Here is a 140,785-nt window from a genome sequence, read left to right as displayed (position 1 = left end):
AGGCATAATAATTATTAACAACAACTATTATCATTATTATTGTGGCACTACAAGTACCGCTGCTACTATTTTGGTTGGGATCTGCAATGAAACAATTCCGGGGGTCAGTTACTTTTCCTGTTATTGGGATTGTGGTTGCATACTTTGTGGTTGGGCCTTGTTATGAATAATAAGGGAACTGTTTCATTTTTAACTGTATATTTGTCAATGAGATGTTTCCATTAGATCTGTCCATTTCCACCCTCATTACTCCAATCTGAAATTCAGTTCTGCAGGTTTCTACAGCAATTTGCAGGGTTTTTTTAGTCCTCATGAACATTTGGTGTTTTTTTTTAAATCCTCACGAAAAATCTCCAGTATTTTAGTGCAAATTTCTCCTAATAAACACATTCTTCTCTGCAGTTTTGACTCATGTGCAGATTTTTGCAAGCAACTTCTCCTAATGCACCTTAGTATGTTATTTTCACAAATATACGTAACCCTTTCCCTTAGTATAAGCATTTTGGCAAACCTTGTTTCGTCGGGGAACTGTATCGCAAAATTCAGATAAGCATACATTTCACTGAGTTTCAGTCCTCATAAGGTTTCGGAAAGCGCAAACATAATAGGTTGGCCTTTAAATGCAAACCAAATCAAATTCCACCCCCATCCCTCATATGGGGGGTGGGTTTCCAAGGGGTAAAAGGATAAGATCATTCAGAGACTTTATTGAGTACATAAGGCACAATTTTTAGCGTACACACATCCGACACTATGGAGGTAGTTCCTGTTTTTTCAACCTGTCCCCCTCTACTCACAGGGATGGGTTTGGATTTTTTTATATATATATATATAAAATGCTGAATAATTTACAAACACTCTTAATTAAAACGGATTTATTTTTGGCAGATCCCTTCCACTCTCCCTTTTAGGAACAAAGCGATTCCTCTTGTTAGGACCTTGTTAAGGCAAGCCTGGCCATTAACCCTTTCACAGGCCGGGCCTAAAGAAATCAGTTAAATTCAATACCAAACGAGGGGAGGTTGAATTAACGAGAGATCTTCCTGCCAACCCCATCTCACAGTCAAAAGAGGGATAAGGTGGAGTCGGGGGCTTAAAAGCACCTTTAGTTGAGGACAGACACTGCACTGTTCGAACATCCAGTAATTGAGGTGTAATTGTTTAAATAAAGACCATGAAAAGAGAGTGGCAGAATCAGGCCAAAGGCGCATCTTAGCTGCATTGTTTAATTTCAGTGTGTCTGATCCAGCAGCGCCCTTACAGGATTGGAGATCTCTTCCCCACACTCCTACCCCAAAGATTTCACTTGTGGTGTTTTACCGGATCAAACTTTGAATCAAGCAAAGTTTCCCACAGATAATCTGTTAGGAGAGCGCTGTCACTGTTGCTCAACTCTCTGGCACTAAACATTCCAGTATTAAGGGTTTTTTTTTGAGGGGGTGGCACACTGATCCCAGTGCCAACCCTGCGATTGTGGAATGAGTGCTAAGCAGTGCTTCTGAAAGCAGCCATTTTCCAACCTGTGTCCTATGGCCCTTCCCATAAATCAATGGTTCCTAACTTTTGTGGGTTCACGGACCCCACTGAGAATCTGATGAAATCTATGGGCCCTCTTAAATAAATTATTGTTTTGTTATTTTATCATGTATTAAATGTATGTCCTGCTCTTCCTCGCAAAGAAATGTCTGGTTGGTTTATTTATTAAATAAATATAGAGAGTTAATTTTAATGCATTAGAAATTGGTGTGTGTGTGGTTCACGGACCACCCACCTCCCATTGGGGCACAGGTTAAGAACCCCTGCCCTAAATATATAAAGTTAGATTCTAGGCCTCATGCTTCTGACGCAAAGGGCTGGTTGAAGGGGCGACCTTTTGCTCTAACACTGAGCTAACACCCTTTCCCTAAATATCAAGTCAGATCCTAGTCCTCATGCTTCTGACTCAGAGCTGGCTTCAATTAAAACAGGGGACCTTCTACTTCACCACTGAGCTATGGTCTTTACTATAAACAGAGTCAGTTTCTAGTCCTCATGCTTCTGACTCAATTGGCAGGCTCAAAATGAACCTGCTCTACTACTGAGCTAGGGCCCTTTCCCTAAATATCAAGTCAGATTCTAGTCATCCTTCTGACTCAGAGCCAGCTTCAATTACACGGGGGACCTACTTACCCCTGAGCTATGGTCTTTACTATGAAGAGTTTCTAGTTCTCATTCTTCTGAACTCGCTCTACCACTGAGCTACAGCCCTTTCCCTAAATAACAAGTCAGATTCATTCTAGTCCTCATGCTTCTGACTCAGAGCTAGCTTCAATTAAACAGGGGACCTACTTACCCCTGAGCTAAGGCCTTTACTATGAACAGTTTCTAGTCCTCATTCTTCTGAACTCGCTCTACCACTGAGCTACAGCCCTTTCCCTTAATATATAACGTCAGATTCTAGTCCTCATGCTTCTGACTCAAAAGGTCTGCCTCCAACCGAACCGGGGACCTTTTGCTCTACCACCGGGCTCCCTTTCCCCCTCCGTGGGGGGAGTGGGGGCGGGGAAAGGAGTTCTTTTGGGGGGAGGCGGAGGAAAGGGGGGCCTGGAGATGCATGGGCCCAACAGCAGGTGGGGCTGGTGCTCAGCCGCAGGAAAGCAGAGGCGCCTCCGCAGCCGCCATTAAACAATAGCCGGGGAAGGCGAGGCGCCTGGATCGCGCTCGCTCGCTCGCTCGCTCTGCAAGGCCTGAGGCCACGGGGGTGGGCTCCGGCGGAGAAGCGGCGGCAGCGGCGGAGGCAGCAGCAGCAGCAGCAGCAGCAGCAGCAGCAGCAGCAGCGGGCTCTTCCTTCCTGCCCAGGCGCAGCCAGGCGGCCTCCCGGGCGCTTCGATTCCCCCCGGCTGCTTGCCGAAGCGCAGGGAAGAGAAGGAGGAGCCGCCACAAAGCAGCACCCGCCGCCGCCGCCGCCTGCCTTGCAAAGAGCCGCAGGCCAAGGGGCTGCAGTCCGTCGCACCTCTCGCGCGCTCGCTCGCTCCCTCCGCCGCGCCCCCGCGCCCGGGCCTCCTTTGCAGGGGAGCTGTTTGCGCTCGCAGCCAGGGCCGCGCGGATCGGGGCCTGACATGATGTTTCCGCAAAGCCGGCATTCGGTAAGGGGGAGAGGGGGGGGGCCGCAGGGGGGAGGGGGAGGAAGGGATTGGGGCACCCGGGGGAGAATCCTGGGGGTCATGGGGGTGTAATGACGGGGGGAGGAAGGGATTGGGGCGCTGGGGGAGGGGATTGGGGCGCTGGGGCAGAATCTTGGGGGTCATGGGGTTGTCATGACGGTGTGGGGAGGAAGGGATTGGGGTGATGGGGGGAGGGGATTGGGGAACCTGGGGGAGAATATTGGGGGTCATGGGGGTGTAATGACGGCGGAGGGAGGGAGGAATTGGGGCGCTGGGGGGAGGGGATTAAGGTGCTGGGGGAGGGGATTGGGGGCATTGGGTGTAAGGAGGGTGGGGGAGAGAAGGGGATTGGGGCACTGTAAGGAGAATCTTGGGGTCATGGGAGTGTAATGATGGCAGGGGGGAGGAAGGGATTGGGGTGCTGGGGAAGGAGAATCTTGGGGAGAGGGATTGTGTCTAAAGAGGGGAGGGAGGAGGGGATCAGGTATAAAGAAGTTGGGGGGTTGAGATGTGCAGGGGAAATTGTCCACCTTAGATGTGAGAATGTGTGTGGGGGAGAGACTCTCAGCTTCCTTGTGCAGGTCACCCTCCCACCCATCCAAGGAGATACAGAAATTTGGCCCAGAGGCTCGGGGCTGGCATTTGGCCAAGGAAGTTGGGGGCAGGAGGAGAGGGGAAATGTGTGGGGGGGTTGCAAGCTGAGGCACCTGAGCTGTGAGGCATCCGAGGTGCCTTAAGAGAGATGGGGGTAAGAGAGAGTGTCTGCATGTAGGGACTGTTAACATTTCAGTGATCCCCCCCCTTAAAATGCTCCCATGCAACTCCCTGCAGGGAAAAACCTAGCACAGAGATGGTCTGTCTGCCCTACTAGGTTTCTGCTTAGAAGGAGTGGGCTTTTTTAAGTGCCCTATTCAGAAACTGGCTTGTATCCAATGTTAGTCATATTCAGAGTAGACTAATTGAAATGAATGACCGCAACTTAGTTCTGCTAATTTCAGTGGGTCTACTCTGAGTAGGACATACAACTCAGGGTCTTCACCCAACTACCCAGGCAGTCTTGAGCAATCCATTAACCTCCCCACATAATTCTTCTTCTTCAGCAGAGGCTAGTTTTTTGTTTTTACCTCAATGTCTCATAGTTGTCTCAGATTTTCCAGGCTGGATTGCTTCTCAAACCTCCCTTCTCCTTGATCGCAGGTTCCCAGTTGCAATATTTTAATTGCACCCTTTCCTTTTTAATTGGCCTGTTTGCCTTCCGTTTGGTTTCATAAGCCAGCTTGAGGACTAGCCTCCTTGGAAGGCAGCCTAGCCGTAGAATGCACGCAGGTCTAGCTAACGTCTGGGTCTATTAAAATAAGGGTGAGGCTTTCCCCCCCTTCTTCTGTGATCTTCCAGGGTTCTTCGCACCTCCCCCAGCAGTTGAAGTTCACAACGTCAGATTCTTGCGACCGGATTAAAGATGAATTCCAGCTGCTCCAGGCCCAGTACCACAGGCAAGTTTGGATCCCGCTCACTCCAGATTCTTCCACGCTGGTCTCCTCTTTCAAGCCAAGATTCTGTTAATGTTTATGTCAACCTCAGCCGCAGACACCAAATATGCTCCTTCAGCACTTTCCCCAGACCACACCCCTTTCCCCAGGCCACGCCCCTCACCGGCCATGCCCCGCCCTCTCCTTGTGTGTTTTGCCTCTGATTGCGCTTGCCCGGAGAGAGGCTACAGAGGGGCGCGCGAGTGTGTGCATCTCGAAACTAGCCTGATGAAACAACGGTGACGTTCACACCTGTCGCTCCTCCCACTTTTCCTTCTGCACCTACCCACCCCTCAGCACACGGCCCTCGGAAAGTTGCCCAGAAGGGGGTACGGCCCTCGGGCTGGAAAGTATTCCCCTGATGTAAGCCCTTCATGGCTACATAGATGGCGATTTTGTGGCTACGTAGGTGGTGAAGGGAAAAGGTGGGGAGGGGTTCCATTGGGTCTCCATGAAGCCCCAAGCTGGGTGTGGAGGGCCCATTGCCCTCCCATACTCCTTGCCCGCCTGCATTTAGCAATCTGGAGGTAGACTGCACTTCACTATGAAGGTTCCATTTTTTCTCCGTAAGAAGAGTCCTGCTTTTGTTTTGGAGAAAAGCTGACTTAAGGGGTGGGGGTGGGGTTCACGATAGAGGTACCCAAGATTATGCACGGCTTGGAGAAAGTGGATAGGGAGAGGTTTCTGCCCCTCTCTCGTAAGGCTAGGACGAGAGTCGTCCAATAAAGCTGAACGATGGGAGATTCAGGACAGATGAAAGCAGGGAACCTTTTCACACGGGCCCTAGGTTAAATGGTAATGGTTTAATGATAGAAGCTAGTAAGATAACTTGATTCAGGTCAGGCTGATTCCAGCTCTCTCTCCCCCCTCCCCGAAATTTAAAACTAGAGTGCCATCCGTTCTAGTATCCCAAAAGGTTTTCCTCATAAGATCAAGAATTCTCTGCCCTCCGAAGAACCCACTCCCTTTGGTTTCTGCCGGAGGCACTGTCCTTAGCAGGCCTCCTGATTGGAGGAACAGGGACTCAGGGGGATGCAGCGGGCAACCTCCTGTCGAAGGCAAAGTTGCTCTGGTGCATCTCTTGGTGTTGGGTCAGACAGTTTCATCCAAGTCTGCACGCAGCCGCAAACTGGGCGACCTTGGGCCTAACCTCTACTTCACAGGATTGTTATTTGGGTCAAAGGGGCTCCTGCTGGGAGGAAGGGCAGGACATATATCAAATAATAAATAAATAAATACATAAAATGAAGGCGGGGGGGCAGGGACATGGGAGGTTCCTGTACATGGTTGTGCGCTGTTTGGAGGAAAAGCAAGATACAAATACAATAAAAAGGGTCAGGACATGGAATCATGCAGAGACTTAGATGCTTGCCTTTAATTATGTAAATATGTTACTCGGAGTGCCTTACCTGTTCTCTTGCGTTGTGCAAGTTTGGGAACGATCAGGGGCAGAGCCTTTTCCATGGTGGCCCCCAGCCTCTGGAATTCCCAACCTAGGGAGATTCTTTCTTTCATTTTCTCTGCTGCCCCAAAAAACAAAATCAGAAAAAGCCGTCTGCATATCCCTTCTCTTGCGGCTGCGAAGCCTCCGGCGCCAGCAGGCTGAGCTTGGCGTGTCAACATGGAATGTTCACGAACATTTCCAATGGATGTGACTCTTGACGACCTTTTGCGCTGCAGGGCTGTATCCCAGGCCGTGCAAAAGTTAAACATTTTCTGCACGCATCTACCACTCCGTCCCGACAAGCGAGAAGCAGGATCGCAGTTCATGGACGCGTTCTAGCCAGCCAGAATCACTCAGTGAGGGTGCAGAGCAGGGCTGGGGAGTGGGGTTTCTTGGGAAGTGTCCCAAGGGCCAGAAATAAGGAGTTGGAGGGCTGCACTTCCTCCCTGAGCTGCAAGAACATGGTCAATAAAACCTGCCTCGAAACTAGAGATATGAAGGCTCAGGAAAGAAAAAAAAACACACAGTAAAATTCAGGAAAAAAATTGAAATCCGCCCCCAAGAAAAGTGTGTGGGGGGTGGCAGTTGTTTTTTCAATTTTTTCCTGCCCCTCCCCCACATCTCTTATCAAAACCGACGCCTGAAAACATTCAGATTAGAAGCATATGAATTCTGGGAAATGCAGTTGAGTTCTTTCAAATCTCTGCAAAAATTAATGTTGTCTTTACTGGCAATCTCTGCCTCTCTTTCCTCTTCCCTCCGATCGTCCTCCACAGCCTGAAGTTGGAATGCGATAAACTTGCAAGTGAGAAGTCAGAGATGCAACGCCATTACGTGATGGTAGGTTTCACACTCGCGACAAGGTGCCGGAGTGGCGGCATGGTAGGGACGGCGGCGGATGGGGTTAAGGCCCTCGCTGGTGACTTCTTTTAGAAGCCACCCAAAGCTGTTGGGCTCCATCTGTGCTCCATGCCAACAGAGAGGCAAAGGGCCCTTGAACCTCTTTGTCCCCTTACGTTGACTCAGGTCCCATCTAGCCCAGTATTTCCTGTACTGACTGGCAGCCGCCCTCCGGGGTTTCAGGACGGGGCATTCCGGGCCCTACCCGGAGATGCCATTGGGGGTTGAACCTGGGAACTTCTGCGTGCAAAGCAGGTGCTCTAACCACTGAGCCACAGCATGAATCGCGACGGAGGATTTGTCTCCCATTTGGCCTCTGTTCAGGAGCGCGAGGGCCTGAACTGGGCTCCTACAGGGGAAGAGGGTGGGGTCTTTGAAACTTTCCGTCTGCATCTTTGGAGTTCATTTCAGGCCCCCAGGTACCATCTCTGTAGCTGGACGCCTGCGTTGTAAGGCTTCATCTTAATACAATTTTCATTTAAAAACGAATCAACAACTTAAACTGGGGCCATGGTGAAATGTCAAATTGCTGGTCGTGAGCGTCCCCAAAATATCTGTCATTTGGAAATGGAAAACACTGGACACAACAGAGCACGGTCCAGTGGCATCTGTGGGGCGTGATGGTGCCCTTGAGATCTTCCCCTGGTGCCCATGGAGCCTCTGGGCATGTTCCCACTCACTACCCACTTGGTCTTGAAGCGATGAGGGTGGTTTCATTTCTCTCTTTCTCTTGAAAAGTACATAGAGATGAAAGAGGAAGTGGGATAGAGTGCCACTCTTCTCCACTTCCTCCTCCAGCTCTATGGCACAGATTAATTCTGTTAGATCTGACTTTGAGCCAGATCACTTTGAAAAATAAACCATTTATTTGTCTCAAATCTCCTTACTCAGATTTAACATTGCCTCTCTGCCCCCTTGCAGTACTATGAGATGTCCTATGGGCTCAATATTGAAATGCACAAACAGGTAAGATTCTGGCTTTATATCTCCCATGGCATTTTGCCTTCAGTCATCATGCGACCAAGCTTCAGTGCATTTACACATTTTGTTCTAAAATACTTATTTTGGGGGGAGGGGTACAGTTTTTGTCCTAAACTACACAATTTTTGCATGCGTTTTGTCCTAAAGACACAATTTTTGAACGCATGTTGTCCTAAAATATGCAACAAAGTATGCATTTTGCCTTAAAAGAAACAATATTTGTACTCATTTTGTCCTAGAATATGTAACAAAACGATTGGACACATTTTGTCCTAAAATATACTGTTTTTTTTGTTTTTGTACTGACACCTAAGAAAAGTTCTCCGTTTTTCAGTAAAAAGATGGTCAAGTTGTCTTCCTTCTCTGGCTCTTAACTGTGTTAGTCACTTTCACCACATAAGCCACTCCCCCCACTTTTGATTGACAGCCTTCTAATGTCAAACATTTACAACAACCCTGCAAGATGCACCAGTGCGTACTCTCCCTGCATTCCAGATGGGGTAGGGGGCGAGGCTTGTGAGATTGGCTTGCTAGGGTGACAGGGCAGCCCTTTACCCAACCTGGTGCCCTCTAGATGGTTTGGACTACAACTCCTGTCAGCCCCAGCCCTCATCACCACCGTGGTGTTGCCAGTCTTTCACTTGGCATTCTTTCTGTCTCCATTTCAGGCTGAAATTGTCAAGCGGTTAAACGGGATTTGTGCTCAAGTGTTGCCGTATCTTTCCCAAGAGGTAACCCTTCCCCCACACACACCCCCATTGGGAATTGGGGGTATGAGGATAGGGGGTGGCAGAAAATGCAATGGTGGTTCCTGCCACCTTCTACACCAGCTGCATCCTTTGGGACTAAACTTTGCTCAGCTTGCTTTTCGGGATAGGGAATAGGGCCTGGTGACTTTGGTACACTCGAGGACGTCATTTGGAGCGTGGCAAGGCCCAGTGACCAACCTACCCCTTTCTTCTCTGCCTAGCACTCTGTGAGCCTCCAGTCCTTTATCCAAATAGCAGTGTGCCAGGCACTGGTGACCCTGAGATGTTTACTTTTCCAGGGTGCCCAAGTACTCTGTCAGGATGGTAGGGGGTTCTGGGAACTATACATCCCAGTGCCCCTTGCATGCTCACAACCATCCCAGGGCTTCCTCCTCAAGGTGCACTTGGATAGCTAGATTGCAGGATGCCCAATGTCTCTGCTGAGTATTTGGGCACCGTGGGACACTGCATGCCCCAGGGCTGTTGTGCAGAGGCTCAGTTTAATTTCTGAGCCAGAGATGAAAGTCTTGGAAGATGAACTTTGCTCGTAACGCAGCTAGGTCTTAACAAGGTGGAGAAGTCTGCATTCTTCTGCACCGGGCAAAATTCGGCCTCTTCCTTGCTGTAGCTGTCATCTTTTACCTACCCGATTCCTGGGTCTGTAATCAGTGTTAACGGCTTTCAATATTGGCTTTTAAATAGTTGTAACCCGCCTTGGGACCTGCCAGTGAAGGGCAGGTATTAAATTTAACCGTCAACTTCATCTCTCCTCCAACTCTACCACCGTCAACTGCTTCCAAGGCTGTTTTTAAAAGCAATTCCACTCATCTATCTCCCTACCTCACCACCTTTTGCCTGGACCTCTTCCTTCCCCCCACCCAGCATATGTGGGATGTGTATGTGTGTATATATATTCCTTTCTGTCTCTCCTCTCCAGCACCAGCAACAGGTTCTTGGAGCCATCGAGCGAGCCAAGCAAGTGACTGCACCGGAGCTGAACTCGATCATCCGGGTCCGTGGCGCTCCTTACGGGAACTGGGCGGTGGGTGCATGGGAAGCTGTCCACCCCGTCGTTAGTGCTCCCAACTACTGAAGGGCAACGTAGTGTAGTAATTAGCATTGGGCTGGGGGAGACCCTGGTTCGAATCCCCACTTAGCCACAAAGCTAGGTGGATAAATCTGGGCGGCATAGCCTACCTCTCAGGGTTGTGATAATTTTAAAAAGTGGGGATGGGGAATTCCTGTGTGTTGTTTTGAGCTCCTTCGTGGAAAGGTGGGATAGAAATCAATCATTATTATTAAAAATAAACTTTTTTATACTCAGATGCCTGCTTATAAGTCCAACTCATAAGATATTTCTGACCTTTCTAAAATTGATTGATTTCTTTTTAGAAAAATGTTTATTACTTGCTTTATTTATTAAATTTATATCCCGATCTTTGACCCAGAAGCCCAGGGTAGCAAACAAGTGATAAAATACTAAAAACATCTTGAAAACAAAACATCTTAAAAACATCTTTAAAAACAAAACATCTTTAAAAACATATTTAAAAACAATTTCCAACACAGTTGCAGACTAATAAGGTCTCTACTTAAAAGGCTTGTTGAAAGAGGAAGGTCTTCAGCAGGCGCTGGAAACTAGAGGGACATCACCTGTTTAATGTTTAGTGGTCAGGGATGATGGGGGATACAGCCTGAAAACCTTTGGAGGGCTGCAGGTTAGCCATCCCTGCTGGTTAAGCTGAGAGAAAGAGAGAGACTGACCCAAGGTCACCCTGTGAGCTTCAACACTGACTGGGGATTTGAACCCAGGTCCCTCCAGCCCAGCACTCTAACCATGACACCGCACTTGCTCTCAATTTTTGATTGGTTTCTTGTCGCATTCTTGTGCCCCCTGATGCATCAGCAGGGAGCCAGAGGATATGCAGTTTCCCATGGACCCCCAAGTTGAGAATCCTTGGTGGGCATCCATAATTCCCCCTCTTTTCTTCCCCATATTTCTGTCTCTCTCTTTTTTAAAGCACAAACCAAAAAAATGGAGGGGCGGGAATTGGTTCCCACCCTCGTTTAGCGGGTTGCAGTCCATGTTGGGTCACAGCCCAGCAGCTGAAGACATATGTTTTTAATTCCAGAGCAGCTGCCGGCACATCTAGAGGGAGAAGCCTGGGTGTGTATTCTGCCCAGTAATGGTGTTAACAAAACCCAAGATTCAGCAACTGCTTGTCCAACCCCTGCTAATTCATTTGTGAGGAGGCCTTAAGTTATGTGCCAAGCCATAAGGTTCGGCGCAAACGACAGCTTCTTGTTCAGTAGCGGCCAGGGTTTGTTTGTTTTTCACAATTGCAGGCATAGCTGCTTGTGGGTGGATAGGGCGCTCTTTCCCGGAATTTGACCCACGGGAGAGTGATGGAATCGAGGGCTGTCTTGAGAGAATTTTGGGAGGGAGCAGAACTGGGCCTGCCCAGCCCCTGAGACGACCTAGAGTATTGTCAAGGGTGCAAAAATATCAGGCTGCCTGGGCTCAGCTAGTGACTTGTTTTGGAAGGACTCTTGGGCAGATGTACTTGTAGGGGGGGCTTTCAGGGGATGCAATGGAGGGCCCTTGGACTCTCATTGGCTGCCTAGAGGGATGGACTCCATTGCAAAGGGGAGGAAGGATGTCGGGAGCAGTGCTTAAAAATGAAACTGAGGAACAAGCGTTGCAATCGGCCCTTGGTAATTGAGGCTGCTATTCGACGCTTGTTCTCCCTTTTTGTCACAGACTGAAGCAACTTAAGGCGGCAAGCAGGAGCTGCAACGAAACGTTGCAGCGTAGAGGTTTCTAGTCAGCCATTCAGCCATGCCCTTTTGTTTTTCATCCCCCGCACCCCTTCGACAGTTGGTCAACACTCTCAGTCCTCTTTTGGATGCTTGGGGTGTGTGTGTTCTCTGTTAATTTTTCTTTTTAGTATACTTAGAGAGCCAGTGTGGTGTAATGGTTAAGGTGTTAGACTACTACCTGGGAGACCAGGGTTCGAATCCCCACACAGCCGTGAAGCTCACTGGGTGACCTTGGGCCAGTCACTGCCTCTCAGCCTCAGAGGAAGGCAATGGTGAAAACCCCTCTGAATACCGCTTACCTTGAAACCCCTATTCGAAAGGTCGCCATAAGTCGCAATCGACTTGATGGCAGTCCATTTCCATTTTCAGTATACATATGTCAAATTTTGGGGTTCTTTCAGACCAACTGATAACTCCCTGCTAGGTTCTTTAAAAAGCGGGGGAACATGCTCCCCACTTCAGAGAGATTGGTTTGATCCCACACACAAATGGAATCAATAAACTGGTCGACTAAAACGCACGTGATCGATGGGTTTGCAAATGCCTTCAGTGGGGTGGGAGGCCTAAGCCTTCCCAAATCCCGCTCACCCCTCTTTCCTCCCCTCCTGTTTCTCTGTGTTCTTGTTTCCCTACAGCAGCAGCTCCAAGCTCACCAGCTGTCCCAGCTCCAAGCTCTTGCCCTGCCCTTGACCCCGCTACCGGTGGGCTTGCAGCCTCCCTCCCTCCCCGCTGTCAGCGCCAGCACCGGGCTCCTCTCTCTCTCCGCCCTCGGCTCGCAAGCTCACCTCTCCAAGGAAGACAAGAACGGCCACGATGGTGATGCCCACCAAGATGACGATGGGGAGAAGTCGGATTAGGCCTGGGTTTGGCCAGGGGGGGGTAATCCGGGATGTGGGGGGGGGTTACAGAATGGCGGGAAGGGTCGGTAAAAGTTGCAGTATCCACTTTAGCTAGCGTTTGGTGGAACTGTAAGGTGTTTGGCAGGGGACGGAGAGTGAGCCTGCCCCACGACCCACATTGTTGGGGTGTGGGCGACTTGGACCCACCCACCTCTGCACCAATAACATTTTCACGCCCCCCCCTTTTTTTGAATTCCAGCCAGTTTAGCATGCGGCTGTTGCAGCAGTGGGGATCTCCAAAGGCACAATTGGCAGTTGCATCGCAAGGAAATTGTGCGTGACCGGGCGGGGGGAGGGAGGAAAGGGCTTGACCTCTTCTTCCTTTCCTACCTGACCCCCCCCTTCAAATTCAGTTTCTGCATACGAAGGCGTGCATCAAAACTCTTTTAACTTTTTTTCTTGATAGGGCCCACATGCAGTGGTTGACGGGAACAGTATATGCTCTGTGGCTACCCTAGGCTTGCTCAGCTTTGCTGAGTGATGCTCTGAGATCCGAGCGGAAGGTGGTTTGGGAGCACTTGAGGGAGAGGGAGACCAGGGTGTTTGTTTTTTTTCTGCCGAACTCCTGGAAAAATCATTAGAGGGAGATCCATGCAGCCTCGAGGGTTTTTCCAAAGTCCAGAACGGCTGGATGTTCGTCTGGGCAGCTCCGCTTTAGAAATTGGAGGGATTCGCAAGGAGATGTCCAAATGCTTTGCAATCGCTCGGCAGGGGATTTGGGGTCCTGGCTGCCCAACGATGACAACAGAAAGGTTTTATTTGCCAAATTGCCTTCGCACTGGGGCATTTGATGGACTTTGGAAAAGCTTTCAAAACTTGATTGGCCTAGAGACCTGCCCTGTGTTAAGGACTAACTGCACAATCCTAACCATGCCTACTCAGAAAGTAAATCCTATTGAATACAATGGGTTTTATCCAACGGTAGCCCACCTCGGAGTAAACCATCTGAAACTGGAGGGCGTCACTTACTGAAGTCCGTTAATTTCAGTGGGTCTACACTGAGTAGGACTTGGTGGGATTCAACCCAATGGGGCTTACTCTCAGGGAAGGGATTAGGATGGCAGCCTAACAAAGAATAAAAATACGTAACTCCAGGGGTCACCAATGCAGTGCCCGTGGGCACCTGCGTGCCCATCAGTACCTTTCATGGCACCCTCAAAAGGTCTTCGTAAATAATCCCCTCAAAACTCCACAGTGTACGAGAGCATCCTTGCTCTTCCGGCTCAGTTCCTGTTTGCGTGGGCTCAGTTTCTCCTACGCGAACGCATGCATGCAGCAGCCATTTTGTGGCTGATGCCCATGGCACTTTCTTGGCATTCCATGATGTGCCCGCTGGCTCTGAGAGGCTGGCAACCCCTCCATTAGTCTGTTAGGACACTGTTGTTCAACCTTGGCTCCTCAGATATTGTTACTGCAACTCCTTGGCCATTGGCTAAGCTGCTGGGGTTGATGGGAGTTGTAGTCCCACAGTACCTGGAGACCCACAGCTGAACAACAGTGCATTAGGAAATCTGGTCTGTCGGGTGTGATGTTAAATTTGCTCAAGATGATTATTTCCTAGGGTGGTAGTCAATGCTAGTCTTCACTCAGAGTAGGCCCGTCGAAGTTGATGGACACGACTCACTTTGGTTTGTTGATTTCAGTCGGTCTACTCTTGAGTCTGGCTCAGCTGAATACAACCCACTGGAATCAGGTGTGTCATTTAATTTCAGTGGGTCAACTCTGAGTAGGACTGACTTGAAGACAACCCCTAACCACCAACTAGGAGAGGAGGCCCTTCGCCTGACAGATAAGCATGTTTTGGTTTGGATTGGTCCAGCTGGTTCAGAGCGTGCGGCCCTTTTGTTTAATATAGGGAAGTGTTTCTCTGAAGTGTTTCTGACTGGCTGAGATGCGTCCTTGACCTCTGATCATGCTCCTTTTTTGCCTAGACGGAGGATAAAAGAGGAGGATGCACGAGTTGCGTCTAGAAACCAGCCTACTGTACCAAGGGGAAATTTGCATTGCTCTACCCACTTGTTGCCAACGGTGGGCAGGATCAGAGACACGTGGCCCCCAGAAGGTTGTCCGGAAGGGAATTCGGCCCTCGGGCTGGAAAAGTTACCCCGGCTCTGGCTTAATCCCCTATTTCCCTCTTCTTTTTGCTCAAGGTGGGCTGATCTAATCCCTGTTGGGCCCTTGGGGGGGGGGTCCGCCCCTGCATAATTTTCTTTTACTGGATGCGAACGAATTAACTCTGCGGGGGGACGCACTGTCACCCACTCCGTTTTGCCCAGCGGCATTTCGGTTTGTGTGCGTGGGGACAGTGTTTTCGAGCCCTTGTGCTCTGGTTGGTTCGTGTGCTCTAAGCTCTGCCTCGGGAGTGGGGCTGAGCTTCCACAAACGAGCACCTGGAGAATTGCGTCTGTCGTAGAGTTTGCTCACTCCTCTACCGACCGTGCATTATCCGTCAAGGCTATTGTATTGTAAAACCTCTCCGGTTTGAATATAAGCCATGCTGTGGCTTCCCATCTCTTCTCCTTCACCCCCCCTTCCCACGTGGTAATCCGTGTGTGTCTCTGTCACACATACACACACACACCCCCATTCCTAGCCTTGCGCCACCACTCCCTGCCTGCCAACGCTGTTTTAGATTATGAGCACCTTTTGCATGTGTCTTGTTTTGAAGGTAGCACAGAATTAAAAAAAAAAGTTTTTTATATATATATCTATATATCGATAAATATATAAATATATTCATCCCGCGTCCCCGCCCCTGAGCGACGTTTGATGTGGTGTCGCTTTTCGCACGCTCCTCCCTGTCTGTGCCATCCCCCACTTCGCACACACGCATAAGTACACTCCTTGTAAATCTGGCATCTTTCCAACACCCTTTTCAGTATGACTTGTCTGAAAATTTGGGTGGTGGGAACGGAGAAGGGATTTTTGGGGGGTCTGGGAGGCGAGAGAAGAGACATGAAACATTATCAACCCCCTTTTTATGTTTCGTTTTAAAGGATACTGCAACTTTGTCTTATCTTTCTGTATGCTAGCTTGACTCTTTCCCCCCTCCCATTTAACAAAATAAATTTTAAGACAAAAAAAGAAATTTTCGTGTTTGTATATATTCCTTTAGAGAAAGAAAGAAAAAGAGATCTTACTTTCTTTGTGTGTTTATTAATCACTTGACCTATATATTACAAGGAAATGAAAGAAATTAATTCTGTATCAAGGATGTCTTAGCTGTGCCTTTTTCAAATAAAGAAATCAGATGGTTGGTTAAACTGTGACTGTTTTTTCTTTTATTTCGCTTTGGGGTCTTGATCTTTGGAGTATATTTATCAAGATTTTGGGTGACCTTTTACTGTGTTGCCACCAGAGGGAGCCACTGTTTTGCTATGTGCTCTGCTTGATCTCCCCCAGTGGCCAATGGTGGTACTGCAGCTTCCAGCTCATTGGCTAACAGGTAACACAAGAGGGCCAATGAGAGTTCTTCTGGCCCTATTAAAGCCTCAGGCCCCGGCTTAACTCTTCAGTCCTGGGCTAGTTGCCTCTTGCACAAAGCTGTTAAGACTGTCTTCTCTTTCATCAAGCAGGTAATTTGCCAGTGTGGTGCAGTGGTTAGAGCATAGGATTAAAACCTGGGAGACCAAGGTTCAAATCCCCACTCGGCCATGAAGCTCACTGGGTGTCTTTGGGGGCTGGTTGTTTCTCACCCTCGTGCACCTTGCAGGGTTGTTGTGAGGGTAAAATTAGGAGGGGGAGGACTGTGCATGCAGCCTTGAGCTCCTTGGAGGAAAGGTGGCATATAAATAATGGTAAAATATAGCTGCAGAGTTCGATTTACATCTGCCAAATCTTCCCTGCTGTTTTCTTCCCCTTGCTGGTTCTGTGTTCCAATTTGTGCCATGAACCAACATCCATTGCAGGTGGATCAGGAGTGTTTTGTACAGCCAGGAAGGACTCCATTTGGCTCCCAGAACATCACTAATTCAAGGGCTGAATATGTGTGTGTGAGAGAGAGTGAAAAGGGGGAAACATCAATAATTAAAACGCCACTCAAGACTTCGTAAGCGAAAACATGAGCTTGAAAGCAACCGCGGCTGGCTCCAGAGCAGAGCCTTTCAAAAAGACCTGTAGCCAGCTCCGCAAAGGCTGTGTATTGGCAAAACAGCATTTATTTATTTTTAACTGAGCTGCAAATATCCCCCTTGCCACTTCCTGACAGCAAAGGATTTCATCCTGCCAGATTTGTTTCAGTTTCCAGAGTCTAAATGGGATGAAGGTTGCCAACGTTTGGGCCGGCCTGCGCAGCTCTGCGCTTTTTCAACCGCTGCCCCTGTCCGCTACAATTGGCAGGCGCTGTGCGTGGAATTTCTTTTCTAGCTGTGAAAGGCTTCACTCTTGAGTGCGATGATAGTAATTGTTAATGGCACAGCTAACGCAGGCCCAGTGAACGTTTGGCGATGCTATAAAAATCTAGTAGGGAAGGGGGCATAACGGGCAGGGCCAGGCAGGATCCTGGCGAAGGGTATATAAAAGATTGTCTTACCCCTTATATACCCAGCCGATCACTGCGCTCTGCAGGTGAGGGCCTTCTGCAAATACCATCTCATCAGGAGGTCCATTCTGCACAACACAGGAAGTGGACCTTTAGTGTGGTGGCACCGACTTTTTGTTATTCCCTCCCCTTAAATATTAGACAGGCGCCATCTCTGTTATGCTTTTGGCGCCTACTGAAAACCTTCCTCTTTCAACAAGCCTTTTAAGTAGAGACCTTATCCCAGTCTGCGTCTGTGCTGGAATTGCTTTTAAAGAGGTTTTTAAAGATGTTTTGCTTTAATGTGTTTTTAAAGATGTTTTGTTTTAATATATTTTAATGTCTGCTTTTCTGATGTTTTATAGCGTTTTAAGTGTTTTGTTTGCTGCCCTGGGTTCCTACTGGCAGGAAGGGTGGGACATCATCATCATCATTATCACCACCATCATCAATAATACTAATACTAATAATAAATGTTAGTCAGAGTAGACCCACCAAAAGTAATTGGCATGATTAATTTCTATGGGTCTACTTTAAGCAGAGCCAAGTTGGATTCAACCCAGAATCTGGAGTTTTAGTAATTGGCTCATAGGACGCGTGAAACATAGGGACACCTGCTCCCAAAAAAGTAAGGGGTCTGAGACACACACACCCCTGAGACCCTGGACGACTACACCCCTGTCCTGCATTAGACCTTTAAAGCAGATTTGAGCTCTTGTTGCAGCAGCAACAAACACGCAGCCCCCTCTTAGATTAGAGCTGCCACAATTTGGACGAAAAAGAAAAAAAGCAAATAACGTGATTAATAAAAGATTAGGATGGAATGTGATGCATTAATTATTTAGCCTGTGCAGCTGGTTGGGGGCGCGCCAGGGACAGGTGCATCTGGTTTCTACAATATTTCAAGAGGAGTGGTAATCCTTCCCCTGACCCCCCCCCCCCACATATACACACACTCCTGGTAACACTGATCAATTTGGGAAAGAGGCAAATTAACCTTGGAAGGCAGGTGGGTAAAAGCCGGTGCAGATATGATTGGCCATATATGATTGGCCTCGGTCTCTTAGCCCTACCCAGCCTCCTTTTTAACCATGCCCATTTAGCCCCGCCCCTTTTCTGGCCATGCGCCCTTGAAAAGGCTAAGAGGGTCTCTGAGCATGGACAGAGCGGCCCCCAAACATCCCAGTGATAATCTGCAGCCTCTTCCTGCCCCCACCTCCCTCCGTGACATTCTGATCACATAAATTCGCAAACATCTGATCGTACACACAGCCGAGATGCGCCAATTGCTTCTGATAGGCGCTGGGGCTGAATGCCTGTGAGGAAAACATCCTCCGCGAAAGCCCTTCCTCTGATTCATATCTATATGACCGGTATTTATTTAGTGCCAGGCTCCCCAACATGGTGCCCGGGGGTACCATAGTGACCTCCCTCAGTGCCAGATGAGCCCCCTGGCCCTCTGTCCATAGACTTCGCTTTCTTTGTCTTTTAGGGTGTGCATGTGTGTGTGGGGGTGTGAGAGAGATTTTTCTGGTTCACATTCAACCAGGGCTTGAGTTTCCTGACCCAGGGTTTAGTGGTTGTTTGGCATGGGGGGGGGAATGTTTTTGCTTGGTTCTGGGGAGATGTCTGAGATTTGTTTTAGGGCGTGTGTCAATGTGCTTTTCTTGTTTAGGCTTACAAGAATGTAAGAAGTGCCTGGCTGTTGGATCAGACTGTCTAGGTGGACTGTCCACACAGTGTCCAACCAGATGCCCCCAATGGGAAGCCCACAAGCAGGATCCGAGCGCAACGTTGCCCAATCGTGATTCCCAGCAACTTACTGCCTCTGACAGCGGATACAGTTCAGTCCTCTTCAGTTTCTCAGTCTTCCGGTCTTAAATTCAGTTCTCCACATTGCTGTAGCAATTTGCTTTTTAAAAAAAATTAAAAAAAATTAAAAATAAATCCTCGTGAACGTTCTTCAGCATTTTAATGTGAATTTCTCCCCATGAGTATACCTTTCTTTACAGTTTTGAGAAATGTGCACATGATTGCAAGCCAGTTCTCCTAAGAGGATGCATTTTTGCGTATTCTTTTCAGTAATATAATCTTTTTCAGGCACGCTTGCCCCCTAATCTATGCATTTTTGTAAACACTGTTTGGCTGCAGAATTGCATTGCCAAATATGGATAAGTGTGAATTTCCAAGGATGTCTCTGTTTCGGTTCTCATGTAGTTTTGGAAAGTGCACATTTCATAGATTCGGCTTGAAAGGTGAACTGAATCGAATTTCACCTCCAATGCTACAGTGCCTCCTGCACCTCTTTGAGCTGTGTAAAACGGGCCACACTCCTCTGAAAGGTGCAAAGAGTCCCTGCACCTCTTTCCCCCTCATCACTTTCGAAGGAGATGTGAAATTGCTTTGCACATGCTCAGAGGCCCTGGCGTGGGGTCTCTTGTTGTTCTCTCCATGCCTGGTCTGCTATTTTGCCCTGGTGGAGAACTTTTGGAATTTTGGAAGCAGGTTCTCTGGAAGAAAGCTTTTGCTGGTGGGGAGCCTTGGAAAGATTTGGCTTATAATGGCAATCCTGATTCCTGACTGTTCCTAACGCTGGAGAGAAAAGCCATCGTCTCTCCCCCACACACACACATTCTCCCTCACCCTCCCCTTTTCTCTCTCTCCCTAATGCTTGATTGATTGCCAGCATAAAACCTTGCCTGGGTTAGATCAATGGGTTGCAATTATAGCAGCCAACCACTCAGGAGATGGGAAGAATAGGGACCCCACGTTACTTTGATTGACAGCACCGAGGGGGGGGAGAGGGGTTTAACTAGCCACGCAAGGATTTGTGGGAAATGTAGTTTGTTGCTGCTGCGGATCTCTTCCTCGTCCATCATGCCGACCTATTCATTATTAACCGTCTGGCTAGCTTTTGGGAGTTTCAGCATCAAGCCAGATTTCACCCCCCCCCCAAAAAAAACCACAAACCACCTCCCTGTTTTCCTGCCATCCAGTTTTGGAGGAGGCACACACTCACTGTCCCTATTTAGTGACAGTTTGACTGATGCTGTTATGTTATTTATTTAAACGGGGGGGGGCAGGAAGGAGGGTTTTTGGATTTTTGCCACCCGAGGGCCACGTTCCCTTCTGGACAAGCTTCCAGGGGCCACATGCCAAGGGTGGGCAGAGCCAGAGGCAAAAGTGGGCAGAGCAATGCATGCAAATTTGACTGTTGTACAGTAGGGCAGCTTTTCTGTCCCCTCGCAGCCCCTGCTGTGTCCTCCATCCAGGAAAATGAAAGGCATGAGCAGAGTTCAAGGATACATTCCCAGCTCGGTAGTAAGGCCTAGGAGGGTGCAAAGCAGCACTAGTGAGGGGTGTGGCCTGGACAGAGTGGGTGTGGCCTGGACAGAGAGGGTGTGGCCTGGACAGAGAGGAGCTCTGGGGGCCACATTTGGCTCCCAGCTTGCGGCTCCTCAATGCCACCCTGGGCTCTTGGATGATTTACTTATGTATGTCTTTATTTTGCACATCAGCCCCCTCTGGAAATGTGTATATATTGAAAGGACTTTTATGCACCCTTTTCTCCCCTTCTCCAAAACTCGTCCTCCCAAAGCGGATTCTCGCAAATCAGAAACTTATGAACAAAGAATAATACAATGAATAAAAGTATTGTCAAGTTTTGGATTCCGCCCCCAGTTCGAGGTTTCTTTTGCTTTTGGGGTCTGATTGGTTTTCTTTGCCATAAACTCCATTAAAACACATTGGGTGGTATCCACCGCTAGCCTTATGTAGAGTAGACCCACTGAAGTTAATGGACACGATGAATTTAGGCACATTAATTTCAGTGGGTCTACTCTGAACTGGACTTAGACTGCAATCCAATACATGTCTACTCGGAAATAAGCTCCGTTGGGTTCAATGGGACTTACTCCCATGTAAGTGTGTATTGGCTTGTAGGCTTAGTGGAATACAACCCATTAATGTCTCTCTCTTTTATTTCCCACCTTCCAAAAACAAGCTTATACCAAAAAACAAACAAGCATTATTCCACATTTGTGTAGTTGGTTTTTATATTTGTAAACCGCTGAGGAGACTGTTTTTGCATCAAAATGAAATGGACTGCTTTCAAGTCGATTCCGACTTACGGCAACTCTATGAAGAGGGTTTTCATGGTAAGTGGTATTCAGAGGTGGTTTGCCATTGCCTTCCTCTGAGGCTGAGAGGCAGTGACTGGCCCAAGGTCACCCAGTGAGCTTCATGGCTGTGTGGGGATTCGAACCCTGGTCTCCCAGGTCATAGTCCAACACTCTAACCACTACACAAGCAGTGTATAAATAAATTATATATATATATATATTTAAAAAACAACAAATGCAAAAAATCACCAACCCAATTGCATTATACTTTTGCCCTTATTTCATTTTTTTATGATTAGATATTCATTCATTTTATCCACTGAATGCTTTTTGTAACTCTTATGCAATACCGCTTAGAAGCTTTGGTGATGAAGAAGTCTACAAAGAGCTACAATAAAATAAAATAAAATAATTTGCCCAAATGTGTCTTGACAATGAAGGCTACAGTCCCAATTGCAGACTTACCTCTGAGCAGGGATGGAGCGATCTGTCAGTTCTGGTCCTCTCATTTTGTCAATCTTAAATTCAGCTCTGCAGCAGTTTGCACATATCAAGGGAAACATTTACCGAAATGCATCTATCAGGGGAAAGGGTGCACGAAAACAAGCATATTAGTGAAAAACAACACACAGCAATGCCTTCTGTTAGGAGAAATTGCTTGGGGAAACATGTAAGGCAGATAAATGCGCTTATCAGGAGAAATCTGCACTAAAAAGCTGAAGAATTTTCATTAGGATTTTTTAAAAAATAGCAAATTGCTGCAGAGATGTGGAGAACCGAATTCAAGGCTGAGAGGGCCAACAGGGACAGATCCTTCCATCAGAGTAACTCCCATTGAGATGAATGACATTGACTCATGAGGAACCAGAGGCTGGGCTGCCCTCCAGATGTTGCTGGACTCTCCCCCGTGGCCAGGGATTATGGGAGTTGTAGTCCAGGGACATCTGCAGTAGTCCAGGGACATCTGCAGAGCTACAGATCTTCCCCCAAACGTTTGACACTTGTCAAAATTATTTATTTATTTAATTTATATCCCACCCTTCCTCTCTTAAGGAGCCACGGGCGGCAAACACTAAAAATATCTAACAAACATCTTAAAAATGCAACATCTTTAAAACATCTTTGAAACAAAACATCTTTTTTTAAAAATAAACTTTAAAAAAAGAGTTCCAGCACAGACACAGATTGGGATAAGGTCTCTGCTTAAAAGGCTTGTTGAAAGAGGAAGGTCTTCAGTAAGAGCCCAAAGGTCAACAAAGGCTCCTACTGAATTAATGGGCACGGCGACCTCAAGTCCATTCATTTTAATAGGCCTACTTTGAGTGCAACTTAGTTAGCTATGGCCCGCTTTCTGGGGAGGAAAGCCTCACTGAATGCGGGGCAGGTTTCTTTCTAAAGGAAACGCAAAGGGTTGCACATTGTATGGCTGTTATCTCGTATCTCCACTTACTTGGAAGTGAGGCCCATTGACAGCAGACAAAAGCAGGCCTGTCCTCTGATGCTCCTGAGGGCTGGACTGGTACCAAGTGGGTAGGAGTGGCAAGAGAGCAGATTTCACCTAAACGTTAGGGCTGGCGGCTCTGATGTCAGTGGGGCAGTGAATCCATGCCAGGTTTTAGTCCAAACTTTCACGGAGCTGTCTGAGGTACTGAAGCTTATTCGGCTTCAGAATCCTGGACAGCTCCTCAAACATTCAGACCAAAACACAGAGAGGATTGACTGCCCCACTGACATTGTAGCTGCCAGTGGTTTCAGCACCTTGGCCAGCTCCTTGGACATTCACACTAAAACCGGGAACGGATTCACTGCCCCACTGACATCAGAGCAACCAGTCTCCACTACATTAGAGGAATCTTCCTCATGGGAAGAGCTGTTCAGCAATGGAACAGGCTGTCTCAGGAGGTTGTGGGGAATACAGCAAAGGCATCAGCCTGCCTGACGTCAACACGCAGGGAGTTCCAAAGTGTAGGCGCTGCCACACTGAAAGAACGATTTCTTACACAAGTGCAGAACAAGTGTTATGTGTCACCTGTAGTGGTTTAATTTTTTAAATAAAATAATTCTATATCTCACATTTACTTCTGATTAGGCATGCACGTGAATGCAAACATAAAGATAGGAGTTTGCCTCAAGGCTGCCTTGATGATGTGCTGTTCTCTGTTTGCAAAGACTATATATATAATTTCAAAAAACTAAATAAATGCAAACACAGAGAAAAGAGACGGAAGGGGAAAGAATGTCTTATTATGCTCCCTATCCTGTTCAAAGTCTAACTTGCTCCAGTGGGGAAGGTCTGCATTCCCCCAAAACAAAATCCAATACAAATTCTTGCACTGGGAGAGGGAAGAGACTACACTACCCAGAATGCACCACAGCACAACCCCCTCCACCCTGCCCTGCCCCTCTCCCTCCTGTTCAAGTCTCCAGCTTCTCTGCCTCCTGATTAGCCTCCCCAACCTCTGACGCCATAGACCCATGTGGGATACGGCATCACTGATTGGCTACCTCTCCTGCCTCGCTGTAGCCAATCAGCGGCAGCCTACAGCAACAGAAGCTTGAAAAAACCATTTAAGGTGGAACGGAATTTGCTAGTCCACTAGCATAGTAATATGTTAATAAAGTATTTATTGCTATTTTAAAAAATAAATAAATAAATTCAGAATAGACGCTATGTAGGATAAAGTTTGGAAGGGAGGGCTGGTGGTGAAAGCTTTGGGTTGTATTCAACTCAGAGTAGACCCATCAAAATGAATGCCCCTAAGTTAGCTATCTCTATTTACTTCAATGGGTCTACTCTTGAGTAGGACCTGGATGGAATATCACTCTCTTTTAAAAAAAAATATTATTTGTTTGTTTGTTGCAGAGAAGTGGTTATTTATTTCATGAAGGCATTTGACCCCAAAGAGTTGGGTTAAAGAGGCTGAATGCTGTAGGGGGGGATTTTTTTGCCTAACCTACTTGTTGTGAGGATAAAATGGAGGGGGGGAGGGAACCATGTACACCCAACCTCCAAGGAAAGGTGGGGTATAAATGCAATAATAAAATAAAATGAATCACAGTCTCCTGCCCCTATGAACTTAAAAAATCTGCTTTTTTAATGAACTGACTGAGTCTTGGGAAAGTGGTGGCCATTCTCATTCCCCCTCAACTCCAAATTAATCCCCTCCTAAAAAAAAAAGATGAATGCAAACCCTCTCCACTCATTCTTTGAACACCAGGTAGTCAGTCTTCCCCAGTTGAAGCCTTCCGGATGCTTTGAACTACAACCATCATATGCCAAAATATGTGGAAGGCTTCAGGTGAGGGAAGGCTGCCTGCAAGTGCCTGGTGTCCAAATATTATGATTATTAATTTGCTTTTTTTCAGAAAGGTGAACTCAAAGTGACTCACAGATAAGTTAGTAGTGGTACTTCAGATATTCATGTTCCCCCAGTAAGGACAGATATTTGCAATGCAGTGCCTGCAATCTTTTCTTTTTTTTACTGTCCATAGCCACTCATGAAATTATCAGCCTAAAAAGCTCTGTGCTTCAGAGTCGAAAGAGAGTCATTGTCTTCTCTACTCTTGTGTCTTTTTCTTTAGTTTTAGGCCAGCACTTAACAATGGCTGCTGTCTGGGCATCGGCTTCTACTAAAAGAGAGCCAAATATTGCTAATCGCTGGCATGTCTGCTCAGAGGCAAGTCCCACTGTTTTGCAACCAGCTTTGCTCCTGGGTGTGCGTGTGCAGTATTGCATCCCAAGGCCTTGGGACAAAGGCTTGTTGCTTCATTCTTTGTAACAACTCTGTGCATGGTGATGGCACAATTCCTCCCTCTAAAAGCAAGCACAGAGGGTGGAGTGCCGACAGAAATGGAGTCAAACAGGAGCACCGAGGAGGAGAGGATCAACGTGAACCGAGGCTTGCAGAAGGACAAATTGGTCCACACTGCAAGCTGTGAACTTGTTAGGTAGCGTTAGCCAAACTGCTTGTTCCATCCCTTAGCGTCAGTGTTTCCCAAGGCATCATCTGTAAAAATGGGCATGTTAACAGTGACCTACCTTACAGGAGAGTTGTATGTATTCTTGAGGTAAGGCATGTGGATTTTTTTGATGGCTTTAGGTTGCAGGGCAGGGCCATTGCTCAGTGGCAGAACATCTGCCTTGCATGCAGGAGGCCCCATGTTCAGTCTCCGGCAGTTTTCTTTCTCTCCTTTGGGTAGCTGAGAGCGAGCGAGCAGGGATCCACCTTAAGCCTCTAGTTTGATAGATTTCCCTCTGGACTGCCAATAGGCAGCTCTTAGTCTAACCAGGGACTGCTGTTGAAGCCCATCCAGATTTTTGGCTGACCTTCTGTTTGCATTCTCTCTCCTTCCCAACATTTTCCCTTTCTTTAAAGAGATTGCATATAATTCCCCCCCACTTTCTTTCCTTCCTGGCTGAGTATTCTATGGGGGCAGGTGAATCCCCCCTCCCCACACCAATGGGGACATTTCCTAGCCACCACGTCCATCCTTTGCACATTTGACATGCACACACATTTTTTTAAAAATAGATTTTTTTAACCTTTTTTTCTTAAAAAAATAATTAAAAAAAATAAATCTCTGCTGGACCTGTGCTTCTTTGAAACTGAACTGTCTTTCTTGCACACCACCCCCCTTTCAAAATTATTTTTCACGGATCATTTGGAAGGCGAGAAAGAAGCTCTCCTCCCTCCTTTTTTTTGGAGGGGGGTTCATCCCCCATGATGTATACTCAAGGACGGCACACTGTAAGTATCAATATTTTGGGGGTGGCATGTGTGTGTGTGTGGAGGAACAGACTTGCTTTGCTTTGGCTGGGAAATGTCACAATGGGCTGGAAGAATAAACGCAACCAGAGCTTTGGGGAAGAATTTGATTTGTGGAGGTGGGTGGGTTTATTTTTTATTTTTTTTTGAGAAGGGGGATTTCAGCAGTGCCAGGATTATCAACCTGTACAGGTGAGGAACAAACAGATGTCGCCTTGGGCAGCCCTTGTGCATCTTGACTCAGAAGTAAGTGCCGCTGAATCAAATGGGACATTTTTTTCCTATGGAAACCTGTGTAGGATCACAGCCTTGGTGGGGTGGTTTTTTCAGGCGGGGGGGCATTGAGAGGAGATGCAGTTGCTTGCATCCGTCAATCAATGCATTCTGTTTTGCATGAGTCTTTTAAAGATACCTGTGCTTCAGGTCTTTTGAGCAAGCGGCTGTCTCCCTCGCCAATGATCATTGATTATAATTGCGGTTATGGTTTATTTGTATACGTTCTTGTTCGGTTGGTTTCCAAAGAGATCTTTGACCCTTCTCCACGGAGCAATGTCTCAAGACATAATTTAAAAATACAAGACTTAACGAAGAAACAAAAACTGGCTGGATTCGAAGCCCAAGTGGTGGATTCAAATCTCCCTGACGGACTGCGAGGGCCTCGGAGAGTGGGGGTGGCTGGTTTTAACTGTGTTTTGCATTGGGCATGATCAGTAGTATCGTGGCAAATTCAGAAGTGCAGGGTCCCTTCATGAAAGTCACAGCCATACCTCTTACCCCCTTTTTTTGCTGCTGGGTTGAGAATGAGATCCTTGTTAATGCCTTCTCCCACAACAACAGATATCCCTAGGAGCCAATCAGCATGAAAGGGGATGGTGTTAGCTGCTGAGAAGAGTCTTCTCAATGGCTGACTCACCTCCTTTCACTCTGATTGGCTCCAATCAGCAGGAAAGGACAAGGAAGCATGTTAGAAGACTCTTCTCAATGGCTAACACACTCCCCTTTCATGCTGATTATCTCACAGGATGCTGAAGACATAGGGACCCTGCTCCCAAAAAAGTAAAGGGTCTAAGACCCCCCGAGACCCTGGACAACTACATCCCTGGGCGTGATCTACTGTAGGCATGATTGGTGTTATCCTAGCCACCTTGACGTTTGAGAGATGGGCGTCAGGAGCTGCAAGCTCCGATTTATTTATTGAATCTTCATCCCACCCTTCCTCCCGGAGGAACCCAGGGTGGCAAACATATCAACAAAAACAGTTGAATGACAAGAAAAAGAAAAGCTTTCTGAGAATAGTTAAAGACATTCTAAAAGATAGTTATAGTTAAAAACATGCTAAAACAGTCTCAGCTAAAAACAGTCCTTCAACAGTGATCTTCAGGTTGCCACTTAATGTGAGTTTGTACAGCCCTCCTCCAAATGTTCCTGGCAGCCAACCTTTGATAAGATGATAGCCCCTGATGGGGTTGTGCATCCTGCTTGGAAGGGGGCTAACCCAGAACAGCCACTCACATGGAGGTACAATAAGAAGTCTCTTCCACAGGCAGGCATTTCTGTTGCATCTTTGCTTTGGCAGGGATTACCTGATCTGGACATACCTGATGGAAGGATGTGGCAGAATTAGCTTCTTCCAGCAGAGGTTGATTGGCAGGAGGCAAACCGAGAGCAGGAACTCATGGAGAGGCACAGCAGACAGTCTCTCTTGAAAGCAGCTAGTTCTGCCATGTCTCTGCAGTGGCTGTGATTGCTTGAGCCGGTCGTATCTGAGAAGAATTGCAACAGGCTGGTTTGGAAGGAGGCAAGGCCAGATTAGGGTATCAAAAGAGGCACGGCGAGCACCCTCTCATTTTTTTTTTACTGATTTCTCAGGGGATATAAGTATGGGAATGATTGCTTAACTAATCTCTGACATTCAAAATCAGGGTGAGTCAAAGGGTGATGAAAGATGAAGTGGGGGGGATTCTAACTTTAAACTGGAGGTGCCTTGCAGGCAGGGAATCTCTCCCTTTGGCTTTCACAACTCTAAAACCACTTTCTTGTTGCTTCAAGTTTATCTTAGTTTTAGATGTAATGTGGTTTTATGCATTATATTTAGTATGCTGTACTGCACTCTGGGACTGAATCTAACATAGTGCCTCAAATGAAAAAAATAAATAAAGTAACATATATTGGTGCTTGATCAACATCAGTAATGTTAACTATTTGTGAGTGAAGGTTATTCCAGATAAATCTATCTACACCTGTACGATGTGAATTTTGTTTTAGTCCAGCCTTAATAACTGATGAAATGACGAAGAGGTGAGCTCCCTTCTCTCTCTCCTCCTGCCCCGCCCAGACTTTTTAAATCCAATTTTTCTTTAGAACCATAGAATTTTATAGTTGGAAAGGACTTGAGAGGTCATCTAGTCAACCCCTTGCTCAGTACGGGGCAGCTGGGAATTCAAGCGCTGTTTGATATATTTCTTTCCTTCCTTTCCTCCAAGGAGCTCAGTGTGCCACACATGATTCTTCTCATTTCACCCTCACAATGACCCTGTGAGGCGGACTAGGCTGAGAGATGGTGACAGGCCCTGACTGGAGGATTTGAACCTTGGTCTTCCAGGTCGTAGTCTGATTATTCTTTATCCCCTATCCTCCCCCCCCCACTCCACCCTAGCAGTCTGGGCAGCCTTTCAAGTTTTCGGTGTTGGAAATTTGCGATCGAATTAAAGAAGAGTTCCAGTTCCTCCAAGCTCAGTATCACAGGTATTTGCTGTGTGGCTGTGGTGTGAAATGAGAGAAGAAACATAGGGGATGGGATTTTCAGTTAGCTGTTGTTAGCTGAAGCAGAGCGTCTGTGCTCAGTGGCAGTCTACCTCTGAATAAAATAACAGCATTTCAGCAGAGTGTTTTTAGAGGATTTCCAAGGAGCTTGTGGCATCATATATGATTCTCTGCCCCTTCCTTTTCCCATTTTACTTTTCAACAACCCTGCAAGGTAGGTTAGGCTGAAAGACGGTGACTGGTCCCCACGGTCGCCCAGTGAGCTTCATGGCTGAGTGGTAGGATTTGAACCCCTTGTCTCCCAGGTCCTAGTCTGAAACTCTAACCACTGTGCTATATATTTGTAAAACAAGTGTGTGTTTGAGGTGAGTCTGCAGCAAAATGTTGCAGCGTAGCCTTGCCTCCTAACTGGAGGACTCTCCCTCTTCAGGGTTCCAGTCAGCTACACTCTCTTCCAGGATATTAAGGGGCTCCAGGAGGACATTATTGCCGTTATTATTGTTATTATTAGTTGCTTGACACCTGAAAGTCCCCAAGCAACTTACACCCATTTCATCCCCTCCCCAAATTTTCTGTGGAAGCTCCTCCCCCTCCCCCAAACATGCTGATACCTCCCACTTGTTTTTCACTGGCCCCTATTTTCTCTCCATTTTGGTCTGCACGCCCTGCCTGAGTCAGTGATTAGGAGGACTGAAGCATTAAAAATGCAACAGACACTCTCCTTTCTCTGAGTTGTACCCTGTCACCTCTCTTTCCTGGCCCCCAGGATATTTCTTTTCTTCTCTCCTCCACCCACTTATTTCTTTAGAAGAATGACAAAAAACAAGAGGGGAACCCACCTGAGAGCCAACGTTGTTTGTGTCTGTGGCTTGTGTTGGAGGCATTTGACTGAGCGGGGGACTTGAGGAGCAAATCTTTTCCCCTCTTCCTTTTGCAGCCTGAAGTTGGAATGCGAGAAGCTAGCCAGCGAGAAGACAGAAATGCAGAGGCATTATGTGATGGTGAGAAAGCTCTTTACCCCCCATCTCCCTGGACTAGGCATTCTCCAAGTGCAAACCCATTCTGTTAGCTAATAAGGGCCAGATCTGGTCCACTGGAGCCGTGGCATTCCACGGCCGATGCTGGTAGCTAACCACGGACCCTCCCACGGCCTGTAATTGTTCCAGGAAGCTCGAGCCCTTGGTTCTGCCATGCACCTGCACATGGAGACTGGAGGTAGCCCTGATCAAGTGCGGCATTTGAAACTCGCCATAGGCCACATCCATAGCTGCATATAAGCCTCGAATCTGCAGAATGTGATACTGGGCACAGAAATCTCCATTTCCGTTTAAAATGAGAAGCATGTTTCTAGCCCTTATGGAGAAGATAGGAACATCAGATGCGCTCTTTGATTCAGTTCAATAGTTTGTCCATTTAGCCTTGTATGGTCTACACCAGCGGTTCCCAAACTTTTCCACCCACGGACTACTTGAAAATCGCAGAGGGTTTTGGCGGATCACTTCATGATTCCCCCCCTTGCCTGTTGCAGCAATCACTATGCGCTGTGCAATGTGGTTTTTAACTGTACTTTTTGTGGCTAAAGCTTGGGAACCCTGGTCTAAATACTAGCAGCAACCCGGGGTCTCAGGCCAAGAAAGATTTTTCCTAACAGATTTTTTTTTTCTAATTGGAAATCCCAGGGATTGAAATTGCAACCTTTTGCCTGCAAAGCAGGCAGTCTACCACTGAGCTATGACCCCTTCCCAAGATGCTGGCTGAATTCTTGGGAAAGTGGCTAAATCTGATCACCTTTGGGGCTTCTCCGAATCTGCCGATCCCTCCTTCTTGGGCATAGGTGATGGTGCCATTTTAACAACCCGAGGATTGGCACTCCGCTCTGGACATCAGAAATAGAAGGCATGAAAATGATGCAATGAGGAGGACGATCCAGCAAACCAGTTTTCCAAAGCAAAGCTTAAAGCGCATTGAACACACATTGAAAGCATATGGCTTCCCCCCATCCCAAGAATCCTGGGAACTGTTGTTTGTTAAGTTAGCTCTGTAAAGGGTAAACTACAGTCTCCAGGAAAGAATGTGCAGGGAATGATGTGCTTCCAGTGGACTTTAAAGGTATGGTTGGAGCACAGCCATAATTTAGTGACAGAGCACCCGCTTTGCATGCAGGAGGCCCCAGGTTCAATCCTCAATGGTATCTCCAGGTACTGGGAATGTCCCCTGTCTGAAGCCCTGCAGAGCTGCTGTCAGCCAGTGCAAACAATTCTGAGCTAGAAGGACAAACAACTTTAAGCACCCTTTGCAAACCACAGTTCCCAGGATTCTCTGAGGGAAGCCATGTGCTTTAAAATGTACAGTGTGGATGGGGCCCTAGAATCTAATTCAGATTAGATGCTTTCCTTTTCTCTCACCGGTAGTTGTTGGTTATTCTGTTGCAAATTAGATGCTTTCCTTTTCTCTCACCGGTAGTTGCTTGTTATTCTGTTGCAGTATTACGAGATGTCTTACGGATTGAATATTGAGATGCATAAGCAGGTATGTGTTGTCTATGTGTGTATGAGAGAAAGAGAGAAAACTCCTTAATTCTCATTATGCTGAAGGAACGTGGGTTACCTATTATTTATATAGTGTCAAGATTAGAGATGGGTGCAAAAATCAATTCAGTTCACATTTAAAGCCGTATGTATCCAATTCGCACTTTCTGAAACAATATGGGAACCGGAACGCAGCCATCCTTCGAAATCGAAGCCATCCTTCGATGCGGTTCCCCAACCAAAGTATTCCCCAAAATGCATCTATTAAAGGAAAATGTGCATAAAAAGGGATTTAACAGGTATTTAAATGTAACAGGGATAAGTGCAAAGTTCTACACCTAGGAAAAAGAAACCAAATGCACAGTTATAAGATGGGGGAGGCTCAGCAATGCTACACGCGAGAAGGAGCTTGGGATTGTTGTTGATCACAAGCTGAATATGAGCCAACAGTATGATGTGGCCACAAAAAAGGCAAATGCTATTTTAGGCTGCATTAACTGAAATATAGTTTCCAAATCACATGAAGTATTGGTTCCCCTCTATTTGGTGCTCATTGGGACTCATCTTGAGTACAGTGTCCAGTTCTGGACACCTCACTTTAAGAAGGATGCAGACAAACTGGAACAGGTTCAGAGGAGGGCAACAAATATGATTAGGGGACTGGAAGAAAAGCCCTACCAGACTGAAAGAACTGGGCATGTTTAGCCTTGAGAAGAGAAGACTGAGGGGAGATATGATAGCAGTCTTCAAGCACTTGAAAGGTTGTCACACAGAGGAGGGCCAAGATCTCTTCTCAATCGTCCCAGAGTGCAGGACACGGAATAATGGGCTCAAGTTGCAGGAAGCCAGATTTTGGCTGAACATTAGGAAAAACGTCCTAACTGTTAGAGTGGTACGACGATGGAACCAATTACCTAGAGAGGTGGTGGGCTCTCCAACCCTGGAGGCTTTCAAGAGGCAGCTGGACAGCCATCTGTCAGGAATGCTTTAACCTGCATTCCTGCACTGAGCAGGGGGTTGGACTTGATGGCCTTACAGGCCCCTTCCAACTCTATGATTCTATGAATATTTTAAGTGGGAATATCATACAAAAATGCATTACGGAGGGAGAAATTGCTTGTCAACATGGGTATGTTAGTCAAAACCCACACACACAAAAATGTGTTTATTGGGAGGAATTTGCATGGAAATGAGAATTTTCACAAGGATCAAGAAAACAAGAAGAGAAATGCAGAGGATGGAATCTAAGATTGGGAAAATGAGAGAACCAAAATGAACAGATCATCTGTCGCTACCAGCCAGCGGCTGTGGCTGAAGAAAGTTGTTGTCCAAAACATATGGAGGGCACCAGTTGGCGAAGGCTGCCTTACGGGGTGAGGTCGGGGTAGGCACCATTAAAGGACTCCAAAACTGTTTCTCCCCGCCTGTTTTGTGCAAACGGATTCTGCAACATATCATTGACACCCTAATAGTGCATTAGCGGTGGATTTATACTGGACCGTTCGCACATCATTCTGCTTTACAGCAGCGTCACTAGCCGGGTGCGGGAAGTGCGGACCACACCAGGGTGACACCATGAGAGGGGGGTGTCACCCAGAGCCACCCCGCCCCTAGGCACCCTAGGTCTGGTACGGGAGGAGGTCCATGGGGGTGATACCATGAGTTACTGCACCGGGTGACCCAACCCTAGTGATGCCACTGCTGCTTTATGAGTTGTTCTGCGATGCATGTGCAATATTGCCACAATATTGTCATCTGGTGGGGCGGTCTTGCCTTGTCATGCAACAAAAGCAGGGCAGCACACACCCCACCAAAAAGACATGTGTGGTATGAAGAGTTTTAGGATTTCAACAGGAAGCTACGGGACACATCACACAACACTGTATATTCAACCCTAAACTTTCACAGGCCTGCTTTTGAAACAGTGCATATCATGAGCACCGACCCCTGTGAAGGCGCAATAAAAACGCTTTCTGATCTAACTATTCTCTTTTGCAAGGGGTGTGTGGAAATCCCATCTAAGGTGCTGAAATCCAACAGGCTTCTTCATTGTTTTATGTTCTTTTTTGATCCTCCCAAAGAGGCCCAGAGTGCCTTTCTCGTTCCCCAGACCTCCCCCTTGTTCCGCTTCTAATTTGCTTCCCGTCTCTGGGCTTATCAATCTAGTCATCGCGGGGGCCGGCTGCCAAGGAAATTAGGTTGGCAAGCTGCCCGGCAAAAGTGGCTAGCCAAGCTGCCAGCCTTTCTCCAGCTGGCTTCCCTTTGCCAACCACCCTCTCCAAGTCCCTCTTTTATTTAATTTTTTTTCCGCGTGCCATTTATGTGGGAGGAGAACGGGGAGCCTCTGTGCGAGAGTCACTTGTTTGCTTATTCCTTCCTGGCCAGCTTTTCCCCTCCTTTCGCTCTGCTTTTTGCAACTCTGAAGAACAATATGTTAGTAGGGAAACCGCTTTTGTGGCAGTGGGAGCTTGTGCCTGATTGGGACTGGTGGGGCAGAAGACAGAGCGCTCAACTGGAGGAAGAGCCAATGAGAGGCAGAGGCAGATCCAAGGAGAGGCGGAGCCAACTCATTCTCCTTTTGCCCCCGTAGACCTCCAGGGGGCAACAGTGAGACTAAGGAAGCATGTGCCAACTCCCTGGAATGGCGGTCAGCAAGACAGCAGGCAGGTGGGGGCTGGCTAAGTACATGCTGGTAGGACGGTGGCCCATCTGTCCAAACTGAGCAGCCTCCACTGCTTTTGCCTATCTCATCCTCCAGGTTTGGGAGTTTCTGAATTACCTGGTCTGGAATTGGAGTTAGGCACCGGGTCACTGTTCTGTTTTCAAAAATAATAATCTGGATTTTGCCCTCCACCATTGGTTTCAGTTAGTTTGTGTCTTCCCTTTTCCTTCCCGTGAATGATGCTTGCTTTGATAAAACACGCCCCCGCAAAAAAAAAAAAAAACCCAGTCTGGATGAGGTTGTGTGTGTTGAAATTCTTTTGGTGTAGTGTTTTGCCGATGCTTGGGAGCGCACACGTACGTCAGTAAAATACAGCACAAAAAGGCTGCATAGCATTTTCTCAAGGTGGTGCTGGAGGCGCTTTGTTTTATCAAGACAGCCTTTTTTTCTAGTGTTTTTCCCCAAGATACTGCCTTCTTTTTTTACAGTGTTTTCTCCCAAGGCGGTGTTCCCCCCCCCTCCCCATGTTTAATGAAGGTGGCACTTCTCTTTTCTGCAGCATTTCCCCCCCCCCGAGGTGGTGCTTTTTTGCAGTGTTGTTTTTTTTAATCAAAGTGATGTTTTGTTTTGTCTGGCAGAGTTTTTGTCAAGGGCACTTTTATGCAGCATTTTATCAAGGTGCCATTCCCCCCCCCCAGCATTTTTCTTTTCAAGGTGACACCTTACTGGCAGCATTTTCCCACAAGATAGTGCACTTTTTATTTTGGCAGCACTTTCCTTCCAAGGTGATGCTTTTGTTTCTTTTTGGTAGTCTTTAATCAAGGTGGCACTTTTCAACATTTCCCCCCCAACGTGATGGTTTTTTCTTTTTCTTTTTGCAGTCAAGGTGGTGCTTTGGGTTTTGTTTTGTTTTTTGGCAGAATTTTTATCAAGGGAACATTTTAAGCAGCATTCTATCAAAGTGGCTCCCCCCCCCGTGTTTTCCTGTTCCCAAGATGGTGCTTTTATTGCCATGTTTTTTTCATGGTGGTGCTTTTCTTGCAATGTTTTATCGACGTGACACTTTTTGGGGGGGGCAGTTTTATTGAGCACTTTTTATGTGTCATTTTATATTTTTTCCCCAAGATGGTGGGGGTTTTTTTGGTGGGGGGAAGTGTTTAATCAAGGTGGCAATTCCCCTCCCCAACATTTCCCCCAATATGGTTTTCTCTCTCTCTCTCTCTCTGCAGTGTTTCATTAAGGTAGTGCTTTCTTTGTCAGAGTTTTTATCAAGGCAGCATTTTGTCAAGGTAGCTTTTCCCCAGCATTAACCCCCCCCCCCAAGGTGGCACCTTATGGACAGTATTTTATCAAGGAATCTCTTCTCCCCCCCTCATTTCCTCCCAGGGTGGTGCTCTTTTTTGCAGTGTTTTATCAAGGTGGCACCTTTCTGGCAGTGTCCCCCCCCCAAGGTGGTGTTTTTTTCTTTTCTTTTTGCCAACTGAGCAGGCACAGATTCCAGAATTGCATGTTAGAAATTCTCCCAGTTAAACTAGAATCAAGGAGGGAAGGGGAAAGTGGGGCCTAGAACGGAAGGAAAGAACCCCACTAATTGTTGACTTCCCTAATTATCTGTGCCCCATCCCTTTGAATCATTCCATCCTCAACTTTTCCTGTAATGGGAGAGGCTTCTCTTGCAGTATAGTGGCTAACTATGCCCAGGAAATTTTGTCACTGACATTGGTAATAGCAGCCCCATGAATTTATGGAGAAGTCAGGATTGGAACTCGGATCGGTCACATTCAACTGGAGCTTGGGCTGACTGAGTGAAGTCTTCCCACTCCCTGGCTGTCTGCCCTTGCCTTCAGTGTGACTAAGCCTGCCTCTCTCTCTCTCTCTCTCTCTCTCTCTCTCTCTCTCTCTCTCTCTCTCTCATTTAGGCAGAGATTGTCAAACGGCTGAACGCTATCTGTGCCCAAATCATCCCCTTCCTGACGCAAGAGGTAAATGAACAATTATTGATTGATTGATTAAATTTTTATCTTCCCCACTTCCTCCCAGAAGGAGCCCAGGGACAAAACACTAAAAAAATCTATAAAAGATTTAAAAAACAAAACATCTTTCCTTTAATTTTTTAAAAATCTTAAAAACCATGCCAGCACAGATGCAGACTGGGATAAGGTCTCTACTTAAAAGGCTTGTTGAAAGAGGAAGGTCTTCAGTTGTTGTTGTTATACACCTTCACGTCAATTACGACTTATGGCGACCCTACAAATCTTTTTTGGATATATTTGTAGGGTTTTCATGGTAAGAGGTGGTTTACCATTGCCTTCCTCTAAGCCTATGCCACCCGGTATTCCCAGGCGGTCTCCCATCCAAGCACTAACCAGGCCTGACCCTGCTTACCTTCTGAGATCAGACGAGATAGGGCATGTTCAAGGTAGTATGGCCGAGAGGTCTTCAGCACGTGCCGAAAAGAGAACAGAGCCTGTGTGTGTGGAAAGAGGGACTTCTCTTTCAAGAAATGTTCCATATCAAAAGTGGTTAGGATTTCAGATGCAGAGAATTCAGCGGAGACAGGGAGTCGGGGACCGTAGCACCATTCCCATGAAAAACAAAACAGGAACTGTCCTGAGGAGATGGAGGAAGGGTTCATCCCAAATGTTGAGGGCTGGGCCAGATCCCAAGGTGGGAATGCTCTGTGGCCCTTCACAAAAGGCCGAAGGACGGTTGTCTCTTGTGGGAGCGAATGCCATAATTTGCGCTGCATGGAGAAGGCCTTTGTCTGTCCAACCTTTCAGCCTCGTTGGACATCCCCGAGTTCTAGCGTTAGGAGGGAGAAAAACTCGGCAGTTCCGTGACCCCCTAAATGTCCTGTTGCATATGTCTCCCTCCAGCATCAACAACAGGTGTTGCAAGCTATGGATCGGGCCAAGCAGGTGACAATGGGGGAGCTGAACAACATTATTGGGGTGAGTGGCTTAGCGTCGGGGCCAGGCCGATGCCATAACTCAGTGGCCCAGAAACGGCTTTGCATGCAGGAAGGTTCACAACAGCATCTCCAGAGTCTCCCTGCCTGAAACCGTGCTGCCAGACAGTGTAGGTGATATTGAGGTAGATGGACCCATGGTCTAACTCTGTATATAAGGCAGCATCCTGTGTTCCAGGTGTTTTGTTTTTGCTCTGTCCTACCTGGGGTTTGTTTAGTGCAATCGTTTGGTGAATGAACAGCCGTCGTCCCACATTTTGCAAAGAATAAAAAAAAAGCACTTCCAGAAGGAGGCCTGCTGGGTCCGAAACGCCAGTCTAGTCCAACATCCCGTTTCTTGTTCGCAGTTAATCTGCTGAGGCCTTGCAAGGAGTTCTGCTCGGAGCAGCCCATCTCTCGCAAAGTTTATCTTGCTGGAGCAACTCGTCTCTTGTAAAGCTTACCTTGTCGAGGTTGAAAGAAGCAGGAAATAGGCAGGAAGGATATACTTAGCTACCTGGATGTAGATAAAGATCCCAAAGTGTGTGGGGTTTTTTTGGCGGATCCGTAATGGGCTGGGAGTGAGAAGCAACACAAGACAGATTTCCCCCAGGAGCTTCTTCTTTCTCTCCAGCAGCAGCAGCTCCAAAACCTCTCCCATCACGCTCCTCCCATCCCATTGACCCCTCACCCTTCCGGCCCTCAGACTTCCAGCTTAGCCGCAGTGAGCACGACTTCGGGGCTCTTGGCCTTGTCGGGGGTGTTGGCTGCTCAGACAGCGCTTGCAGCAAAGGATGAAAGGGAGGCCCTGGACTCTGAGAACCATCGAGGTAAGGGGCATAAGAGAGGGTGGGCCATTGGGCAGGGTAGGCTCGTTGGCCAAAGATAACGTCATGTGTGTGAGGCAGTCCTGGGTTTGAGGTCCGGCCAAAGCCCAGAAGGAGGGGGCTACCACTCCACCTTGCTCTTTGCATGAAGAAGAGCCCAAGAGAGTATCTCAAGTTCAAAAGCGTCAGGGAGAAGACCGCTGGAGGGCTGCTGCTTCCAGTCAGTGTAGACAGCATTGGTCTAGACGGACGTATACATCTGACCTTGAATATGTTTGTATGTTTGAAAAAAAAGGGAGAAAGGTTCTAGCAACTCTGTCAGGTCATCATTAGTAGGGGGTTTTCAGCAAGGACTTACGAGAGTTGTAGTCCAAAATGTCTTGAGGATACCAGGTTGGCCAATTCCTTCCTTTCTTTCGTCTCATGGTGTGTGTGTGTGTGTGCGTGAAGGTCACTCACCGGGAAGCAGGGATGGGCGAGGCATTCGATTCAGTTCACATTTCAAGCTGAATCTGTCAAATTTGCCCTTCCTGACACAATGTGAGAACCGAAAACAGAGCCACTTTTCAAAATTTGCACTTATTCGGATTTTGCAATGCAGTTCACCAACCAAACAGCATTTCCAAAAATGCATAGGTTAGGGGAAAGCGTGCATAAAAAAGGAATGTATTCATGAAAACACCATACAAAAGTGCATTCTGCTACGACAAATTGCTTGCAAAAAAAAGTGACCCCGAGCCAAAGCTGCAGACAGACTTGTGTCTATGAGGAGAAATCCGCATCAAGAGGCTGAAGAATTTTCCTGAGGGTTTCTTTTTTTAAAAAAATAAAAAATAAAAAAATCCACCGGTTTGCTGCAAAAATGTGGAGAACAGAGTGGACAGACCTTTCTGTCGCTTCCAGATTCAGCTTTAAATGTAAATGGAATTGAATTTCTTCCCTATCTCAAAGTGGGAAGAGGAGGTGTCGCTGGCTGATCTGTGGTACCTGCCTCCCCCCAACACACTCTCCTCCTCTCTCTGTGCTATAGCTGTTTCTTTGGGGGGGGGAAGGCCTGTTGCAGAGCAGTTTATAACAATAGCAACCCTAATGAAGCCTCTCTGACACCGGGGAGTTGGCGCTATTTTTGACTTGGCGAACAGCTGCGTTGTTAGGGATGGCAAAGCTTCTGTGGGGGCCTCGACGTGGGGTGGCCAATTTCTAAAGTGAGAGTTGCAAGGGCCCAGCCCTGGAAGATACAGATTGTGGGTCTGGAAGGCCTTCCAACGCCCCCCCTCCTCACCCCGGATCCCAGATGTGTCAGGGGGAGGAAGGTCAGGGGCAGGTTTTGGTTCCTTATTGATGAGACGGAGGAGCACTTTGCACGTGGTTAGAGGCACTCTTGTCTTTTTAAATGCACTTTTTAAATGGGGGAGTAGACGGTGACCAGAAAGTGCAAAATAAGGAGGGAAAGTAGAGTGTGGTGTGTGTGTATATATATGGCTCCATCTGCACTGTATACTGAAAGCAGTATTATGCCACTTTAAACAGTCATGGCTTCCCCAAATGAATCCTGGGAAGTGTAGTTTGTGAAGGGATCTCGTCCAGGGCCCTCTCCAACTTGCGAATGCCACTCCTTGAATACCACCTGGATTTCTCTCTGACATTTATGTAAACCAAGTTCCCTTAAAAAAAAAAAAGTTGTTGCAGAAAATGAGGTGTGTTACAATTCCCTGGGAAGTGGGACTGATTGTTAAACCACTCTGAGAGTTGTCAGGGGGAGTGGAATTCAGCTCCTGAAGAATGCTTTCTTTCTTTCAAGTTTCTAGTCCTTATGATTGCAACAACATGGCGGGATCTCAGAAAGCAAGATGAGGTTGCCCCATTAGATTTTGTTGTGCCCCCAAGTAGCTCCCAGGGCAAGCAGAATTAAAAAAAATAAATAAAAATCTTCCACATTTAAAACACTTCTCGATAGACTGGTAATCTAGAGCCAAAGATGAACTTGTCTAGACTCATGGAGCAATGGGCAAACATGTGGGATTGGAAGGTTCCCCAACTGGCTCTCAATGTGTGTGTATGTGTGCGCAAGGGGGAGGAACTCTTCCCCTCCTCTTTTGTTGCAAATTGCTTTGCATGCAGGCTGTGATCCAAGCCAAGCACAGCTTAGAAAGCTGTCTTGGCAGCCTTATGTCGTGGGACGGTATCCAGGATCTGTTAGCCCACCTTTCCTTGGCAAGCTGCCTCACTATTCTGGGGGAAAATAAAGGCCTCTCTCTCCCTCTCAGCCTTTATGCCAACGTTAGGTCCAGGCCCGGCAGCAGACAGTTGATGGTGTGGCGGTTTTGCCTCTCAGCAAGAGCCAATGCATATGGGCTGTCCAATACATTTACATCAATTTTGAAAATTGCCTGGTTGCCTACGGCGAGGACTTGTCTCCAGGTGACCATGTATTGATGCTTTCAAAAAAAAAAAGGTTGATTCTTCCAAGGCTGCTAGTGACTGTGTCTGTACATGCAGAAGGATGAGGTGGATGGATGTACTGTCTTGCTTCGGACCGCAGGTGGAGGAGACCTTCCTTTCATTTTTTAAATACCCCCCTCCACCAGCAGTGGGCAACCTCTGGCCCTCCAGATATCGTTAGACTAAAACTCCCATCACCCCTGTGCTCATCTGCAGAGTCGCTGGTTGCCCACCCCATCGGCATTCCACCCTGCACCAACAGAAGCTGGTGGCTCCAATGTCACCAGGGCAGTGGAATCCATGCCAGGTTTTAGTTCAAGAGCTGTCCAAGGTGCCCTGCTTGCATGCACAGATCCCACCCTGCAAATAAAGAGCTAGCACAGTAGTTCCCAAACTCCCCCCTTCGACGACTTGAAAATCGCTCAGGATGTTGGCGAACCATTTTTTCTCTGTTCTTTCATTTCTCATACATTGCATTTTGTTGTCTTCCATAGAATTCAAACTGTAATCCAATCCAATCCAACATAGGAAAGAAAAGGAACAATCAAAATTAGAAAATCAATATGGATATTTAATGTGGACATGCCACGGACCACCTGAACAAAGTGGATGGTCCACTGGTGGTTTATGCACCACACTTTGGGAACCCCTGAGCTCGCACAAAAGGGACAGGTTGGGCTAGAATAATTCTCCCTGATGGCCTAGTTGTTTGCTTGCAGGGTTTTTTAAAAAAATGTGGAGGAAGATTCAGATTTAGTTACCCTCAGCTGTTGTCCGATGCGGCACAGTCAATTCTGTGAGGCTTGTTTTCTTAGATAAGGGTCCCCAGTTCATCAGCACTGCAGCAAGTTTGCTTGGCGAGCGCCCCAGAATAGAGGAGTCAATAGTGGGAACTGGTGTAAAACATCTTGCAACCTATGGAAAGGTGGATGTTGACTTCTTATTATTTGAACTGAAATCCTGGAAGGAGCCCAGGGCTGCAAACGTAAACAAAACAATTTAACAAGAAAAAGGGAAACGTTCTAAAAACAATTAAAAACATTCGATTACATGTTGTTATGAGCTAGGTGTAGGCATGTGTGTATCCTTCTATATTCTTGTATATTTTAAAGTTCCTGGTGCAATCCTGGATCCTGTTTTCTGGGCATAAACCTCGCTGTACTCAGCAGAACTTACTTTCTGAGTGGACATGTAAAATATTTCTTTGTCAAGGAATATAGTTTTCTTTCTTTACTGACCAATAGGGGGAAATATTGCCAACATAGTTAAAATAAAGAATATTCTGCAAATAAAACATTCATTTTTTTTTTAAAAAAAAGCAGTGTTTCTTAACTGGTGACGGAAAGGCTCTCTGCACATGTACAGAGGCACCCTGCCACTTTTATTTACATCCTCTGGAGTTTTTCAAGATTCTCCTTCCCCCCCAAACCCTCTCGTGATAGCCTCACCTTGATATTTTTGCTTAGGAGCCTAATGAAGTGTTTTCTTTTCGTCGTCTCTCTTCCTTGATTGTCGGGATGCCTCACTGCCTGGGGCTGCCACGTTCCAGAACATGCATCGAGCGGAGTAAGTGTCCCTGAGATAGAAAAAAAAAATCACTGGTAATGATCAAAGCTCTCTCTCTCTTTCTTGAAGGCACATAACAACAATCAGGGTGACTCAAATTTTGTGGAATTTTGCAGCGTGCATAAATTAGCTAAGCAAAATCAAATCAAATAAAACAAATCCATCAAAAATAAAATCAATCAGATTAAACCAAAATAAACAATCGGGGTGGCTCAAACGCTGTAGAATTCTGCAGCCTGCGTAAATGACCTGAACTAAATCAACTGGATCAAAAGTCAAATTCATTTAAATCAAAATGGGGAAAAAACCAGGGTGACTCAAATTGTGTAGACTTCTGCAAATTTGAGTCATCCCTAAGGGGGGATTAGACATATCCATTGAGGCTATCAACAGCTACTACTCAGGAAGACTAGATAGAACTTCCAAGTGCATAGACAGTATATCTGAGTACCAGAAGCTGGGGGGGAGGAGGCAGTGCAAATTGCAAGGCATGGGTGGTCGCCCTCATGCCCTGCTTGTGAACTTTCCATTATGGCATTTACTTGGCCACTGTGCAAACAGGATGCTGGACAAGATGGGCCAATGGCCTGGTCCAACAGGGCTCATCTGACGCTCTTATGTTTATTCAGGGGAGGGGGAGAACACGATGTTTTTAACAGCGTTGAATATACCCTCTCCCCAGTCTATAGAATATGTGGCTTTTTTAAAAAAAAAATCTGTTTAAATAGAGAGAAGCATTTGGGTGGCCCTCCTTATCATTGAACAGCTGTTCCGTTTCCTGTAGCTGATGCTTTTTCCAGCACTGCGCAGGTTAAGGCTTGCTTCTGATGGGGATTTTCCACTCTTGTCATGCTTCATTATGCCCCTTCCCAAGGGGGGGGGTTGAATCATTCCTTTCAAGTCTAGGGCAGAGCTGCAATTATTCAGCAAACATTCTCTGTACTTAGGCACCGTCTTCAAAGTGCCGGTCTGCTGTCTAGCAGAACTCATTCAGTCAATCTCTCTTTCTCTCTTAATTTTAAAAGAGGAAATCTGATTTTGTTTGCATTTTTAGGAGAAACGATGTAATTTGCACTTTTCCAAAATGGGATTGGAGGAGGAATGTGATTTGGTTTGCATTTCAAGCCGAATTGATCAAATTTGCACGTTCCGAAACAATAGCCATCCTTTGGTAATTTGCACTTAGCTGAATTTTGCTATTCAGTTTTCCAACCAACCAATGCTTACAAGAATGCATCTGTTCGGGAAAATGTACATAAAGATTAATATATATTAGTTCATTATGGCTTGCAAAGATGGCTGCATTAGACTAAACTGCATAAAAATGTGTTTGGAGAAATTCATGCTAAAATGCTGAAGAATTTTCCACGAGGATCTTTTAAAAATGCAAACATCCGGAGAGGCGGAGAACTGAATTTTAGGTTGGAAAAAAATGATCCCAAATGGCCTAATGATCCAAAACGCAAAGTGAAACTACCCTGTCCTTTGAAATTTGCCCTTTGATGAAATTTGGGATGTGGCTCTCCAACGCCCTCCCCTCCCCAAATGTGCACAATAAAAGTGTATATGAAAGCAACACATGAGTAAAAATGCATGCATCCATGTGAGTAACATTATGTGACAGGAAATTGCTTGCAATAATGCACCTGTTAGGCTAAATGCATGCTGAGATGCTGATGAATTTTCGTGAGGACTGGCAGTGGGTGTGGCCCAAGTTTTTGATGCAGGCAATGGGTGTGGCCAGAGTGACAAATGGGCAAAGCACCCCTCCTTTCCTCCTTTCTCTCTCTCCAATACCCCTTTCTTGCCCCCTCTCTCTGCCACCCCCTTTTCCCTCTCTGCCACCACCCTCTCTCTGTGCCACTGCTTTTCTCTCTTGGACACCCCCCCCTTCTCTTTTTGCCATCTGCCTGAATGTGGCCCTCTAAATACAGGCTGTTAAAAGGTTAATACCAGAACTAAATTTCAGTCACAGAATGGAAATGTATTTTCAGGTGCAACCAGATTGAAGACTTAATTCATTACTTGCTGCATTGTCCCTTGTATTTGGACCCTAGGAGAAATGTTTTTGTCACATGTTATCCAGATGTTTTCAGACCGAATGCCCCCAAAACGGTAGTGGTACTTTTAGTTGATAAATATTTATTGATTACATTTTCAGTAGCCCAGTTCGTATTGGCAGCAGAGAAGCTGCAGGCTCGCCGTGTCAAGAATTATGATGTATTATAAAACGTTTATCTTTTAAGGTCTGAGATCCTTTTAGAACCTTTAAGAACCTTTTAATGGAGGATAATAACAGACTGTTTTAATAGTTTTGATGAGTTTTTATAAACTTCTATGAAATCGTGTTTTATTTTAACAGGAACATTGTAGGAGAAAGGTTCATTTTATAGTTTTTTGTTAATATTGTTAAGGCCTTTAGCAATACACAATAAAGTTATATTCGATTTGATTATCTAAATACAGGCTGTTAAAAGGTTAATAGCAGAACTGGGCCCATATCAGTGCAGTGAGAGACAGCCCTGGTCTCATGGCAATTATCAGATTGGCCAGTCCCTTTTACAAGGACCTTCCAGCCCCGTTGGACATGCTGAAGTTTGCAGAAAAGTTCCATCAAATTATAGGGACTTCCTCTCCACCCCCACCCCGTGAATTTAACTATTGTTACCTCCTCTTTTTCCTTCCTCCCTCCCGAAGAGCAATTCTGCCTCCTCTCCTGAGAGCCTGCCCGGTGAGGAACAGCTGGATGGTGCGGGGTCAAAGGGCAAGACAGACGGGAAGGATGAGGTGAGGCACTCCATAAGTGTTGCTTCTGGGCATCGTGGGAATATAAGAAATCTGGCCTAGGTACCAAAATTCAGCATCTTGGGACAGAGTTGGTGTGGTGTAGTGGATAGAGCACTGAACCTGAGACCCCAGTTCAAATGCCCACCCAGTCACAAAGCTCACTGGGTGACCTTGAGCCAGCCAGCCACCCTTTTTCAACCTAACCTACTTTACAGGATTGTTGTGAGGTCAAAAAAAAGACACGGGGGGAGGGAACCATGCAGACCACTCTGGATTCATTAGAGAAAAGCTGATATCAGGATGCAGGAAATGAAGTTATATAAGGAGTCCCCTCTGAGGAAATGGCAAGGCTCAGGTAACATCTGCACTACACACTCCAAAACTGGCGTAACAGTCATTCCTGCCTCCCACAGGGGCCCTGGGAACTCTCATTCCTACTTCCGGTGGGGGCCCTGGGAACTCCAATTCCTGCCCCCTGTTTGGGACCATGGGATCTCTAACCGAGAAGTCTTAGTACTCTCAACAACTCACCTTTCCAACTATTCCTATCTGGTATTGAAACCGGCATAGTCTTGTGGTGCCGATCTACTCTGTGTGAACCAACGGCAGCTTCTTTCAAAGGAATTTCAGGAGCTGCCTTATCCCGGGTCAGACTGTCCGTCTAGCCTAGTTTACTCTGACTGGCAGCTGCTCTGGCGGAGTCTCTGTCAGAGAAAGGTCTTTCCAGGCAGCTGCTTGCTGCTTTGTAACTGGAGATGCTGGGGATTGAACCGGAGACCTTCTGCGCGTAGAGCAGGTGTTCTACCCACTCAGCTGTGGTGCCTCTCAGCAGCTTCCTTGATTTTTATCAGTTTCCTGCTTGCAAACCGATCTTCCAAAAGGGCTCCTGAGGAAGTACTGATGAAAACGAAGATATTTTAATGGGGTGTTTTGCAGTGTGCAAAGGTTGTGTATGCGGTCATGGGTTGCATCCACCATTGGCCATACTCAGAGCAGAACCATTGCAATGAATGACCACTGGCAGCTGGTGTGGTGGCAGACAGGGAGCCCAACAGTAGGTGGAGCCAACTCCATTCTTGTTTTGCCCGGTCCTCCTCCCTACGGAGTTCTGCAAGGGCAACGCTCAGACTAAGGATGGAAGGATCTGTCCATTTTGATTCAATTTCTGATTTTTCTAATCCTCCTGAAAGTTCTTCAGTACTTTATTGTGAATTTCTCCTAATAAGTACATTTTATATGACTAACGTACGCAATTTTTTTTGCAAGCGTTTTATCCTTTTTTGGAGGTTGTCTTCACCGATATATTCATTTGGTGCACACTTCCCCCCAACAGATGCATTTTTGCCAACCTTGCTCGGTTGGCAAACTGCATCACGGAATTCGGATGAGCGCTGTGTTTTGGTTCCCATATTGTGTCGGAAAGTGCGAATTTGATCAGTTTGGCTTTCAATGCGAGCTGAATCGGATTGCGGGCCCTGCCCTAAATGAGACAAAGGAGGAGGAATTTGACAGGAAAAAACATCCCCTCCACTGGCTGTAATAAGGAGGCAGGCAGGCAGGCAAGGGCAGGGTAAGGTTGGCGGGGCAGTACCCTATTCACCCCACTGGTGAAGCCTTCCACTGGATGTGGCTAGTAGCCACGATGGCCATACTCTGCCTCTACAGTCGGAAGTGGGATGTTTCAAAATACCAGTTGCTGGAAACTGCAGGAGGGGAGGATTGCTCTTGCGCTCAGGTCCTGCTTGCGGGTTTCCCACAATGGGCACCTGGTTGGCCACTGTGAGAACAGGAGGCTGGACTAGGTGGGCCCCCTTTGGCCAGATCCAGCAGCCGGGCTCTTCTGATGTGCTCCTGCGTCTGCCACCTCTGGCACTAAGGAACCCTCCATGTTTCTCCCGTTGCAGGAAAGTGACGGGGACCGGAGCGATTACAACCTGGTCGTGGACGAGGTACGTGGCAGCTTTTGTATGGGCAGAGCAGTTCCCTGGGGGGAGTAGAAATTCAATTATGCAGGGTTGTAAACACGGCAGAGCAAATCTGCATAATTCATGCAGGTGGCAGTTTATGTCACTTTCCTCTCCCACTCAGTGCAGAATTGTGCTTTTTTTTAAAAGAAGTAAAATAACAATGATCCTGCCTGAGCCTGTTTTTGGAAGGTCATTCTGACCTGTTCGTTCTGAAACCTTACGGAACTCAAACTATGACCTCTATGACCTTGTGGGCTGGGAAGGATATAATCATAACAGCAACAATGATAATATTTTTTCCATTATGGGAAACTCCCCCCCTGACTACAGCTCATAGCTTTTTGTGCCCCTAGACTTTGTTTGCTGTTTTTTGGGGGGGTTGGTGGTATCCAGTCAAGGTCTAATCAGAGTAAGCCCATTGGATTGTCGTGAACTAATTCCTACCCACTGAAATGACCAAACCTAAGTTAGCCATGTCCGATGATCTGAGTAGGACCCGCCTCAAATGCCGCCCATTTGAACGGATGGTCCTATGTTATCCATGGCGGTTAATGTTGATGGTTCTACTCTGAGGAGGAGTAAATGTTGGATGCGAGCTGCTCTGAGCTGCATTGTCGACATTCATTCCCTTCCCTCAGTGAGAAGCTAGGGTGGAATAAAACTGCAAAATGGTAAGGCTTAAACTTTTGCAGCTACAAAGCAGGAGGGTGGAAATCCACTGATTGTTATTTCTTCATTTCGTCCCTTAACTCTTCCGCTTCCTGGTGTCCTTGCTTTGCTTTTCTACCCAGGATCCCCCTTCCGAACAGAGCAGCCCTCTCTGTCCCTCTGCCGCCAAGGTCCTTCCTAGCCGGAGGGAGATCCCGATCAGCCCAACCTCGCTGTCTTCCAGCCAGGGCACCACCCCTCTCAAAGCTAAAGACCAGAATTTGGTAAGTGGGGCTGCGAATGGAGGAAGCTGCCTTACTGAGAATACTGGCCCATCTCTCTCAGTATGGTCTGCACGGACTGGCAGCAGCCCTCTGGGATTTCGGACACAGGGAGTCTCCCCTACCTGGAGATGGCATTGGGGATTGGACTTGTGGATGGCGCTACGATTGAGCTAGAATCCTTCCCCTAAAGATAGCGCAAGATTCTAGTCCTCAAACTTTGGAATAATTGGCTGCTTGAAATAGGAACACAGGAAGGTGCTCTATGCCAGGTCCGACCATTTGTCCATTCAGCTCAGTATTGTCTACACTGACTGGCAGCGGCTCTCCGGGATTTCAGACTGGGTCCTTCCTAGCTCTACTTAAAATTTCTGTAGAATTGATATGCAAACTCCAAACTACCTTTGCATAATCTTTTTAGGCACTTAACTGTGGCGGAGAGTAAGGGAGATCCCCAAACTGTCAAATTAGTCTAGAACACAGAGATTTGCTGGGAAGAGGGGACCCTAACCCCCAAATTGGATCCATTTGACTAAAGAGACCTTTGAGGTAGAGAAACACAGAGGTGTTGATAATCCTTGACAAATTCAATGCCCTCATTGTCAACTGTAAACTTACATACTTCTTCTGTTGTCATTACTTGACATTCAGCTGTCGTCCTGCTTTTGTGCTTTCTTCTTTAACTTTCATCTGGGGCAAATAAGGTCTCTTTAATGCCTCACATCCCAGAGGCATCAGGCTTGTTGTTGTCGTCATTCATAGCAAACTTGCAGAACTTCTTGCCACAAGATGTGGTGATGGGCACATGGGCTTCCCGGAGGCCTCTGATACCAGGATGCTGGACCAATCTAGCAGCACTCTTAGTAGTTTCTTATGAATGAGAGGATCGCACAACAGCTGTTAATCCGGGCAGCTGAGTGGAACCTCCATGCCCAGAGGCTGTCTACCTTTGAAACCCAGATGCTGAGTGGAACGTTCATGCCCGGAGGCTGTCAGCCTTTGAAACCCAGATGCTGAGTAGAACCTCCATCCCTGGAGGGTGTCTACCTTTGAAACTGAGATGCTGAGTGGAACCTCCATGCCTGGAGACTGTTGGCCTTTGAAGCCCAGATACCGGGAGCCAATGATGGGGGGGGGCTACCTCATGCATGCTCTCCTTTCATGCCTTGGCACATCAATGTTCTACCCTTGATGCTTTCCCGTGGACTCCCCGGAGCTATCAGCCTGGCTCCTGTTGGACTTAGACATAGACCTTTTAAAAAAAATTTGAACTGCCAAAGGCCTTCCATCTTCTGTTCCTCTCCATCGCCACCTTTAATTTGACACAGGGTTCCTCTGTAATTTCCGGTGCAGGAGATTTGTCCCTGTTCCAGCTGGACGCCTGGGTTCCATTTTGCAATCCCCCTTCTCTCAAATAGCAACCACCTGTCCTTTCTTTCCCCCCCTCTCTAGCGTTCGTCTCTCCTCACCCGCTTCTCAAATGCACCGCTCTGTGGCTCAGTTAATTAGTGGCCCACTGGGGGCTTTGAATCCCTGAGAGGATTTTAATGTATAATTAATTGCTATTAGCACAGGCTTGCAGGGAGCGAGGTGGCTGGGTTGTGGGGGGGGCGGATGGCGGGGTTTTTTTACTGTGCCACCTGGGTCAGCCTGAGAAGGATCACAGAGGAGATCATGCCAAACGGAGGTCATTGAAGTGGTGATCATTTTTGGTGGCACATTTTGAGGGTTTTTTTTTAAAAAAAACAACCCTTCTGTTTGGCTGGGAGTGTGTGTTTCCCTGTGGGATCTCCTGCCCGCCTCTTCTCCTTCCTTTTGCAAGCTCCTGTTCAAAACAAAACCATGGAACCGAGAGCAACGTGCAAGCTCTATTGATCGCCTCGAAACCTGCCAAGATCTCTCGATTGAAACATCAGGGCGGGAAGGAGGGAAGGGAAGGGTTGCATCGATCCTTCTGTCAAAGTCGGCTGAGACTTGCAAAGAAAGCTGAATTTGGCACCCCCAGGCTGAATCCCACTCCTGTGACTGTGCCGTGCATGGCAGCCGTGTGCAATCAGATTAGGATGGATGCAATCCACAGCATAAAGACAGCCCTGCTGTGCGGTGATGAGATTTGGCTACCTTCCCCCAGTCAGAAAGGCTAGGGCAATGGTCTTTTGTGGCCCTTCTAGGTACCTCATCTTGGGATCCGTCAATCTACTGCCCTCCGTTCCCCAAGAATGTTGTTTTTTATAAATTGACTTCAGGGGTCGCTTCAGGCCAGGAAGTCAGAAGGCAATGGATAGGTCTGTAAGCCGTGACAGTTGAATCAAACCTCCAATTGCAGACGCAGTCTACCTCTTGATTGCTGAGGACAAAACATCAGATGAGCTTGGCTGGTGGATCAGGCCAGTGGCGCCTTTAGTCACAGCATCCTGTTCCCACATTACGGGGAGCCTGCAGGCAGGACCTGAGCACAAGAGCACTTGCGATTCCTTGCAACCTCTGACAATGGAGGGAAAACGTAGTTGTCGTGGCTATTTATGTATTTTATTTATTGAAAGTGTAGCCTGCCCTTCCTCTTGAAGGAGCCCAGGATTGCAAACACATCAACAGAATGTTTTAAACAACAACAAAAGCAATCTAAAAACAATTACAGATAAAAGCACTAAAAAAAACAGTTCCCGGTAAAGACACTTTTCCATCCAGTGATCTCTGGGTTGCAGGAACAGTTTCCTTCAGCCATCAAATGCCATCAACGGCTGAACAGGAATGTTTCTAAATCTCTAGTAGCCATTAATAGCCTCCTTCCCCCATGAATCCTCTTTTGAAGCGATGCAGGTTAGTGGCCATCGCTGCGTCCTGTGGGAGTGAATTAAATAGTTCTCTCCATTCCTCATTTCCCCAATCTTAAATTCAGCTCCCCACATTTCGGCAGCAATTTGCGATTCTATTTTTAAATCCTCATGAAAATTCTTCAGCATTTTAGGGTGAGTATTTGTGGGCCGGTCTGACTCACGTACGCATTTCTGCGAGCCATTTCTCATCACATAATAAGCCTTCTATGTTATTTCCACTTGTCTATTCATTTTAACAGATGCATTTTTGTAAACGTTGGTAGGTTGGCGAACTGTGTTGCAAAATTCAAAGAAGTGCAAATTTTGAAGGATGGCTGTATTCCATTTTTCATATTGCCTTGGGAAGTGTGGATTTGATAGATTTGGCTTGAAATGTGAGCAAAATTGACTTTCTAACCCAACCCTATGGGGGGGGCATTAACACTTTCAAAGACCACAGCATTTGGAAGGAAGATAAGGGATCAGGCGGTCCTTGAGGTATCCTGGACTTGAATGGTTAGGATCTTGTAAATTAAGGAGGTTGGGATCTAGAGTATTAAAGGAGGCATCACTTTTTCTCTTCCAGAGCGGTGACAACGCTGCCACCTGCAAAACAGCCAGCTTCTCTCCTCCCCATGATTCCTTAACCCCTGGCCTGGGACCCAGCTGTGCCCCTCAAGTCCAACAGATTGCCTGTAAGCCATCCACCACAGAGGCCATCAGTAAGTTGTGCATGTGTTTAACTATCATAGGAAGCTAGGAAGTTGCCTTATGACTTGCGTGGCTCCATTGGCCCATCTAGTTCATGGTTGTCTACCCTGACCGGCAACGGCTGTCCAGGGCTTCAGGCAGGCAGAAGGTCCCAGGTTCCCAATGGCATCTCCAGATAGGGCTGGGAGTGACTTCTTGCCTGAGACTCTGTAGAGCGCTGCCAGTCAGTGTAAACAGTGCTGTGCTAGATTTTATTTATTTATTTAGAATACTTCTATCCCGCCCTTCTACGCTATAATAGGGCACTCAGGGCGGCTTACAATAAAATCGATGGTCTGACTCAGAACCATGGTCTGACTCAGGAGAAGGCAGTTTTCTGTGTTGAATTTCAAAGGGAGGCTTCAGTGTGAAACTGCAGAATAACAGTCCATCAAGGACTTTGTACACCACTTTATTGAATGAACTTCAGGTCTTCTCCCTTTTTCCCCCCTCAACGCCAGCCCTGCGGAGCCCCCTGAACATGACTGGCTCCTATGCCTCCACCTTTGGGCTAATGCCCCACACTGCCCTCAACGGTGAACTAACTACAGCCAGCTCATATGTCAGCATCCACCTCTCCCCGCAAATCAGTGGGACGGTGATGTATGGACGTTCCCCCATGGTAAGCAGAGACTGCTTTTCGGCATCAGAGATTCTTCTTGTGGGCTAGGAGCCAAAAGGTTTTTAACCTCAGGTGTTAATATGTGCTCTCAAGGAGCTGTCCAAGGTGCTGACTTTTGGGCGTAAGTTTCAGCACCTTGGACAGCCCAGACTAAAACCTGGAGCAGATTCCACTGCCCCACAGTTGCAGAGCCACCAGCAGCCACTACTGGGAATGTCTACTTATCAAGTGGGTGCTCTCAACCACCAAGGAATGATCTCTCTCCCCATTGATTGCATCCTCCCTTGGCTCCTCCCCACAGGTGGCCTTTGAATCTCACCCGCATTTATGTGGTTCTGCCATCTCTGCTTCCATTCCAGGCAGCAAGCCGTAAGTACATCGCTTCCAATGTGGTATGTGGTGGGGAGAGGGGACTTGATGCCTCATAGGGATTTGGAAAGGGGTGCAGGGGATGTTTCTTCTCCAACTCTGCTGCCCTCAGCTTCCCCAAAGCGCTCTTAAATAACTCTGCCCGTTGACTCTTGCTGCCCCATAAGCCTGGACTCACCTCTCAAAGCCCCATAGTTGATCAACTCCTCTAAATGGCTCTTACCCATTCATCCTTTCCTCCCCGTTTCTCTGGGGCCTCCTTTCGCATCTCTATCTGCTCTCTCAACATTTTGATTTTAAACTCTGCGGGGCAGAGACCTGTCATTGACACATCTGCTTCAGGTGCCCGCGTTAACATCAGTGGACCTGGGCTCCTCCTGGGAGGAAAGGCAGGATATTATCATCATCATCATCATCATTATTATTATTATTATTATTATTATTATTATTATTATTAAGTAGTAGTAGTAGTAGTAGTAGTAGTTTACACACTGTCTTCACCTGCCTACTGCACATGCACATGAAGTAGATGCAATTCCTTATCAAACCGCCATTAGGGATACAGGAATTTGCCTTATTCTGAGTCAGACCTTTGGTTCATCTAGCTGAGCACTGTCTACCCTGACTGGCAGCAGCTCTCTCTAGGGTTTCAGGCCGGGAGTCTCCCCAGTCCTACGTGGAGATGCCACAGAGACCTTCAGCATGCAAGCAAGATGCTCTGCCACTGAGCTAGGGCCCTTCCCTTAAAAATAAAGTAAGATTCCAGCCCTCATGATTCTGAATCAAGGGCTGATTTAAATAGAAGGACAGAAGGCTGCCTCATATAAGTCAGCCTACTGATCTGTCTAGCTCAGTATTGTCTACACTGACTGACAGCAGCTCTGTGGACAGGGGACTTTCCCAGCCCAACCTGGGGATGTTGTTGGAGATTGAACCTGAGATCTTCTGCATGCAAAGAGGTGCTCTACCATTGAGCTACGACCTTCTTCCCTAAAGGGGAATTTAATTATTTTGATTAATTCCAATTCTGACAGGGCATACTCCTTCCACGTCAGTGCTGACGGGCAAATGCAGCCGGTCCCCTTCCCGCCAGACGCCCTCATTGGCTCCGGCATCCCACGCCACGCCCGCCAGCTCCACACGCTGACCCACGGCGAGGTGGTCTGCGCCGTCACCATCAGCAACTCCACCCAACACGTCTACACAGGAGGGAAAGGCTGCGTGAAAGTCTGGGATGTGGGGCAGCCGGGCACCAAGACCCCCGTGGCGCAGCTTGATTGTCTGGTAAGTATGAAGAGGGGTGACTCGGGTCCCAGGAGCATTCCTGGAGTTCCCCAGGACTGGATTGCTGGATTGTTTCCTATACTGCATATTATTGTATTGCTTTATTGAATATTATCATTCTTTTTAAAAAACCACATATTGATGTGGAAATGTCGAGAACTGAAGAGTGGAAAAATATTCTTGAATTCTTGTAAGCCACTCTAACTTATGGAAGAAAGTGAAAAATTCATAGTTCTCTCTATTAGTGATCTCCAGGCATGAGTGCCAATCATTATTATTATTATTAGCGATCTCTAGAGATGAGTGCCTGTCTTGTAGAATAACAACAACAACAACAACAATATTCTACCCTTCCAGTAGGAGTCCAGGGCAGCAAAAAAAACACTAAAAACAGTCATAAAAACAGACTTTAAAACATATTAAAAGAAAACATAAAATCAAAAGTGTGCCACAAGAGAAAGGGCTCATCAGACTCTGGGGAACTCCAAGGCTATAAGAGAAAAACCCTTAGGGTAAAAGCTAAGGGGCAACCCACTAAAGAAAAAGAAGAACAGCCTAATAAAAGACAAGCCTGTTCAATCGGCCTAGAATACTGTCCATGAATTCATATCTGGTCTGTACGCAGCCGATGCTTGAAAGTGGATGAGCAGAGCCTGCAGAACTGTCTTAAGTTGCCTTGCATGAACTCTAATAGGGATTAGTGAGACAGGACCCACCCTTGCAGAAGCCATGCTGCTTCAGCTTCAACAAAGCTTATTCTTCTATATGCCTGGCTATTTTAACTTCAGCAATACTTCCTGCATTGTTCCATCTCTCTCCTTCTCTTTCTCCCTGTCACAGAACCGAGACAACTACATCCGGTCCTGCAAGCTTCTTCCAGATGGCCGCAGCCTGATCGTTGGCGGGGAGGCCAGCACCCTCTCCATCTGGGACCTGGCTGCTCCCACCCCCCGGATCAAGGCAGAACTCACCTCTTCGGCCCCAGCTTGCTACGCCTTGGCCATCAGCCCCGACGCCAAGGTCTGCTTCTCCTGCTGCAGTGATGGCAACATTGTGGTCTGGGATCTGCAGAACCAAACCATGGTCAGGTGAGGCGCGCAACGCTCAGTGCAGCAGTCCCCAAATTATTTGGGCTCGGTGGTGGTGAACTTTTTTTAAAATTTTGCATGCAGGAGATTTCCTGGTTTAATCCCTGGAGAGCCACTGCCAATTAGTGTTGACGATTCTGAGCTAGTTGGTCCAAAGGTCAGATATAGCATCAGGCAGCAAGTTTCTCTGTTCCTATTGAATGAGAATCTTGAGGGTTGGAACCTTTATATTCAGCATACAGAAGGTCCCAGGTTGGCCAGGTTGGGCTGAAAACCTGAAGAGATGCTGCTGTTCAATGTTGACCAGGAGTTCCCAAATGGTGGTCTTCATTCAGGTGGCCCACAGCATGACTGTAAAAATGTGATTACAAATTCTACAGCATCTAACGCAGTGCATGACAGTTGCTACGGAAAAACCATTCAGGTGGTCCCAACATTTGTGTCCCCAGATGTTGCTGGACTGCAGTTCTCATAATTCCTGACTATTGGCCATACAGGCTAGGGCTGATGGGAGTTGTAGTCCAGCAACATCTAGGGTTGGGAAAGGCTGGTGTGGGCTATTCTGAGCTAGGTGGTTTGATTTATTAGTATTATCATGAAAAAGATCTTTGAGATCAGAGTCAATGGCAAATGAAAATATTATTTATTTCAACGGTGTGTTGCTTTATGCAAACACACGTCTCAAGGTGACTTACACAATGAGAAATCATCCAGAGAAAAATCAAGCAGCAGAAATATTAAGGGCTGCATCCAAGTAGGTCCTGCTCACAGAAGATGCGGTGAAGTCGATGGACACGGCTGGCTAAGTCCATGGATTTCAGTGGGTTTACTCTGAGTAGGACCCAATGCATTAAAAGCTGCGATGGCAAAAGGTGTCAATTTCCATTTCTCTCTGTATTAACCACATGCGGCGCTGTTTCCGTTCCGCTGTGGTTCAGCTTCTGACAAAATCTACCTGAATTGTCTTGTTGTTTGCCCTGGTGAAATTTTATGTAATTAATCATGTAATTAACTAGGTCATTAAATTATGTTATCTTTACCTTATTCCACACTGTTCATTTGATGGCAAAGGAAATGCAGTGCCGATTGAGGAGGGAAACATCATCACATATTGTTGCATATTTGTTTGCAGTCTATTTTCTGGATTGATTTCCATTCCTGGAATGGATAAGCAAACATTTCTGTTCCTGTTTCGGTTTCTGTCAGATTGTTGGCCATCCCAAAATTACATGTAACAAACCATCCTTCCCACTTGCCGACAGGATAATCACCACCAAAAACCCCCACCTACCCCACAACAACCCCAAAATAATAACTCACTTCACTTCTGACTCTTGTCCCAGGCAGTTCCAAGGTCACACGGACGGGGCCAGTTGCATTGACATCTCCAATTACGGCACGAAGCTCTGGACGGGGGGGTTGGACAACACGGTGAGGTACTGGGATCTTCGGGAGGGGCGCCAGCTTCAACAGCATGACTTCACCTCCCAGGTCAGTTGGGGAAAGGGGGCAGAGAGACTTTGAGATAGCCTGTTACAGGAGAGACTTCCAGGGATGGCCAATGAAGATGGCCTCAGGGCAGGGGGGAGGCCTGAGAAGGGGTGAGGCCTTGGCGGCTTCCAGGAGAGGCCATTTTGTCACCTTCATGGATGGAGGCAGCTGGGCATGGCCTGAATAATCATTGTATGTTTATATTTAATTAAAACAGCACCATCAGGGACTGGATAAAGGAAAATATGTCTCCCTTTCTCGCAACAGGGATAAGGTGCCTTCAGTGAGGCTGTTAGTAATTTTCTTTTTTTACAGTAGAGCCTCCAGACTCAGGAGCGGTATACCTGCTCTCTGTACGATTTCAGAGATATACTGATTTTTTTCAGCCTTTCTCTTAAATACTAGGACTGGCAAGGAGGGGTGTATGTTTGCATGGCAGATTGAAGGGCCGCAATGCCAGTTTTAGCTTGTGGAATTCAGCGCTGCAAAACCCGGCGAAGGGGATTGGTTCAGATGGCTGTTCTTAAAAAAGGGGTTATAAATATATTGAGGGGAGGGGAGTCTGCCAAAGGCGATTTGGTTCAAAGGGGAACCTCCATGTTCCGACACAGTCTATGTCAGAATCCACAATGGTTGGGGATAATCAAACAGGGGAAAGCCAGTGACCTCTGCACCTAGCCACTGTAGCTGCGAGGCACAGTGCCTGCTATGCATGCAGAAGGTCTCATGTGCAATCCCCAGTGGCATCTCCAGGTAGGGCTGGGAGGGACCCCTGCCTGAAACCCTGGAGAGCCGCTGCCAGTCAGTGTAGACAACCCTGAGCTAGATGGACCACTGATTCAGTATAAGTCACCTTCCTAAGTTCCTGTCTCCCATGAGCTTCTCGGGAGCATTTGGCTGTCCACTGTCAGAAACAGGATACTTGGCTCAGCAGGGCCTTTTGAGTGGATCCAGCCAGGCTCTTCTTAATGTTTTTTTTGCTTCACTGACAGTTATCCCTGATTGATTTTAACATGGAGGCAGGGGGGACACGTTGATGTAAGGGGGAGGGAGTGCGCTGGGTGAGAAGAGCCCTCCCCTCCACCTGATTCATTGTCTCTCCTCTGCCTCACCCCCAGATTTTCTCCCTGGGTTACTGCCCCACGGGCGAGTGGCTGGCCGTCGGGATGGAGAGCAGCCACGTTGAGATCCTCCATGTGACGAAGTCGGAGAAGTACCAGCTGAACCTCCACGAGAGCTGCGTCCTCTCCCTCAAGTTCGCCTCCTGCGGTAGGTATGCGAGACCCTTCCCTGCTGCCCTGTGTAAGGGGCAGCCGGCTGTCACCTACGCCAGGCTTGATTCTAAGTTTTGAGCGGGGGGAGGAAGTAAAAACAGCTGGAGGCCCGTTTGATAAAATTATGAACAGCATGGAAAAAAGTAAAATACACCCCTTTCCACTCCAAGTACGTTGAATCACATCGATCGGCCAGTCTGTGAGTCAAGACCAACAGAGGAGGAGGGCGGGTCAAGAACTATTTCACACAGCACCTGTGGAACTCCCTGCCCTAAGATATTAGGCCAGCCTGCTGTCTTAGGTAGATTATATAAGAGGAGGGTACTTCTAAACGAGTGGCCGCTACCCCTTGTGGCTAAATGCAGAGGCTGCTGGCCTCCTCAAAAGCACAGACGCTGCAGATCAGGAATCTCAAGCCTGTGGGCCAAATGCCGCCCTCCGGTTCCTTTATCCGGCCCGGGGGACACCCCCTCCAGGCCATGCCCTTCAGCGGCCCTAGTCTATGCTCTCATCGAGTTTTTTTGCCTGGCCGGAGGGATTCCTTAAAGTGAAATGATGCCTCTTGCGCGCTTGGTTGAAGGATGGAGAGGTGTGTTCGTGTAGTCACAGTGTTGCGCGGTCGAATGCAGCCTACTGTGCAAAGGTAAGATTCTCCTCTTGTTGCTTTGCCCACTTTTGCCTCCGGCCACATCTCCTACCGGCAGGCGGCCCGTGAAGGTTCTCCGTGAGGGAACGCAGCCCTGGGGGGCTCCTGCTGTAAGCAAGGGGGGGGACCGAGTGTTGTCTCTGCACCACCATCCCAAAAAATGTGGCCTTTCCATGGGCATCGGGTCAGTCCAGCCCTGCAGGGCTGCTCTTTGGGGGGCCATTGCTCAGCGGTCAGAACAGCTGCCTAGCATGCCAAAGGTCCTGCATTCAAAGGGCTGGAACTCCTGCCCTCCTGCCTGAAGCCCTGCAGAGCGAACCACAAGGCTGTATTCGGCTACGTCCTACTCAGCATAGACCCATGGAAATGAATTGATTATTTATTTATTACTTGACTTTATATGCTACTTTCCCATATAAATATGTGGCTTACAATAGCACAAAAATGCAAATCAGTACATCAACAGCAATCGTTTCAAGGAATGGACCCGTTAGCCATGTCTATGAACTTCATTGGGTCTCCTCTGAGTAGGATGAGCACCGACTACCAGCTGGGACCTGCAAGTCCTGGGCGCAGTTTACCTCCGAGTCCCAGAGGGACAAAAGGTTAAGGAACCCATTTTTGCTCCGTTTCCTTTTAAAACCCAGAGCTTCCTTAGGTGAAAGCAAGGAAGAGGCCCAGGTGGATCTGCAGTGGGCAACATCATCTCTCTCTCTCTGTGTTCCCTATTTCTCTCTCCCTTCAGGGAAGTGGTTCATCAGCACGGGCAAAGATAATCTCCTCAACGCCTGGCGGACACCCTACGGTGCAAGCATATTCCAGGTATGTGAGGTGGCGAGGCTGAGAGAAGGCAACTGGCTCCCACGCGGGCTTCAGGGCTTGAGTGGGGATTTTGAACCCGGGTCCTAGTCCGGCACTCTAACCCGCTACACCACTACTGGCTATCCAAAAGAATGTGGGAGAAAATACGCTTGATTGTGGTTGGGATTTGGAACGTAAAAAGAGTGGATCTAGGCCAGCATCCTGTTCTCACGGTGGCCACCCAGATGTCCTTTATGGACCTGAGTGCAAGAGCAACTCTCCCCTCCTGGGGTTTCCAGCAACTGGTATTCACAATCATACCACCCCCAACAGTGTGGGCAGGGGACAGCCATTGTGGCTAGTAGCCATCAATCGCCTTATCCACGGTGTAGTTGTCTAATCCTCTTTCAAAGCCTATCAGATTGGTGGCTGTCACCCCATCTTGAGGAAGCAGCTCCTATTTTCTGGTCCAGAGAGGCTGCAGAGTGTTTGTATCTTTGAATAACAATAATAAGTCTGAGTCTTGGGAAATGTTCAGACCTGCCCATCCCCTGAGCCTGGGGTGCCTAGTTAATGTAAAACTAACGTGGAATCAAGGGACTGTTAGTTGTGGCTAGGGATGGCAGAGAAATTCAATTCAGTTGGCACTTAAAGCCAAGTCTATTAAATTTGCACTTTTCAGATCAGTACGAAAACCAAAACACAGCTGCCTTTATCTGAGTTTCACCATGCGGTGCTCCAACCAGGGTTTACAGCAACAGCTAGATTAGGGGAAAGTGGGCATTGAAATGAATATATTAGTGAAAATAACATACCAGAATGCATTACAGTTGCAAAAAAGGCTTGCAAAAAAATGTACCTTAGTCAACACTGGCTACAAAATGGGTTCAGTAGCAAATTTTTTTCACAAAAATGCTTTAAGAATTTTCATGAGTTTTTTTTTAAAAAAATTGCAAATTGCTGCAGAAAGTTGGAGAACTGAATTTAAGATTAGAGCGATGAGGACTGAATTGGACAGATCCTTCCATTGCAGCTGGCTTGTTTCATTTTAAAAACAACACCACACACACACAACTCTGCAGGTTTCTAGGCCTTAAGACTGCGACCATATGCTTGAAAGAAGGAAAGAGGAGATACTTGCAGAAATCGTGCCTGGATGAAGGATGGCCTGCTTTGTAACTTTCCCTCAGGACTGTCCTCTGTTGGAAACAGAACGCTAGGTTAAATGGGCCCACCGTGCTCTGATCTAGCCAGACTGCTCTTAGGGGAAAATGCCGCATCCCACAAAATAATAAACACGTTCTCCTTCCTGGTTTTTCAGTCCAAAGAATCCTCCTCGGTGCTGAGCTGTGACATCTCGGCCAACGACAAATTTATCGTGACGGGATCGGGCGATAAGAAAGCAACGGTTTATGAACTGGTGTATTGAGGAGTGTGGGAGAATCCTGCCTGTCCCTCCTACCTCTCTGCATTTTCTTCCGTTTTGGAGACGACCTCCCCCTTCTGTGTGGGACACCATCGATTGGAAGCCCCTGGCCCCACTGTCTCACTTTGTATGTGCCTGAGGAAACAGCCTTGAACTTGATGGAGTGCAGTGGCCATGCTGTTTCCTCCAGGAAATCTGACTCTGCAAACTTCCATCTGGCTTCAAGCCTCAGGTCCTCATGAGAACTAGAAACTTCCCTTTGAAATAAAAGAAGCAACGAAGATTCTCAGGAAGGTGTTGGGGTTCCCCTGGAATTAAGGGGTGCAGGAGGGCAAATGGCTTGGGCCACCCCTCTGCCTGCTTCTCCTTTTATCCCGCGGATCGGATCACTTGCCCAGCAGAGTGACAGCTTGTATGCCTCTCCCAGCGAGGAAAGAAACTCTTCCCTCCCCACACTGTGATTGACAAGCAAAGAGACCAATTGCCATCATGCTTTTCGTCTCGTGCCCACCTCCTCCACCTGATGTCAGGGGGGGATTGAATGACTTCCCCCCCCCCCCGGTCTGGTGCAAACTAAAGAAACAGCTGTTTTAATTCCTCCCGATTAAATGTATTTTAAAAACGGCAGCAACCTGCGTTGATCCATGAGGGGGTAAGAATGCAAAAGTCACAAACCTGCGTAAGGTTTTGTATTCCACAAAAGCCTTCATCAGACTGGATGGCAGATAAAAAGAGAATGGAGAGGGAGATTGAAATGGTGTTGCTAGGAAATATAGGGGAGGGAGCAGGCAGTTCTCCAACCTAATTAGACCCAGCACAGGTCCCAATTCTGGCCACAGGGAGTCCCTCTAAATCACTCTCAGCTGTTGCCTACCTGCAATATGATGTTAAGTGTGGGGCAGCTAAGGATGTGGCCCCAAAGGAACAAGTGGGGACCTAAAGTTCCAACTGTTCCACTGCAAGCAGGGCTCGCTGTTCAGTACTGGCAGCAAGCCCTACTGCGACAGGTTTCTCCAGGGAGTTCCTCGTCAGGAACAGCACACAGGATAAAAAAAGTAGGGCATTTAAACCTTTGTCCAACAGCCATCCTTCCCCCGCCTTTTATTCAGAGGCAGTACGACGTTGCACTCAGGTCCTGCTTGCAGGCTTCCCATGGAGGCATCTGGTTGGCCCCTGTGAGAACAGGATGCTGGACTAGATGAACCCATGTGGCCTAATTCAGCTTCAGGCTCCTCTTTTGAGATAACCTGATTGCAGGCCCTTTGACACACAAAACGAAAGTGAGGTGCCTTGCCCTCAAGTTCTGGTCCTATCCCAGCCACATGTTGAAGACAAATGTTATATTTAAATGGGCCAAAAAACAAAGTAAGTTACAAGAACCTCCACAACCTGTGCTTACTTTGCAGCCTGATTTTTTATCCTTTTTCAGGTGCATTTTGCATTTCTGCCCCAAAGGTTCACGAATTTCAGTGGATCTACACCAAGGCGGTCTGAGTTGGACACGACTTGATATTTTTTTACGATAAGGAAAGACAGACAGGAAAAGGTATGGGACAGTGCTTGCTTTGACCTCCCTGAAAACAAATCAGAATGAATGCTCATTAAATAGCCAATGTCCTCTAAGCCCCACGCAAGCAAATCACGACGAATGCTCCAAAAGAGCATCTAGAAAACCTCCTAAGACTCCTGAAGTCAAGATCTGGATCTCTCCACCACGCCGGAGAAACAGGGAAGCAATTGGGCCCCAACCCCAACCAGCCAGCTTGGCCAATGGTCAGTGCTGATGGGAGCTGTAGTCCATCTGGAGGGCCACAGGTGAGCCATAGCTGGAGCGCAGACGGCGATGGTTGGTTTGAATAAATCTCCCCTAAATAAAAACTGCCAAGAGCGAATGATGCCACAAACATCTCCCTCCCCTTTTTATTTAAAATTTCAAAAAATTAAAAGACACAAGAAACAATTCCAAGATTTCAACACATACAATTAAGGAGAAAGACTGAAAAAAAATTAGAGGGGGGGGAATATAAAACAGCAGCAGAGTCCTTTTTTCTGAAATTAGCATCTCTCCACCCTCCCACCCCAAGTATGCAAAAAAGGGAGGTGCTTAGCTGGAGATCAAAGGGGTCCGTCTAACCACATCCTCCTCCCTCCGGTCTAAGTTCGTTTTGCAAGTGTATTCTTTGGCTGGGGGAAAAAATGGGGAAGGGGGCTCCTCTGCCCCTCCTCCCAGGTGTTTGCAACGAGGAGCTTGGCTTGCCTCTCAGTACATGACTTCGTAAACGGAGGCCTTCTTGTCCCCGGAGCCGGTGACAATGAATTGGTCGTCGGTGGAAACGTCGCAGCTGAGGACGGAGGAAGACTCCTTCGACTGAAAATATATATAGATAAAAAAGTTATGTAAATGGGGAGGTGGCAAGGAGGCTGGTTTTGATTTTCGTAAGATGAAAGAAACCTTAGCAAGAGTGCAAGTCGCCAAAACAAACAAAGTTGCCAGGGAAAAAACAACAGCAGCTCCCTCAACCAGTGCACTCAGGTGGTAGGTGCCGACAGGGAGGGTACACTGTGATATTTTGTTGATGGTGGTGTGTGTATATATATATGGCGCTCTCCCTCTCCCTCTCTATAAAGAGAGATGTGTGTGTAAATAAAGCCAGCATGCAATTGCTGTGCAAAATTCCTGCAGAATACTAAAACAACAACCTATCCCTGCTAAAACCAGGCAGAGAAGTGGTTTGATGGAGTGCTCTGGGTTAAAGGAATTCCAGGCTTCATACTCACCTGTCTAATTTTAGCTGGTGACAAGCCACTAAAGTGCAGGGCCGCTGAAGCCACATCCTAGGGCATGGATGCACACGCGGCCCTTCCAACGACCCTTTGCAAAAGCACTAGCAGCCCAGCGTTGCTCAAAGAGGAGTGTGGGGGCTGTTTGAGAGCTCTTGGCACACAGTGACAAGTGGGACTTCAAAGCACAGCATCACCTGGCATCGTCGACACTAAGCGATTGCCAAGTGGGCGACCCAGCTGCCCTGTCCAATTTTGCCCGCGGGGGTTGGAGAGAGAACAATCTGGCCAGCCGGCCAGAAAAAGGTTCCTCTTCTTTGGTTTAGGGCTTGAAACATGAATGCAAGCATCTCGAATTGGACCCGGAAGAGAACTGGCAACTAGTTTTAAAATGGCTGGGTCCTATGCGCCTATGTTGTCGCTCGTCTTGGGCTGTAGAGAGACAACCGTTAGTGTGGGAGCTGAATGCAGTCGGAGAGTTGGGTTGTAACGGAGGGATGGTTTTCTGTTTGTCCATTCTGCGTCGCCGTCTCTGTTCCACTGCCATTCATGTTCTGCCAAAACCGACATCGTTTGCCTCGCTGTGGTGAAATTGCCTAACTTATGTCAATGACGTTGCCGTTACATTAATCCACCCTGTTTATTTCAGGACAGAGGAAATGCAAAGGAAATGCAAAGCAAATGCGCAGGGTGGGGGAACGTAATCAATTGCACATCATTTGCAGACTGAAAGCGCCAAGAGTGAGCACTGGCGAGATAAGATTCACTCCCCCATTGATGCACTGACTAGCAGCAATTCTGCAAGGTTTCAAGCAGGAGTCTTTTCCCATCCATACCTGGAGATAACCAGCGATTGAATCTGGGACCTTCTGTATGCAAAAGCAGGGGCTCTATCACTGAGCTATGGGGTCCTTCCCCTAAAAACAGAGGAAGATCCAGTTCTCATGATTATGAATAAAGGAGCGATTGGAATATGAAGCTCCTTTCCACTGACTTAATCCACCCAGCTCCACACTGACCTCTAGTCCTTTCAAAATAAACTAAAATTCCAGTCCTCATGGTTAAACGATTTAAATAGGAGCCTAGCAAGCTGCCTTCTACTATTGATCCATCTAGCTCAGTATTGGCAGCACTGACTGGCAGCGGCTCTCCAGGGCTTCAGGCATGGGGTCTCTCCCAATGAGGCCTTCTGCATGCAAAGCAGATGCTGTAGCACCCACTGAGCTACCTGGCCCTTCTCCAGTCGCAAGAGGAAAGGGATTCTTCACAGCTATGGGTCTCCATTATGAAAGTTCTTGGGACCATTCCAGGAAAGCTGAGACAATGTGCTCACTTTGACAGCACATATACTAAAATGGGAATGATATAAAGAAGATTAGCATGACCCCTGAGGAAGGATGAGACCAAAATTTGCGAAGTGTTCCATATTGGGGGGAAAAAAGAAAAAAAAGAACCTCTTCTGTTGGAAGATCCAGGGCAAGACAAAAGGAAGGACCTTGTCATGCCACACAGAACTCTGGAATTTGTTCCCACAAGAGTCAGGGATGGCCACCAACGTGGGTGGCTTTAAGGGAGGATTAGACACACTCATGGAGGAGGAGAAGGCTATCAGTGGCTACTGGCCACGATGGCTGTGCATTGCCACCATAGTTGAGCATGCTTCTGGATCCCAGTTTCTGGAAACCGCAGGCGGGGAGAGTTGCTCTTGTGCTCAGGTCCGGCTTGTGGGCTTTCCATATTGGGCATCTGGCTGGCCACCGTGAGAACAGAGTGCTGGACTAGACGGGCCACTGGCCTGATGCGACAGGGCTGTTCTTAGGTTCTTAATAAAAAAGGAAAATCTAAACAAGCTGATGATCGGAGGAATTGGGAAGAAGGTAGAAAGCAAACCTTCCAAGAAATGGCCGTCGTCTTTTTGAGATTGTCAGCCTGCGGCCTCAGTGCATTTGTCCCCCCGCCCAACCAGTAATCACCCACCAGGCACTGCCTGCCTCTCACCTGGAATATACTGGCTCCATAGGGTGTTCTCCAGGCGTTCAACAAGTTGTCCTTTCCGGTACTTACGAACCATTTCCCTGTAAAGGAGCAGAGTTGAAAAAACAACAACAGTGCAGTCTGACGACCAACCCTTTCCGCCCCAAACAAAGAGAATAGTCCCTTTGACTTTGAGAGAGACATCCCGTTCCCGAGGAGAACCAAGTGCTATACAAAGGGGCAGCAGAATATTTTCCTCCTCCCAGTTAAAACAACTGTTCCTTCTATCTCTGATGCTCATGCAGTGAGTGCCGATGCTTCTGTACCCGAAATGGCACTATCTGCACGCAAGAGGGAACGATCAATCTGCAGAAGTACCACACAAAAAAACTTTATGGGGTGGGGGGCCCACACAAAAATAAACTAAACGTGCAAGAGGACATGCTGACTGACAAAGAAACAGAAAAAATGGGGAAGGGGGGGAAAGTTTTTTTTTAAAAAAAATTGCAGGTTTTTCTGGGCCTTCACATCTCTAGGAGGAAAAATGGAATGGAGTATCCTGGGAAAGGGCACCTGCTGAACAAGAGCACGCCATGCTGCAACATTTTGTTGCAGATGGAGAGATTTCAGTATGTGTTTATGCGCAAGTCCATTCCTTCTTGTAATCTTTTTTTAAAAAAACTTATCTATGAACATTCATATTTTAAAAGATGGGTTCTTTTATGGATTTAAATAAATTTATGGATTTAAATACACATTTGATTAAAAACATATATTTATTTTCCCAATGCAGGCATTTCTAAGCATGTTTTAAAAACATAGGGTTGTATTCAGTGCTCATCTTCCTCAGAGTAGACCCATTGTTGTTAATAGGCATGACTAACTCGGGTTCATTAATTTCAAGGGGATTACTCTGAGCAGGATTTAGTTGAATACAACCCACTCACTATAACACATTTTGTAACATTTGGCAGGGAGGAACTGTCTCGCAAAATTCAGAGAAGTTCAAAATGCAAAGAAAAAAAATTAACATTGTGCATTCGTCTGGAAGGCAGAAACTAGGACAAGACAGACTGAACAAAATTCTGTTTGCTGCTCCTGTTTATTCCTGGCTTCCTCACCAGATCAGCAGCCACCTGCTACCTAACCTTTCTTGCAGAATTCAAACACAAACCAAATGTTTTATCCATGTGTGTGTATTGGCCCTGGGGAGGTCATCCTGTGCATCAGGAAGGGTCCAGACACTTGACGGGGCAGCCAAAATGGACAACAGGAACAGCGATGGTGGCAAAAAGACTTGTGCTTCAATATATCAGAAGGAGAAGTCACTGCCCTCAGTTACTCAGGGCAGTGAAGGTCACTGCCTTCACTTACCCAAAGCACTGAAGTCCCTCCATGTTTATATTAGTCTGAAGTGGAGAACCTTGGGGCCGCGGGCCAGTCTCGGAATGCTTCCCAGGCAACACCCCTTCTCCCTAAGCCACACCCCTCTCTCTAAGCCACACCCCTCACTGGTCCTGCTTTGCACCCTTCTTTGAGTGTTTTAGCCTGGCCAGGAAGCAACCTTGAATTCTGATAACTCTGGAAGGAGAGGGTGTGTGCGCGAGGGTTTAGAAACTAGCCTACTGTGCAAAGGCAAAAATTACAGTCATTGCATCGCCCACTTTTGCCTCTGGCCTCACCCACCCCTGATACGTGGCCCCCAGAAGGCTGCGCAAAAGGAAATGCGGCCCTCCGCCTGAACAAAAGAGCTCCCCACCTCTGCTTTAAGCTGTATTTGATGTTTCAAGTTCTGCAAAATAAGAAATATATATAGATAGGATAGATATGTATATTTGAAAGCAAAAAGGTTGATGAAAACCCATCAGTCCGGGCAAGGCTACAATGGAAATCCAACCAAGGCGGCAGACCTACCGCAGGAGGCGAACTTGAGGGAGAGGACGCAGCTCTCGTGGAGGTGAAGCTGGTACTTCTCTGGCTTGGTCACGTGGAGGATCTCGACGTGGCTGCTCTCCATTCCGACCGCCAGCCACTCACCCGTGGGGCAGTAACCCAAGGAAAAAATCTGGAAAAGGAGGAGGAAAAAATGGGGGGGGGGAAGGTCTGAAAATGGAAAACAGGCCCTGTAGGATGCTGAAATTCTAACGCAGTAAAACCCAGGATGCAGTGAATTCTCTCGCTTGCACACACAAAGTTTCTAGTCCTTGTCGTTGCATCATAAATGGAGCAAGAAGTGAAAACATAACATAGCCGCAGTGGGGTGTATCCCACTAAGTCCTACTCAGAGGAAACCCATGGAAATTAACGAAGCCAAGTTAGTCATTAACTTCAATGGGTCTACTCCAAGTAGAACTATCACTGAACACCACTCAGTGGGACTGGGGTTGTGTGGATGCAGCAATTCTGCCCAGGATACGGTAATTTCACATATACACAGCCACCCACCAGGTTTCTAGTCCTCATCATTGCTAAGTGAATGGGGGCAAGAACTGAAAGTGGAAGACAGACCCCCAGTGGGATTTGGGGCTGGGCAGCTGCTGTAATTCTGCAAGCGACCAGGATACAGTAATTCGCACGCACACACAAAGTTTCTAGTCCTTATCATTGCACCATGGATGAGCATCAGCTGCTAAAATGTCTCAGAAACTTGGGGAGCGGGAACAGCACAAAAATAGGATAACCGGTAGTTTGGGAGTGGGATTTTGGAATACTGTACACTTTGAATCATCGCATTTAAAAGAAATTAAAAATGTGCACCGATGAGCAGGAAAAAATCTGCAGAAATGCATCATTAAAATGAACATGGGGCTTGAAAACCTCCCTTATGGGGCTAAAGACTTTTTAGGAAAAAAGATTCAGGGAAGTCCTTCATGCAATGACTCATTAACTTATGGAACTCATTGCCACAGGATGGCAGCTGCTAACGCAGGTGGCTTTTAGAGAAGGGATTTGACATGGAAGGTATGTCTATCAATGGATACTAGTAATGGCTGTTCGGAAGCGACGCCCACTCCCACCCAGACCCACCCTCATTTGGCCGCCCTCCCTTTTATCCTGCCATGGTTCTTTGCAGGGGATCGCCCCCCTTTTGTCCCCCGCCTCCTGCCTGCGAAGTGAAGTCGTGCTGCTGAAGCTGTCGTCCCTCCCGCAGGTCCCAGCATCGGACTGTGTTGTCCAACCCCCCCGTCCAGAGTTTCGTGCCGTCGTTTGAGATGTCAATGCAACTTGCGCCATCTGTGTGACCCTGGAATTGCCTGGGGGGGGGCAGAGGTGGGAAGAGGGAGGGAGAGAGAGACAGAAGAAAAAGAAGAAGCTTGCTGTAGATAAACCTACACCCGTATTCAAGGAATGACGAATTATACACATTAGATGAGGAGTCAGCCGGGGCTTTGAAGCCCGAACGATCAGCTGATTGCTGGGGCTTCAAAGTGCCACACCCCATTTTCTCTGCAAGCACTCAGAAACCCTGAATTTTGGGGGAGGGATTAAGCAATTGTGCCTTTCCCTTCTCTGAAGCTTGTTGGGGTCACCACATTGTATAAGGAAGGATTCATTATTGGCAAGAGGACTCCCCGCCCATCTCCCCAGGGTGGAACCAATGTCCTTCTGGAACAGTTAAGGCCCACGTGAGCCTTGGATCAGCCCGGAACGCCTGGATGACCCTGCTTTTCACTTTGAGACACTGACACATGCACTTGAGGCAGACGGTCTGCTTTATCACAGGAACTGAAAGGTTTTAAAAGGCTCCATTTTCCCCAAGGGATTCATGGCACTGTGCACAGATCTTTGCAAACCTCTTGTGGGTCCAGCTATGGGTGGTATTCAATGCTAGTCCTACTCAGAGCAGACCCATTGTAGTTAATAGACATGACAACTCCAAACCTAACCTGACCACTGGGCCATGCTGGGTGCAGGGAATTGGAGCCTGGCAACATCTGGGTGGCTGCAGGGCTCCTGCCCTCTAACCACTGCACCACCCTGCCTGACACTTACCTAACGAGCGTCTGGTTCTGCAGATCCCAGACCACAATGTTGCCATCGCTGCAGCAGGAGAAGCAGACCTTGGCGTCAGGGCTGATGGCCAATGCGTAGCAAGCTGGGGCCGAAGAGGTGAGTTCTGCCTTGATCCGGGGGGTTGGAGCAGCCAGGTCCCAGATGGAGAGGGTGCTGGCCTCCCCACCAACGATCAGGCTGCGGCTGTCAGGGAGGAGTTTGCACGACCGAATGTAGTTCTCACGGTTCTGTGATGGTGAGAAAGAGAAGAAAAAAGGTGGAACAATGCAGGTGGAGACTATTGTTGAAGACAAAATAGCCAGGCATATAGAAGAATAAGCTTTACTGAAACAGCATGGCTTCTGCAAGGGTGAGTCCTGTCTCACTAAACCCTATTAAGAGTTCATGCAAGGCAACTTAAGACAGTTCTGCAGGCTCTGCTCATCCACTTTCAAGCATTGGCTGTGTACAGACCAGATATGAATTCATGGACAGAATTCTAGGCCGACTGAACAGGCTTGTCTTTCATTAGGCTTTTCCTCTTTTTTTTTAATGGGTTGCCCCTTAGCTTTTACCCTAAGGGTTTTTCTCTTATAGCCTTGGAGTCTGATGAGCCCTTTCTCTTATAGCACACTTTTGATTTTATGTTTTCTTTTAATATGTTTTATGATTGTTTTTAGTGTTTTTGTTTGCTGCCCTGGACTCCTACTGGAAGGGTGGAATATTGTTGTTGTTATTCTACAAGACAGGCACTCATCTCTAGAGATCGCTAATAATAATAATAATGATCGGCACTCATGCCTGGAGATCGCTAATAGAGAGAACTATCAAGTTTTCACTTTCTTTCAAAAGTTACAGAGAGTGGCTTACAAGAATTCAAGAATATTTTCCCACTCTTAAGTTCAGTTCTTGACATTTCCACATTAATATGTGATTTTTTAAAAAGAATGATAACATTCAATAAAGCAATACAATAATATGCAGTATAGGAAACAATCCAGCAATCCAGAGTCCCGGGGAACTCCAGCAGCACTCCTGGGAAACCGAGTCACCCCTCTTTGTACATACCAGACAATCAAGCTGTGCCACGGGGGTCTTGGTGCCCGGCTGCCCCACATCCCAGACTTTCACGCAGCCTTTCCCTCCTGTGTAGACGTGTTGGGTGGAGTTGCTGATGGTGACGGCGCAGACCACCTCGCCGTGGGTCAGCGTGTGGAGCTGGCGGGCGTGGCGTGGGATGCCGGAGCCAATGAGGGCGTCGGGCGGGAAGGGGACCGGCTGCATTTGCCCGTCGGCACTGACGTGGAAGGAGTATGCTCTATAGTGGAAGAAAGGAGAAGGATTTATAAAAGTAGCGGGCAAGTGACATTTGTAAAAGGAGAATAAAAAGCCTAGCACCACTGTCCCCTGCAAGGAAAGGCCGCCGACCCAGAGGTGAAGGAGTTGGTTTGAGGTGCCATTTCCAAAGGTTTTTCTGCATGGCTCACCAGTGCTCCATCTTGACTAAAAATCTTTGCCAGTGTCAAATAAATACTGTGGAACTTAAAAAAAACAACCCACACACATTGGAACCTTGAATAAAAGAAGCGGCAGCTGCAGGAACATGTTGCAGCATGGGGTGCTCCTGTCCAGCCAGCCATGTCCTTTTCCAGGATGCTCCATTCCATCCCTCTCCCCCACCTCTCAGCCAAAAAACAAAACAAACAAAAAACTACCCACCCACCAGAACTGTAAATAAAACATGGGATCTGCAAATGACACGTTGAGGCGTGAAGGGCCATGCCTTTTCCCCGGATACTCCATTGCATTCCCCACCACCACCAAAAAACAGCTGTTGAGTACTGCAGATGGGACCTGCAATAATATTTTGCCACTCAGCCCAGGGGCGCATCCGCCCTTTGTCCCCAAACGTGCACTCTCTCAGCCTTCCATGACCCCCCCCTCAGCACTCCATCACTTACGGCTTTGCAGAAGACATGCCCGTTGACAGCCCTGGGACCCGCAAATGGGAGTGAGGATCATAGGCAACCTAACCAGACCAGAGAAAAACGATTCGCTTTGGTTAATATAGTTGTGACGCTGGAAGTCGCTGCCTGCCTGTACCTGCAGGTCCCAGGTTCAATCCCCAGATCAGGTTGGGAATAGCCCCTGCTGCCAATCAGGATAGGCCATACTGGGCTTGATAGACCAATGGCCTGACTCAGTCCGAGGCAGATTTCCTGCTCCGTCCTTTCATGCTGATGGAAACGCTCACCAGAGGGGATCGCCCGTAACCAGCGGCCCCGATGACCGCTGCCCCGTTGAGCTGGGGGGTCACTAGATGCAGTCCGGCGTAGGCCCCGGCGCTTGCCATGTCACCGTTGACGGACGTGTGCGCTACGTTGAAGGCGGCTTGATAGGAGCTCTGGACGGTGAGTGGGCTCCGCAGGCTCAAGGCTGAAATTGAAGAACAGCATTAAAGAGGGGGAAAGGAAGGCGCAGCACTGCCTTTGAGAAAGCTTGCTGCTTCGTGCTGCTTATACTTCCAATGTTTCTAGTCCCTAGCGTCAGGACGCAGGCTCTGTGCATGCACCTGGGCTCTGGGCTTGAAACATAAACATCTCCCTCTCAACATTCTGCACCAGAATTCCTGGATTCTGCACTGAGAAAAGCCAAATGCTCCTACCCTGGAGATTTTATACAAATTGGCAAGTAATATTCTGCATAATAGACCCCGTTTCTACCAGTCACGTGGAAGGACAAGAGAGCACTACCATCCCTCCTGCCCCCAAATCAATGGTGAAGAGACACAATCTGCTCCAGATCCTTTTTCACTTCTGAGATTTCAATAGGCAACAGGCCTCTGCATTTTCAAGTTTCTAGTCCTTATGGCTACAGAGAGGAAAAAAAGCATGCAAGTGGCAGGGAGCATTCCAACAATCTGAACACATCTGTTTGTTTTTCCTTAGCAGCTCAATATACACGATTGCTTGGCGGGGTCTGTGACCATATAATAAAATTTGTTTTCTATTGTCTTAATTTAAGATTCTGGGATGCAGCAGTGGGGATCACACGTCTGAATTTTTCTAGGCCCATCTCCTAGCATGTAGAAACCTAGCATGCCAAGAAAAAAAGAGGAACCCTTCTTCCTGACACCCTAATTTTCTAGGTATGGGGAGATGATTTTTTTTTTTTAAAGTTTCAGCTTGGAAGCTCACTCTGCCAACCCCACAGCTTCACATCGTCCAAACTAAAAAAAACCTTCTGAACACCTTATACTGCCATTTGTATAAGCAAGGGTGACAGGCAAAATGGTTGAGGGCCAGTTTTACCTCCGCCCTTCCCAACAGGCCCAAATCACAGATGCACATTTGACCTTCCCATTACCGAGTGATTCCACTGTCTGCTTTGCGACCCCCGGACGGAGCTGTGGAGTGCTGCTGTTGCTACTGGAAGATCCTGCGGCCGTCCCTTCGCCTTGTGAAGTCGGGGTGCTGGACTTCAAACCAGGGGTGCCCGCTTTCTCTACCTGAAAGCCATTACTCATTTAATTTCATTACACTTTTGTCCCTTTTCTCAGGACAGTGGCCAGGTTCCTGCCCACACTTTTTGATTGTCACAGCAACCCTGCGAGGTATAGAGCAGCTGATAGATAACAAAGCAAGGCACAGATCACCCAGTAGCCTTTTTAAGTTTGATGCGTCTGAATTCCTGGTTTTAAACATCCAAACAGCTTGGGCTGGGGGTAGTTTTTAGGATTTATTAATTTTTAATCAAGTTTGTAGACCTCATGATGGCTTTATTTATTTTTCACACTGACACCCTACCTCAAGGAGCTCAAAGTGGCATGCATGATTCTCCCCTTCCCCATTTTAATCATCACAACAACCCTGTGAGGTTGGTTAAGTTGAGAGAGAGAGAGACTGCCTTAAGGTCATCCAGTGAGCTCCATGACCAAGCGGAGATTCGAACTCTGGTCTCCCAGGTCCCCCAGTCTGACACTACTGGCTCTCCTACTCTTAGGAAATGGCATGGAAAGCTTTTTTTGTCCACTGCTCATCATCTTAGAACTTCTTGGGGCATCATGCAACACAGCGGCAATGGTGGGAGATTCAGGGAGGGAGAAAATTCCTGCACTGAGCAGGGGGTGGACTTGATGGCCTTATAGGCCCCTTCCGACTCTACAATTCTATGAAAAGGAGGGATTTAGCCTTATCCTCTCTGAATGTGTCTGTCTTTTAAAGCCATCCAGTTGGTGCCTATCACTGCCTTTTGTGGAAGTGAGTTCCTTCTTTTCGCCTGCCCTGAATCTTCCAATATTCAGCTTCGTTGGATATCAATGAGTTCTAGTGTTAGGAGAGAGGGAGGAAAACTTTTCTCTATTCACTTTCTCCATGCCATGTATCATTTTATACACCTCTGTCATGTCGACTCTGACTCGCCTTTGCTCTAAACTAAAGAGCCCCAAATGCTGCAACCCTTCCTCACAGGGGCGTCGCTCCAACCCCTTGATCATTCTGGGTTGCCCTTTTCCAAACCTTTTCCAGCTCTACAATAACAGCTTTTTTGAGGCGAGGTGACCAGAACCATACACAGGATCCCCAATGCGGCCACACCATAGATGCAACGGCATTATCATATGAGCAGTTTTATTTTCAATACCTATTGATCCCTAGCATGGAAGAAAGAAGGGAGGGGGAAGAGAGAGAAGTGTGGATGTCACACCCTCCTGAATTTTGTTTTTCAAAAAACTCCTATAAATTCTGCAACAACGCCGCTCACGGCTTTTCCAGCCCGCACCTTCCGCAATCGGGTCAGATGTGGGAGGGCGGAGGAGGAGACAGGAAAACCTCACTCCCCTCCTTGCCCCCAAGGGAGGAATTTGTGGGATTCCTCTCCACAGCCCTGCCACTACACTGCAGGGCACCTCCCTTCCCTCCCTGGGCTTCAGTCCACAGATGGACCACAACTCGGCAAGCCTTGGATGTTGAGTCCGTAATGTAATGCAGCAAAAAGAAAAAGAAAAAAGAGAGAGTAGCAGCAGTGGCAGCAGCAGACTGACTGTGAACATTCCGTGGCTCCCTGTTCTGTCCTATCAGCTCTTGCTGGGGAAGGGTCCTAGTTCAGTGGCAGAGCTTCTTGCTCTGCATGCCAAAGGTTCCAGGTTCAATGGCATCGCCAGGTAGGACTGGGAACAACTGCAGTCTGAAACCCCAGAGAGCTGCTGCCAGTCAGGGTGGACAATCCTGGAGGGGCCAAGGGTCTCATCAGGGGAAGGCACGTTCTTACGTTCCTGAGGTTGTTCACCTGCCGCCACCAGTGTCCTTCGGCTGGCCCACACACGGGTGGTATGTTTTTAAACCTTTTTTTAAAAAATGATGTTTTTAAACCTTTTTTTTTCCCCCCCGCCCTGGGCTCCTGCTGGAAGGGAGGGATATAAATCAAATAAATAAATATTTTTAACAATGCTGTGCAAGTCGCTTGGAGACCTTTGGGTAATGAGCACCAAACCAATAGAACAACCAACAACAGAATTCAGGGCGCAGAAAGGACGATCAAACCCCAGTTTGGGAAGGGAAAAATAAATGAGAATCCCAAATGTAAAAGTCAGGGAAACTATGCAAGATCAGCCTCTTTTGACGCCACCCCCAATTGTCGAGGTCCCCCAACTGCCGCGTTCTGGCTCCCCAGCACACGCACACAACTCCTCCGACATACCACAACGGCATCCTTGGCAATCTGGCCTGGGGAGGAGCCACTGGAAGCAGGGCTCAGTTGCACCGTCTCTTTCCTCTGCAGGGCGGATTTGTCCACTCCGTTTTCCCGAGAGGAGAAGGAGTGGACGCTGTGGGGGGAAGAGGGGTCCTGGGAAAAGAGAGAGAGAGAGGAATCAGAGGGGGGACTTCAGCTCAAATAAGAGCCAGCTGCTTTCAACGGAGTTTGGAGAATGGGAATTCTTAGCATTTGCGCAGCAACTTCAGATACCTTGGGCGGCCTCCAGCACTGCCGTTGTGTGAGCAGAACAGCCTCCCTCTTGCGAAATGGGACTCCCCTTCCTTTTGACATTTAAGAATCCAGCTGGGGGTGGGGGTGGTTCCGCACCCAACCTAGAGTTTTGCATGAGAGCTCTCATGCACATGCACGTGTGAAATTCCGCCTCTGTGGAGGAAGGTCATCTCTGCTGCCCTGAAGGCATCTTAAATCCAGAGGTGTAGTTATCTGGGGTCTCAGGGTCTCAGACCCCTTATTTTGGGGGGAGCTGGGTCCCAGCCAGGTCCCTATATCTCCAGCATCCTATGAACCTCTCAGCACAAAAGGGGAGTGTGCAAGAGCCATTGAGAAGACTCTTCTCAGTAGCTAACACACTCCCTTCCCTTTCATGCTAATAGGCTCCTTGAGACATCTGCTAGTGCGTTAGCCACTGAGAAGAGTCTTTTCACCTGCTTTCTTGCCCTTTCCTGCTGATTGGAGCCAATCAAAGGGAAAGGAGGCGAGTCAGCCACTGAGAAGACTCTCCTCAGCAGCTAACACACTCTCCCCTTTCATGCTGATTGGCTCCTATGGTCGCCTGCTATTATGGGAGAACAGGCTAAGGAGTGTAGAGATGACAGTGGAGAGCAAGCAAGCGAGTGAGGGGGTGTGGCGTGACTATCATGAAGGGACCCTGCGCTTCTGAATTTGCTGCTAAGTTACTGCTTAAACCTTCCCAAAACTGATCCACCGCCCCCACGATTGCCCACAGGAAGCTGAAATATATATATACTGTATACATACACAAAGTTCATCAACCACAAGGTTCTCTTCACTCTTGTCGCCATCGCTGCCCTGTGAGCAAAAAGGAGGTAAAAAAACAAATATAGAAGCCTCTCCAGAACTGGATGAACAACATACCCACCCGTCTGTCGCATACGCCTTCCGTGGTTCTGCAGAGAATACCATGCCGAGCGTCAAACAAATCTGTCTTCAACACACTAAAAGAGCCTTTGCCAACCTGGTGCACTCCACATGTTTTGAACTACAACTCCCATCAGCTCTTCCACCAGCCAATCAAACAAGCCTACCCAAACATATTCACAGCTAAGTCCTACTCAGAGTGGACCCTACTGCAATTAATGAAACTAAAGTTAGCTGTGCCTATTAATTTCGAGGTAGGACTCAGCTGAAGGCAGCCCATCATTTAATTTACCAACATTTGCCGGAAACTAAAAAGGACCAGCGTACGTAGTCTGTGCCATATTCCTTTTCTTCGGCTTTCCTCTTTTTGCTGCTGTTCAGGTACTCTGAAATGGCCCGCATCCGTTCTCCGTTTGACAGGGCTAAAGAACTCTGTAGAAAGGGTGGGGGGAAGAGAAGCAGAGTCAGCAGCGGACCTCGAGGCAGCAGCGTGACGCAGCTGCAAAAAAGGCTAAGACGGTTGCAGCCAACGTTTCTTGAACCAAGGTTTTTCAAGTCAGAGGCAGCCAAACTTCCACTTATACTCTGCACCAGGCAGCCTTCATCTGAATTCTCGTCCACTCTTGTAGTCTTATCATTTTAACTGCCATTTTGCATTATTTTTATTGATTTCTTTGTTTTGTTTTATTTTATATTTATCACTGTTCAGCCTCACGTCCACAGATGTTATTGGACAATAGCTCCACTCATCCTTGGCCATCGGCTAAGCTGGCTGTGACTGCTGCAAGTTGTCATCCCACAACATCTGCAGACTCAAGCTTGAAGAACAGTGGTAATTTTATCAGAGGCTGGTGGTCTACACAGCAGTACCTCAGTTAACAAAGTAGAAAGAATAACATGGAAAGAATAGGAATAGGTTCCTACACTTGTTCATAGATGGTGGGGGCAGCTTCAACAGGGGCTTTAAACGGTGCCCGCCAGGCATCCTCCCCCTCCCCTCTTTCTCCTTCTCTGAATGGTATTGGATCCTTCCCTCCCCAGCCCTGGGAGAAAGCAAGATATCTTTTCATGCAAAGCAACCACACATGCTTGTCAGTTTACTGACAGCAAAGGAAAGACATAGGCTAGTCAGTTTCCCCTTAAAGCAAAGGCATAGGCTTGTCAGTTTACTGACAGCAAAGGAAAGACACAGGCTAGTCAGTTTCCCCTTAAAGCAAAGGCATAGGCTTGTCAGTTTACTGACAGCAAAGGAAAGACACAGGCTGGTCAGTTTCATCTTAAAGCAGGAGCACAGGCTTGAAAGTTTATCCATAGCAAAGCAAAGGTAGTCAGTTTCACCTTTAAAAATGCCTTTGTTTAAAGGAGCTTTGTCCCTGGAGGTATTACTGTAAATATATTTGAGCAATTACAATAAAGAAAATTAAATATCACGGGGCAGCACGCTTTCCTGCCCCCGCTCATGAGGCGGGAGTCGCATGGCCCCTGAAAATGCACCCCACCCCGCAAAAAACAGAGCACCCAAGCACAAGGAGAGAGGAAAACCATTTCCAACAGCACAATAGGCCGCTTCCAAAGCTGTTCCAGCAATTGTTTGGTTCAACATATTCGCCCTGCTGCCTGTTTTTGCAACCTGCTCCCAACATACACACACACCCTTTTCTTATTATCATTATTATTATTATTATTAGAAAATTAAACGCCAAGAGCCTCTACACTTTATTATCTCTCTCTCCCCATGTTTGAAAGTGCTCTCTCAAGCTAGCAGGTACAGGAAAGTGTGTGTGTGTGTGTGAGAACAGGAGAAGACCTGAACAGCGTAAAAAGGAGGGGGGGAGACTTACGGGACCCGGGTCTCTCTCTGTCGCCATAGCAACACGGATCAGCAACAGGGCAAAGATGGAGGAGAAAGAGAGAGAGAGAAATATTTTAGCCTCGAAACCAGAAGAATCCCTCCTCCAGCCCACCACGCACGCACCATCAGAGCAAATCGGAAATTTCCAAACAAAACATTGAGGAGCAGGTTTTAAATTGTTGCCTGTGATGTTCCTATATATTAGTGTATATATGGTAAGTGCTGGTTGTTTAGAGTATACATGGTAAGTAGTGAAAGAGGAGGGGGAGTGAATGGGCAATAGAATGCTTGATGATTGGCTGAATGTTTAAAATGGCTGACAGTATAAATGAAAGGATGACAGGTAAATCTGGGTGAATGTGAGGTGGTAAATTGTGGAATAGGGGGGAGAAGAGAAAGAGTGGATTGCTTGGTGGGGTTTGAGAGAGTTGTTTGTCAGGAGAGAGTGAAGAAGGAGGGAGGTGGAGTTCGGATTAGTATTGAGTAAAACCATATGCTTATGTGCCTTAAGAAGAAATCCTGTTAATCTTGTTAGTTTTGTTATCTGTAATAAATACTTAATTTGGTTTACCAAAGGCCTGATCCTTGGCTGGGGTTTCACAGACCAGAAGGGAGGGTAAGGTAATGACCAAGGCTGAAGGGGAACTGTAACAAATGGTGGCAGCGGTGAAGAGAATAACAATACCAGTATTCAGAGTCTCTGGGAATACTAGTATTGGGACGTTACTGGTGGTTGCCTAGCAGGGGGATCTGTTGAGATCTGTGCTACAGCGGGGAGAGAAATCATAAGAGACAGCGGTCCGGACTGGTGGAGTCCCTGGTGGTGCCTAGAGACAGGCAGTAACCACGAGCAGGTAGGAACCTGACAGGGAGAGCCAGGGAAGGACGCATCACTTGTGGTGTCAGTAGCGGTGGGATACGAACAACAGAGAATCCAGATACGAACCAAAGAGAGTCCCAAAGACACGTGGTGACAAAGGAGACTACATCACAGGTGTTGGCTGTAGCAGTGAGATACGAATACTAGACAATCCCTAATAGTTGTGTGGCAAACAGAAATAACAAAACAAGATTTCTTGTGAGAGTGACTGGCAAAGAGTGTGTGGCAAAGAGTGAGTGAACTCAAACACCATGGCTGAATACATAAAAATGAAAAGAGAGGAGCTGGTGGAGAAGTGCATAACATTCAATTTACCTCATGAGGGTAAAGGGGTAGATGAATTGAGGGTAGCACTTATAGGATTTGCAACTGCCCAGCAAAAACAACCTGTCAGAGAAGAGACCCCAGAAGGATATTTAAGCAATCCCGCTTATATAGAGTACTTGAGAGAGAAGTTGAGGATGGAAGGTGCAGAAAAGGAAAAACAGAGAGAGTTGGAAGCTGAGAGATTGAGGATGGAGGCTGAGGAAAAAGACAAGCAGAGAGAGTTGGAAGCTGAGAGATTGAGGATGGAGGCTGAGGAAAAAGATAAACAGCGGGAGTTGGAAGCTGAGACATTGAGGATGGAAGGTGCAGAGAAGGAAAAACAGAGGGAGTTGGAAATTGAGAGAATGAGATTGGGGTTTGAGGAGAGGGAGAAGCAACGAGCATTGGATGCTGAATTACAAGTAGAAAAGTTAAAATTTGATAGAGAGAAATTTCACTCTGAGGAGACAAGGAAAGAGAGAGATGGAGCAAAAATAAAAATTACTCCAAAGGACTTTGCTGTCTATGAGCCTGGTCAAGATCCTCAAATTTACCTCAGCACCTTTGAAAAAGCAGCTCAGTTGTGGGGGCTACCTGAAGATAAATACATGCAGTATTTATCAAACCTGATTAAAGGGGAATTGGCTGAGGTATACCAATATTTCCCCTCAGACAGGCCCGTCACCTATGCTGAATTCAAAGAAGCAGTGTTTAAAAGATTCAGACTGGGGCCTGATTATTTTAGAAAGCTTTTCAGAAACTGCCAGATACAGACAGGGAGGTCTTTTGTGGAACTGGGAGCAAAGTTGATGGATATATTTGGAAAGTGGATGAGTAGTGCCAAAGCTCAGTCAGTGGAAGAGGTGAAAAGCCTCATGATACTGGGTCAATTATACCATCAGTTACCACCAGAAATAAGGCTCCTGGTCAAAGACCGTACCCCTACATCTGTGCAGGAGGCCGCAGAGATGGCGGATCACTTCGCCTCCAATAGAACTGGCTGGGTGGGGAAAACATCAAGAGAGTTTAAACCCAGACCATACAGTGCTGGCAGAAGGGATGTGGTACCACAGCGAGTGAGTCCTCCATTAAAATCTGAAGGGCACAGGACACCCCAGAGTGGATCTGTGTACCCTAAAAGTGAGGAGAAATTATGCTACAAATGTGGTAGACCAGGGCACCTACGTTTTCAATGTGAGGTTCCCAACCCCATTAGTAATCCTGCTCAGACAAGGGCAGTGAAAACAAAGCCCAAGGCTTTAGAAACAGCGAAAAAGGTTCAGTTTTGCCAGATAAACTGGACAGAAGTAACAGACCTTGATTCAAGTCTGAGAGAGGAAATGAGAGTACAAGGGGCAAATTATTGGGCATTGCTTGATACTGGTGCCGCTCAGACATTACTGAGGCCAGATTTAATAAAATCTGAAGAAATATTACCTCAGGAAACAGTGACTATCCAAGGAGTGAGGGGTCAACCAGAAAGTTTGCCTGTGGCCCTGGTGGAAATGACTTGGAGAGGCCGAGAGGGCCGATATAAAGTAGGCATTAATGCCCAGCAACAAGAACCAGTAATACTGGGAAGGGATGTAATGGGCGCCCAAGGAAAGATCTATGTAGTGACCAGACAGCAAATTGGCAGAGAAAAAGAAGCCATATTAAGGGGGGCTGAAACAAACAGGGTGGAATCTGTTAACCAGCCTCAGGTCACCATAGCAACCACTAGCAGGCCTGCTGAAGAAGACAAACTATCAAGTGGTCTCTGGGGAAGAAGCAGAGCAATTCAGGGAAGAGCTGCATAAAGATATCAGTTTGAAGCAGGTAAAGGAACAAGCCCTGACCCAACAGATTCCTTTCACTGACAAACTGAGGAATCAAGTTGTGTGTGAGAATGGGATTTTATATAGACTGTGGATGCCTGCTGAGAGAAAGGATGAATGTGAACCAGTGAAACAAATGATGGAAGTAGTGAAAGAGAATTTGAGTCATGCACAGGAGAAGCAAAGTTACTGGTATGACAGAACAGCCAGAGAATGTGTGTATGATGTGGGAGATATGGTTATGGCGTTCATACCCAGGAAACATGACAAATTACAGGCTAACTGGGAAGGACCATATACCATCAGAGAAAGGCTTGACACAGTGACATATGTAATCACCACAGACCAATTAAACAAAAGCAAAGTGGTTCATGTAAATATATTAAAGCCTTACCATACCAGGGATGCAAGGGTGTTGCAAGTTACCTTATTCCCTGAGGGAAGTGGGCCTGAACTTCCAGATTTGGTACAGGAAAGCAAAGACAAAGGAGGGGTAGATCAAGTGGAATGGTCAGAGGAGGTGAAGGAGGAAGTAAAAGAAGAGATTCTGAGAGTTTTGAAAACCTATAGGAATCTCTTTAGCAACAAACCTGGCCGAACCAGTATAGTTATACATTCCATTGATACTGGAGATCATGCCCCAATCAGATCTGTTCCGTACCGTGTGAATGGGAAAGTTTTGAATGAGATCAAAAAGGAGGTGGAAGAGATGCTGGAATTAGGAGTGATCAGGGAATCCATCAGTTCCTGGGCCTCAAGTATTGTCCTGGTTCCGAAAAAAGATGGAACGACAAGGTTTTGCATTGATTATCGGCTAATCAATAAAATTACTGTCCCAGATGCGTATCCTATGCCTAGGGTAGACGCTATGTTAGAGTTATTGGGGGCAGCAACCATTATCTCTACACTAGATCTCTGTAAAGGATTTTGGCAAATGGAACTAGACGAGCAATCCAGAGCCAAAACTGCCTTCAGTACACCAGATGGGTTATATGAGTTTGTGACCTTACCCATGGGACTAAGGAACTCACCAAGTTCATTTCAGAGGCTAATCAATACTGTGTTGTGAGGCATGTCAGATTTTGCAGTGGCCTATATTGATGACGTGGCCATTTTTAGCAAGTCGGTGCCTGAGCATGTCCAACACCTGACAACAGTATTAGAGGCCTTAAGAAAAGCAGGCCTCACAATAAAAGCTAAGAAATGCCAGTTTGGACTAAAGGAAGTAATCTATTTAGGACATAAGGTGGGGAGTGGGAAAATCACCCCCTTATGGAGCGAGGTGGAGGCAATACAAACGTGGCCGATCCCCTTAACCAAAAAACAAGTAAGGGCATTTCTGGGTGTGGCTGGTTTTTATAGGAAGTTTGTGAGAAATTTTGGGGAAATAGCAACCCCCTTGCATGAATTGACCAAGAAGAAGTGTTCTGAGCGTGTGGTATGGACGGATGAATGTCAGAAGCCTTTTGATCTGCTGAAGCAAGCCTTGTGCCAAGGACCCATATTAATAGCACCAGACTATGAGCAACCATTCATCGTGGCTACAGATGCGTCAGACCTCGCGCTGGGAGTCGTCTTGCTGCAGGAGAGAGAAGGCACCAGACATCCAGTGGCGTATCTGAGTCGCAAGCTGACGCCGAGGGAGAAAAACTATTCGTCGGTCCAGAAGGAGTGCCTAGCGGTCGTGTGGGGACTGAACAAGTTGCGCCCATACGTGTGGGGACAAAGATTCACAGTGACTACGGATCATCGGGCCTTGTTATGGTTGCAGACTATGAAAAACCATAACACTATGCTGCAGAGGTGGTCCTGGGCCCTACAGGACTATCAAGTGGACTTCCAGTTCATCAAAGGCAAGGACAATGTACTGGCCGATGGAGTTTCCAGGCAAGTGGCTGGGACTGCAGCGACGTGACCAGACAGAGGAACAAAGAAAGACATTTTCCCCATAGAGACTTTTATTTGTTAACGCGACGTATAAATCCTGGAACAGGAATAATACTCTGCCGTTGTTTAAGGGGGGGGGAAATGTGATGTTCCTATATATTAGTGTATATATGGTAAGTGCTGGTTGTTTAGAGTATACATGGTAAGTAGTGAAAGAGGAGGGGGAGTGAATGGGCAATAGAATGCTTGATGATTGGCTGAAGTTTAAAATGGCTGACAGTATAAATGAAAGGATGACAGGTAAATCTGGGGGAATGTGAGGTGGTGAATTGTGGAATCTGGGGGGAGAAGAGAAAGAGTGGATTGCTTGGTGGGGTTTAGAGAGTTGTTTACCAGGAGGGAGGTGGAGTTCGGATTAGTATTGAGTAAAACCATATGCTTATGTGCCTTAAGAAGAAATCTTGTTAATCTTGTTAGCTCTTAATTTGGTTTACCAAAGGCCTGATCCTTGGCTGGGGTTTCACAGACCAGAAGGGAGGGTAAGGTAATGACCAAGGCTGAAGGGGAACTGTAACAAATGGTGGCAGCGGTGAAGAGAATAACAATACCAGTATTCAGAGTCTCTGGGAATACTAGTATTGGGACGTTACTGGTGGTTGCCTAGCAGGGGGATCTGTTGAGATCTGTGCTAGAGCGGGGAGAGAAATCATAAGAGAGAGCGGTCCGGACTGGTGGAGTCCCTGGTGGTGCCTAGAGACAGGCAGTAACCAGGAGCAGGTAGGAACCTGACAGGGAGAGTCAGGGAAGGACGCATCACATTGCCCTCCCTATTTCTAAGTGGGTTAAGAAGGGGATCTGAAAGGGGGGGGCAGGAACAAACAGCATGCTATTCCTGTTACACCATTTTTTAAAAAAGTTACCATAGCCAGTGGGGAGTTGTGATCGCCTGCAGTGAGCGCCTGCTGGCGCTGGGCGATTAGCCAAGAACGCGTTGCAAAAAAGCAGGTTTCTTCCTCAGGGAATGGCTAACTAGTGCAGGCAACTAGTTGTTAGTGATTTCTTTCTCAACTAACGTGAGCTGGTAGCTTGTCTGAAGTTAGCAGCAAGCCTGCATATCTGGGCACCCTTTGATTTTCATATGCATTGCTGGTTCCACCCAACTGCAGTACTCCTGAATCTTACGAACAAACAAGTAACATTCGTTCACTCAGATAACATAAACTCACTGATCATTTCCACACAAAACCCAACCAGGTCTGACAGCAAAACAACGTAATTCACTGAATTTTTGTTCAAATTATTTGCTCCCCTCCACCTCCCAGGATTCAACGTTTGAATCATACCCCATTTTATTGGGAAAAAACAGAAACATAAAATGCATCAAAAAGGCAAAAACATTAGCAAACAGGAAACAGTGGCCACCAACTGCCTCTCACATCAAAACCTGAAGCAGCCTTGCTTTTGGGGGGAAGTAGAGGGGACGTTTCATAGTCATTCAGCTGCTGGCACATCATGATAGCAGAAACAACCTCCTTGTACAGGGGCAGCCTACCTTGGATAGCACAGAGAAGCCCCAGGGCTTGGCCATCGCCTTTCACGTCTGGGCTGTCCTCTGTCGGAGGCAGCAAGCTAGACTAGGCATCGCCCCAAAATAAAATAAAACCAACCCTGCCAGAAGACGTCTGCTCCCATACCTCTGTGGTCCGCGTCGAGCAGCCCTCTGTCGTCCTTTGCGAGAAGCTGAGCTTGCGCGCCCAGCGCTCCGGATAGTGCCAGCAGGCCAGAGGCACTGCCGAGGGTGGCCAAACTTGCCGACTGCACACCAGAAGGGTGAGGGGTGAGCGGGATGGGTGGTGCATGGTGCGAGAGGTGCTGTGCTTGGAACTGGTGCTGACGGGAGACAGAAGGGGATTTTTTTTAAAAAAAACACAAGAAAACTACACAAAGGATTTTAGGATGAAACAGGGCTATATTTAACGTTAGCCCTGCTCAGAACTCACTGAAAATAACGCACATGACTGATTTAGGTTCATCAGCCCCATGGGTCTCCTCCAAATACAATTTTGTTGGCTACAACCTGGTCTAGCAACTATAGAAAGTTCCGCTGTACGAGTCAAGAGATCCAGGTTCAGATCCTGACACTTCGAGCATGCCTGGTTCGATTTAGGAAGGAGCTTAGCTCTGTGGCAGAGCACCTGCTTTGTACGCAGCAGGTCCCGGGTTCGAAACCCGGCATCTCCAGGTAGGACTGGGAATGTGTCCTGCCTGAAACCTTGGAGAGTCGCTGTCAGTCAGCGATGACAATATGGAGTTAGATGGAAAAAGCAGCTCCTTCAGTGTCTATTTAAAGCAAATACTTATTTAGAACCATGAGGGCCAGAATCTTGCTTTATCTTAAAAGAAAAGTACATAGTTCAATACATAAGTGGTCCATCACATAAAAGGTAAAAAGGGGGCTGTCCCTCTCCTCTGCCTTCCCTGTAATTTCTATAGGGGGCATTCCCAGAGCTTATTTGTGTGCTCATTCCAACTCCTCAATGATGAGGGGAGAGTGATATTTATATATCATGAATGAGATATCATGCACACACTATAGCACAGCAGCATGGTGCAATGGTTAGAGTGTTGGGAACAGGACCCAGGAAACCAGGGTTCAAATCCCCCACTCAGCCATGAACCTCACTGGCTAACTTAGGGCCTGGCGCTGTCTCTCAGCCTGAACTACCTCACAGGGTTGTTGTGAGGATGGCCACCGTGACAGGGGCAGGCACCATATATGCCCTGCCCCGTAGCAGGATATAAATGTAAACAAACATATGGCAAAGTTGGGGATTTTCTAGGTCTGGGGAGGGGAACCACCCCTCTGCACATGCTCTGGGGTGTGTGTGTGGGCAAGCTCATTGGTGGCACGTGGCTCCCAGAGAGACTACAAGCTGCCAATGTGGCCCTCTAGCTGGAAAAAACTGCAATTTACCAAACTGTTTCAAAAAGCTGTCTTTCGCTTATTATGTTTTGTACCATATCTTTGCCTACGGCCATACTATCCTGAATATGCCCAATCTCGGAAGCTAAGCAGGGTCAGGCCTGGTTAGTACGTGGATGGGAGACTGCCTGGGAATCCCAGGTGCCGTCGGCTTAGAGGGAGGCAACGGTCAACCACCTCCAAATACCTCTTACCATGAAATCCCTATGAATATATATGCAAAAAAGATTCATAGCATTGCCACAAGTCGTAATCGACGTGAAGGCATACAGCAACAACAATCGTAGCTTTTTAAAACAACAACTAATTTTTGCGGTTTTATCTCTGTCGCCTCTGTTGCTCATGAGGAAAGCGAAGGCTAAGAATCAACAACACAAATACACAACAACGTAGAATCAGCCAGGAAAACCCACTCGCCAGAAAGCTGGTTTATTTCTCGCACACCGACAGCCCCCCACCGCCGTTAGAAGCACCCGTGCTTTCGACAGAGCTGGAGAAACTGGGTCAGCTTCTCTTTCGCTAGCCTTTTAGATTAAATATCACCATTCGTTCTAAAAAGAAAGAAAACGCTTTCAAAAGGGAACCAGTAGGAAGAGGAGAGTTTCCTTCACTGGCACGTCACCGCAATCTAGTTTCCCCATCTAGATTGAAAATCTTCCCTCCCCCGTCCTACCCCTACACACACCTGTTCCGTTGCACACTCCCAGATACAACCTTTCAACACTACAAAGTCATCCCCCCCCCAAAAAATCCTCTTTTCCCTGAAGTAATTACAGGTAAAACCAGAGTTAAGAGTCCACTAAATAAAACAGGGCCTCTGTGTGCGTGCACAGTTTGGAATCAAGTGCAAAAAAATCAGCATAGAGACCATTTCAGTCTTTTCTTTTAAAAAAGGAAGTTTCCAATCCTTAAGAGAAGCATTCCTCAAGCTGTCAATTAGATATTTCGGGGTGAGACTGTCCCCTGAAAAGACCTCTCTCACAGGGGGCAAGAGTCTTTAACTGCCGCACTCTCCATGCATGCTCTCTCAAGTGGCGTGATCAGAACAGAGAAGCATGCAGACAGCCAACAGGCAGCCTCCTCCCAACAGCACCCAATTCTGTTGCACCTCTGCATAAGGAGGGATGGGACTGGGCTGATGGGAGTTGCAATCCAACTGGGTCCCTGTGAAGTGCAAGGGTGCACAACAAGGGTCTTTTTCAGATAAGTTCATGCAATAATCATTCCCGCTATTTCCTATGTTCAGGCTTGAGTGCCAGTCTTTCTATGCACCACTTATTTTTTTGGGGGGGAAGGGTGTTACGGGGCTTAATGGAACCTCAAGGTTTGGAGAAATAAAAAAATCCATAAGGAAGGAAAATGCCAAGAATGTGTGTAGCCTCCATAGAAGGTCGATTATCTATCTGGAGAGGAATGGAACAGAGTCTCTCAGAAAAGGGCATGGCCGGCAGGCACCCTGAAAATAGAATACCCTGGAAAAGGGCATGGCTGGCTGAAAAGGAACACCCCACACTGAAATATTCCGCTGCATATTCCTCCTTGATATATCTCACACAACTGGCATCATTTGCAAGAACCTTTTGCCATTCCGCGGGATCACGTGCCCACCTCTGTTCCAGACATCCCACTCAGGATCCCCAGCCCACTGCACTAAATCCAATTACCCATGGCCATTATCATTATCGTGCTCCTCCGGTTAGAGCCTCTTCTAATCCGCTCATTAACCGCAGCAATGGAGCGAGTGGCTGCTTCTGCCAACGCACCTCTAAAACAAGCCTGTTTCCTTCCTTCCCTCCCCCTCGCTCTAACACACAGAGTGGCGCGCAGGGCTCTTGACAGCAAATGCATCAGACTGGCAATGGGGAGACATTAGATTCAGTTTGCATTTAAGGACGACACCCCCCCATCTAGTTTGCACTTCCCAAAACAAGACACACACCGAAACGCAGTCATCCTTCAAGATTCGCACAGCCCCGAGTCGGGCCAGGCAGTTCTCCAGCCAGCAAACATGTGCAAAAATACATGTAATGAGGAAAGCGTGTGTCGACGCACATACAACTGAAAATAACCTGCAAAAGTTGCATTATTCAGCAAGCGCCTTCTGTGTTAACTTTTAAACGCCCACCGAAAACTGTTCTGTTCTGCCAGGTTTATGCAAGCAGTTAAGAAGATGTCTTTTTGCAATAGCTGACCTCTGCTTTTGCCGTTATTTTTAACGTTTTTACTGCACATGGGAGGGAGGGAAGGGGGGGTTCCACATACCCCAATCGCCACGTTCAGTTCTGCCATAGTCACCTGCTTTGCACGTTCCACCGCCTGGACCACCTGCTGTTGATGCTGATGGAGACAAGGAATGAAAAAGATTTTTTTTTAAAAAAAAGATTAACATGTATAGGCAGAGAGAGACGGAAATAAGGATATCAGAGGAGCCTTTCAGCAGATGGATCAGGCTACAGGGGGCCCATCGTAGCCTAGCCTCCTGATCTCACAGTGGCCAAGCAGATCCCTCAATGGCGAGCCCCAAAGCGTGGAGGCAAAGCTTGGCTATCCTGGCTAGTAGCCACCAATAGCATTATCCCCCATGAGGTTGTTTAATCCTCTTTTAAAGCCATCCAAATAATCCTCCTTGTTATCAATCAATCATATTAAATGCATTCAGTGTTGTGGGCCTGTGGAACTCCCGCCCACGCTGGGATGAGATGGGCACGCTCCTTGCTGTGAGCTTCAGGTGCATGGCTAAGACCTTCTTGTTTCCCCAAGCATTTTAAAGTAGCACTTGGTTTTACAGTAAATTGTCAACGTTTCTTTTTTTTCCCCTTGCATGGTTTGTTTCCACACAGCCTGCTTAGAAATGCAAACAATTAAGCGGTATATAAACAAGTAAGTATATATTATTATGACTGATTTCATTGGTGAATCCCTTCTTGTGAGGCATCCCAAAGCCATTTACAGTGTTCATAATATCTGTCTATCTTTGTTTTTATTTATCTATTGCATTTATACCCCACCTTTCCTCCAAGGAGCGCAAGGTGGAATACAAACGCAATTCTCCCCTGCCTGATTTTATCCTCACAACAATCCTGTAGAGACTCCCCGTCTGAAACCGCTGGAGAGCAGCTGCCAGTCAGTGTAGATAATACTAAGCTAGATGGACCAAGGGTCAGACTTGATATAAGGTACGTTCCTACGTTCAATCTCAGTGGCTACAGAATGCTGAGTTCTTGTAGGGGGCAGAAAACCAGGAAGGAGGAACGGAATGGAGTGCGTTGGAAAAGAGCATGGCTGGCATGCTAAACAAGAGCTCTCTTTTCCGGCCCATCTAAGGCTGCATTCAGACATGGGGTTTATTACATTAGTTTTCCTGATAATGGGAGTGCTTTTGTCCCAATTTCTAATCTTTCACACTGCGGGGCCTGTTGACTTATGGAATGGGGGCTTTTTGACTGATGTGCCGCCACGTTGCGCAAAATTTCATTCCTGCCAGGGGGCGTGTTGTGCCGCAATAGTGACTGTCATTGGACATGTCGGCGCTCCCTCCCCGCTTTCTACACTTGCACACTTCCGTTCCCCTGTGATTCTCCCATGAAAATGGTGAGAGAGAACTGTAGGCCGGTATAACCGCCCCAATTTTTTGTTTTAATGTGTTTGTAAAGATATTTTGAAGTCTGATTTTATGACGAGTGTTTTTAACTGTTCTGTTTGTTTTCTGGGCTCCTACTGGGAGGAAGGGCGGGGTATAAATTTAATAAACAGATACATTTCATTACTTCACACCCACAATTTTCTGGGTGCATGAGGTTGCAAACATTCCCCCCCCCCCGGGAGCCGTTAACACAGAAATGAGTGCTAAACGTCCACAATATTCCTCTCGATTTCCAAACATGGCTTTTACATCGTGTGAAAGATCAAATAAAATTATCAGGGAATTATCAGGTCAGGAAACGTCGGGAAAACAGAATAAACTGCCGTCTGAACGCAGCCCTAAGCCTCTCCCTGCCCCCCCCCCGATTCTTCACATTTAAGAAGGGCATCAAAATCTCCTGTGAGATGCAACGGCTATCAGACAGACAACTCACCTCCTGGGACAAGAAGGGGATGAGCTGAGCGCAAATGACGTTGAGGCGCTTGGCAATCTCTGTCTGCAGAAAGCAGGGAGGGGAGAAAGACAAGGGAAGTTGGGGGAGGGAAGACGACAAGATATCAGCCAGGATTCTGCAGCAGCAATGCCATCAGCACCTTCCACTTCCCAACAGAAAGGGCCCCCCTGTAGATCAGTGGTCGGACACCTGATTGGCATCCCGAAGGCCCCCAGTCTAATTCCCTGGTAGGGAAGATCAGGCAACAGGGGAAGACCCTTCTCTGGTCAGCAGCTCCTGCCAGTCAGAGTAGGCAATGCTGGACATAAGGCAACAAAGGAGAGGGCCTTCTCAGTGGTGGCCCCCAAATGATGGAATGATCTCCCTGATGAGGTGCACCTGGCGCCAACACTGTTATCTTTTTGGCACCAGGTCAAGACTTTCCTCTTCTCCCAGGCATTTTAGCATGTGTTTTCAATTGTTAAAAAATTTTAAATTGTTTTTAAAAGCTGTGTTTTAAATTTGTATATTTGTTTCTAATGTTTTTAGTTACTGTAAACTGCCCAGAGAGCTTCGGCTATGGGGCTGTATATAAATACAATAAATACATAAATAAGAACATCAGAAGAGCCTGGCTGCTGGCTCAAGCCAAAAGGGGCCCACTAAGTCCAGTGGCCTGTCCTCTGTGGTTTGCAGCAGCTGGTACTTGGAAGCATAGCCATCACGGCTAGTAGCCACTGACAAACCGGCAGTCCTACTCGAAACAGGAGGCAGGGCCAGAAGTTTCTATACTTCTCCGTGGGAGGTAATAAATCAGCCTTCAGTCTCCCGTCCTTTCTCAACGACATGGCACTGATCCCTCCCACCTGTGGCAGTGCCCCCGCCAGGCTGCAGCCAATGTTAGCCCTACTTCGAGTAGGCCCATTGAAAGTAATGGACTAAGGCCCATTGATTTCAATGGGTCTAATCTGTGAAGGGGCTTAATTGGATGCAACTCTCTGGGGCGGGGATCCGCAAGCCTGGATGCCGAATGGGGCCCTCTAGGCTTTTTTTAATCTGGCCCTCGGCACTCTCCCAGGACCACATATTCAGGGAGTGTTTCTACCTGGCTACAGTGCATCCTTGGGACTTGGACTTGTGAAGACAGAGAGGCACAGCAGAAGGTGTGTAAAAACTAGAAGACAGCAGAGAGGCAAAAATTGCACCTGTTGCCCCGCCCACCTCCACCTCTGGCCCCACCCACTGCTGGCATGTGGCCCTCAGAAGATTGCAGAGAAGGGAACATGGCCCTTGGCCCTGAAAAAGGTTCCACAGTTTAGCGAAACACGACGCCCAGCCGTTTAATCAACATCACCAATACCTCTGAGCATGCACAGAGAGACTTCCTCCACCACCACCACCCCCGTTGCTTTTTTTGGGGGGGCGAGCTCTTTACACCGCAGGGAAAGCCACACTCACACAATCAGGGCACCCCAGCATCACAAGGATAATCGTTTAGGAGGGTGGCATTCCTCCTGTTCAAAAGGATCCGTGTCTATCCCAGTTTGGGAAATAAAAGCATCGCGCTCGCGCACGCCAGATGCACAAGCAGCCATCCACCAAAAGAAGGGGGGAGAGAGAGGAACTGAGGCGTTGGCAGTAGGTACTTTCTGGGAAAGATTTAATTCTCTCCTGGGGCCTGCAGTAATGGATTCTCTTTTCTAATGCACTGATGGGCTCACTCCTGGGGGAGACACAGCCTCCAATTCACTCGCGCACGTTAATGTTCAATTTAGTGGCACTTTAACGCTCGCAGTATGAAAAATGATCAGGCCTGCCTCGGAGGGCTTCCCTCCCTTCCTCCTCTCCTCTAGGCATCTCTCCTTTTGTGCAAGGGGGAGAAAATAAAAGCGACAGCCTGTTTCTGCACATAGACTCCCCCACAAAAAAAGAGGCTGCCAAACAGGCGTAGCTTGTTCCAAAACCACAACAAAGCGTTTCATTATCCCCCCACCCCCAGAAAAAAAGAGGGGGAAAGGAAATACCTATGCTATAGATAAGGATTGGCCGCAGACCGGAATGGGAAACTGTGGTTTGAAGTGGGTTTGCGTCAAACCACGGTTAGGCATTGCACAGGGCGAAAAAGAGCCCCCGTTCAATTCGCTCTCTCCGATTTTTAAACAGAAAGAGACAGGACATGCCAGCAGTCGGAGGAGGAGGAGGCGGCCTTTTGGGTTAGAATTAATGCCTCGATCCGGTCGACCCTGCTACCGCACCAAGGGCTGAACCCGAGACCGCCTGTGTGCGAAGGTCTACCGCTGAGCTATGGATGCTCCCCATTGCATTCCTAAAAGGTACATTCCTATCTGGTCACCCTGGGCAGGGCTTGTTGGGAATTTGAACCCAGAACCTCGTGTCCTAAGCAAGAATCATACCCCCAGACAAGGGTAAGGGAACCTCAAGCCTGGGGGCAAAATATGGCCCTTGGAACTTCCCCCACGCCATATGGCTTCTTCACCAGCCTTGCTTTGCACCCTCAGGATTTTTGCCTGAACAGAAAGCAACCTGGACAGCAACTCATGCCTCTCGCTTGTCTGGGTGGAGGATAGACAGGGGTGTGTGAGTATGTGCAGAAACTACTCTCCTACAGAGAGATAACATTTTAATTCATTGCTTCACCCTCTTTTTCCCTTGGCCCTCAGAAGGTTGTGCCCAGAAGGGAATGCGGGCCCCCAAAGACATTCAGACCAGGCCTGGTTCTTGGTGAAGTGGTGGGCTCCTGTCAAGGCTGTACCAAATTCACATTGGATGTGTGTGTATTGTGTTGCATTTGTATTAGAGAGGGGAGGTGTTTTTCCTCTTGTTTTGAGGGGAGTGACTAGGGCATCACCAGTTGTTCCTTCTGTGAAATGGGTATTTTTGTGAAGCCCATGACAGATTTCCAAATGAGGCCCAATCCACACTATAAATTGAATGCCGTATGATACTACTATAAACAGGCACAGCTTCCCCCAAGAAAAATTGGGAACTGTAGTTTGTAAAGAGCGCGGAGAGTTGTTAATGGAGACCCCCCACTCCCCTCTCACAGGTACAATTCCCAGAGTGGTCTAACAGTCTATCTCTCTTCCCAGGGAACTCTGGTAACTGTAGTTGTGCGAGGGGAATAGGGAGTCTCCTAACAACTTTAAACTGTTTTTAAAAGCTGTGTTTTAAATTTGTATATTTGTTTCTAATGTTTTTAGTTACTGTAAACTGCCCAGAGAGCTTCGGCTATGGGGTGGTATATAAATACAATAAATACATAAATAAGAACATCAGAAGAGCCTCGCTGCTGGATCAAGCCAAAAGGGGCCCACTAAGTCCAGTGACCTGTCCTCTCCCAGTCTTTAACTTCTCCTTGTCCTCAAAATGATAAAACAAATACAGTCCCACCTTACAGGGTTGTTGTAAGTTAGCTGATACTTATATCCAGCTGGGTCGCACTCAGAACTGAATTTAAAGGACCTCATTTGGTCAGATCCATTAATTTCAATAGACCTGGATTCCGAATTTGACATCAGGCGGATTTGTACCGTACATTTAAAGCACATTTTCAAGGACACGACTGCCCCCAAAGAGTCCTGGGAACTGTAGTAACCCCACTCACAGAGACTACAGATTCCCAGCACCCTGAACAAACTACAATTCCTACAATTCTTTGGGGGAGAGACCATGTACTTTAAATGTGCGTCAGATGTGTTTTAAACGTATGGCGTGACTGGATTCAGCCTTTATTTACTTACAAAGATTGCTACCACCCCCAATCAGCTTTAGGGAGGTACAAAAGGCGAAGATTGGGGATTTGAGCCCCTGAACCTCTCAACCCTGCAGGGGTGGTGGTGGTACAGAAATTAAGCACAGGAAGAAGAGGAAGAAAATATTCACATAAGCCCTGCGACCGTCAAGCTGGATTACTAAACTGAACTCCAAGCCAGCGTCGAGGTTCCCGGCCCAGCCTTTATTACACAGGAACACAGGGAGATGCCTTATACCATGTCTGATTGTTGATCCATCTAGCTCTGGCAGCGGCTCTCTTTCTGGCAGGGGTCTTTCCCAAAGCCTCGCTGGAGATGCCATCGGAGACGCAATTCAGATGCTCTGCCACACAGCGTGAGCCCTTCCCCAAATAAGAAAAATGGCCAATAAGACTTGCGATGGGGAAATAGCTTGTGGGGGGGTGGCATTAAAAAATAAGCCTACTGGTCAGGAGGACCACAGGACCTTAATCTACGGGGGGCAGCAGGCCAACAGAGGAAGACCAGGGGTGGTGGTGAGGTTAGTGTAGAAAAGGATCCATCAGCACACCGAGGTGATAACCCCTAAGGCTCTCGGCGCACAAGCTCCCATTTGTCATGCAGCGGCTGTCAAGAGCCCAGAGTTACGAGCTCTCGTTAAAAGGGGGGGGAGAGAGAGGGAAGGAAAAACCCCCAAAGAAATGTAGACAGGCTACTGGCAAGCAGCCAGTGGCACCTGAAGCCGGCTGTAAATCCTACCGTCTGCACAGCCGGAGGAAACAGGAGAATTCCAAGAGAGAGCCATTTTTTAAAAAGAAAAGAGGAGGGGGCAGGCATGAAGGAAGGGGAGGCGGAGAGGAGAGGAAGGGGAGGACCAGATGGCAGCGTTCCAAGGGCCGGGTTGCATATGGTGTATAAAGTCATGAATACGAGAGAACTGCTTACGGACGGATCAGAACGAGGCCTCCCCAGCAAGCACCAGATGCCTCCGGGAAAGCCACAGAGGAACCACCAGCCGTCTGTCCCCTGCCTTTTTCTGCCTTTGCCCCAGCTGGCTGCTGCTGGTGTTTATAAAAAGGAAGACTCCCCAAGAACAGGAAAGGGCCCTTTAGCGGCCAGGGCTTAGTAGTCACCGACAGGCAAAGATCCTCCATGAAATTTATCCGAACCTTTTCTTTTCCCACACAGGAGCTTTGCCAGGTGGAAAGTCTGTGGCTGGAAGGGGCGTGGTCTAGGGGGAGTCCCGAGGGCTACACAGAGAGGTGCGGAGGTTCTCGTTCTCCGTTTAGACCGTGAACAGCAAACTTTCAGATGGTGTTATGTGGGAGGTCTCCCTGAACTCTGAGGAGCCTCCCCCTTATCCCTGCATGAGTTCCTGTTCTTAAGACACAGAGGATTTGGGAAATGAACGCTATGAAGACTCCTCCAGAAGCCTGCGATCGCCCTATTCCAGCCTGGGATCTTCACTCCTCATAGTCGGCCACCCTTAGCCTTGCAAAGTGCGTCGCTCCTTCAATGCCTCCTTCCTCTTCCGGACGATAAATCGGCAGCTACCGGGGACTCCCTCTTCGAGACCACTCACACCCTGAACATAGCTCCCTCACTGCCCCTTACACACGGAACACCCTCCAAAAATACTTCCATGGCGCCACCTCCATTCAAATACATTCCTCAGAACTCGGTTCAGATCTGTGAGACCGCTGGCTTAAGGAAAAGACCTCTGAAACCATTGGAACTCAGGCCCAGCAAGAATTAAACTACCTTTTGGGTGCCCCATCCACCCAGGCACCTGCCCCTCTATACAGCAGACAATTGTGGAAAAGTCCATGGCCACAATAACTGAGACAGGCTGCAGGCACATGCAAGGTCTTCAATACTGGCACAAAACCACTGACTGGCATTCAAAGGGCAAACTGAATAGGATTGTTCTGTTGCTCTTTAGCCCTTGCCCCTTCCCCTTGGTAATTTATTATTAATTATTGTTCTGATAATTGTATACCGCCCTCCAAGAGTTCTCAGGGTCATGAACACTTGACAGACAAACACAAGATAAAACGTCAGCAATTCTTGGTCGTCTTTCTTACTGTCAAAATGTAGATTGCCGGCTCTCTGGGGCAGGGACCTGCTTGCTGTTGGACCATCTTTTATTATTATAACAACAACAACAACAACACAATTGTTACCATCCCTTTCATCCTGAGGTCCCGAGTGTAAAATGCATTCTTAAAAACAATTGAAAACTTACAATCACATTTTGACCTGAAACGATGGCACTTTTGAAGTAAGAGTTAAATGCACAGACACACACACACTCCTTCAACATCTTTTTTATAAAAAACAACATATGGACACACATGCTTGCAAAGACTTACCTGTTTGTGCATTTCAATGTTCAATCCGTAGGACATTTCATAGTACTGCAAGACAGAGATCAACAAAGGATTCTAAAATAAAGACCCCCATGAACACAAGAGGCTTAAAGGAAGGAATTTGCTCGTGGCCTCAGTCTCCCATCTGCGTAATGGGCACGCCGTAGGGCTCCTAACCAACTCTGCCGAGTTTTCGGAAGGAGTAAAAGATAGCTTGGAGCACCTGAAAGCATTGCACAAATGCTAACACGTCATCATCAATGACAATCACTATATGGGACCACATAGAGTCACATAACCCCCCACTACCAGACATTGCAAAAAAGAAAAAAACCAAACCCACAAATAAATCATGTGTGGGGAACCTGTGGCCCTCCAGATATTGTTGGATCAGATCTCCCATCAGCACCTGCAGGGCTGATAACCAACAGCCAGGGATGATGGGAGTTCTAATCCAGGAAAATCTTCAGGGCCCTGGGGGCCGCCTTATCACCCTGTCCCGTCCTCCCGGCCCCTGGGTTTATCCTCACTGTATAAAACCGGGGTGGCCCTGGGGTGGGGCAAAGAGGGCCCAATCGACTCCCCTCCTCCACTTTGAAGCCTTGTGTCGCTTTCTCGGCTTACACACTCAAAAGGCTTCAGTAGCAGCGAGAGATGGCAACCGAAGATGGGACGATCGCTCAAAGCGAGGCCGCTCGATTAAACCATCACGTCAGAATGCAGCCCCAGCAACTGAAGGCCAGGGACATTCGTCAGCTTTGTTTGGGGGGATTTCTTTTCTGCCATCATACCAGCCTCCTCCCCCCCCCCAAGATGAAATGCACAAGCGCTCCAGCACCAGGATGCTTACCATGACATAATGTCTCTGGATTTCTGTCTTTTCTGTAGCGAGTTTCTCACATTCCAGCTTCAAGCTGTGAAAAGGGTAAGGTTGTTCAATAATTTATTCAAACTCCCCCCCCCAATTCATAGCTTGGGCAAGCTACCACCAAATAAAACATTGTCTAGCTTCTGATTTTTTTCTACGAAGAAGCACCCATGCGTATCCCAGAATGTTTGCACAGTCATAAGGTCTAGGAACTTGGCTTTGTTTAAATTCTGTTAGAAGGGGATGGAGTTCAGGGGTTGAACATCTGCTTTGCTTGCAGAAGGGTCCCAGATTTGGTCTCCAGTTAGAACGATACAGTAGCAGATGTTGAGAAAGAACCCTTCCTGCTGAAGACTACTCTGGGGAACCCTGGCATGAATGGACAAGAGAGTCTTGAGTTTGTAAAAATCAGCTACGTAATTTTTCCACACCCTAAAAGAAATATTTTTCAGGTGTTGAATTGCAGAATTCTTCCCAGTTTAATTCAAGAAATAGGGGCAGGGGGGAGGGGGAGAGATAAAATAAATAAAATAACGATCTGCCTACACATCCAGAACTTTGGGGATGCCATCAATTTTAGAGATGGCAGAATTTCTGCTGAGGCTGCGTGCACACGCACGCACATGGAAACAAGGCAAAGAATGTCTCCACACACCCCATCCCGAAAAGCTGGCAATTTTACCTGTGGTATTGGTTTTGCAAGAACTGAAATTCTTCCTTGATGCGGTCCAAGATCTCCGGGTAACTCAGCTTCAAGGACTGGGGGGCCGTTGAGACTACACTGGAAGCAGCAGCTGCAGTGACAACGGGTGGTGCCTGTAGGTGAGCCTGAGACACGTAGAGAAAGCTCCAATCACCACCTGCTGCAGACAGTAGTTAACCCTCCGACTGGGAGGAAGGGAAGGATATAAATTTAATAAATAAACCCTCTCTGTTCTCTCTCCCACCCACCCCCAATCCTGGTCCTTCAGGGTGAAATTATCTTTCCTTCTAACCATAAGAAAATGACACCTTTCCAAAGCTAGGTGTGCTCATAGAATCAGAGTTAGAAGGAACCTCAAAGATCATCTAGTCCAACCTCTTGCTCATTCAGGAAGCCCACTACTACAACATCCCCAATAGGTGGTCGCCACCCTCAAACCTTGACCAAGATCAATGTACTATGCCTTTTCAAAATGTTGGAGACTTCTTTTTCAACATGGGCTTCCTGCACAATCCACTACATATCTGCTCAGGAGTAAGACCTGCTTAGTTCAATGAGATTTACTCCCAGGGAATTTTTATAGGTTTTCAGCCTTAATCTGAAAGCATGGATTAATAGATTCCTTATATAAATAATATTTAGCAAAAAATAACCACCAAGAATTATTTAGGGTGCAATCCTACACACACTTACCTAGCAATAAATCCCTTCGACTCCAATGGGGTTACTCTCAAGTAGACATGTACAGGCTTGCACTGTTAATGACTCCAGCTGAACAAAAGTTCCCCCACCCCGAAATTCTGTTTATTGTTTAAAGCACAAGGATTCAATCCGAAAAGTTGTCATTGTTGTTATTAGATTAATTTATATACCACTTAATGCCAAAATAGGCCCTCAAATGCAAAGATGTATCACTGAACACCAAAGTCAGGATCATTCAGACCATGGTATTCCCGATCTCTATGTACGGATGTGAAAGTTGGACAGTGAAAAAAGCAGATAAGAGCAAAATCAACTCATTTGAACTGTGGTGTTGGAGGAGAGCTTTGCACATACCGTGGACTGCGAAAAAGACAAATAATTGGGTGTTAGAACAAATCAAACCAGAACTATCACTAGAAGCTAAAATGATGAAAGTGAGGTTATCCTACTTTGGACACATAATGAGAAGACATGATTCACTAGAAAAGACAATCATGCTGGGGAAAACAGAAGGGGGTAGAAAAAGAGGAAGGCCAAACAAGAGATGGATTGATTCCATAGAGGAAGCCACAGACCTGAACTTACAAGATCTGAACAGGGTGGTTCATGACAGATGCTCTTGGAGGTCACTGACTCATAGGTTTGCCGTAAGTCAAAACTGACTTCAAGGCACATAACAACAAAGCAATTTACAAGTGTAAAAGACAATGACACAAGTTTGGTCAGAGCTCTGGTAACATCTCTAACTATCCCCTGCAACATCAGAAGTCAGATTTCTGCCAAGATCTCTGCCAAGTCAGGTTTTGGATCCATGTACCTCAGTACTGTCTACACTGACTTGCAGCAGATCTGTGGGGGTTCAGACAGGGAGTCCCTCGGCCAGCCCTACCTGGAGATACCATTGTGGATTGAACCTGGGACTCCTGGCATGCAAAGCTACTGAGTTATGGCCCTACCCTTAAGATCCTAGTCCTCATGATCCCAAATAAAAGCCTGATTTAAATAGGAACCCGGGAAACTGCAATATACTGAGTCAGACCATTGGTCCATCTAGCTTAGTATTATCCACAGTGACTGGTAGCAGATCTCCAGGGCTTTCAAGAGACATTAGAAAGACAGGGTAGTATTAAAATTCCACAGAACGCTCCAAAACCTTCCCTAGAGGAGAACACAGAAAATGAAGTGACACAGATTTTTTTTGGGGGGGGGGAGAGAAAACTATTTTACATATATTTATAGCCCTATTTAAGGAGATCTAAACTGGGTTCTTGTACAACAGTGGATTTATTTGGTATCGGATATGGCACCATCAGAATAACATAATGAAGCCTGGATGAAAGAAATGTTTATTTCCTACAAACTGCGCTGATGTGTCTTGGACTTGTTTGCTTATCCAAGTATTTCTAAACAACCAGCTCATGAAAATAAATAAAATATCAAGGTGGTGTACAACTAACTGATTACAGAATTATAAAAGAATAGAACACAGACCAAGGAGTAACACTTGTTTATTTTTTGCTCTTCCCCTCCCTAAAAAAAATCCTGGTTTGATGAAAAGGGAAACCTTCAAAGTCAGCCTTTCCTTTACAACAGCCACGCTCTCATGCTTGAGCAAAACTTACTACTTGAACAGCTTGCAACATGCGGAATTTAATCTGTGGCCAAAATGTCTTTTAAAAGGGAAGACAGCTGAAAGCGGTTCAAAACAAAGTATGTTTAAAAAGGGGTTGAATGCCTCCCCTCCACCCATATCCCAAAGAATTAAGAAACCAAACTTTCCACAGAACCTTAAGCTGGGGTAACTCACCGGGGGCCGGTTTTGGGGGAACATCCTTTGAACAAAACCATAGGATGGCCGTTTCACCGATGGCACTTTTCAGCTTGTAGGACTGACTGTGTAAACACTCCCCCGGTGACCTGCAGAGGGTAAGAAACAAATGTCTTACATTTATAGAACAGCTTTCCCTGCAAGGTAGGCTAGGCTGAGAGATCCAGTGACTGAGCTTCATGGCTGAGTTGGGATTCAAACCCCACTAATTTCAATGCCTACTCCAAGTATGACTTAGTTGGTCTAGTAACTTAGGAGGCATTATTAATAAAGGTGCAATACAAAATGATCTGAAGAGGAAGAGACAGGAGTTAATACATAAGATACCAGGCCAAGTTGAAGGTGCTACTGCTAATATATAAAAGCCCTTAACAGCTTGGGGCCTCTTTTCTTGTGGGGTCGTCTTGCCCCATAGGTGCCCACTCAATGACTTCTATCTGCCAAACCGGTCCTGTTACATAATACTCGTTCCGCACTTCTAAGAAATCAGTCTTTAAGTGTGGCAGCACTTATACTTCAGAACTGTTAAAAACACACACCTTAATTTCCTCTGCTAGTCCATCTGGATTAATCTGCAGAGATGGGCGGTTTAATCAGAGTCAGGGCTCAAACCCCAGAACCCATTTTCTCAACACCAAGTCTCAGCCGCCAGAAATCGCATGAAGTAAGTGTTTTAAGAATGACGAGAGCACCTCTGGGCATGTCAAACGTATCTTTTCCCAAGCCTGTGGCCAGAAGAGGGATGCAGGCCCCATGGAGATGATATTGGGTGTCTTTCTACACGTGTGCATGTGGCAGGGGGCTTAAAGCCCCCATTTTGGAGCAGCACTGAATCAGGTGGCACCCCCGCCAATGTCCCGGTTCACTTGAGCTGTGCACTTTTATCAACTCATCCAGAGGAGTAAAGGTACCCACTCCAAATCACAGAACAAAAACTACTCCAGTTCTGTCCTCTGAAAAAAGCTTAAGGACACCCCCAGTGGATCAAATCAAAAGGACCCTCTAACCCAGTATCCAGTTTCCATCAGAGAGCAGCCCACAAAGGGGAAAAGCCACCCCTCCTGTTGTTGTTTCCACCAGCTAGTTGCCAAAGATAAGACTGCCTCTGAAGATGGAGGTTCTACTTAAGATCGACTCCCCCACTGCAACAGAGCGTTAACTATGTGATGCTCTTTTGCTAACCAAACCACTTTTAGACACAACTATTCCCAATATATAGTTGAGGCATCTCGGGCTGAGAGAGAGCAAGAGCAAGATTGCTTCCTTGTCGTCTTTTTAACAAAACCCAAAAAGGCGAGGTTTAGTTTTCCCACCTGGCCTATGCACGGAAAAAGTACATGCACAGCCTAGCAGGGTGGCTTAGAAAGTGAACCAATCCTAAGCGCAGTTATTCAGAAATAAGCCCTACTCTGTGTTCAGTGGTGCTTACTCCCTAGTAGGGAATGACAGGATGTGTCAATTTCAATCTGAAATTGACTTCCCCGCATTTCTCCAACAATTTGCAATTTAAAAAAATCCTCATGAAAATTCTTCAGCGTTTCAATGTGAATTTCTGTTACTGAACACATTTTTGTATGCAGTTTTGACTCATGCACACATTTCTGCAAGCCATTTCCCTGTATGTTTATTTTAACCCATATATTCATTTTTATGCCCGCTTTCCCTTAATATACGCATTTTGGTAAACATTATTTGGTTGGCGAAGCGCATCGCAAAATCCAGATGAGTACAAATTCCGAAGGATAGCTGTCTTTCAGTTCTCAAATGGTTTTGGAAAGTGCAAATCCAATAAATTCAGATATTCATAAATTCTGGGCTCCTGCCAGGAAGAAGGGCGGGATATAAGTCAAATAATAAATAAATAAATTTGGCTTAAAATGTGATCTGAATCAGATTTCTCGTGACTGTCTAGTAAAGGTGTTGGGGATCTCAGCCAAACTGAGGCCAAAAGCGTCAAGGTATCTCTCTATGCCCATATCTATGTGATAAGAAATTTGGGGTCATGCCTTCTGCGGAGATTTGAACTCAGGTCTTGCTGCCTCAGGCAATGGATTCAGGGTGCCATTATGGGTTGCAAGAGACCAGGAGGACACACAAACTAGGAAGCTGCCTTATACCAAATCAGACATCTAGGTTCACCTAGCTCAATATTGTCGGCACTGACTGGCAGAGGACGTCCCAGGTTTCAGGCAGAGGTGTTTGTGTGTGTCTCTCTCTCCTAACTCTATGTGGAGAAGCGAGGACTCAGACTCTGCTGGTTAGTGGAATGAATAATGGAGGGAGATTTTTTCTGGACCTTATTATAGGACCCGTACAACTTCAGATCTACATACCTGAATTCCAGCTCTGGAATTAAGAAAGGGTACAAATCTGGAAGAACAAGAATTTTGGGTCTACCTCTGAAAACCACCCACCTCGTCTTCTCACAAACTCAGACCCCCACTCTCTCACACACACACCCCAATAGCCACCCAGTTTCTCTCTCTCTTAAAAAGAAGTCTTTTTTCTTTACAGTTCCTTATAATATCAGATCTTCTCCAATCAGGAAAAGTCCCTAATACTCTTAAGCCCATTTTCTGCCCCACCAAACGCATTAAAAAGAGAGAGATGAGAGATCTTTCAAGCCTGTTGGACACTTTCTTCTCCAGAACACTACACGGGGCTGAATAGCACTCTGCACATGTTCAAGGGCACCCCATTAATTCCTTTGGGGGAGAGGGACAGCAAAGTGGGAGGCGGGAGAGAGGGATGGAAGATGAAGCCCTGGAGGACCTCCTAACTCAATTAAGAGATCTTCCCCGCTATTGGGGGAACCCTCAGGCGGCTAACAGGTGAAGGATAAGTGCATGAAAAAAAAAAGTAAATTAGTATTTATGGGGTTTTGGGGGGGCTCAACTGAAGAAAGAACCATTCACATCAGCACCTAACATGCGTGAAACGCTCCCCCAAAAACTCCATTCCTTCCACTCCTTAAGAAAGCCCCCAGCCCCAACAGGGCCCCCAACACGACCCTCATTCTGATAGAAAGCGACCCCTCTTTTTTAACTCCCCAAGAAACTCTCTCCCCACCCCAAGAAAAACCAGAGCCCCATTTTTCCTCTTCTCAATTGCAGCCTCCTCTGCTTTCCTCCCTCTCTCTCGCCCCCCCCACGCAAATCCCACCCCCTCCTCCCCACGCCATCATTTAAAACAATCTCCCAGGCCAGACAAAAGGGTCTCTCTCCCCCCCCCATTTTTCTCCAGAAGGTAGAAAGAGAAGCAGAAACACAGCCTCAGAAAAAAGGCTTCTCCTGTTTTCCTCCCAGCTCCATTCCCCCCCCCCAAAGAGACACACTCACCAAAGCACCGCAGCTAGGATCGGGGCCCCTGAAGCCTCCGAGCGAGGAAGGGAGGGAGGGTGGGGTGGGGTGGGCTCGGGCCGCTGTCTTGAATGGGTGTGAGCCCCCCTTCTCCTCTCCCCGCCCCCTTCTCCTCTCCCCGCCCCCCCTTCTCTTCCTCTTCCCCTCCCCTCGCAGCCTCGCGGGGGAGAAGGATCAGTGAACGAGCGCCAGCTCCACGTGGGGTCTGCCTCCTTCTCTATTGCTACAGCCCAGCGCGCCGCAGCCAATCAGGAGGCAGAGATGGGGAAGCAAGGAGGGAGGGGGAAGAGCGAGCAAGCGAAAAAGCGCTCGGGCCCCACGTGGGGCAGAGCCCGAAGCCGAGGGGGCGGCTCCGGATTGGTCCGAGGCGGTCGCCCGTAGAAAATGTGTCAATCAGGAGAAGGAGTCATTGGCCAACCGGGAGGGAGGAGGAAGAGGAGAAAGAGGGCGGGGGGGAGGAGAAAGGAGGGGGGAAGGCTGGAGGGGTTTTTTGGTTAACCCTTTAGGAGGACTCGGCGCAATGGGCGAGAGGGAAATTAGATTAACCCTTGAAGGGCCTGGAAGGGAGAGGGCGACGGGGTTGCTTAACCCTTCAAGGCCTGGAAAGGAGAGGGGAAGAATTAGTATGACCCTTCAAAAGGCCTAGGGGAGGGAGGGCGGCGCCTGTTAACCCTTAAAGGCCGGGAAGAGAAGGGGAGGGGGGAAATTGCACTGTCCTTCAAAAACCACTCTCTCTCTCTCTCTCTCTCTCTCTCTCTCTCTCTCTCTCTGTGTGTGTGTGTGTGTGTGTGTGTGTGTGTTGCTTAACCCTTGAAGGCCTGGAGGGAATTGGGTGGGTGGGATTTTTCACCCTTTAAAAGGACCCAAGAAGGATTGTAGGAATTGAGGTGCCTCAACCCTTAAAGGTCTGGAGGGGGGGATTAGTTTACCCCTTAAGAGATCCAAGGGATGAGAGGGGGATCTGTTAACTCTTAAGGGCCTGGAGGGGAATTATCCTTTCAAAATTTTATCCTTTCAAAATTCTGTGGGTCGGTTGGTGGGTTGCTTAACCCTTGAAGGCTAAAGGGAATTGGGAGGGATTAATCCTTTAAAAGACCCTCCAAAATAAGAGCAGGGGAGGTTGCTTTAACTCTTAAAGGCCTGTAGCGGAAATTGGTTTAACCCTTAACCTCTAAATTAGATTACTGAAATGCACTTTATGTGGGGCTGCCTTTGAAGACGGTTTGGAAAATGCAGCTTGTGCAAAATGCAGCGGCCACATTGGTAACAGGGACCAGACGGTCCGAACATATAAAACTGATTCTGGCCCGCTTGCACTGGCTGCCTGTATGTTTCTGAGCTCGATTCAAGGTGCTGGATTTGACCTATAAAGCCTTACACGGCTTGGGACCACAATACCTGATGGAACGCCTCTCCCGATACGAACCCACCCGTACACTACATTCAAGATCAAAGGCCCTCCTCCGGGTGCCTACTCCAAGGGAAGCTCGGAGAATGGCAACAAGGGAGAGGGCCTTCTCAGTGGTGGCCCCCAAATTATGGAATGATCTTTTTGACGAGGTGCGCCTGGCGCCAACACTGTTATCTTTTCGGTGCCAGGTCAACACTTTCCTCTTCTCCCAGGCATTTTAGCATGTGTTTTTAAATTGTTTCAAATGTTTAAATTGTGTTTTGAATTGTTTTTTAAAAGATGTATCTTAAATTATATTTGTTTTGTTACTGTAAACTGCCCAGAGAGCTTCAGCTATGGAGCGGTATACAAGTATAATAAATAAGTATAAAAATAAATAAAAGGGCTACAGGAGAATAGGGTGCTGGTTAACCCTTAAAGATGTGGAGAGCGGGAATTGATTTTAACCTTTGAAAGGATGGCTTTCAAAGGGGAGGGGTGAATTGGATTAACCCTTTAAAGGGCAAGGGAGGGTGGGGGTGAAACGTGTTAACCCTTAACAGCACTAGAGCCAGGGGATTGGTTAACACCTAAAAAAAACAAGGCCTAGCCAAGATATTTGGATTAGGGACTGAAGGGTTATGGTTTAACCCTTAGAGCTCTGGAGAGCTGCTAGAGGGGAAAATCGATGTAACCCTTTACTACCTGGGAGTGCTGGAGGGAGGCGGGATGTCAGTGGGGGGTGGGAAATTGCTTAGACCTTTGAAGGGCCAGGGTGTGCTGGGGAGAGAGGATAATCCCTAAAAGGACTGGAGCGCTGGAAGGGGAGAGATTAACCTTAACCGTTAAAGGATTGAGAGGGAGGGGAAAGGCTAAACCTCAGAGGATTAGAGGACTGAGATATGGGGGGTGGTGAGAGGTAGTGGTTAACCCTTTACAAGGCGTGAGTGAGTAAGGGGAAGTTGATTAGCTTCATCAACAGCTGCATTTACCACTTCTGCCTCCCCATGCCTCAAAACCACTTCACCCAAAGGCAGAAATTCAACAGGTGGAGCTCTACACTGACAATGCGGTAATTAGGTAATGCTTCGCCTGTTGCAATTCTCCCTTGGTGGGGATGGGAGACTGTGACCCTCCAAAAGTTGTTGGACTCCCAACTCCTATCTGCCCCCAGCCAACATAGCCAATGGCCAGGGATGGGAGCAGTCCCAGCAACGGGGGGGGGGGGCTATTGGTTTTGTGCCCCACTTGTGGTCATCCTGAAGGCTTCTGATGGGCTGCTGTGGGAAACAGTATGCTAGTCTAGATGAACCACTGACCTGATCCAGCAGGGGTCTTCAAAAGTTATATTCCTATCCATCAGTCAGAAAAGTGCAGGGCCTTTTCAGCGGTGGGTCCCCATCTGTGGAATGCTCACCCCAGCAAGGTCCACCTGGCACCTTCATTGGCATATTTTCTTACCTTTTCCCCCAGGCTTTTGATAGACTGAGATGACGTTATCTGTTGTTCATATGCTGACAAAGCTTCCTGTGGCTTGCGTGGGGGGTGTTGTTGGTTTATTGTTTTGTTTGTGTAGCCTTATATTTTATAGCATTACATTGTAAGTTGCTTGGAGTCCCTTGGCTAATAAGCTATTATTATTATTATTATTATTATTATCATCATCATCATCATCTACTACAGCTACTACTAGGGCCACATTCACCCCCTACATTCAATTCCACTATCATTCCCCTTTAAACCACCATGGCTTCCTGGGAACTGTAGTTTGTTCAGGGTGCTGAGAGCTGTCAGGAGACTCCCCTATTTTCCCCAAAGCCCTGCAATTCCCAGAGTTCCCTGGGAAAGAGGGTTGGATTGTTAAACCACTCTGAGAACCGGAGCTCTGTGTGGTGGTGGAATCTCCTAACAACTCTCAGCACCCTTACAGAATCATAGAAACATAGAGTTGGAGGGGGGCTCCAAGGCCATCAAGTCCAACCCTCCGCTTGATGCAGGAATCCATTGTAAAGCATCCCTGACAGATAGCTGTCCAGCTGCCTCATCAATGCCTCCAGAGTTGGACAGCCCACCAGCTCCCTTCACAAGTTACCCTTCCCAGGATTCCTTTGGGGGGAGCCATGTTTACAGTGGAATAAATTTATGGGGTGAATGTGGCCCTAGGAAGGCCAGAAGCATGGCAGAAGCATCACAGCCCTCCCTTGTCATTTGCCCCTAAGATCAGTGTTCCAAGATAGACTGCCTCTGAATCCAGAGGCTCCATTTGGCTCCTGGGGCTACGAGCTACCGATGGTCCTCTCCTCTCCCACAAATGTGTCTCATCCAGGGATATGGGACCTGCAGCTCTCCATGGGCTCTTTGGAGTACACCTCCCATCCTCCCTGCGACCATTGGCCATGCTGTCTGGAAGAGGGTGGGAGCTGATGGGGTAGGAGTCCATCCACATCTGGAGGGCCTCAGATTCCCCACCTGTGGTTTTTATCCATTGGCAAAGCCACAGAATCAAACCAGGCCTCCTTCGCTGCACAGAAGCCGAATGAAACCCTGGACATTTTTTCTGTTCTGTTTTCCATCTGCAGACATATTTTCCCCACGCTGGTCTGGATACAGATGTAAATCATGTCGTGGTTTTGCATTTTTCTTAAAACTTCACGCACACACCCTTTCCCTACACTCTTTAGAAGTCAGCGATGCCTTCAACTAGGAGACCTTGAGTTTATCTCTGTATGTATGTGTGTGTGTGGGGGGGGGGGGAGATGAGGTTTGGTGTGGATTAAAACAAAGTGTGTGTGCATGGCGGGGGATGAACATCAAAACAGAGGCCTTGTCCTTTAATTTGGGCAGGGTGGGCTGGGAAATGTTTAAAACAGTACAATGTTTTTAATCTTAGACGTTTTGAAAGCTTTTTTTAAGTTACATTGTTGAAGATGTTTTGTTTAAACGTGTTTCATAGTTTGTTTTTATGATGTTTTAATGTTTTTGGTGCTTTTGTTTCCTGCCCTGGGCTCCTGCTGGGAGGAAGGGCGGGATATAAATCTAATAATAATAAATGAGGGAGGGTGTTCCCCATAGGTCTGCTATGGGTTCTCCTGCAAATGCTGTGGGCAGGATGGGGGAGGTTTTACTTGGCATGCTCTCTCTCTCTCTCTCTCTCTCTCTCTCTGCTTTTTGCAAAGCTACGTGCCCATAGCAATCTTGATTCTGTGCATGCCAGCCCACGTTGATTTTATAAGCATATGGACTAGCACCGCCTTGCATCATATGATCGCAGGGCAGGTTGCAATACAGCACAGATCAATGAATCCAGTTTGACACCATATTTGTTTTTGGAAGAAAAATGCACAAGGAATTTTTTTTAGCACTGGTGCAGTGGCGAACTGCAACTCCCGTCATCTCCAACCTTATCCTGCCAGGGCTGATGAGAGCTGGAGTCAAGAACACCTGGAGGGCCCCAGGTGTTCCTCAGCTCTGTGCTGCACATTTACCTGGGATGGGCCTGGGAGTAACCTTCTTTCTTACGAGATGTGTGTGTGTAGGGCGGTTATTTGTTTGTTAGGCCCTGGGCGACAGCCAGGGCAGATGGGTGGAGTTCTCCTGGGTGAGAGCCAAAAGGCTGGAAGATCTTGAACAGGGAACTGCAAAGGAATTGTTTTGGTATTTATTTGTTAAATTGCATGATGTATTATTTTTGTATTGCGCCTTTTATTGTATCTTTTTATAACATTTCTTCTTGTCATTTTACGCTGCTCAGAGATATTTTTATATATATTCTGTACACTGCTCAGATATATTTTTATATATATTCTGTACGCTGCTCAGAGCTATTTTTATATATATTCTGTACGCCGCTCAGAGATATTTTTATATATATTCGGTACGCTGCTTAGAGATATTTATATATATCTTCTGTATGCTGCTTAGAGATATTTTGATATATATTAAGCAGCACGGAATGAGCCTAAATAAAAAATAAAAGATGAATAAGAAATAAAGCCCCATTGCACTCTGTGGGTCTCCCTTCTGAGCAGGGGGTTGGACTTGATGGCCTTATAGGCCCCTTCCAGTTCTGTGATTCTATGACCTGCCAGTGCACCTCTTCTAGCAGACATTTGGAGGATGCAACCTTCACATTATTGTGTGTGTGTGTGACAATTTGTTCATGTCCCAACTGAATGTGGCACCCTCTGGATCCAGGAAGAATCTGGGCCTCTCTTGAGCCACCCCTTGCGTATGACAGGTTCCTGGTTAGGGGATCTTCTCTTCCTCCATCTGCAGAGCTGAAGAGCCTCCATTTGAGACCCAAGGAACTCACGCAGCAGAAACATTCTTTCCCCATGGGCACACTGCCCTCTGCTGTCTGCGTTTGGAACAGACGAAGCGCCCTTCTACTGAGTCAGACCAAGAGATTGCATGGGGAGGGGAAATCTTAATCCCGGGGACCGAATGCGGCCCTTCAGACCTCAGTATCTGGCCCTCAGAACTCTCCCCAAGCTACACCCCTCACTGGCCTTGCTTCACACCCTCCTGTTCTTTTTTCCAGGCTAGAATGTGTCCTTGAAATTCGATTCAGTTCATATTTAAAGCCGAATTGATCAAATCTGCATTTTCGGAACCCAAAACACAGCCACATCCTTCAAAATTTGCACTTACCAACATGCGGCGATGCAGTTTTCCAGCCAAGGCAATGTTCACAAAAGTGCATCTATTAGGGGAAAGTGTGCACAACATGAATTGTCTTGGCGAAGATAACATGGAATAACGTTCCGTTATATTACACTGGGAGAAATTGCTCCCAAAAATGTGTACGTTAAGTCAGAACTGCCTGCAAAAAATGTGTCGAGTAGGAGAAATTCTCACTAAAATGCCGGAAAATGTTCATGAGGATTAAAAAAAAAAAAAAAAAAAAAGCAAACGGCTGCATAAATGCGAAGAACCAAATTTAACAAGTGGGGAGGGGATGAGAAACTGAGTTAACTGAAATCCCAAAGGGAAGACAGAGAGGATGTATGTGTGTGTAGAAAGTAGCTTACTGTCCAAGGGTAAAAACTTACATGTGTTGCTTTGTCCACTTTTGCCTCTGGCCACACCCACCAGGTGCACACAGCCCTCAGAAGGCTGCCCAGAAGGGAATGCAACCCTGGGGCTGAAAACAGCTTCCCCACCCCTGTGCTAGACACTGACCGGCAGTAGCTCTCCAGGCTTTCAGGCAAAGGCAGGCCGAGCGCTACCTGGAGATGCCAGGGATTGAACCTGGCACCTTTTGCCATTGTGAGCACATATACCTCGGCACGTACAACCTTGACATTGGAAATAGAAGGAAACTATTTGCCCGACAAAAGGAGATGGTCACCTTCTCCATAACAGTGTGATCATGTCAAGATTGTGGTGTTGTTGTTTGGGTAGCATGGTATCAGCGCTCACACAGGGGCATCCTTAAAAGGGAAAAGCCATAATGGGTCTGAAAGCTGTGGGAAGTTATGTATGTGCACTGGTTCATGTAAAGAGTGCTTTTTTTTGTGGGGGCCGTGTTTTGCCAATGGACAAAGCTTGATACAGACGAGGGGAGGGGAAAGACTTAAAAGTAGTAAAATGGCATGTCTAAAAAACCAGAGACAAAATTTGGAAATAAATAAACAATGGGGGGATTCATCATAATACTTCAGAGGTAACAATGCCCAATTTGGAATGCCACAATCCCCTCTTTTTCTGTGTCTGTGTGGAATTTTAACGAGAATTTCAGAAGCAGTGTTTCAGAGGGGAGTCCCATATTGATGGAAGTAGCTATAAATCTATCTGCTTTCAAATGGGTCTTAAAAAGGTAAAGGTGTCCCCACACTTGTAGTGCGAGTCATTTCCGACTCTTAGGGTGATGTCTTGTGACGTTTACTAGGCAGACCGTATATATGGGTGGGATTGCCAGTTCTGCCCCTGGCCTTTCTTTACCCCCCAGCATATGCCAGGTACTCATTTTACCGACCATGGATGGATGGAAGACTGAGTGGACCTCAACCCCTTTTACCGGAGATTCGACTTCCTCCTTCCGTTGGAATCGAACTCCGGCCGTGAGCAGAGCTTCGGTTGCGTTACCGCCGCTTACCACTCTGCACCACGGAGAATCATCAAATGGGTCTTAAAGACCTTTTAAAAAGAAAAAGGTTATTTCACCCTGCTGTTGGTAAAAGATGCACACCTGGGCTTAAATTGTGCTTGCTCTCTGCTTTAAATTATGATATGTTGTTTAACTGTTATTTCTCAGGACTGCTGGGTGTAGGCTTCAGGAGAATGTAACGCTGGGGCTTTTAAGTTTGAAAGAGTATTATTTCATGTGTATTTTTACATTTTTAAAAATAATTTACATAATTTTACATTTTACAAAGGCACTGGCTGCCTATTAGCTACCCGGCTAAGTTCAAGGTGTTGGTTTTGGTGAATAAATCCCTACACAGCTTGGGACCAGGATACCTGAAAGCCCGTCTTATCCCTTATATATGCAGTGGATGGCTATGCTCTGCAGATGGGGGCGTCCTGCAGATACCATCTTATCAGGAGGTCCATTCCGCACAACATAGGAAGCAGACCTTTAGCGTGGTGGCACCGATCCTGTGGAATTCCCTCCCTTTGAATATTACACAGGCACCATCTCTGTTATCTTTTTGGCGCCTCCTGAAGACCTTCCTCTTTCAACAAGCCTTTTAAGTAGAGACCTTATCCCAGTCTGCGTCTGTGTTGGAATTGCTTTTAAACATGTTTTTTAAAGCTTTTTAAAAAAATGTTTTTAAAGTTGTTTTGTTTAATATGTTTTTAAGGATGTTTTGTTTTAATATATTTTAAAGTTTGTTTTTATGGTGTTGCAGTGTTTTTAGTGCTTCTGTTTGCTGCCTTGGGGTGGGATATAAATCGAATTAATAAAATGATCATAATAAAAATGTATAGTAAAGATTTCAAAGTGCCTTGTGGAAGTTTTTGTTCTGAAAGGTGACACAGACATATAGACAGATGTATACATATATAGAATGACACAAATAAATCCAGAAACAAACAAATTAAGAATCTAAGAATATCAGAGGAGCTCTGCACTGCTGGACTAGACCAAAGGAGGCCCATCTAGTCCAGAATCCTGTTCTCACAGTCACCAACCAGACACCCCCAATGGGAAACCCCCAAGCACTCTCTCCTCTTGCGGTTTCTAGCAATTGGTATTCAGGGGGCATCCTGCCCCCAACAGTGCCGGTAAAACATAGCCATTGTGGCTAGTAGCCACTGACGGCCTTCTCCTCCATGAAATCCATACAAGCATCTCACCCAGGGTTCCCTCTCTGGCCTAACAACAGAAGAAGCCGCCTTAGCACAGAGTCAGACTTTTTGTCAATTGGGTTCAGGTTTGTCTACCCAGATGGGCTGCGGTTTGCCAGGGTTGGAGCCAGGGGCTGCGTAAACAGTTGATAAGAATGGTTTATTAATTGTCCCATATTTAAATTTTCTTTTATAATTTTTTGGTAGACAAGCCTGACAGGAAGGCCTTTTGGGACTGAAACATGCTGGGCACGAATGAAAAACATTCCTCTTTGGTGTCTGTTGAGACGGATTCTCCCTTTTTTGGCATTCCCACTCCAGGATATATACACATATATTTTCCAGAGCCTGTACGTGTCTGTACATGCTCTCTTCCTGCCAAGAATGTGGAATGCAAAGCGGTAGCCAGCACCATTGCCAGAACGCTGACACCATTTCTTCCCCTCTTCACCTTTCCGTTCCAAAACGGCATATAGCGCAGCCAGAGGAAAAGCAAACTAAGGTCAGCCGCCACACATTCTGTATTTCTAAGAAACAGACAGACATACCGGCTTGGGTTTCTATGAGTGCTCTCCAGTAGTATAGTGGCAAATTCAGAAGTTGCAGGGTCCCTTTAAGAAAGTCACAGCCATGTCCCCTCATAGCCACACCCCCTTTTAAATTTAAACAACCTTCTATGAGCATGAAAGGGGAGTGTTAGCTACTGAGAAGAGCCTTCTCAGTGGCTGACCCACCTCCTTTCACTCTGATTGGCTCCAATCTGCAGAAAAGGACAAGAAAGCATGTTAGAAGACTCTTCCCAGTGATTAACACACTCCCTTTTCCTGCTTATTGGCTCACAGGATGCTGGAGACATAGGGACCCTGCTCTCAAAAAGGTAAGGGGTCTAAGACCCCCCGAGACCCTGGACAACTACACCCCTGGCGCTCTCCACCGCCTTTGGCCCAGAGAAATCTCAAAAAGATCTGCTCCGCCCTCCAAAACATTTGTCATGGGTTCACTGGCCAGGTTTGATGACGCGGAGCCTCCATGCAGTCTCCCCAGGGAAGGTGGTGTGGGGTAGGGGTCAGAGCAGGCAGGGATGGGGTCCCTTTTCAGGCAGAGGGCCGCATTCCTTCTGGGCCACCTTCTGGGGACCGCACACCAGGCAAGGCAGACACTTCAGGACCACGGAGAGCTCCGAGGGAGCAACTTGCTCTGACCAGAGTTGGGAGCAGAGGGAAGCATTTGGAGCCCCTCCAGGTTCCACCCCTGTGTACAGAACTCCAGGGCATGAAAGGGCCAACCCTCCTGATGCACTCCCGGTGCCGCCTGACAGGTGATGCATGGTGGGAAGCATCTGGTTCTTCAAGGGAAGGGGCCTGTAAGGGTCTGGGAGGTTCCTCTGGGAGCTCCTGTACATTAGCTTCAGTCGCAGTGGTGCCAATCCCCAGCAACTACCTCAGAGTGCTGGCCCCAGCTGCTTACCTGGTGCTTCTCCAGCCAGCGACTCTGAATTGCTGCTGGATTCAGGGGTCATGACAAACATTTCAGCCATGCAAAATAATGACTGACTTACACACTCACTCTCTCACGTACACTCATGGGTCATGCCATACACATCAGCCACGCTAAAGAATTCTACTCTTTCTCCTCCTTCCAGACAAGAAAGAGGCATTATCAGCTGCCAGTCAGTGTAGACAATACTAAGCAGGATGGACCAACTGTTTGACTCAGTATAAGACGGCTTCCTATACTCCGGGACACATTGCAGCCAAACAGTCAATGAGGATGTGGCCTGTGGCTAGGAGTGTGTGTGGCCTGGGGCCGCACTTGGCCCCTGGACGCTAGCCTCCCACCCTGCTTTCAGAGGCAGCCGCATGACAGGACAGTTCTGTATACACTTCTGGTTGCCTCCCCCCCCCAAAAAAGGTGTTGCAAAGTTGGAAAAGGGTCTGACATGGGTAACCAAAATGATCCAAGGAGGTGAAGCAACTCCTCGATGAGGAATGGATCCATGTTTTGTATTTACACAATGTTGCGTATTGTTCTGCAATGGTCTTTGGACTCAGCAATAAAACATATTGCAAGCGCACTATGAGGAACGGCTGCAGCGTTTGTGACTTTTGAGTTTCGAGGAAAGGCGACGAAGAGGCGACACGACAGAAGTGTATCAAATGATGCACGGCATGGAGAAAGTGGCCAGAGAAAGTTTCTTCTCCCTCTCTCAGAACTCAGGGACCTCCAACAAAGCTGACTGTTGGAAGATTCAGGACAGACAAATGAAAGTCCTTCTTCACACAGGGAAGAGTTGAACTCTGGAATTTTCTCCCGCAGGAGGCTGTGTTGGCCACCAATGTGGAGGGCTTCAAAAGAGGATTAGGCAAATTCATGGAGGATGATGCTATCAATGGCTGCTAGCCATGAGGGCTACTCTCTGCCACCATAATCAGATGCTGGATGCTCCCGAAAACCAGTTGCTGGAAGCTGCAGGCAGGGAGAGTTGCTCTTGCGGTCAGGTCCTGTTTAAGGGTTTCCCATAATGGGCCTCTGGTTGTCCACTGTGAGAACAGGATGCTAGACTAGATGGGCCGCTGTCCTGACCCAGCAGGCTCTTCTGATGATCCAATGGCTGACTGAGAATCTTCAAGATCAACATCCTTCCAAAACTTGGCAAGCATATTGTCTGGTTTTAGCCGAACGCGCTAAATTCCTTATCTCACTACACAAGCGTTGGCACCGTGAAGGGCAACCAGGGTTTAAATTTGGGCAGTTCTGTCACACCCACACCCCAAAACAAACCCGCCAGTAGGCACTTGCAATGTGATTATCCTTTCCTTTTAAAGAATAACTCATGACCAAAATATCTCTGCTAATGGAACGGTTGTTATGAAACCATGGGGGGGGGGAGGAGGAAATAATTTCCCCCAAGGGACCCAGCCAATGGCATGAAAGGTTTTGAATCAGCCATTCCTTAAGGATGATGTGGATTTTAAAAACAGCCGAGAGGCAAGTTGCAGGAGGAACCACTGTCTCTAGAACAGAAATGAATAATTGCAAACATCTCACATTGGGTAGCATTTCGCCTGTTCTTTTCGCTTCCGAGTGCGTGTGCGCGCATATCTAGAGAAAAGTCAAGCAAGAAGCCATACGCTACAAGTACATAAAATTATGCATGGCATGGAGAAAGCGGACAGAGAAAAGTTTTTCACCCTCTCTCCTAACGCTAGAATTCGGGGACGTCAAATGATGCTGAAAGTTGGGAGAGTCAGGACAGACAAATGGAAGGACTTCTTCAAGCGGTGCAGAGTTAAACTATGGAATTTGCTTCTGCCAGAGGCAGTGCTGGCCTCTTACGTGGATGGCTTTAAAAGACGGTTAGACAAATTAAGGGAAGCTACCCATGGTTATGCTCTGCCCCTACTGTTGGAGACAGTATACTTCGGAATACCAGTTCCTGCAAATCACAAGCAGGGAGGGCTGTTGCTGTCCTCAGTTTTCCTGAGGGTGAGGGGCTGGCCCGAGGTGGTGGAAGAGAAACAGGCAGCTGCTCCTCTGTCAAGGGAACTGGTCCAGTGCCTGATAAGCACCAAAACTAAGCCCTGCTGTATTAAGCAGAGGAGCGGGTTGCCAACTTGCCAGGAAAAAGGATCAGGACGGCTCTTGTGCATTTAAACAGCTGCCGCATTTGCAGACGTCTTCTGGTGCTAGTCTTTCCATAGCATGGACAGAGTGTTAATAACTACCCAAAATCGGCAGATCTTGCATCTGTGAATGGCACAAGAGCACAGGTGAGGTTTTTATTTTTTACATGCAGAGGGTCCCAGGCTCACTCTCTGACATCTCCAGGTAAGGCTGGCAGAGAACCCTGTGTGGAACCCTAGGCAGCTGCTGCCAGTCAGTGTAGACAATACTGAGCTAGGTGGACCAATGCTCTGTCTCAGTATAAGGCAGTTTCTTATATTTTACAGAAAACAAAATAGTGGCAAGCTTAACCCAACCCTGGGTGACACAGACTCTGGCAAGGAAAGGGTTGGCTTGGAAGGCATTAAAAAAGACACACAACCTTTTGTGAAAAGTTAGGGCCTGTTTCTTCCTTTCCCCAGATTTTTTTTTTGGGGGGGGGGAGGAGGATTTACAGGAATTAAGAGGTGCAAAAATACGCCGTGCAGTTACAAAGGGCACACAAGAGCAAATAGTAAAAATAAAATTGGGAAAAATCTCCTCCTCACCAACGAGATCTTCCTTTTCATCTGCCAAAGTCCAAAAGCAAACTCATTTTTTCCCCCGAGGGCGTACTTCCAGGTCATCGGCAGAACTGTGTTCCCCACCCCTTAACAAAAAAAAAGCAACACCGCAAGAGTTCAAGTAGCTGTCTGGTAGCTGTAATGATTGCCCTCTGCTTCGCTCAGAGGGAGAGGAATGTTGGGTTTTCGCCCAGGGTCCTTTTCAGTGCACGGCAATGGGGGGCGCTGTTTGAAGAAGTCGGAGACGTAGCGGACCTGTAGAAAGGGAGGGGGAAAATAAAATGTGACCTCTAACGGCCAGTACTGTAGCGGCAAATTCAGAAGTGCAGGGTCCCGTCACGATAGTCATGCCATACCCCCTCGTAGCCACACCCCCTCACTCCCTTGCTTGCTCTCTGGTGTCCTCAGTCTCTCCCACGCATGCCTTCTTCCACAACAACAGACGTCCCAAGGAGCCAATCAGCATGAGCAGGGTTCGCTACTGAGAAGAGTCTTCTCGGCAGTTGATGCACCTCCTTTTACTCTGACTGGCTCCAATAAGCAGGAAAGGACAAGGAAGCAGGTTAGAAGACTCTTCTCAGTGGCCAACACACTCCCCCTTTTAATGCTGATTGCCTTGTAGGACACTGGAGACATAGGGACCCTGCTCCCAAAAGAGTAAGAGGTCTATGACACACACACCCGAGACCCCGGATGACTACACCCCCTGCTAACTGCAAACCCCAGACAGAAAAGGGAATGTTATACTTTGGGTGGCATTCAGTGCTCGTCCTACTCAAGAGTAAATCCACTGATGTCAATAGACACAACTAATTTAAATGGCTCTACTCTGTCAAGGACTCAGTTGAACACCCCCCATCGTATCTATCCTAGGGATGAGGGGAAATTTGATTTTGTTTGCATTTAAAACTGAATTGATCAAATTTGCCCTTCCCAAACCAATATGAAAACCAAAACATAGCCAGTCTTCAGAATTCACACGTCTCTCCAAACTGTGCAATGCAGTTCTCTGACCAAACAGCGTTTGCAAAAATGTATATATTCGAGGGAAAGTGTGTATAAACATAAATATCTTAATGGAAATAAGATACAGAAATGAATTATGTTAGGAGACATTGCTTGCAAAAAATGCGTACATTGGTCAAAACAGCTTACAAAAATGTGTTTATTAGGAGAGGCTTGCATTCGTTTTCAGGAAGATTTTTTTTAAAAAATAGGAAAAAAACAGAAATTCACATATTGCTGCATAAATGTGGAGAACTGAATTTAAGATCAGAAAAACGAGGAACTGAGAGTCCCAAAATGGACAGATCCATCAATAATCTATGCAATGACCAAATGAACTAGACTGGTTGGTTTTTAAAAATATTATTCTGCAATGTGTCATTGACACAACAATGATTAGTGTATTAGTGGTGGATTTATGCTGTCCACGTATCATGAGTTGTTCCCCAAATGCTTCGCCAATGTTACTGAACCCTTGCTGTCTGGAGGAGGCAGCCTTGAGCTTTAACACGATAAAAACACGTGGGTGAGAACTCAGAACCTTTGCGATATGAAAAGTTACAGGATTTCAGCAGGAAGTTACGGGACTTATGATGACTGGAAATGAAGCAGCATGCCCGCCCCGAAACTTGTGCCATCATGAGCACAAAATAATCAGGAATGCACAATAAAAAAAAATCACTATTGCTTCTTTATGGGAGCCGTGATGTCACAGAACATTCATAAACATTCTAACCAACAAATGGGGAAGCCAACCACAAGCAACACCGTCATCCCTAATCCAGAAGGGCAGTGGGCATCAATGGGTCGTGCATGCTCCACCCAGCAGCTGCCTCCTCCCCACCCAGTCTGCCCCACACTTACGACCAGGACAGCGATAAGTGCTCCTTGCAGAAGGCCCACCAGCACGTCGCTCCAGTGGTGCTTATAGTCCGACACCCGGGTGTACCCCACGAAGACGGCGAAGGAGATGAGGAAGAACTGGATCGTCGGGCGCACCAGGCGGGCCCACCTCCCGACCAGGCGGGCCTGCACGTAAAGCTGGAATCACAAGCCAGGGGCAGGCAGACAGGAGAGAGGAGGAATTGGACACGGAACAGAGCTCTAACATCCCGCAAGGATCAGCTGCCTTGTATCTAGCCTCCTCCATGATTGGTCTTAAAGCTCTTTTAAAGCCACCCAATGGTCGGTAGCCATTCTCCAGGGTCTATGGCAGAGAGGGGTGTTCCTTGCACATTCCCTAACACCTGAACCTTACAGCTCACAGGTGGATGGGGGGGCTTTTTTTTAAAGTCCAAGGGCCACATTCTCTTCTGGACAACCTTCCAAGGGCCACATGCCAGCGGTGGGCAGGGTTCAGAGGCAAAAGTGTGCAGAGCCACGAATGTGAATTTTACCTCTGGTTCCATAGGCTAGCTTCTGCACACCCTCAAAACACTTGTCCATGAAGGCATGGTCAGAGGTCAAGGATGCAAAAAAAAAACACTTGAGGAGGGGGCAAATCAGTGCCAGCGAGGGGTGTAGCCTACAGAGATGGGGCATGGCCTGGGGAGAGTAGAACAGACCAGACAGATGGGCCTGGAAGTGGGGGCGTTTAGCCCCCCCAGGCCTGAGACTCCACACCCCTGTTTTGGCTGGAGACGCAAGGGACTGGACCTTGACCCCTTCTGCATGCAAAGCCCGCCTTCGACCGGTCGTTGCACCCAAGGGTTTGAAAACGAAATGGTGCCCTTACCGCTAGGAACATCATGCAGTACATGCCAAATGAGGAATGGCCGGAGTAGAAAGATAACCTAGGAGAAAGAGAGAGGGAGGGAAAGGGGGCAGGGGGTTAAAGGCTTCCTCCAGGCTGAAAAAAACACGCGACACACTTCTGCTCCTGGAGTCTGGAGATCTAGTCCTAGCTGGTGGAACAAAGGAAGGAACGGCTGTGCGGGGCTTTTGGGGGGGAGGGGGAAGCCACGAGGCTGTTTTGGGGAGCCAAAAAGGTCCCCCCATCCCCACCCCTGCCTAAGTCCTAAAGAAACACAGACACATCACAAATAAATAAAAAACAGGGACAAAGGAACCTGCTTTGTACCAGGCCGAAGGATTCATTCTTTACTGAATTTGTACTCCACCCTTCCTTCCACCGAGGATTGTCTACTCTGACCGGCAGCAGCTCTCCAGGGTTTCTGAGGCAGAGAAAAGTCTTTCCCTGCTCTTTGCATGAGGAAGGTCCCAGGTTCACGAGGACTAGAATCTTAGCTCAATGGCAGAGCATCTTGTTTTGCATGCAGAAGGTCCCAGGGCATCTCCAGGTAGGGCTGGGAGAGACTCCCTGCCTGAAACCTTGGAGAGCCGCTGCCAGTCAGTGTAGACAATACTGAGCTAGATGGGATGTGACTTGGTGCAAAAGAGCTTCCTCTCCTCTTAAAGCCAACCCCTTCGTGAAACAAATTTTGCTCCTTCTGTATCCCACCCCTCGATTATTATTTTTTTACTTGCATCACCAGAACACAGATGAGCTGTTAGCGGCAAGGGGATCCTTTCAGCGCGGGTCTCAAATCCACCCCACAACGCCCCAATTCTTCCATCCTCACCTGGACTCCGTGATGTGCTTGATGTCTCCCTGGCACACACCTTCCAGCTGGACGTAAAGCGAGCAGTTGACTTTTGACCAATCGGGCTGGCAGACTGCCAGGAAGTTGGGCCGCAGGCGCCCAATCAGGTACTTGGCCAGGTCCGTCAGCGACTGGCTGACTGCCCCGCCGAAGAGGAAGGTCCCCACAATCTTGTAGAGGGCAGCCAGGTAGTTGTTGAACTTCGACCGAGAGTGAAGGCGCGCGGTGTAGACAAGGTATGCCTCGCCGACAGAGATCTACAATTATATATATATATATATGAGAGAGAACAGAGTGCATAACTGAGAACTTGAACTTATTTCCTCCTCCCTCCCAACGCATTTTCCTTTTGTGATGTGTCTTTTTAGATCCAAAGCCTGCAGGAAGAGACTGAAGAGAGGGAATTAACCAAGGAATTAAGTAAGCCTTAAATGGCTCACTATTGTCCAGAAGCAGTGCTGGTGCCAGTGGGAGATAAAATCATAGGGCGGCATTCAGTGATATCAGAGTAGATTCATTGACGTTAAAGGCCACAACTAACGTAGGTGTAGAGTACTGTATAACTTTACTGTATTTATTTATTGTACTTTACTTCTGCATGTTTTTTGTGTGTGTATTTTAGTTCTGGTCTATTAACTGTCATTAAGTGATTGACTAACTAAGGCTCCTTCATTTCAGTGGGTGTACTCTGAGCAGGCCTTAGCTGAATACAACCCAATGGACCCAAGTTAGTTAATTTCAATGCCAGCCCTACTCAGAATAGACTCACTGAAGTTAATAGACGTGACTACCTTAGGTTCCTTAGTTTCAGTGCACCTACTCTGAGTTGACTACAACCCCCTAGGATCTTGTCCAATGTTAGTTCTGCTCAGAGCAGACCTACCGAAAATAACAGGCATGCCCAACTTAGGTGCGTTCATTTCAATGGGTCAACTCCAAACGGGAAGAGGGATGGATTGGTAAACCACTCTGGGAATTGTAGCTCTGTGATGGGAATGGAGGAGGGGTCTCTCTTAAGAACTCTCAGCACCCAGAACAAACTACAGTTCCCAGGATTCTTTGGGGGAAGCCATGACTGTAGAAAGTGGTGTGACATGCTCTAAATGTATGGTGTGGATGGGGCCTACAATAGGATTCAACCTCTGAGCTCAAATCCCCACTCAAGCCCCAAGTAAGACTGGGTCGCCCTTGGCGTGGCCTGCCTCGCAGGGATGTTGTGAGGATAAAAGTTGGCTGCAGTTGGGGGGAGGGGAGAGAGAAGAGAGCCATGCCTTCCCTGCCCCCCCGTACTATCGTTAACACTAACAATAATTTTCCTTACAATGAAAACGGTGCATGGAATGATCACGCCGGCCATCACTCCATGGGTAATGGTATCCCCCTTGTAAGGGTAGCGGATGGAGTTGTCGTCACAATAAAAGCCCCGCTTGTAGGGAGAGTTCACCAGGGTCAGAATGACGAAAGGCAGAGAAGCTGCAAGGGGAGAAGAGAAAGGACTGTCAGGGACAGGCCTACAAATGGTGCCTCTCGCATCTTAAGTCCACCAGCTGCTCAGTGCCCACCCAAATCATTTTCACATAGCAAACTTTTCTAACAATAATGGAAAGGAGAGGGGGGGAAAAAGCAATCTGGCAATCAAAACACTGCCCTGTCTTTGCCACCTTTAAATCAAAGGCTCAGGCAGAAGACACCAGGGACTAGTGGCAGGCAGGCAAACCTGATCATTTAAAAATAAATGGATTTTTTAAAAATTGGGTTGGGTTGGGGGCATGCACTCAGCTCTACACAGCCTTACTTGCTATAGATGGGGAAAGGAGAGTACAGAGGTTTGGGGATACCATAGCTGATCACCAGAGGGCTCAGAGCCTTGGGTGTGACACAGCAGCAGCATGGGAAATGCAATCCTTTCATGAATCAAAGCCATTGCCGATAGGAATAGGGACGAATGCTGGTCAGTATCATAACAAATTCCTTTGCATATGGGTTCACCTACAATTATGATCCAAGAACTACAGTGACGATCCACAGACCACCGTCTGGGAAACTCTGGCATAGGGGCAACCCTTTGAAGCTCCTGCGGCGGCTGTAAACTGGGCAAATTCTTATTGGTTCTTACTTATATTGCATGACAATAAAACACAATTATCAGGAATAAAAGAAGTACAAGCAATGGCATTCAAAACCAATTTTGAGGCGGCTGCACCATGGGCCCAAATGCAAGAAGCCACCGTTTGGAAACCTCTGTCCTAGATTGAGCCTGGCCCTGCCCACCACGCCTCGCCTTCCCATACTTCCGGTTTTGAGGCCAGTCATGGAGCCCTGCGGTGCAGAACGCTCTCGTGTCAACAAGCGTCTTCCCACCCACTTTCAATTAAAGTTCGCTCAGCCCTGCTGCCGAAGGAACTCGCCTAACCAGTTCAAAGCACACAGAAGGGGGGGGGGAAGAGAGAAGAGACATGCTTTGATCTGCACCAGAGAGGAATCACCCTCTCTTGTCTCTGGGGAGAAATTCAGAGAAACAAACCCAAACATCCCCGGACCACACCAAACGGCTGTCTCACTCGACCATTTAAAGAGATGGCTCCAAACGGGGCCCGGAGACTGAGGGCCAATGATATTTGGCACTCAGGGGTAGACTGCCCATGAACCTGGAGGCTTTATTTAACTGCCCTGCGCTAAACATCCAATTGCTATGCCTTATCCTCCTTTAATTTGGCCAGTCCTGCTCCAGTGCGCCCCCCCTCCTTCTGCCGCCCGGGCCAAATCTATACACAGGGCAAAAAAACCAGGCGGCAGAGTCTCAAAGAGATATAGAAGGTTGCATTACTACAGATGACAAATACAGCCAGGATAGCGGAATGCGTGGGTTAAAGAGTTGGACGAGGACTTGGGAGACCAAGGGTTCAGATCCTCCCACCCAGCCATGGTGGTCACAGGGTGCCCTTGGGCGCCAGTCACTGTATTGCTCAGCCTAACCTACCTAGCAGGGTTGTTGCTAGGGATAAAATGTTGCTAGGGATAAAATGGGGGAGGAACAGATAAAAAAGGGATAAAATGGGGGAGGAATGGAGGGGAACCGTGCATGCCACCTTGAGCTCCTTGGAAAAAAGGAAGGACAAAATAAAATAAATTCATAGACAATGACTCAATATGCCTTTGACACAAAACCCTCCATAATTTTATATATTTTTACGTTAGCGCCCTCAATAAGAGAACTAAAAGAAAGGTTCTAAAACAGCTGGGCCTGGCTCCTGTTTTATTTTTTGGGGGGGAGGATGTTGGGTGAGGTACTCTTAACTCTCTCAACGTAACGGTGAGAGCTGCCTTGCTAATGATGCCAACCCTGCAGGGCTGGTGTTAGTGACAAGTTGTCCCAGGCCAGTACACCGACACCAAGCAACCTCCTATGTCTGAATTTAAAACAAACCTTTATTTAGAACCATGAGGACTGGAACCTTTCTTTATTTTTATGGGAAAGATCACTGCACTATCACTGCACCAAAGGTCCCAGGTTCAATCTCCGGCTGGGAGAGAGCCCTGCCTATAACCCTGGGAAGCTGCTGCCAGTCAGTGCAGACAATACTGAGCAGAGACAACAGTAAATGGATCAAGGGTCTGACTAAGTAAAGAGCAGCTTTAAACAAACTGTTCTATTTTATTTATTTCTTTATTGCTAAATTTATTAAAATTGCCAGTCGCTTTTCTACACACACGAGCGCACTCAAAGCGACATACGGTTAATAAAAAGTCAAAATAACAAAAACAAAGGAAAAGATTAAAAATATATTAGAAAGTTTAAAAAAAGGTACGCAGAACCATGAGGACTTGAACCTTTATCTTTATGGGAAGGACTGTAGCTCAGTGGTAGAGCATGTGTCTTGCACGCAGACGGTCCCAGGTTTGATCCTCAGCACCTCCAGGTACGGCTGGAAGAGATTCTCCGCCTGAAACCCTGCCTGAAACAGATGCTGCCAGTCAGAGTGGACAGTACTGAGCTGGATGGAGCTTACTATGAAGCAGCTTCCTAGGTTGTCTGCCGCAAACCCACAAATTGGCCAGAAAAGATATTTATAGCCCTCCTCTCCCATGCAGATGCTATACGGGGTGCCACCTCCAAATCCGGTGGTCTCGAAACATCGGCGTTCAACCACCCACACAGGCCTGCGTAAGGAAGTGTGTATATTTATTGCGGGAGACAACGAGTGCAAGAGGCCGCCTCAGGCTGTCGTTTACATCCTAATCTATTCCCAGATGTGGAAAAAAATTACAGACTGGGGGGGGGGAGGAAAGGTGGGCCAGATCACAGCAAGAGCTCTGCCGTCAGTGGTTATACCTGTGGCTATCCCAGATTTAGGTGTGGAGTGGGCAAACGAGGAGGAGGCAAATCCCACAAAGGACGGAGCCAGCACTCAAAATTAGAACCTTTGTGCTCTTTTTAAAGGGCACTTTAACAACAACAAAATTATGGCGTTGTAGGTAACTATTTTGGAAAAAGGAGGCTGTCTTTTCCTCCGCTTTCTACGGGGCAGTGAGTGTCATTTGATTGTTTGAAAGAGCTAAAAAAAAATAAAACCACCCACCAAAAAACATGACACTTAGGACAGAAAATATATTTTAAAAAAATAACAACCCACTTGTCATGACTGGCTGCGAAAAATAAAAATAAGGATGCGACGTAAATGGATTCAAGGCAGGAGAGGAGAACGAAAGTGGGGGAGGGAAGGGAGGGAGAGGAAGTTTAAACTACAGGCCAGGTGGTAAATTAGGCACTCCTTTAAAAAGCACACCAAGTTTGCATTCACACTGAAAGCTTCGTAATTGGGAGTAAGATGAAAAGCAGACTCGCTGGGTGTACCTGGATAGCAATTGAATCTGGCATTCCCCACTAACGGCAGCCGACGGCGGTGTCTCCGGTTAAGTTCATAAGCTGGGCACAGAAGGCCAGAACTGGTGCAGCGGATATTCTGAGATATGCTACCCCTGTATAAGGAGGCTCTACCAGGCCAATGCTCCATCTGGCGATGCTGTTCAAAAGGGCATGGCCTCAAAATCCATGCCTGCCTCTAAGGAACGCTTTGCTCAGCTAAGCAGAAGAATCAAAGAACATCGGGACAGGCCGGCTGCTGCGTCAGCCGAAAGGGGGCCCATCTAGTTCAGCATCCTGTTCTCACTGTGGCCAACCAGGTGCCCCAATGGGAAGCCAGCAAGCAGGACCTGAGTGCGAGAGCAGCTCTCCCTGCTTGGGACTCCCAGTAACCAGTATTCAGAGGTACCTTTCCTCCAACAAAGGTGGCTAGTAGCCACTGATAGCCTTATCCTTCCATAATAATCTGTTCACTTTTTTGAAGCCATCTCTGTTGGTGGCCATCCCTGACTCTTGTGGGAGCAAATCCCAATTCATGGCTAGCACTACTCAGAGTAGACCCATTGAAAGTAATGGGCATGACTAACTTTAGGCCCATTAGTTTCAATGGGGGTCTACTCCAAGCAGGACTTAGCAGAGTACAACCTAATGTTCATGTGCTTTGCGGAGGAGGGATTTCTTTTGGCTTAATGGGGGCATCGCTGTGAAACTGCATCCAAGTATTTCCGCCGTCGCTATATGGCTTCTGGTGGCCTCCGCCTGTAAAATGTGGGCGCTGACCGACCTCGCAAGGCTGTTGAGAGGGACTGTTTCTTAAGAGGCTTTAAGTCAGCTTTAAGTCATATTAGAGGTAAAATTAAATTAATTAACCCTGCCATATCATTAAAGCTGTTATAAGGTTGTATTCAGTGTTACTCCTACTCAGAGCAGACCCCACTGAAATGAACGGACATGGGTAACTTAGATCCATTGGTGGCATTCAGGGCTAGTCCTATTCAGCATGGACACACTGAAGTTAATGGACATGACTAACTCAGGTTCATTTGTTTCAACGGGTCTACTCTGGGTAGGATTTAGGTCGATACAATCCACAGCATACAGGAGACCCAACCCCCTCATGGATGGCCAATATTCTATTGGTTGGGAAGAGGCGAGTTCAAATCCCTACCAATCTGTGAAACTTACGGCAGACTGACTTTTCTCTTTCAGCCAAACCTACCTCACAGGGTTGGTGTGAGCATAAAATGAGCGCTGAAGAGCTATGCGCTTGCTGAAAGATCCCTTTGAGAGGAAGCAGACCAGCTGCGATCCTTTGCTTTTTGAGAACTTAAAGGAGATTCATCTAGTGTTATCAACGTACGCCAGAAAGAGACAGACAGACAACTCCCTGCCCCAAGGACCATACAATCTAAAGGCTGACAGTGGTGGAGGCAGAGGGAAGGGAAAGGGGACGTGCGGGAATGAACACAGTTCACTCGCAGTGCAATCCTGCACAGATTTGCTCAGAAGGCAAATCACACATGCAGCCCTCCAGGCTTCGTTACCAGGCCCTCAGGGCTCCCCAGGCCATACCCCTCACAGGCCCTGCCTCACACTTTCCTTGAATGTTTGCCTGGATGGAAACAGATCCTTGAACTCTGATCATGCCTCTTTGCTTGCCTGGATGGAGAAAGGCAAGCAAGCATGTGCAGAAACTAGCCTACTGTACAAAGATGACACTCACACACATTGCTCCACCCATTCTGCCCCTGGCCCCACCCACCATGGGCATCTAGACCCCGGAAGCTTGCCCAAGAGAACAGAGAAACCTCTGCCTTTGGCGTGGCGGGGATGTAGCCTCTTGCTCACAGCCACGTCTGTTGCCCTGCCCACTTTTCACCTTTGTCCTCGCCCACCACTAGCACACGGGCCCTGGAAGGCTGCCTCGGATGGAATGCGGCCCTTGGGCTGAAAACGTCCCCTGTTCCTCGATGTAACTGTTCTTGGAAGGGGTTTCTGCAGGCAGAAGGATTGAGAAGGGAGAGACTGCATATGAAAGGCACTGCTCTTTTTTCCTAGTAGGGGTGAAAAAGTAATTTAAAACAAAATGAATAAAACTTGACAGGGCCAAATCAAATGTCAGCGCCGGCCAGATCTGGCACCTGAGCTGGTCGGAGGCCAGCCTCGGCCTACAGCATCAGAAACTGGAAGGTGAGGCTGGCTTTCTCCCTGAGCGCAACAAAGTTTACAAAAGCGAGACAACTTTCACTCGAGTTTTGCACAGGCGGAGAAAACAAGCTCATGACGACCAGAGGAGAGGAGAGAGCAAATGGGAAGCTGCACTGTGAGAGTTACTCAACCTAGGTGGAATGGCTTCATTCCATACCTGGCGAGTCAAAGCTCTGGAACAGCCACAAGGCGGTTTTAAGAGACTCTCAGACCCTGCTCGGATGCATGCCTAAAAATGTCAGTGGAAGGGTTACAACCCGAACCTAGATAATATGGCTCTCTCTAATCTGAATGCTTTTAACTGTCAGCAGGTTGGGAGAGTTGGCTCTTGTCCCCGGTTTCAACCACCATTGGGGGGGGGGACGACGTGACTGCCAAAATGGCCACTTTGAAAGCAAAAAAGCAGGAAGTTCTCGGGTGCAATCCGGGGCAGACTTACTTGGGAGGAAGCCCCACCAAACCCCCCCTGGGCTGTTTGCAAGTAGGAAGGCAGGCAGGAGGCTGATGGCAGACTGTTGTCCTGATAAACCAACCTCCCCTGGATTTCCCCCCCAGTCTTCTAAAAACAGCTGAGGACATCTTGAGTGATCCGCAAGTACGGCGATTCCAAGGTAGCGCCTAGCTCAGGTGATGCTGCAAGTGGGAACCATCAAACATGCCCCAAAAAAGGGATCTGTCACCGTTAGCGTGGATTCACCACCTCTCCACCTTGCTCCAGCAAACTATGTCTACTCAGAAGTCCCATAGAGTTCAGTAGGCCTTACTCTCAGGCAAGCGTGCTAGGATTGCAGCCATTGCTGAGAATACTCTATGCCAAAAGTACACCCCCTTTCTCCCCATCACCACCATTATGAGGTTATATTTTGTCATTTTTCCCTCCAGGGGTAAATATATTTTTAATTGCATGGTTCCTTCTTAGCTATGTATCTTTTAGGTTCCTTTTTTCCAAAATGCAAACCTCCTTAATAAAGTACATGTTGGGAAAGGATGAAAAGGAGTCTCTGCATGGATTGGATGCAAGGCTGGAATCACTTGGAATAGTTCTTCTGCATTCCAGGTTTTCCTTGAAAAATAAATAAATCGTATTTTCAAAGCACTATTTGAATGATCTTTCAGCCAAGCATTTTAAGGTTGTTTCTTAGCTGCCAGTTTCCAGCGAGGAGCCTGGGTTTGTGTTTTTGAGTGCAACGGACAAGTAAGTATTTCTCTAGAGGGCAAAAGTACTCAGTAGCTGATTGCCATGTCCCCACAGGGGCAAAGGTTGCCTCATTCCAGCCTGTCCCCATCATCATTTCCTTCTAATAGCAAACTCAGAGTGGTTGAGTGCCAATCAGGTTGGAAGCTGAAACAGGAAAATAAAAGAGTGGTATCTTCACACTCGGGAGTTTGGGGGGGGGGGGCAGAGGTCCTTAGGTATGTAGAGATATACAAGCCCGTAAATTATTACTAGTTTTCTTTATTGAATTTATATTGCTGCCTAGGGCAGCAATATCAACAAAAGCAAATGAACAAGAAAAAGAGAAGCGTTCTAAAAGCAGTTAAAACGTTCTAGAACACAGTTCCAGTTAAAAACATGCTTCTGAAAAGCCCTGAAAGTGAGCCAACAAGCGTCTGGGAGGTCATAGGACTGTGAGAATGTTAACAGGAGCAGTACAGAGACAGAAGTTTGCAGTGGGGGGGGGGAGGGCTAGGAGGATCCAAAATGCAGATCTTTCGACCCTTGAAACTGTTCCCATCCCACCTTAATTCCAGGCTGGTTGGAGTCATCAATTCAAATCTGTCAAAGCTTCTGCTTCTACTGTCAAAACCTCAATTGATTGATAATAGAGTTTGTTAGGATCTGGGGAGAACGGGTGTGTGTGCTAGCATATAGAAAACCAACTGCAGGAGGATATATTCTCTAAGAAGGTTAACGTGCATGGCTGACCTGTCAAACCACAGTCAGCACTGGGATTCAACCCTCAAAGCAGCACAATAATTAACTGGTGGAACTCACTGCCACCAGACAGTGTGGTTTAACCGCTGTCAGCCCAGATGGTTTACAAGGGGAAAAAGCAGGGGTGGAGGGAGAAAGGAATTCGACTTCCTACCATTTTGTCTATGGGTGGGCTATTAGCTGTGACAGCGTACATGGGAACAATTTCCTGTATTCTGAAAATGGGAATGTCGGCATTTTCAACTTAGAGCAATTTCATTTCACTAGCTCATTTAAAGGATGGGGACCCTATGGCCCTTTTGTTGTTGCTGGACTCCTGGCCACTGGCCATTTTGACCACCGGGACTGCTTGGAGGTGGAGTCCAAGGTCACCTGAAGGACCACAAACATTCTCTATCCAAGGTCTGTTTTAAATTCTGCAGGTTTTATTTTATTTTAAAGGTGTTGTTATATACTGCTTTGCTGTTTCTCACTCTGGGCCCCTTTGGGAGGAAGAGCTGGAAAATATATTATTATTATTATTAATAATATTAATATTAATATTAATAATAATAATAGACTTTTTGATTTCATTTGTTGTTTTGATCTGCTGCATTACTTTGCATGATTTATATTCTTATTAATCATATTTGTTCCTTTTTATTCGGTTAGCCACCCTGGTGCCCTGAACTCACGCTGATGCTGGGGAATATAAACGATGTAAAGAAACAAGCCTCCATCTGCTGAAGTAGTTTATCTTTGAATATCAGGTGTTAGGAGCAAGAGTTTCCATTGTCACGACTGCTGCTTGAGAACTTCAAGCATATATACCCAATTCCTCCTAGACTTTCATGAAAGATGGACATGGGTGTGTGTGGAATGGTTATGTACTAGACAGCAACAAGTTCAGGACCAAAGACTGCAAGTTAAGGAGACAGCAGCAAAGGTTAATACTCTGGGTTAGAGAAATCCAAATTCTATGGCTAAAAGTCTCCAAAACAAAGTTTTCTAATTTCTGCAACTGCTTTAATGCATCTGGGTACGTAAATGCACTAACTTTGCCTACCGTAGTATGCGTGTTACAATGCTTTTAAACTGTAACTGTGTTTTAGAATGTTTCAAAATGTTTTTAGAATACTTTCCTTTTTGTTGTTGTTAAGTTGTTTTGCTATGTTTGCTGCCCTGGGCTCCTTCAGGAGGAAGGGCAGGACATAAATATAATAATAAATCTAAACAAATAAATGTTATTTTAAACTCTATTGCAGATTAATAGTCACAACAGTCCAGGAGATGAATCTGGAAGGGCCCTGCATTCCGATCCTACCACTGACTTATATGAGTGCCTTTGACCAAGTCTCTTTCTCGGTCCTCAGTGCCAACCCATCTGAGCCAACCCCTTCCCCCAAGAGTTGTCACGAGGGTGAAACACTGGTATGGCTCTTTTGCAAATTTTTGAGCAGAGACACATAATCTGTGGCCCCGGCAACATATAGCTTTGTTCATTTTTGTCCCGCGTTTGAATCTATGTACCTTGCTGGATACCATGGCCTGGCTAGCTACATTTTAGAAAAGGACACACAGCCCCCCCCCCAGTGTGATTGCGAGAAAGAGGCAAACATCTGAAGCACCCCAATACTTTATGGCACAAAAACCTTTATGGAACCCCGGCATTTCTCTACTGACTTTGGACACTCCTCTCTGTCCTAATCTTCCTGTCCTCCCTGCAAAACAAAACCCAGCGGCCCAGGGACTGATAGCTCCCTAATTAATTATCCAGGGCTGCCACCTCTTCTACAACGGTTAAAGGCCGCAAGTCTTAACAGGCGCGACCGAACTGAAGGACAACGTCCTTTGGCCTCGACCATCAACCAAGGGGCTTAAAGGTCACATTATCCCTGCCTTCCAGGGATAACAAAAAGACCAGTAACAGACCAGCCTGACCCCAGTTGTGGGCCAGAGAAGCTGAAGAGAGCTTCAGACAGCAAAATGCTAGAGGCTAGGGTTGGCCAAAAAAACAACAACCCTGGCCATTTGTCCTGATCTCTTTTGGCATTTCATCCAATTCCTTTCTCCAGCTGTTCCAGCCCTCCTGAGCCAGCACCGTTGCTGCCAGCTAGTGTCGGCAATACTGAGCTGGATGGAACCCTATGTTAGGGGGGAAATGCCATAGCTCAGTGGCAAAGCATCTGCCTTGCATGGAGAAAATCTCAGATTCACTCCCTGGAATCCAGGAACGGCCCCTGCCTGAAACCCTGCAGAGCTGCTGCCAGTCAGTGTAGACACTACTAGGCTAGCTAGACCAACGGTCCATCGCGACATAAAGCATCTTTTCCTGTTCCCCTCTCTCTGCTAGAAATAGCGCTCAGCTCCAACTTGCAGTTGTCCTGAGACCCTCCATTTGTCAAGGGAACATTAGGGGTTTGGGGGTCAAAGGGGGTTCTGGGGGGGGTTGCATGCATGTTTTTTTTATTAACTATCGTTAGCGGCTTTGAGGACCATTCCTCAAAGGATGGGGCATCAGACTTCAGAACAGCAATGAGCCTGAGCCAAACCGGCCCCAGGTTCGAATCTCATTCCAGCCTCACTCCCTCATCTACAAGAGGGGCACAACAGCCCTGGCCTGCCTTACAGGGTCGCTGTCAAGGGTCACCAAAACCACACCCTGCAGCCCCCTCCCTTTGGAAAGACAGAGACAGGCCCCTCCGAAATCAGCAGGGCTGACTTCAAAGGGTACGGTTCCCGGATTTGAATCTCCCCTCTGCTGCGAACTTGCTAAGTGGCAAGGGGACAGCAAGGGACTGGGAAGAATTCAGATGAGCTGGCATCCCAGCGAGGCCAAGATTTGTTTGGGGGGAGGGAGAGAGAGAGAAGGGGGTAATCCTCCCCCCCCCCAAGCTGGTATCAATAAAACCTTGGGGGCAGGATTTTTGTGGGAGAAAGCAAGAGGATGGGGTATAAGTCACAAAAGGAGCCTAAATTAGGAAAATATGGGTTGTTGTTATTTTTCCAGCAAAGAAGTTGGCTATAATGGATCCCACCATTCCTGACTGGAAATCTGAATTCAGGCTTTTTTTTTTTTTTTTTGCAAAACACCAGGAGGGGGACCAGAATATCTCCAAAGGAGGAGAAAAGGAAATCCCCCCCATTAGATCCAAGTGAGGCAGACCCCACAGATTTTAAGGCAGAGGTCAGCAAAAGCAGTGAGAGGAAGGAGCAAGCTTGGAAGCAATTTCTAGGAAACCCTCCCCCCAAAAAAGGAAATTGGTAAAGTTGCCCCATTTTTTTGAGGGGCTTCCCCGGGGGCAGGCTGCTTCGCTTAGTTGGGGGCCTTTGGGAGAAAGTGGATTGCCCTGTCCCCTTCATCGGTAAACGGAGAGGTGACTTTTTTAGGGGGGGGTGTCCGCCTCGGAGCAAGTTGCTTAGTTTTGGAGAAGGGGAGAATGGGGCGACTCCCTTTCCAGTTAAGGAACGGTTAAAATCGGGGGTGTCCTCAAATTTAGGTGGCAAAGGAACGGAACCCCACAGATGGGAGCAGGGAAGAGCTGGGATGGGTCTTTTTTTGGGGAGGAGTGGAAGAGCCTTCCTTACCAACCACAAGGCAGAGGACATCGAGCGCCACGAAGATCTTGGTGGAGCGCTCCATCCCGGCGCGGCCGCGGACTGTGCGCTCCAGCGCGGGCGGCTGCTCTTCACATGGCGCCCGCGGGGCCGGGGCAGAGAAAGGGGGAGACGGCGGAGGTTCCCTCGGTCGCCGCCAAGCCAAGCCAAGCCAAGCCGGGGAGTCCAGAGCTTCAGGAGAGGAAGCGGGAAGGCGGAGCTGGCTCTGGTCGGGGGCGGGCGGGTTGAAGGGAAGCCAAGGGGCCGGCCGGTTGGGATCGCCCGCCCCGCCCGGCTTGGCCCTGCCCCGTCGCCTCGCCTCTCCTCTCTCCCAGTTGCTTGGTTTGTGGGTGCGCGCTCCGAGCATGTGCAGAGTGCCTTTCTCTTCCGGCAAGGAGGGAGCCGCTTGAGGGCAACGTAAGGACAGCGCGCCTTGGAGCATGTGCAGAGGGCGTTTCCCTTCCCACAAGGAGGAAGACGCGTGGAAGAAATGGAGGCAGCGCACCTTGGCGCATGTGCAGAGTGCCTTTCCCTTCCAACAGGAGGACACAGCTTAAAAACCAATGTAAGGGCAGTGTGCTTTTGAGTATGTACAGAGTGTCCTTACTTTTCCTTCAAAAAGAACATTAAGGGCAGTGTGCTTCTGACCCTGTGAAGAGTGCCCTGCACTTTGCTTTCCACTGGGAGGAAGCCGCTTTTTAAAAAGCAATGTAGAGACAGGGTGCCTTTGAGCATGGGAAGAGTGCATTTCCCTTCTGCTGGGAAGCGGCAGCATAATATGACAGTGTGCCTTAGAGTGTGCGCAGAATGCTTTTTAATCAGGCAACAAAGAAAGTCTTTCTTTCAAGAAAAAAGGGCCTGTACATACTTCTGAATATCTTTCCCAGGAAGCATAAGGGCAATTATGCCTTTGAGAATATACAGAATTCCTTTAGTTGAACAGACAAGTCTATTCAGACAGAAAGAAAGAACCAAAGACCAGCATGCACAGAGTGCCTTTCCCTTCCAAAAGGAACTAGCTTAAATCAACGTGAGGAGAGAGCACCTGATCATGTACAGAGTGCCTTCCCTGGGAAGCCGCTCAGGTATCACTGCAAGACCAACCTGCGAAAATATATAGAGTGCCCTTTTTCACTTGAGCAGAAGAAACTTATCCTTTATTTGTTAATAAAGAAGACTTAATGGCAAAGTACTTCTAAGGACGCACAGAGTGCTTCTCCATCCCCAAAGGAGCCAGTTTAAATGAATGAGCACATGAACATATACAAAGTGTATAACAGGTTGTATACAGCTCATATTTTGAGTTCAGTGGGTCTGCTCTGAGTATGACTTAGTTGGACACAGCACCCTTTCTCGGAGCAGAAAGCACTCTTTATTGAAATAGCCTAAGCAAAGTGCTTCTGAGCATGTAAAGAGTCCCCCCCACCAGAAAGGAAACAGCTTTAAAAATCAGTATGACAGTGTGAGTTTCCCTGAGCAGAAGCAAGTCTTTCTTTAATAAAGAAATAAAAAGGATCTAAAGCTAACGTTCTTCTAAGCATGTACAGAGTGCTTCTAGACGTGTCCTTCCCTTACTGATAGGTAGCAGCTTGTTTTAAAAAAACAAAGTGTGGAGAGAATGCCTTTGAGCATGCATAGAGTGCTTCTCCCTCCAGGAAATACTATCTTTTCTTTTTTTTAAAAAAAATGAGAGTATATGAGTGGGAAAAGATATTTGTAAAAAATAAAGCACAAACATTTTTTTGAGAATGGATAGGGTGCCTTGCCATTCTGTGATGGCCTGCATTAAAAAAAAAAATGTTCGGGACAGATTAGAGTATCTTTGAGCATGTGCAAAGTGCACCCCTGAAAAGTGCCACTTTTTAATTAAATTACATATCCCAGAAATTAGGGAAACAAGGAAGTCATAGCATAGTAGAGTTGGAAGGGGCCTATGCGGCCATCCAGTCCAACCCCCAAGTTTTGAACATAACAAGCTTTACATCTCTCTGTTTTTGCCAGTTGGGAATTCCAATCAGGCCAGCAAACGTCTGCTGCAGTTCTGGCAGTCAGCATGCACAGAACGGCAGCCTGTGGAGAAAAGTCCCCTCCCTTTAAGAGAAAAAAAGAGGGGGCAGAATGATTCTTTGAACATGTGGAAAGTTGTCTTCCTATTATACAGTTACTTTTAAAAAAAACAAAAACCCAGTGCTAGGTCACTTTGCCTTCTCTGGGCAAATGAGTACTTTTGAAAAAATGTAAAAAGAAGATAACAGCTGAACAGACTGCTTAAACTAGCTGGCGCTCTACGCCTCTCCTGAATTAAAATATGTAAAGGATTTATTATGTTTTCATGATTTGATTCCAGACCGCCCTGATTTTCTTAATGAGGTATAAACATGTTTAGAAACAAACATATGCAGTGTGGCCTGAACACAGGCATACCACCCTCCAAAACATAATCAGATTGTACTGGGAGGAAAAAATTAAAAGCCCAGAACTGCTCCCAGGATTCATTCACTGAGAAGCAGGAAACCTTTTGTGGAGACTTGCTACGTTGCTGGAGCCAGGAAGCACTTTTTTTGTTTCTCACCAAGGGATGCGTTCGATCTAGCCCAGCATCTGTTTATTCAGTGCAGAGTGCCGATCTTAAACAAACACAACTTGCTTCTTTGGCAAGAGAAGGCTAGCGGAGAACATGGGTGTCTGTGATGGACACCAATGGCGGTGAGCGATCAGAAGTGGTGACGAGCAATTTCTAGCCCTTAGACAGGCCCTGATTCAACATTGCCTGCTTCCCAAAGCCTTGGCACCGAGTTAAGTGTAGAATGGTCACAGATTTGCAGAGTGTCACTGCATCCTTCATCAGGGAAGCGATGGAGCTCAATGGAAGGACACCTGCTTTGCATGCAGAAGACAGAAGGCTTACTCCTCAGTGGCATCTCCAGGCACTCTAGTTCGAAATCCTGGAGAGCCGCTAGACAGAGCAACGTTCTGACTCAGCATAAAAAGGTAAAGGTGTCCCCGCACTTATAGTGCAAGTCGTTTCCGACTCTTAGGGTGACGTCTTGCGATGTTTGCTAGGCAGACCGTATATATGGGGTGGGATTGCCAGTTCCTTCCCCGGCCTTTCTTTACCCCCCAGCGTATGCCGGATACTCATTTTACCGACCACGGATGGATGGAAGGCTGAGTGGACCTCGACCCCTTTTACTGGAAATTCGACTTCCTCCTTCCGTTGGAATCGAACTCTGGCTGTGAGCAGAGCTTCGGCTGCGTTACCGCCACTTACCACGCTGCGCCACGGAGGGTCTAAGAAGGGTTTACTCTAAGCTTTTTTGCCTTCTGCACAAGCGGCCAGCATAATGCCCGCCCCCAAACGAGTCAAGTGATTTGTCCCATAATATATTATTAACAGGGCTTTTTTTAGTGACAGTCCTCATCAACATGGAGTATTTTTTTTTTAGCTGCCTATGCAAGCCATTTTGTGCTGGCACCCACAGTAAGTTTGTCAATATACTAGTCCTGGCTAGGGATGGGTGAGAATTTCGATTCAGTACGCATTTCAAGCGGAATTTCTCAAATTCACACTGTCCGAAAGAATATGAGACCCGAAACACAGCCGTCCTTCGAAATTCGCGTTTATTAGAATTTTGGGATGCAGTTCGCCGATGAAACAACATTTACAAAAATGCGTATATTAGGGGAAAGTGTGCATCAAAATGAACACACGAGTAAAAACAACATGCAGAAAAGCATGAAGGGATGAGAAATGGCTTGCTAAAATGTGTAGCTTTGTCCAAACTGCCTACAAAAAAATGTGTTGATTTGGCAAAATTCGCACTAAAATGGTGGAGAATTTTCATATCACTGTAGAAATGTAGAGAACTGAATTTAACATTGGAAAAGTGAAAGGAACCAGTATTCATCTTCATTTCCTATTTCTTGTTATCTTTTCTCATCTAGTTCTTTTTTTAAAGAAACTACCGAGTTCCTTATAAAATCTCATATGCTCAACTGCACAAAAAATATTGCACATTGCAAAAGGTTTTTTTGACACTGCACAGTCTAGCTGCACAGTGGAATAAACCTTGGCAGCTTCCTGTTTAAATTGGCCATTTATTCAGAACCAAGAGGACTAGAATCTTACCCTTTTTTTAAAAGGGAAGGATCATAGCTCAGTGGCAGAGTGCCTGCTTTCCCTGCAGAAGGTCCCAGGTTCCGTTCCTGGCATCTCCAGAGAGAGACAGAGAGAGAGAGAGAGAAAGATCCGACATCTGAAACCATGGAGAGCCACTGCCAGTCAGTGTAAGCAATACTGAATTAGATGGACCAACATTCTGGCGCAGTAAAAACCAGCACAACCTGAAGGATCTTGTGAAACTCAAATCGCTATCAGTTTCCTTCAAAATTGATCTGTGAGGACAAGCTCCATATGGGATTCCTTATCATGCAGGGTTTAAAAAATAAATTTAAAAAGGGGGGCATATTGAGTGTGTGGGGTGGGGCGAGAGGACTGCAGTGACACATTCCTGTTCAAAAGGAAATGAAGACTTGGTATAACTTTCTGGATTCAGAAGACTAATGAAGACAGAGCAAGAGCACCCTCCAGAGTAAAATATGAACAATTGCATCAGGAAAAAAAACCCAAACAAGTTGACATATAGAACCAAAGAGCCCTTTTGGATCAGGCCATTGGCCCATCTAGTCCAGCCGCCTGTTCACACCGTGGCCCGCCAGAAGCCCCAATGGGAAGCGTCAAAGCAGGACCTGAGCTCAAGAACAATTCTCCCCTCCTGTGGTTTTCAGCAACTGGTGTTCAGAAGCACACTGCCTCCGACTATGGAGGCAGAACATAGCCATTTTGGCTAGTAGCCATCGATAGCCGCCTTGCCCTCCTCCATGAATTTGTCTAATCCTCTTTTAAAGCCCTCCAAGTTGGTGGCTGTCATTCCTTCCTGTGGAGCCAAAATTCCATTGTCCAACTACGCACTGCGTGAAGGAGGGTTTTCTTTCATCTGTCTTGAATCGTCTTCCAAAACTGAGCTTCGTTGGATGCCCACAGGTTCGAGTCTTCTGAGACAGGCTGAAAAATTTGTTCTGTATCCACTTTCTCCATGACATGCATCATTTTCTACACTTCCCTCACGGTACCTCTTCTCCTTTTCTCTAAACTAAAAAGCCCCAAACGTACAGCTAACTGACATATAGCTCTGAGATAGCCAACATGGTTCACTCTGAATGCTTTTGACTCCAGCTTCCATCAGCTGTGACCATTGGGAATGCTGACTGCTGGGACTTATGGGAATTGGTGCAACTGAGAGGACATCACGTTGACTACGCATTAGCTGATGCTGGGTTCAGTTCAAGACAAAACACACACACAGTTGTAAACTGGATTGGAATTGGACTGTCAGTGGTTCCCCCCCCTCGAATTCCTGGCAATATCATTTGGTGAGATTCTTCATATGTGCACAGGCAGGCCCTTAATCAGGGGCAGCCAGTGGCTTCATGTCAGTGGGGCAGTGGAACCCGCGCCTGTTTTTTACTGAACTTTCAAAGGAGATGTCCAAGGTGCTGAAGCATATTTATTATTATTTAGAATCATAGAACAGTTGAGTCGGAAGGGACCTGTAAGGCCACCCAGTCCAACCCCCTGCTCAATGCAGGAATCCAAGTTAAAGCATCCCCGACAGGTGGCTGTCCAGCTGCCTCTTGAATGCCTCCAGGGTTGGAGAGCCCACCACCTCCCTTGGTCATTGGTTCCATTATCATACCGCTCTGTTTACGAAGTTTTCCCTGATCAGCTGAAATCTGCCTTCTTGCAACTTGAGCCCATTCTTCCATGTCCTGCACTCTGAGACGATGGAGAAGCGATCTTGGCCCTCTTCTGTGTGGCAACCTTTTGAGGACTTGAAGAGTGCTATCGTACCTCCCCTCAGTCTTATCTTCTCAATTTAATTTTTTATATGCCCCCTTTCCTCCAAACAACTTACGACAAGGACCATAGTGCCCCTCCCAATGTGTTTGGACTCCATCTCCCAGCATCCCAAATTAGGCCCACAGGGCAGAGCCTCCCCCAAAACCAGCTTTTACAGATGTCTTTTTCACTGGAATATTAGGGGGTACTCAATGCTAGCCTTACTCAGAGTAGACCCATCAAAGGGAATAGACACGGCCAACTTAGGCTCATTCATTTCAGTGGGTCTATTCTGAATAAGGCTTCATTTTTGGTTATATACGGCCTTGCAATATTGCATAGGAAAGTGTGGTTTAATTTTTAAAAAATAGTGAGTTCACAGCCAAGGTAAGAGATGAAAGCAGACTGCTTTAGCTACTAGACTGGGGGTCAGCCACAAAACAGGGCTGAACCTGATCTAATCATTTAAATGCAGACATTCCTAAATGTTTGGGTGGGGGTGTACCTCTTGTTAAAAATGTGTACATAGTTTTGAGAAACACAGAACGCTTTGCCACACAGAGCTGCATTCCGAGCGACTGTGAGGCACCAAGGTTATTCGCAATAACACACCCTTCCCATTGGGCTTGTCGTTACCTTTAACATTCCTCTAACTCTCTTGAGGGCTCGTTTCTGTATACTGTCTGTTCCTTTGGTATTTCACCCTGACCAAGAGTTTAAAACTCAACCCATCAGGACGGACTGGAATCGAACTGGAGAAGATCCCCATCCTATTCCATTGCATGCCATAATGGAAGAACTGGAAGCACTTTTAACAAATTATTTTTTTATTGTGGCAGCACCTGCACTTTGGAACTCCCTGCCGATTGACATCAGATAGTATTCTTTTCCGTGCTTGCTGAAAACATTTATGTTTAGGCAAGCCTATCCAGACACACAGATGCTGATGCGTTTAAATCTTTTTTTTTTTAAGAAGTCTACTGCTGTTTCAGACGTTTAAAAAAAACGTTTTTAATTACTTGTTTGTAACTTACGGATAATGTTAATGTTTCTTGTAAACAGCTTAGAGTTTGTTTGTTTTACAGTCAAGTGGCATATAAATTTTGTTAAATAAATAAAATAAAGCAAAGTGAAGAGCCATCAGGAGGCCTTTCCGTGAATTTGACACTCTTTGCAAACTGCTTATTATCCAGTGCATTGCAGGAATGAATTGCATCTGACAATTATGCGCCACTTGAAATCATGGCTTCTTTTGCCTCTTGCAAACCTACCGGCGAGGCACTGTGTATGCTACAATCTTTGTGGGTGCGCCTGGGGTTGGGAGGTAAACACATACGCACACTGATGGTGTGCTCTCAGCTGCAGAACTCTAATGACGTCAGCTTCCATTACTGAAAACAAAAAGCCCGTGCAAGTTTCTAGGCCTTATTGTGGCAAAGCAATGCTTGAAAGAAATCACAGAAGCCAAGACAGGAGCACATCTTGCAGTCAGTGAAGGGCAAGAATTTTGTATAGTTCCCTGCACAATTAGCAAACCCACCACATCAATGGACCCATCCATAGCTGCTGTTTACAGGGCAGGCTTTTCCAGCTCAGAGGGCCGCATTCTCCCGGGGTCCATGTGCCAGTAGTGGGCAGGGCCAAAGGCAACAAGAGGGGGGAGCAATGGATGCAACTCTTAACCTTTGCTCGGTAGGCGATGTTCCAGCCATGCAACTCCGGAGGTTTCTAAACATCCACACCCAGCAGAGATGGCATTGCCAGCGTTCAGGAACCCTTTCCAACCAGGCAAAAACAGCATGATGCAAGGCCGGGGATGGGCGTGGCCTAGGGAAAGTGGGTGTGGCTGAGGAGGGGGCGTGGCTGGGGGAGAGCTCTCAGGGCCAAATGGAGAGGGCTGGAGGGACGCATTCAGCCCCTGGGCCTGAGGTTCACCTCCCCTTTCTAATGCAGAGATCACCGATCTCAGCTTTTATTTGTTGCAGAGTTTTTCGTTACCTCCTAGATACTGAATTTTAATTTGTAGTAGGGTTGTGTGCACTGCCCCCCTCAGTCCGACTCGGGCTGATCCAACTTGGATCCGGGCCCTGAAGGAGTTTTAATTAGGGTTAACCCTGTGAACCCTATTTATTTAATTTTATTCATTGCACTTAGACCCCCCCCCACCTTTTCTCCAAGGAGCTCCAGCTGCTGCGGGGCTCTCCTTAGGCGCTCATCTCTGTACATCCTTGCTGTCAGCAGCCAAGACAAAACACCAACTCCAGAGCCTCTGTTTGCATCCTGCCCTCTCGACCGCCCCCATCATTCTGCTCGGTTTGCCTCTCCTTTGCTGAGGAGCACAATGGCTTCGATTTGCCCTTTTCTCTGAGCCCTCCAACTCCCGCTCTCAAGCCTCTGCCCTGCAGGCCCGACTGTTTCTGCGAACAAGGAGGCAAGACCTTTCAGGGTTTGCTCCCTACGCACACGCAGGCACCCCATCGGAGGAACAGAGCAAGCCTCCAAATTGCACGTCCCTTGGCAATTCAAGGGCAGGAGCATTGCCCATCTCTCAGCGGAGGAAGGATTCAGTTCTTCCTTTCATTCTTCTGGCTACGGTGACTCACCCCTTTGTCTGCAGATGTTCCCCTTAGCTTTGCTTCCATCCTCACCTGCGCTTTCCCCTTCTTGCTGTCTTAAAAAAAGCCTCTCCTAGCAAAACTCCTTTCTTTCTCTTTCATTCTTTTCTCTTTCCTTCCTCTTCTCTATTTCCCTCTATCCCTCCGTCTATCTATCTGTCTCTCCCAGTGGGGGCTAGTGGCTCTGTGTCAGTGGGGCAGCAGAATCCACTCTGGTTTTTAGGCCAAGTTTTTGAGGAGCTGTTTTTGAGTGCTGAAACCTACTCCCCAAATACTAGCTTTGGAACCCGCCAAAGTCTGCACTTCCAGCG

General features: G+C 47.3%; 4 protein-coding genes, 1 non-coding gene and 2 pseudogenes across 22 annotated transcripts; 4 read left to right on the top strand and 3 right to left on the bottom strand.

The window, feature by feature from the left end:
* The first annotated feature begins 2,613 nt into the window (after positions 1-2,613).
* TLE5 (TLE family member 5, transcriptional modulator) lies at positions 2,614-15,728 on the top strand. Of its 6 annotated transcripts, none has more exons than XM_061602086.1 (8): positions 2,614-3,125; positions 4,539-4,636; positions 6,893-6,956; positions 7,938-7,982; positions 8,666-8,728; positions 9,684-9,788; positions 12,202-12,382; positions 14,397-15,728. In XM_061602086.1, the coding sequence occupies exons 1-8, from the start codon at positions 3,099-3,101 to the stop codon at positions 14,405-14,407; spliced, it is 594 nt and encodes a 197-aa protein (XP_061458070.1). In that variant the 5' UTR covers positions 2,614-3,098; the 3' UTR covers positions 14,408-15,728. The 6 variants fall into 6 exon arrangements, with proteins under 6 accessions (XP_061458070.1, XP_061458068.1, XP_061458067.1 ...); XM_061602088.1 differs by having other exon boundaries at positions 2,679-2,770; positions 2,802-3,125; positions 12,202-15,728; XM_061602084.1 differs by having other exon boundaries at positions 12,205-15,728.
* An 8,639-nt stretch (positions 15,729-24,367) lies between these two features.
* Positions 24,368-60,475, top strand: LOC133372908 (transducin-like enhancer protein 2). Of its 7 annotated transcripts, none has more exons than XM_061602082.1 (20): positions 24,368-24,404; positions 28,531-28,616; positions 29,572-29,635; positions 31,119-31,163; positions 35,744-35,806; positions 36,701-36,775; positions 37,409-37,601; positions 41,590-41,606; positions 44,304-44,393; positions 46,298-46,342; positions 47,152-47,292; positions 50,692-50,827; positions 51,317-51,477; positions 51,779-51,846; positions 52,881-53,130; positions 53,971-54,218; positions 55,562-55,709; positions 56,828-56,978; positions 58,375-58,451; positions 59,752-60,475. In XM_061602082.1, the coding sequence occupies exons 3-20, from the start codon at positions 29,615-29,617 to the stop codon at positions 59,857-59,859; spliced, it is 2,037 nt and encodes a 678-aa protein (XP_061458066.1). In that variant the 5' UTR covers positions 24,368-24,404; positions 28,531-28,616; positions 29,572-29,614; the 3' UTR covers positions 59,860-60,475. The 7 variants fall into 7 exon arrangements, with proteins under 7 accessions (XP_061458066.1, XP_061458065.1, XP_061458062.1 ...); XM_061602081.1 differs by having other exon boundaries at positions 37,406-37,601; XM_061602078.1 differs by lacking the exons at positions 24,368-24,404; positions 28,531-28,616 and adding an exon at positions 25,690-25,853 and having other exon boundaries at positions 37,478-37,601.
* LOC133372993 (5S ribosomal RNA) lies at positions 36,143-36,260 on the bottom strand (annotated as a pseudogene).
* A 1,283-nt stretch (positions 60,476-61,758) lies between the features above and the next one.
* LOC133372398 (transducin-like enhancer protein 1) lies at positions 61,759-102,941 on the bottom strand. 4 transcript variants are annotated; one of them, XM_061600941.1, is made up of 21 exons: positions 102,839-102,941; positions 99,480-99,589; positions 96,950-97,095; positions 96,250-96,313; positions 95,403-95,447; positions 89,279-89,341; positions 87,465-87,539; positions 83,914-84,109; positions 77,319-77,335; positions 75,805-75,909; positions 75,358-75,408; positions 74,302-74,448; positions 71,971-72,112; positions 70,859-71,040; positions 70,566-70,633; positions 69,673-69,922; positions 68,605-68,852; positions 67,718-67,865; positions 66,526-66,676; positions 64,636-64,712; positions 61,759-62,224 (listed from the first exon to the last, which is right to left on the bottom strand). In XM_061600941.1, exons 2-21 carry the CDS (start codon positions 99,501-99,503, stop codon positions 62,117-62,119), a joined length of 2,307 nt encoding a protein of 768 aa, XP_061456925.1. In that variant the 5' UTR covers positions 99,504-99,589; positions 102,839-102,941; the 3' UTR covers positions 61,759-62,116. The 4 variants fall into 4 exon arrangements, with proteins under 4 accessions (XP_061456925.1, XP_061456926.1, XP_061456927.1 ...); XM_061600942.1 differs by having other exon boundaries at positions 87,498-87,539; XM_061600943.1 differs by lacking the exon at positions 89,279-89,341.
* Positions 63,963-64,069, top strand: LOC133373004 (U6 spliceosomal RNA). Its single transcript, XR_009759602.1, has one exon. It is a non-coding gene; the product is annotated as a U6 spliceosomal RNA (small nuclear RNA).
* LOC133372972 (5S ribosomal RNA) lies at positions 85,247-85,355 on the top strand (annotated as a pseudogene).
* Positions 102,942-115,588: 12,647 nt separating the features above from the next.
* On the bottom strand, positions 115,589-132,374 carry PLPP2 (phospholipid phosphatase 2). Of its 4 annotated transcripts, none has more exons than XM_061601304.1 (6): positions 131,952-132,374; positions 120,698-120,849; positions 119,356-119,633; positions 118,509-118,566; positions 117,638-117,814; positions 115,589-116,023 (listed from the first exon to the last, which is right to left on the bottom strand). In XM_061601304.1, the coding sequence occupies exons 1-6, from the start codon at positions 132,325-132,327 to the stop codon at positions 115,886-115,888; spliced, it is 1,179 nt and encodes a 392-aa protein (XP_061457288.1). In that variant the 5' UTR covers positions 132,328-132,374; the 3' UTR covers positions 115,589-115,885. The 4 variants fall into 4 exon arrangements, with proteins under 4 accessions (XP_061457288.1, XP_061457291.1, XP_061457290.1 ...); XM_061601307.1 differs by lacking the exon at positions 131,952-132,374 and adding an exon at positions 126,120-126,143; XM_061601306.1 differs by lacking the exon at positions 131,952-132,374 and adding an exon at positions 123,208-123,299.
* Positions 132,375-140,785: the final 8,411 nt, after the last annotated feature.

This window comes from Rhineura floridana, chromosome 18 (genome assembly GCF_030035675.1).
Source record: "Rhineura floridana isolate rRhiFlo1 chromosome 18, rRhiFlo1.hap2, whole genome shotgun sequence".
Taxonomy (NCBI): Eukaryota; Metazoa; Chordata; class Lepidosauria; order Squamata; family Rhineuridae; genus Rhineura; species Rhineura floridana.
The sequence above is the reverse complement of the archived record's forward strand: the minus strand, read 5'-3'. Positions and strand labels throughout refer to the sequence as shown.

Coding starts and splice junctions, on each gene's coding strand:
- TLE5 (XM_061602083.1), top strand. CDS start 3,099: ATGATGTTTCCGCAAAGCCGGCATTCG. Junction 3,126..4,538: donor TTCCGCAAAGCCGGCATTCG/GTAAGGGGGAGA, acceptor GTGATCTTCCAG/GGTTCTTCGCACCTCCCCCA. Junction 8,729..9,683: donor TGCCGTATCTTTCCCAAGAG/GTAACCCTTCCC, acceptor TCTCCTCTCCAG/CACCAGCAACAGGTTCTTGG.
- LOC133372908 (XM_061602081.1), top strand. CDS start 29,615: ATGCAGAGGCATTATGTGATG. Junction 36,776..37,405: donor AGCTGAACAACATTATTGGG/GTGAGTGGCTTA, acceptor CTTTCTCTCCAG/CAGCAGCAGCTCCAAAACCT. Junction 54,219..55,561: donor CAGAACCAAACCATGGTCAG/GTGAGGCGCGCA, acceptor CTCTTGTCCCAG/GCAGTTCCAAGGTCACACGG.
- LOC133372398 (XM_061600941.1), bottom strand. CDS start 99,503: ATGTTCCCCCAAAACCGGCCCCCG. Junction 84,110..87,464: donor AACTGAACGTGGCGATTGGG/GTATGTGGAACC, acceptor GTCTCCCGTCAG/CACCAGTTCCAAGCACAGCA. Junction 66,677..67,717: donor AGCACGACTTCACTTCGCAG/GCAGGAGGCGGG, acceptor CTCCTTTTCCAG/ATTTTTTCCTTGGGTTACTG.
- PLPP2 (XM_061601304.1), bottom strand. CDS start 132,327: ATGCTCGGAGCGCGCACCCACAAACCAAGCAACTGGGAGAGAGGAGAG. Junction 119,634..120,697: donor TTCCATGCACCGTTTTCATT/GTAAGGAAAATT, acceptor ATATAATTGTAG/ATCTCTGTCGGCGAGGCATA. Junction 118,567..119,355: donor AAGCACATCACGGAGTCCAG/GTGAGGATGGAA, acceptor TCTTTCTCCTAG/GTTATCTTTCTACTCCGGCC.